At 49.4% G+C, this 123,008-nt stretch overlaps 6 protein-coding genes and 1 non-coding gene across 27 annotated transcripts; 1 reads left to right on the plus strand and 6 right to left on the minus strand.

The window, feature by feature from the left end:
• Nucleotides 1-13,919: 13,919 nt before the first annotated feature.
• MRM1 (mitochondrial rRNA methyltransferase 1) lies at nt 13,920-22,424 on the minus strand. The gene is made up of 5 exons (XM_065908925.1): nt 21,100-22,424; nt 20,805-20,898; nt 17,784-17,916; nt 17,566-17,685; nt 13,920-17,100 (listed from the first exon to the last, which is right to left on the minus strand). The coding sequence occupies exons 1-5, from the start codon at nt 22,077-22,079 to the stop codon at nt 16,928-16,930; spliced, it is 1,500 nt and encodes a 499-aa protein (XP_065764997.1). The 5' UTR covers nt 22,080-22,424; the 3' UTR covers nt 13,920-16,927.
• Nucleotides 22,425-22,556: 132 nt separating this feature from the next.
• On the minus strand, nt 22,557-30,897 carry DHRS11 (dehydrogenase/reductase 11). The gene is made up of 7 exons (XM_065908926.1): nt 30,500-30,897; nt 27,571-27,780; nt 25,095-25,189; nt 24,267-24,396; nt 23,613-23,705; nt 23,327-23,392; nt 22,557-23,203 (listed from the first exon to the last, which is right to left on the minus strand). The coding sequence occupies exons 1-7, from the start codon at nt 30,854-30,856 to the stop codon at nt 23,162-23,164; spliced, it is 993 nt and encodes a 330-aa protein (XP_065764998.1). The 5' UTR covers nt 30,857-30,897; the 3' UTR covers nt 22,557-23,161.
• Nucleotides 30,898-33,019: 2,122 nt separating this feature from the next.
• Nucleotides 33,020-65,960, minus strand: GGNBP2 (gametogenetin binding protein 2). 7 transcript variants are annotated; one of them, XM_065911116.1, is made up of 15 exons: nt 65,799-65,960; nt 65,062-65,263; nt 57,260-57,340; nt 54,951-55,204; nt 52,475-52,573; nt 48,430-48,555; nt 48,227-48,340; nt 41,638-41,847; nt 40,438-40,612; nt 38,648-38,782; nt 36,600-36,747; nt 36,138-36,263; nt 35,907-36,055; nt 34,715-34,963; nt 33,020-33,669 (listed from the first exon to the last, which is right to left on the minus strand). In XM_065911116.1, the coding sequence occupies exons 2-15, from the start codon at nt 65,152-65,154 to the stop codon at nt 33,466-33,468; spliced, it is 2,163 nt and encodes a 720-aa protein (XP_065767188.1). In that variant the 5' UTR covers nt 65,155-65,263; nt 65,799-65,960; the 3' UTR covers nt 33,020-33,465. The 7 variants fall into 7 exon arrangements, with proteins under 7 accessions (XP_065767188.1, XP_065767187.1, XP_065767186.1 ...); XM_065911115.1 differs by having other exon boundaries at nt 38,603-38,782; XM_065911114.1 differs by having other exon boundaries at nt 38,588-38,782; nt 41,644-41,847; nt 65,799-65,958.
• A 129-nt stretch (nt 65,961-66,089) lies between these two features.
• Nucleotides 66,090-108,382, plus strand: MYO19 (myosin XIX). Of its 5 annotated transcripts, none has more exons than XM_065908931.1 (26): nt 66,090-66,338; nt 75,349-75,505; nt 76,722-76,875; nt 81,664-81,802; nt 82,137-82,285; nt 83,717-83,830; nt 90,146-90,278; nt 91,176-91,245; nt 91,800-91,902; nt 92,543-92,639; nt 92,762-92,838; nt 94,295-94,391; nt 94,841-95,012; nt 96,920-96,993; nt 97,590-97,711; nt 97,929-98,042; nt 98,248-98,424; nt 98,739-98,891; nt 99,751-99,858; nt 100,738-100,808; nt 101,651-101,754; nt 103,271-103,386; nt 103,484-103,613; nt 104,837-104,922; nt 106,218-106,520; nt 107,623-108,382. In XM_065908931.1, exons 3-26 carry the CDS (start codon nt 76,864-76,866, stop codon nt 107,749-107,751), a joined length of 2,850 nt encoding a protein of 949 aa, XP_065765003.1. In that variant the 5' UTR covers nt 66,090-66,338; nt 75,349-75,505; nt 76,722-76,863; the 3' UTR covers nt 107,752-108,382. The 5 variants fall into 5 exon arrangements, 4 of the variants coding, with proteins under 4 accessions (XP_065765003.1, XP_065765005.1, XP_065765004.1 ...); XM_065908933.1 differs by having other exon boundaries at nt 66,136-66,213; XM_065908932.1 differs by lacking the exon at nt 66,090-66,338 and adding an exon at nt 74,541-74,726.
• On the minus strand, nt 70,341-75,002 carry PIGW (phosphatidylinositol glycan anchor biosynthesis class W). Of its 9 annotated transcripts, none has more exons than XM_065908937.1 (4): nt 73,972-74,052; nt 73,682-73,830; nt 73,281-73,318; nt 70,341-72,955 (listed from the first exon to the last, which is right to left on the minus strand). In XM_065908937.1, exon 4 carries the CDS (start codon nt 72,941-72,943, stop codon nt 71,432-71,434), a length of 1,512 nt encoding a protein of 503 aa, XP_065765009.1. In that variant the 5' UTR covers nt 72,944-72,955; nt 73,281-73,318; nt 73,682-73,830; nt 73,972-74,052; the 3' UTR covers nt 70,341-71,431. The 9 variants fall into 9 exon arrangements, with proteins under 9 accessions (XP_065765009.1, XP_065765016.1, XP_065765012.1 ...); XM_065908944.1 differs by having other exon boundaries at nt 70,341-72,951; nt 73,277-73,318; XM_065908940.1 differs by having other exon boundaries at nt 73,156-73,318.
• LOC136150464 (small nucleolar RNA SNORA11) lies at nt 105,912-106,040 on the minus strand. Its single transcript, XR_010659884.1, has one exon. It is a non-coding gene; the product is annotated as a small nucleolar RNA SNORA11 (small nucleolar RNA).
• Nucleotides 108,281-120,301, minus strand: ZNHIT3 (zinc finger HIT-type containing 3). 3 transcript variants are annotated; one of them, XM_065908952.1, is made up of 6 exons: nt 117,301-120,301; nt 114,995-115,238; nt 114,863-114,894; nt 110,564-110,650; nt 109,247-109,330; nt 108,281-108,742 (listed from the first exon to the last, which is right to left on the minus strand). In XM_065908952.1, exons 2-6 carry the CDS (start codon nt 115,078-115,080, stop codon nt 108,561-108,563), a joined length of 471 nt encoding a protein of 156 aa, XP_065765024.1. In that variant the 5' UTR covers nt 115,081-115,238; nt 117,301-120,301; the 3' UTR covers nt 108,281-108,560. The 3 variants fall into 3 exon arrangements, with proteins under 3 accessions (XP_065765024.1, XP_065765023.1, XP_065765025.1); XM_065908951.1 differs by having other exon boundaries at nt 109,235-109,330; XM_065908953.1 differs by lacking the exon at nt 108,281-108,742 and adding an exon at nt 108,771-109,002.
• Nucleotides 120,302-123,008: the final 2,707 nt, after the last annotated feature.

Raw genomic sequence — 123,008 nt, forward strand, 5'->3', positions numbered from 1 at the left:
GATCAAGGCATCTGGTCCCATCAGTTCATGGCAAATAGATGGGGAAACAATGGAAACAATGACAGATTTTATTTTCTCGGGCTCCAAGATCACTGCAGCTGCTGAATGCAGCCATGAAATTAAAAGATGCTCAGTCCTTGGAAGAAAAGCTATAACAAACCTAGACAGCATATTAAAAAGCATAGACATCACTTTGCCAACAAAGGTCTGTGTAGTCAAAGCCATGTTTTTTCCAGTAGTCATGTACAGATGTGAGAGTTGGACCGTAAAGAAGGCTGAGCACTGAAGAATTGATGCTTTTGAACTGTGGTGTTAGTGAAGATTCTTGAGAGTCCCTTGGACTGCCAGGAGATCAAACCAGTCCATCCTAAAGAAAATCAGTCCTGAATATTCATTGGAAGGACTGATGCTGAAGCTGAGGCTCCAATACTTTGGCCATCTGATGCAAAGAGCTGACTCATTGGAAGAGATTCTGCTGCTAGGAAAGATTGAGGGGAGGAGGAGAAGGGAATGAGGTGGTTGGATGGCATCACCAACTCGATGACAGGAGTTTGAGCAAGCTCTGGGAGATGGTGAAGGACAGGGAAGCCTGGCGTGCTGCAGTCCATGGGGTCGCAAAGAGCCGGACGCAACTGAGCAACTGAACAACAACCACAGAGCATCTACTGTGCCCTGGTAGAGAAGTGCGACACAGGCACAAGAAAGTGAAAGTGTTAGACACTCGGTCGTGTCCAGACTCTTTGACACTCCATGGACTACCGGCTGCCAGGCTCCTCTGACCGTGGAATTCTCAGGCAAGAATACTGGAGGGGGTAGCCATTCCCTTCTCCAGGGGATCTTCCCGACCTAGGGATCACATCCAGGTCTCCTGCATTACAGACAGATTCTCTACTGTCTGAACCACCAAGCGACAACTGCAACCAGGAGGAATTCAGATGGGGTGGCGGAGGGGCTGACAGGTTCTCAGGGAGCATCTGGGCAGGCTTTGTGGGGAGAGGGGCAGTGAGACTTGAGCTGCTCTCCTAGAAGGTGGACGTGGGGATGAGAGCAGGAGGGAAGACATTTCCGACAGTGGAAACTACCCCCAATAAAAGCCTTCAAAGTGTCAGGTGCAGCAGGGGTTTGGTGGGAAGAGGGTTTGAGTAGGGATTGAGGGCAGAGTGAAGGAACTTCAAGGAACCCGGGAGGATGTAGGAGCCAGATTGGGGCAGACTGTGGATAGCTTTGACCTTGAGGCTAAGAAATCTGCACTTTATCTTGGAGGCAACAGGAGCCATTGAAGTTTTCTGAGCTGGGGCAGGAAAGATCTGATTTGCACTTCAGGATTACCCTTTGGAGAGGGAGTAGAGGCAAAAAGGCTATCAGAGGACTTCCCTGGTGATCCCGTGGTTAAGAATCCACCTGCCAGTGCAAGGGACATGGGCTTGATCCTGGTCCAGGAAGATTCCACATGCCGTGGAGCAGCTAAGCCCGTGCTCCACGACAAAAGAAGCCACCGCAATGAGCCGCTGCTTATCCCAACTAGAGAAAGCCCAGTGCAACCATAAATAAACAATTTTTATGGGAGCCACCTCCCTCCACTAACAAAAGCAACAGCTCATGGCCTGACTGGAGATCTTTTGTTGCTGTTGTTCAGTCGCTAAGTTGGATGCAATTCTTTGCAACCTCATGAACTGCGGCACCCCAGGCTCCCCTGTCCTTTACCATCTCTTGGAGTTTGCTCAGATTGATGCCCATTGAGTCAGTGGTACTATCTGACCATCTCATCCTCGGCTGCATTCTTCTTTCGCCTTCAGTCTTGCCCAGCATCAAGGTCTTTTCCAATGAGTTAGCTCTTTGCATCAGGTAGCCAAAGTATTGGAGCTTCAGCCTCAGTCCTTCCAATGACTATTCAGGGTTGATTTCCTTTAGGATTGACTGGTTTGGTCTCTTTGCAATCCAAAGGACTCTCAAGAGTCTTCTCCAGCACCACAACTTGAAGGGATCAATTCTTGTTAGGAGGCCTTACAAGCCCTTTTTTAACCACTGCACACAGACCTCAAGCTGTGTGGGTTCCCAGCCCGAAGACAGGCGCTGGGGACAGTGAAACTCCAGGCGCTGGAGTTCCCACATTGGCCTCCTCAGACAGGGCCCCAACATTGCCTGGGGAGGTGTGTAAGTCCCCCGAAAGGTGAAGGGGCAGGGGATCAGAAGGGGGCCAGGAGGGAGCCCCTTTCCTGAGGGTCAGCTCAGTCCTCACCCTTTACCCCAGGTCCTGGTGACCATGGGGGTAAGTGCCCTGAAACAATTATCTCTATTCCAAAGAAGGACACCAAGGCCTGAGGTGGTTAGGAACAGCCCAGGAACCCCAGGGCCAGGATACAAGCCCAGGTGGGTCTGACCTCAAAGCTCCTCAGACCACAAGCAGGAAGAGAAACTGAGATGTCAAGGAAGCAAACCTCTCTCCCCGGGGGAGGAGAACCACTCTGGCCCAGACACCAAGGGGAGGCATCCTGAAGGCCCCGTCCCCCCACCCCTGCCATCTCTCCACCAGGCCCATCAGGGTCCCAGCCTCCCAGGACACATGCGCACACACACTCATGCTTCGAGTTCTTAATGCATCAAAGATGTTCACAGAGAACATCACAGTTCACCCAACTTCCCAGTTTAGACTCACCAACCTCATCTGAGGATGCCAACCAGAGTCCCCGGCCTGTGCCAGGTGACGTGAAGTAAAGGCAGGAGAAGCAGAGGGGGTACCCAGGATGGGGTCCACGCCCCACCAGCCCTGAGGGACCACCCCGGGGTCGGGGGGACATGGCAGACAGAAATTCTGAGGGAAGGGTGATGCCCCTGAACGGGGACAAGGACAGCAGGTTAGAGGGGACCACCTGGGCAGGAGACAGAGGCAGGGTGAGAGGCGGAGAGGAAGCAGACGGTTCTGGTTCACAGCTGAACCTGCAGGGACGCCCAGGGTGCTGGCCACACACCAGCCCAGTAATAGCGCCAGCTCAGGCCTAAACTTGAATCAATCCATCTAAGGCTTGGCCGCAATCAGCTACAAGAAAGATTAGCAAAGACCAGGGAGGGAAAGAGGAGGGGGGTGCTTGGCCAAGGAATGATGTGCGTGGAATCTAAATTGGGGGGGAAAGGGGGTTCAGCACCCCTTCCCACAAGATATAGAGCGGGAAGTGGAGGTAGGAGGCAGACTGAGTTATGTCAGCTTGGAGGGCACAGATCTGACCCACTGAGACTGAGTCAGACCCTAAAACTCTGCCTCCAATACGTCTCTCCCTAACCTCAACAAGCTCAAGTAAGACACCGAGAAGAACTTACCAACCCCAGTGAGACCCCAGAATGCCTGAGCAGCGCAAGCTGTTCACGCCATCCTCGGCAGGGGAGGGCAGTCTCAGCAGGGCATCTCTGATGCCCCCGTGGTCCCCTTCAGGCCAGGTTTTACCCGGGATGACCGGATGGGCTACATTCCCGCCCCACAAATGCCCTGGAGACAGAGTGGAAAGTAGGAGGCTACAAATGGAATCAGCTGCCCAGCATAACGTATTAGCATCTAGGCGAGATTAATCAAGCCCAGAAACCTCGAGCAGACCCCTAATTAGTTGCTGCTGATAACTATATTTGTCATGCTCTCCAATTATTCCACTGTAAATTTCAGAGTTTAATTGCACCTTGTTCTTCATTGAAGTGTCACTGTTTGCACATGCTCCCCTAATTCTTTAGCAAATTTGACAAAATTCAGCATTAAATATAGATTATCTTTAGATTTCCATAATTAACACAACCAAACTGTCTCAGGCCTAAATATTTCTCCCAGCACCATAAATCTGGCCTGTCCCCAGAACCCAGAGAGCTGCTCCCAGCTCCCCCGGCAGAGGCCGCAGTGAGAACACGCATGCACATCCTTGTGCTTCACAGAGGGCACGCATCCAGGGACCGTCCCTCCCCCGAACGTGTGGGGGACCCCACTGGGGCTGCGTGCTGGGGCGTCTCAGCCGTGTCCCAGGGCTTAGAAGGCCAGGCCAGCATCCTGGCTGACCTCTGTCCCTGGCAGGTGGTGATTTTGTGTGTTAGTCGCTCGGTCATGTCCTACTTGTTGCAACCCCATGGACTGTAGCCCACCAGGCTTCTTTGTCCATGGGATTCTCTAGGCAAGAATACTAGAGTAGGTTGCCTTTTCCTCCTCTAGGGGATCTTCCCAACCCAGGGATCGAACCCAGGTCTCCCACATTGTGGGCAGATTCTTTAATGTCTGAACCACCAGAGAAGCCCTCTGCAGCCAGGCCATAAGCCACTCCACACCATGAAAGCCAAAGGGCCCATGTGACCTTTATCCGCATTAAGGCAGTCCTTGATTCTGCTAGGAAAGTGGCTCTACTGAACAGGAACGCTCTCTGTGCCCACCCTCTCTCTGGCGTCCTCACTGACCAACCTTCTCTCCAGACTCACCAGGTGCACATGTGGTTGTTGTTCAGCCGCTAAGTCATGTCCGGCCCTTTACAGCCCCGTGGACTGCAGTTCACCAGGCCCCTCTGTCCCTCACTGTCCCCCAGAGTTTGCTCAGGTGAATGCATGTCCATTCCACTCTAAACATACTCACCTTGGGCTCTTAGTTCAGACCGGAGGGGAGGGAGGAATTCACACCCACACTCTCAACATCAGGCTGCAAATCTTTTCCACCAGTTCCCCCAAAACCCAATTTTTTGTTGGGGAACAACAAAACCAGCAAGGTGTCCCATTTCCAAGATGACAATGGGACAACAGGGATAGACGGGAGTGGACAGGGGTGTCTATGCCCCCTCCAGAGCCCTCCCAGTCCATGGCCCCTGGGAACGGATCCATTGGTTTATCCCAAGAAGGGCTTCCCAGGTGGCACTGGTGGCAAAGAACCTGCCTACCAATGCAGGAGATGGAAGAGATGTGGGTTCAATCCCTGGATCAGGAAGATCCCCTGGAGAAGGGGATGGCAAACCCACTCCAGTCTTCTTGCCGGGAGAATCCCATGGACAGAGGAGCCTGGCGGGCTACAGTTCATGGGGTCACACAGAGTCAGACACGACTGAAGTGACTTAGCACGCACATACACACACCCCAAGTCAAGTAGCAGAACATCCAGAGTTCAACTTCCTGCCAAGCCCCATCCCCCATACTGCAGTCATGCAAGCGTGCACACACACACACACACACACACACACACACAGATGTGCACACAGATACAGTGACAAATGGACTCAGATACACAGACACACCATCAACACCCAGGGACACACACATAGACACATAGTCACACACTGACATGCAAAGACAGACACACACAAACAGAAACACACCCACTCCTCTGCCCAAACCCGGAAGGTGGGGTCAGCCAGACAGGAGAATACTGACTCCCCAGAAACCAGGGGCATATCTAGAATCTTGCTGCACTGAAGGGCCACTGGGCTAGGGGCTCCAGAAGACAGCTCCCCAGCCCTCATTCTCTTAAGAAGCCTCAGAATATACTCGCTGCAAATTTGGAGGAAAATCCATGACCTTTAATGAGATTTGAGTTTTTGCCCCTATGAGGGATGCTGAGCTGGGGGTGATGTGGGAGCTCTCTGGATGCAGCGCGCTAGGAGGTGGGGATAGACACAGCTTACAGGGCAGGGAGGGACTGGGCAACCAGTGGCGGGGAGGCTCCAGGGCCAGCAGCCTCCGGGACAGGCCAAGACAGAGGACCAACAGATAGGAGATCAGGTTGCCACCCAGCCCCACCCTGCTGGGCTGAGAGGGCCCCTGAGCCAACTCAGGTGTCTGCCGGGGCCAGGCTGCATTCTGGACCCGGGACTCTGGACTCCCAACCTCAGAAGGAAGGGCGGGGGTTGCTGAGGTCCACCCAGATCAGAGGGGCTGCTCATGGCCAAGAAGAGCAGGAAGCGGCAACAGAGGGTGGGGGTTGTACAGCCCACTCAAGGTCATTGGCTTTGGAGGGTGATGAGGGGCAGTTATGGAGCAGCTGCCTGGCTCCAAGCACCTGTTCTCATCATTCTGCAGAAAACCCTGCAAGAGACACAATGGCCCCTTGCTCAGATGAGGAGAGTGAGGATCAGAGAAGCTGAAGAAATTGCTCACAGCCGCCCAGGCGGCAAGTGCCCGAGGCAGCACCTGAACCGAGGTCTGCCAGGCCCTGAAGCCTGTGTTTCTTTCCCCTGTTCTGCTGGCAAGCAGCACCTCGCAGGCCATGAAGGTGCCACATCGTCACCTGTCTTCTCTTCCAGATACTTGGGCCATCTGGGTCAGAGCTTGGGTTCAGCCTCCAGGGTGACAGGAACTCAGGCAATCTGCTCCACAACTCAACCCCAAATTACAAGGCATCCCCAGGCACAAAAGAGAGGACATTTGTCAGCTGAAATCCTGTCTAACCTATCTGACTGGCTAAAGTTTGAGTTCCCTCCTTCCCTACTGAATAACAAAAGGGATCAGAAGCCATCAACCCAATCTTAATCTCATGTGCCTGAAGCCCCTGGCAATATCCTGCCTGAGTGGTCATCTGAGTGCTTGCATTCCTCCAGTGACAGGGAGCTCACTACCTACAAAGTACCTCCCCCCCCCCCCCCCCATTCACTCTTTGGAATCCTGTTAAGACTGAGCTGCTATCTGACTCCCTGGGCCTTCCACTGGGCCTAGCCTGCCCTCTGGGTTATCAGTCAGCCCATGAAAAGCTCTTCTGTAATCAGAATACCACGTTCTGCCCCTGCCAGAAGGCATCTGGCCCTTCTCGCTGTTTCCACAGCACAGAACGCTCAGAGGGCTCACTCCTTCCCTTTCTCTGGCTCTTTGAGTACAGGTCTTCTTTTCAAAGGGGCCAGTCTCTGACCACACTATTCAAAGTGGCGCCTCCCCCAGACTACACGCTCACCCCCTTCTTCCTGCTCCACTTCTTGTGTAACACACTATATAATTTTACTTACTGATTTTTGCTGACTCCCACACTGCTGTATCCCCGGCTGACCCACACTAGATGCTCAATAAATACTTGTCCAATGACAGCACAAGCTAAGCCTCGGCAGTCTGTCCCCAGAGGACCTCTGCCGTGCCCTCTACTCCCATCCGAGCAGCAAGGCCGTGCATCTGGACAGACTCCCACTCCCAGCTCCCGGCAGGAGAGGCCAGAGCCCCGGGCCTTGCAGAGCCCGGAGCTCCCCAACTGCCTCCCCATCAGCCTGGGCACTGATCCTGTCCATCAATACTGGCCTCCGGCAGCTGCACTTGGATGCCCACCCCAATCGATAACCGGCGGCTGCCATTGATCAGCCCCATGGGGTGGAGCCAGAGGAGAGGCAAAGAGAGGGATGTCCTGTGTGTGGAGATGCAGCCCCAGAGAGGGAACAGCGGCAGGGATCCCCGGTGACAGCAGACAGGATGGAGAGCATGGGGACACAGAGGCAGAGCGGAGGAGGAGAGGAGGCGGAAGAGCCCCCCCTGAAGACCTAGCTCATGCCTCGGGCATCTGCTTCCAAGCCCCAGCACACCCCCAGGAGAAAGCAGTCTCAGTTCAGGTCAGTCGCTCAGTCATGTCCAACTCTTTGCGACCCCATGGACTGCAGCACACCAGGCCTCCCTGTCCATCACCAACTCCTGGAGCTTGCTCAAACTCATGTCCATTGAGTCAGTGATGCCATCCAAACATCTCATCCTCTGTCGTCCCCTTCTCCTCCTGCCTTCAATCTTTCCCAGCATCAGGATCTTTTCCAATGAGTCAGCTCTTCACATCAGGTAGCCAAAGTATTGGAGTTTCAGCTTCAACATCAGTCCTTCCAATGAATATTCAAAGCCAGTTTGGGCACCATTTCACTTTTCTGATGTGGACCATTTTTAAAATCATTGTTGAATTTGTTACAATATTGCTTCTGTTCTATGTTGGTTTTTGTGGCCACGAGTCATGTGGATCTTAGCCCCCCCTGTCAGGAATCGAACCCACGCCCCCTGCCTTGGAAGGCGAGGCCCTAGCCACTGGACCACCAGGGAAGTCCCATGGGCACCATTTCACAGGGAGAAAACTAAGCGGAGAGGCTCAGAAACTCAGTCCAGGTCTGAGGCTTTGGATGCCGGAGCAGGGGAAGGATTTAAGCCCAAGTCTGGGCATCTCTAGGAGACAAGCCACCCACTGCAGCCCACCCCCAGCCTGACGCCCACAGCTGAGTGGGGAGCGGGTGGAGGTGCCCCTGCACAGGGGTGCCCCACTGTGAGCTTGTTGGGATAGTCGGGGTGAGGCGGAGTGGGGAGACAGGCTGGGGCGCTGCATGGGCGGAGGGGCTTGGTGTTGGGGGTGGGGAGGGTGGCCACATGCCCCTGCAGCTTGGCCTCCCCGGCGGCAGCCTCCGAGGGGATGCTTGGGCTGCAGGTCCTCTCCTGCCCACCCTGGCTCCCTGCCCTCTCCTCCTCCTTCCTTCCCACATCCTTCTGACTGCCCCACCATGACCTTGGGCAAGTTCTTCAACCCCTCCGTGCCCGTTTGCTATCTATAAAACAAAGGTAGTGACAGTGGCCGCCCCAAAAGCATCGAAAGGATCCAAGGAGACGAGACACATAAAACTGCTAGCACACGGCACGTACATAATAAACATTAGTACTATCACCACCGTCATCATCATTATCATTCCCATCAACATCATCACCCTGCTGCCAGCTTCCAGGTCCCATACCCACCATGGTGAGAGGGGGTGTGTGTGTATTGGTCTTAGGGCTCCGATTTAAGCAAGACCAGCCCCTGGCAGTGCTGGCCCCACGGCTAGTACCCCCATCAAGGGCTTCCATGCTGGGACTGGGTGCCGATGGATCTCAGGGAAACGAAGGGCTGAGGGCTTCTGCAGAGCGTCCCCTCAGCCTTCCATGAGCTCCTTTGTTTCAGAGAATCGAGAGCAGCTGTGGCTGGAGGATTATTTGCATCTTGCCTCCTCTGAAAAGTGGAGGGTCAGGGCCAGCTGGAAACATGCTGAGAGATTTGCCTCCCACAACCCACCCCACTGAAAAGCAGGAGGCAATTAGTCTCCGACCTCAGGACCCATTTGCTTGTTCATTCATGGGTTATAAACTAGCCCCGTCTCCCTGTAAGTACCTGGCCCTGTGTGGGGGGACCTAGGGAGCTATTAATAATTCCTGCCCCAAAGACTCAAGGATGGGGTGGGCCTTCCTAGGGGGTGGGGGGTGCTTAGGGTCTTCAGAGGACTCTGGGGGCCGAGAGACTGGGGAAGGGCCTTAAGGCTGCTAGCAAGAAGGAGGCAAGCCCCCCCCCCCCATTACTGCCTCCCTTGTTTGCTGACTTCTCATTTTCTTCTTTCTGAAGCAAACTGTTGAGCCCACTGACATGTTTTTGAGTTGACAGACAAACCACAAAAGGTACCACTTTCCATAGTCTCTCCCTTCTGACATCCACAAACCTCAGCAAAAAGCAGGGCATCAGAGTGGGACCAGGAGGGTGAGAGGTGGCAGGAGAAAGCAGAAGGGGTCAAGTTCAACTAGACTGCCTGATTGCAGGGGGAGGGGAAGCAGAGAGGGGCTCGGGCCCAGCCCCCACTCCAACCGAGCCCCTCCTCCCCCGGGGCCACCGCAGCTGGTGAAGAGCGTCCTCAGAAATGGACCATTGTGACTGAGAGGGCAGTGGGGGGGCGAAGGACAGGCATTTCCATAAGAAGCCTTCTTGGAGTGTAGTGGAGAGGAACCTTGTTTAGAAGCAGCCTTCCCAGAGCCCGAGGAATAAATTTCCTGGTCCCAGTTCATTGACCAGCCCCACTCATCTCCCAGTCTGAGGGCAGAGCTGGAACAATTCATCGGGGCAAAGCTCACGCCCTCTCCTGCTTCCTTGAAACTGACAGGTCCTTGGGACTCTGGCCTCTGCTCCCTGACCCCCCAGCTGGCTAAACCAAGTCCTGGGGTGTAGAATGATTGTTCTGAGAGCAGGTGTCACTCCCTGTAAAATCACAATGGCCGCCCATTGTGAGAGCTGACCGATTCAGCGGGCCGTCGGCTTCCAGGCTGTGGGCGTCGTGTCCCCATTTTACAGAACTGGATAGATGTCCTGGAGGACAGCGACTTGCCTTTGGTCATCGAGCTAGGAAGTGGTGGGTCAGGATGAGAACCCAGGACCATGCCATGTTCACACAGTCACGGAGATCCAAAAGGAAGGAAAAGTGGCTGCGCTGGGTGGGACGCTCTGGGGAGGAGAGGCTGGCTGGGGAGCAAGGGGCAGCTTCAGGCGCTAGACCCCCTGACCAGGCCCCCAGGACCCTGGCGGGGGGGACAGAGACAGCCTCTGGGCCAGCAGCCACCACTCTCCCACATAAAACCCTGTCCACGCGGGTCTGAGCACAGACCTAGCAGTGTGGAGCGGCGAGCTCTGGGCTGGGGAGGAGGCCCTTGGAACTTTCCAGAGCACCTCCCCCAGCAGGATGAGCTGAAGACCACCAGGGAAGTGTTAATGAAACAGAGAAGCTGCGAACAGACCCAGGAGGGATTCTAATCTGACACCTCCACCCCAGCCCCCGCCAGTAATGAGCCGGGACCTGCCCTTCTCCCCAGAGGGGCGTGGGGGATGGAGCAGCAGGAGGAGACTCCCCAAACATCCTGGAGCTCAGAGACCTCCTTTCCTATCATCGTCATCACCATTACCGTTACTTCTGCTGCCCTGAAAGTGTTTACATTTATTGAGCACCTACTGTGTCCCTGGAACCGTGCTGAGTCCTTTTTATACATCCCATTGTTAATGCCCACAACGACCCCTATGATAGTTACTGTTCCTATCTCCACTTCACAGATGAAGAAACTGAGATTAAATCATGTTAAGGGATGGGCCAGTATTTGGACCCAGGACTGTCTGACTCGGAAGTGTGTGTGTGTGTATTAATAATCATTTATTTGGCTGAGTGCGGTCTTAGTTGCTGCCTGTGTGTGTGTGTGTGTGTGTGTGTGTGTGTGTGTTAAAAATAATTTATTTGGCTGAGTGCGGTCTTAGTTGCTGCCCGTGTGTGTGTGTGTGTGTGTGTGTGTGTGTGTGTGTGTTAAAAATAATTTATTTGGCTGAGTGCGGTCTTAGTTGCTGCCCATGGGATCTCTGCAGGTCTGCGGGCAGCGGACAAGTTCTCTAGTTGTGGCACGTGGGCTCCAGAGCACGCAGGCTCAGCAATTGCAGGCAATGCCTTAGCTGCCCAGCGGCACGTGGTGGCTCAGTGATAAAAGAACCCGCCTGCCAGTGCAGTTGACTTGGTTCGAGCCCTGGGTTGGAAAGATCCCCTGGAGAGGGAAATGGCAACCCACTCCTGTATTCTTCCCTGGGAAATCCCATGGACAGAGGAGCCTAGCGGGCTACAGTCCATGTGCTTGCAGAGTCAGACATGACTGAGCGACTTAACAACAAAAACAAAACAAAGTGGGATATTAGTTCCCCCACCAGGGATGGAACCCACGTCCCCTGCATTAGAAGGCAGATCTTTAACCACTGGACCACGAGGCAAGTCCCCTAGAGGTGTGCTCCTGATGCTTTAGCTACTTTGCCTGTGGGAGGACCCAGGCAGTCCCCAGGAGGGTTGGAAATGCCCCGTCTGGGGAGAGGCCTCAGGGCGCCGGGGCCGGGCCCACTCCTCCAGGAAGGGAGGCATGTGTGCCCCAGGGCCAGCGCTGGGCTGGTGAGTGAGAGCAACATCGCGTGTCCCGGGAGTTCCAGAACTAGGGGGGAAAGGAGAGCAAGGCCCCAGCCCCGCAGCCTCTGGGCTCCTTGTGATCTCACCGGGCCTCCACTCTACCCGTGTGCAGTGAGGACTGGGCCCAGGGCTCTGGAAGGATCTTCAGCTCTGCTCGTTGCCTGGGGCAGGGGATGGAAGAGGGGTTGGGTGGGGAGGCCTGAAGAGGTGGGCTACATGGGGAGGGTGGGGGGCGGTGCTCGGAAGACCCCTGCCTCCTGGCCCCGGAGTGGGGCGCTGAGCGGCTGAGAGCAGGGTCCTGTGTTTGTAAACATCATTAATCAGGGATTAGCAGATGGGCATGCTAATTGTACCTGTGGAGGTCAGAGACCTCAGGGTTGATTACATTTACAAACTGTGGGGCTCCCTGGCGCCCGCCCTCCCTGTAGTAGGGGGGCTCTAGTTGAGGATCCCAGCCTGGGGGAGGGAACTGGCAATTTAGCCTTCTGCAGGGAAAAAAAATAAAAAGATGCCAGCCCTGGAGGGGGCAGGGTGCTCTGGGAACCCCAACCTCCTAGGAATGTCATTTCAGCCCCGCCTCTCCCAGCTCCCTCTGTTCTCCCTGGTAAACCATTGTGTGTCGCGGCTAAAAGGGGTCCTAGAGCCTCTGAGGAAATTGAGGCCAGGGCGGTGGGAGGGCAGGGCCATGTCCTGACATCTAGGTTGGCCCCCCATGTCGGCTGAGAGAGCATCTCGAAGTCCGAGGACACAGGGCTGGGGGCTTTACGGGCACAATCCCCCCACGTGGACACTTGCTGTGCCTACTCACAGACGAGGAAAGCCAAGGCTTGGCATGACCACCAAGTGTCAGAGCTGGAACTCACAGCGCACACCGCTTACCAGCCAAGGTCTGGCCTCAGCCACCGCCGCGCTCTCCTCTGGCCGCACCCTGACCCTGCTGCCCTTCCTACCCACGGCCACAGCCGCCCCAGCTCCCGGGGCTTAACCACACCAGCTGAGCTGAGCAGCCTCCATGTACCTGGCACCTGAGGTCACGCGCAGAGAAGCAGGCCTCATCCTCGGCCTCGGGTGCATTTTCTTCATTTGGAGAGTGTCTGGGTTGCAAGACACTACCACGTATCTGCATGTCCTAGGCAGGTAATTACAGCCGCAATTCCCTCTGGTTCAAGTGAACCTGTCTTCCCGAGGACAGCCAGTCTGCTGCCTGGGGGGAAGAAGCAGGAAGGAGCCACCTGGGCCTGGCTGTTTCCCCGGGAGTGGCCCTGGAGGTGACCCAGACCCCGGGACTCAGAAAGCTGATGGACAGCAGGTCCAAGGTTAGAGAGGGGTCTGGACACCACAGAGGGGTCGGTGGGCAGCAGAGGGCTCTGGACCCCAAGAACACCCACCCCTACTTCTAGGCTCCGTGCTAGCTTTAGTTCTGGAGAGCACAGCTCAATTCTGTACCCCAGTATGGCGGGGGTGGGGGAGCACCAGGGCACCTCAGCCTGTTTCCACCAGATCGATTAGTCTGGGATCTCCAGAGAAACAGAACCCTCGCCCCCCATATATATATTTGACTTCCCAGGGGTACAGTGGTAAAGAATCTGCCAGTGCAGGAGATACAAGATGCAGGTTTGATCTCTGGGTGAGGAAGACCCCCTGGAGAAGGAAATGACTACTCACTCCAGTATCCTTGCCTGAAAAATCCCATGGACAGAGGAGCCTGGAGGGCTAAGTCCATGGGGCTGCAAAGAGTTAGACATGACCAAGCATGCATGCATGGATGCTTGTGCACACACACACATATGCATACCCACACACTATATATGCTATAAGGAGTTGGGTCATGTGATTAGAGGCTGATAAGCCCCAGGTTCTGCAGGGTAGGGCTGGAAACCCAGGAGAGCTGCTGACGTAGTAACCATCTAAGGGCCAGCAGGCCTGAGACCTAGGAAGGGGCCATGTTTCACTTCCAAAAGGCAGACAAAATATTCTCACTTGGGGAAGGGTCAGCCTTTCTGTTCTACTGGGGTCCTCAACGGACTGGACAAGGCCCACCACACAGGGGAGTGCCATCTGCTTTACTCAGCCCAGCAATGCTAATCTCACCCAAAAATACCCTCACAGAACCACCCAGGATAACGTCTGACCAAGGATCTGGGCGCCCTGTGGCCCACTCGGGTTGACACATTGACCTGAACCCTCACATCCAGGTTTGAATTATGATGTGCCAGTCCTGGGCACACAGTCCTGTAGTTTACACAACACTTTTTAATCGTTACAACTTCCCTGTTGGGGAGAGGGTAGCTGGAGCCGGTGTAGATGGCATTATCCCCATCGTACAGATGAGGAGACCGAGACACCGCCCAAGGAGGATGCCAGAGTCAGGGCTGGATCCAGCATCTTCTGAAGAACCTTGGGGACAGGTAAAAGCTTGTTGGCCCAAACTTTCAGATATGCACTCAAAATCACGGGTATGAACGGTATGGAAGCAGTTGGACATATGCCATAGTTTGACAGCCAGTGATTCTCCAACTGGCAGTATACTGGCCATCAGCTGGATAGTTCTTAAAAAAAATGCTGGTGTCTGGCTTCTTCCCAAGAGATGCTGACTCAGTCAGCCTGGTACCTCTGCACAACTGGACTATTCAAGTGACCCTCCCATTCCCTGACCCCAGGATGCTAAGGCATAGCCTCAGGCAAAAACCACGGAGGGCGACCACCCTGGTGGGCAGAGGTTAAGACTCAGCGCTTCCACTACAGCGGGCACGGGCTTGATCCCTGGTCGGGGAACGAAGATCTCACTTACCTTGTGGTGCAGCCGGAAAAAAAATAAGAAAAACAAAAACACACTGGCCTGTTCGTCGAGAGAGCAGAGGTGATATGGGAGGTGGTATTGTACACCTGAGAGGATGGAGGTCACATCTGTGTGGCAGTCAGGGACAGCGCTCAGGGGGAAACCCGTGTGGTGGAGATCTATGGAGTGTATGAAGGAGGGGTTCCTCCTCCTTTTTGAGAGGAAAAGCTCTGACTTTAAAGCCACCTTTGTCCCTTTTATTTATAATTTACTTTTTAATTGGAGGGATTCCCTGGTAGCTCAGATGATAGTCTGCCTGCAATGCAGAGACCCGGGTTAAATCCCTGGGTCGGGAAAATCCCCTGGAGCAGGAAACGGCAACCCACTCCAGTATCCTTGCCTGGAAAACCCCATGGATGGAAGAGCCTGGCGGGCTAAAGTTCGTGGGGTCGCAGAGTCGGGCACGACTGAGCGACTTCACTTTCACTTTTTAACTGGAGGAAAACTGCTTCACAATGTCGTGTTGTTTTCTGCCGTACAACAACCCAAATCAGCTGGAATTATACTACTTAAAAAAAAAAATTTGGCTGCATCAGGTCTTAGCTTCAGCACGTGGGATCTTTAGGCGTGGAGCGTGGGATCTAGATCCGGGACTGGGGATCAAACCCAGGCCCTCTGCCTTGGGAGCACAGAGTCTTAAGCACTGGACCGCCAGGGAAGTCCCATCTTTGGCCTTTTTAAAAGTAAGTTCAGTGTCTTTCTAAACTGGCATCACCATTAGAATCCAAGATGAGTCCATCCCACAGAGAACAGGGCAGCGCTACTTACCAAGCACCTACAACCTGTAAGGCCCCGAGTTCCTCTCCCCCATCTCCCCTCCCCGCCACCCAGGGAGGCAGGACTACCCCCGCCCATTGACGAGCAGGAGGCTGAGGAACTGGCTGAGGTCACAGCATCAGGACCTGCGCCTCGGGTGGCCATCCCCCAGACCCGCGCTCCCAAGCAGCGCAGCCCAAGGGCTAATTCCATCCCCCTGGGGACGTTTTCGGTTGTCACAACTCAGGGGAGAGAGGGTGCTTACTGTCACTTTGTGGGCAGAGGCCAGAGATGCTGCTCAACACCCTACAATGTACAGGACAGGCCTTCACAAGTTACCCAGCCCAGAACATCAGTAGAAACCTAACAGTTCCTGGCCTGAGCTGAGACCCATCTGCGGGAGCTTTAAATAGTCGATATTCGGAATTTCCCTGGTGCCTCAGCAGTAAAGAGTCCACCTGCCAATGCAGGGACGAGGGTTCGATCCCTGATCCGGGAAGATCCCACATGCCGTGGGGCAACTAAGTCCATTCATCGCAACCACTGAGCCTGTGCTCAGAGCCGGGAGCTGCAGCCACTGGGCCTTTGTACAACTACTGAAGCCCATGCAGCGCAGCTAGAGTCGCCCCTGCTCTCCACAACTAGGGAGCCCGAGCAGCAAAGACCCAGCACGGCCAAAAAAGAAAATAAAGTCCTTTAAAAAAATTGGATGTTCATGTCGCACCCTGACCAATTCCATCAGGCTGAGAGGGGTGTCAGCTGCTTTTCAAAGCTTGCCACGTGGTTCCAGTGAGCAGCCAAGACTGCTCTAAGCTACTTATCCTAGTGGCCTCTGCTCCACTCACGGGAGCCTGGGAGAGGAGGACCGAATCTGTCTGGGTTGTACAATAAATGGCAGATCTGCAAGGTCCTCACCACCTCCCAGAATCAAAGGCCAGAACTCTGGTTCGGCAGGTCCTTCCATGGAGGCTGACTAACTGGTGACTCACCCATGGCAGGTACTGGAGGGCCAGTGAGTTGGTAGGTATTTGCTAATCTTTCCCCTGCCTCTCTGGGGTGGGTCACAGCCAGGAACCGCCCCGTGTGGCTGCGAAAGCTTCCCAAAGAGACTGTGGACCAAAGAGCAAGGCTGCCACCTAGTGGAGGAACCAGAAGGAAGGGGTGCCTGCGGGATATCAAGTGATGTTTTACTGGATCCTCACAACAGCCCTGGGGGAGAGGCGCAGAGGAGGGCCATGCAACACAGAAAGATGAAGCCGTGTGCTCACAGGGTTTGAGCCTGGATTTGCACCTATCTGGCTCACAGGGGTGCCCCGGGCTTCCCTCTGCCTTCTCACACCCGTCCAAGAGGAAGAGGACCCTGGATGGGGCTGCTTGATTCCTTTCTGACGTCCAAAACACCCCCTCACTTCCAGGCGGGACCTGGGAAGAAAGAGACCCTCCATCCCAGCGCAGCGTAAAAATGAACAGGCTGCCCTCTCCAACCGCAAATCCAAAAAAATGGGGAACTGAACTTCCTGTGGTCTCTACCACAAAGTTCCTGGCTCCCTAGGACAGCAGTTTATAAACAGAGGCCTGATGCACACTCATAAGAAGACAAGAGACTCCAGCACATTTGAGGGTGTGGGTGCGGAGGCTCCCCGGCAGACACTGTGGACAGTCCCGGTTAGCCTCCGTCTTGTCTCTTCTCTTGTGATCCTGAGGACGGTCCTGGGTGCTGAGCCACGCTGGCTGCTTCAGATGCGGCCGAGGGGTCCTGGGGGTCTTGGGGAAGTTGCTCTCTCCTCCCTTCCACTGGGAACCCCTTCCTCTGGCTGCAAATGGAGTGAAGAAGGATTCCTGCACAGACAGACAGATGGAAAAGAGGAGGGACCATGGGCCAGGCCCTTCCTCACTTCATCCTCAAGAGGCTGTAGGGGACTTCCCTGGTGGTCCAGTGGTTAAGAACCTGCCTGCCAATTCAGGGGACATGGGTTCCATCCCTGGGAGCCCATGGGAAGATTCCACATGCTCTGCAAGGCAACGAAGCCCATGCACCACCCGCACAAACGAGAAGCCACTACAATGAGAAGCCTGCAACTAGAGAGTGACCCCTGCTCACCTTAACTAGAGAAAGCCCTTGGGCAGCAATGATGACCCAGAGCAGTCAAAAGTAATTAATTTTTTAAAAGGTGTAGACATTTTCCTCATTTGGCACATATAAGCAATTCAGACACAGAAAAATTGAGAAAGGTATCTAGGGTGAATTGAAGCAGCTATATATGTGTGATCAGAGGGAGAGAAGGAAGGGGAGAGGAAACTCACCTGCGGCCACAGAGACGTTTAAGGACTCGAGTCCAGGAGGCAGCTGCCGGCCGGGCAGGATGGTGAGGAGAAGCTGGCAGGAAGCCTGCACTTCCCGGGAAAGACCAGAGCCCTCGTTCCCTGCAGAGCAGAGGGCCAGAGGGTTACAGAAGCCCCAGCTGGGCAGGAAGGCACTCAGGAAGCTTGAATCTCGGCAAAGAGCAGGGACATCTACCTACCCAGCACGAGGAGGGTAGGCCGGTCCCATAAGAACTCCAAGCAGTGAGTGATGGGGATCTTGGAGGACGGGGTGATCTCAGGCCCCGGGCAGCCCACCGTGCCAGCCACGAGCCAGCCCTGCCGGGCTCTGGCCTGAAAGGGGAGGAGGAGAAATCAGTCCTTCAGCGGAGCACTGGCCGGGAGGAGCCCAGCCTTGCCCATCTAGTCATTCCCTCGTTGAGCAGCTGGATTCAGTCAGTAGTTATTAAGCACCTAGAGTGGACAGGCTCTGTGCTCGGCACTGGGGATAATGCCATGACCCAAACAGGCCCAAACCCCAGCCTCACAGTAGGGTGATCAGGGAAGCCTCACTGAAGTGTAGACCTGCGGGAGGTGAGGGGAGGGAGCATCACATAGATACCTGGGGGAGGAGATACTCTAGGCAGAGATCAGTAAGGGCAAAGGCCAAGAGGTGGGTGCTTACCAGGCAAGTGTGATGAACAGCGAACAGCCAAGTGGCCAGTGGGAAGGGAGCCGCTGAGACAGGAAAGGAAAAAAGAGGCCACGGGAGGTAGGACCTCAAAGGCAACTGGAAGGCCTTTGGCTTTCACTCTGAGAGAGGCAAAGCCTTTGAAGGGTTTTGGGTGAAGAAGCTGTAACATGGTCTGACTTAACGTCTCTACAGAATCACTCTACGTTGAGAGCAGAAACAAGCAGACCAGTTAGGTTTCTGCAGTGACACAGGCAGAGATGCTGGTGGCTTGGACCGCAGTGGTAACAGTGGAGATGGTCAGAAATGGTCAGAATGTGGAAATAAGGTCAAGGTAAAAATGAAAGGAGGTGCCTTAACAATATCTGTTTATTTTAAATCCTTTTCTAATCTCTGGGGCAAACCTGAACTACCTGTACCTCTGTCGTCAGTTGCATGTGCAGGACCGGACAATCACATCCTTGTGAGACAGGTGGGATGTGGGGAGAGAGAGCAGGAAGAACCAAGGAGGATGCCAAGGCCTAAACAACTGAAGGCAGGGGGAGCTGCCATCAAGTGAGCTGGCTAAATCTGCAAAAGGAACAGGAACATTTGGAAGTCTTGTTTGAAATGCCCATTAGACAGAAAAAAGAGCTGCTGAGTAGGCAACTAGATATGTGAATCTGAGGTTCAGGAGCAAAATCCAGAAGGATATATATTTGGGAGGCATTCGAATCTAAACGGCAATTTAAAACCATCAGATTGCATGTGACAAACAAATGAGTATGTACCGAAAATGGACCCAAGGACTGGGGCCCTGGGGGATGGTCAGGGAAACTGCTAAATACGGGGCAATACTGCCCCCTTGTGTCCAGCAAGGGAAGCACAGCTGGAGACATGCTGATGGACCAGGCGTTTTGCTAAGGTCGCGCAGAGCCGACAGGACTGAAGCGACTTAGCAGAGGCAGCACCAGCCCCTTCCTTCCTAAACATCAAATCGGGTTTTTTTGGTGGTGGTGATGATGTTGCTGGTGGTAGTGGTTTGGGGGGTTTCTTTTGTTTCTTTGTTTCTTCGTGTGTGGGAGGGACCAGGGGAAAAGGATAGACTAGTCCTTGTCCAAAGAGCCTTTCAAACTGCTTCCCTACAGGAGGAAGCAGGAACCAGTGGTTTCTCAAGAGTGAACATTTACTGAAGACCTACTTACTAGATGGGCTTCCCTGGCAGCTCAGATGGTAAAGAACCTGCCTGCAATGCAGGAGACCTGGGTTTGATCCCCTGGGTTGAGAAGATCCCCTGGAGAAGGAAATGGCTACCCACTCCATTATTCTTGCCTGAAGAATTCCATGGACAGAGGAGCCTGGCAGGCTACAGTCCATGGGGTACCAAAGAGTTGGACATACTGAGCAACCAACATTTTACTTACTAGGCAGTGAACTGAAAGTCACTCAGTCTTGTTGACTCTGTGACTCCATGGACCTACAGTCCATGGAATTCTCCAGGACAGAATACTGGAATGGGTAGCCTATCCCTTCTTCAGCGGATCTTCCCGACCCAGGAATCGAACCAAGGTCTCCTGCATTGCAGGCAGATTCTGTACCAACTGAGCTCTCAGGAAGCCCCTAGCCAGTGAAGCACTGAGTAAACCTGCATGAGGAGCAACAGGTGTGCCTCTCAAAGGAGTGCAGTCAAAGTCCGCAACGTCAGGTTCTGCTCCAGGTACGCTTTTTAAAACTCCAGATCCTTCTCTTCTCAAAGCGATTTACATGGCTGGATGAATCACAGGCTGCAATCAAGATTGCCAGGAGAAATATCATCAACCTCAGATATGCAGATGATACCACTCTAATGGCAGAAACTAAGAGGAACTAAAGAGCTTCTTGAGGAGGATGAAAGAGTGAAAAAGCTGGCTTAAGACTCAACATTCAAAAAACGAAGATCATGGCATCTGGTCTCATTACAGCATAACAAATAGAAGGGTAGTGGAAACAGTGACAGGTTTTATTTTGGAGGCTCCAAAATCACTGCAAATGCTGACTTTAACTATGAAATTAAAAGATGCTTGCTCCTTGAAAGAAAAGCTATGACCAACCTAGACAGCGTATTAAAAAGCAGAGACATCACTTTGCTTACAAAGGTCCATATAGCCAAAGCTACAGTTTTTCCAGTAGTCATGTATGGATGCGAGAGTTGGACCATAAAGAAGGCTGAGCTCCGAAAACTTAATGCCTTCAAATTGTGGGGCTGGAGAAGACTCTTGAGAGTCCCTTGGACTGCAAGGAGATCAAACCAGTCCATCCCAAAGGAAATCAATCCTAAATATTCACTGGAAGGACTAATGCTGAAGCTCCAATGGCCACAATACTTTGGACAGGGAAGCCTGGCGTGCTGCAGTCCGTGAGGTCGCAGAGTGGTCACGACTTAGTGATTAAACAAACAAGGAAGCGATACCAACACGCCCCCCACCCCCTCCCTCTCCTCCCTCAGCTGCTGACCGGGAGGCCCTTGGAGAGACTGAACTTGGCTCATTTCTTCTCCATTACTGACACACCCCCGCTTCCCCCTCGCCATTACCTGTAAAAAACCGGCCAGGTCATCAGTGGAGAACACGTCCATCACCTCCATAGCCCCGGCGCTGGCCTTGCTGACTACTGGAGTGAGCGGGCAGCTGCAATGTTTCCCCATGCCAGCATATGAAGACGGGTAACCTCAGGCCCGGTGCTGTGCCCTCCCCCATACCCCACGGGTTAGGGGGTAAGAATTCTGGCGTCGGGGAGGCCTGGTTGAGGGACCACCCAAGGGTCAAGGTGCTTAGGAACTCGGCTGTGCCTCCAGATGGGGACGCACGGGGAATAAGGGGCGTCCGTGCCTGTTTCTCCGGCTGGTGATGACCTTATCCACTCCGAGGAAGTAAGCGGAGCGCAGCACGGCCCCAAGATTCCGGGGATCCTGCAGCCCCTCGAGGACGAGCCACAGCTGCTGGGGGTCGTCTCCTGGTCGGGCCTTCTCGGCCTCGGCCTCGGCCTCGGCCCAGGGCCGGGGCCGCAGGGGGCTCACTTCCATGCAGACGCCCTGGTGAACCTGGTGGCGGCACAGGACGTCCAGCTCCCGCCGCCGGGGCCGCAACACCGGGATGGTCCGCGCCTCGGCCGCGCGCAGCAGCTCAGCCCGCTGCCCCTCCAGCCCGGACCTGCCGGCCTGGATTAGGAGCCGGGCGACGCGGCGGCGGGCGGCCCGCAACGCCAGGAGGCACGGGGACAGGCCAAACAGGAGCTCCAGGCCCCCGGCCGGCCGCGGCACCGACCCCAGGTCATCCAGGGGCAGGCGGCCGAGCTCCTCCCCGCCTGGCCGCGCCCCGCGCCGCGTCGCTTGGGAGAAAGGACGCGTGAGGAGGTGGCCGCAGCAGCGCCAGGTCGCGGCCCCGGCGGCCGGAGGCAGCGCCATGGTCGATGCCCGGGCTGCGTTCCCAGGGGCACTCCCGCCGGCGCAGTCCCCCACGTGAGCCGCTCCGCTTCCGCGTCCGGACGCCCCGCCCCCGCCCGGGAGCCGCAAGGCGCATGTGCGGCAGCCAGGCGTCTCTACAGCGCCCCCTTCAGGGCAGGCGGAGCGACCACCATCCACCGCCGAGGCGCCGGGGCGAGGGGGTGCTAGCCGCTGAACTGACCCGACGGCGGGCCGGGCGGCGTCGTGCACCCTCCAAGGCCCCGGAAAGCTGGAGGATCTTTCACCCCGGCGCCAGCAAAGGACACTTAAAGGCGATGTGTTGGGTCTCCTCTCCAACCTGGCTGGGCGTGGTGATACCCTCCGCCACCGGGTGCTGGCAGTATTCCTCCGGAGCTGCTTCTGCATCCAACCTCTCCGCGACACCTCCACTGCCTGTCAAACTTTAGCACCGGTCAGCAGAAACCCCACCGATGACTTCTGATCCCATGGCCCTGATTCTCTAAGTGACAGCTCTGGCCTACTGACAAACCAGCTGATACCCTTGGCCCCACAGCTTAAGGGCCAGACTCCTTGCTCAGGAATCAGACCCCGCCCCCGACCCCGGGATCCAGGCAGGAGCTACCTTTTCAGCCTCACCGTCAATCCTGCACCAAGTTCTGTGCTATTCCAGCACTGCATGCTCTTCGCGGCCTCTCTGCCTGGCGCGCCCTGCTGTCCTATTTTTCTGGCCGGAAATTCCTACCCATTTTCCAGACCCAACCCAAAAGGTAATTCACACTCCAGGAAGGATGCCCCCAATCCACCCACCTTCCCGCTCTCGGGCAAGAAACTCTGAGACACAATCATTCCTCATCACAGGAAGGGGGAAGAACTGAAAGACACTTCTGCAGCCAAGATTTTTTAATGCAATTTTTCTTTTTTTAAAGATCACAGTGAAACCCACTTGGGAGGCAGGCCCTGGTATTCTGCTGCCATAGTCAGAGTGGAGTGAGGACCCCACCAGGGGTGTAGAAGCCGCAGTGGGGCTGGAGAACTGAGATGGGGCAAAGAAGGGGCGGTGGGGGAGGGAGAAGGAAGCCTGGAGCCCTGATGAGCATTCAGATGGAAGGTGAGGGCTTCCCTCCGCCGCCTCATCCTCAACGGATGGTGTTAAGTGGGGGTTCAGGAAGATAGGAGAAAGCCCCACTTTTGGCCACAGTCCCTTCCCCAGGCCAAAGGGAAGAAGGCAAGGGCAGCAGACAAAGGCCAGGGAGCCCAAGAAGGGGACCAAGAAAGAAGGAGCAGGAAAAACAATCAGGGGACACCACCTCCTCTCCCCCCACCCATTCATGGTGGAAACAAGTTGACATATAAAAACCTCAAGTTTTCTAGCCCCTGGTGGGGGTGGGGAAAGGAAGTGGAATCCAGGGGTTCAGAAATCAACACCCCCAGTCCAGGGGCAGTTGCCCAGCTGTGAGGGGGTGCGGGGAGGAGCTCCCCACAGTGCACTAGGTCACTTGCTCCGTGGGCCTCATCTGGATGTCTCCGATCTGCAGAAGGCACAAGGCTTGAGGAAACGGGCACGCTCTCCCCACCCTCTTAAGGCCTCCCCACTCTCCGCCGCTGGGCTGGCTGGGCTCCTCCAGGGGACAGACAGCCAAGGCCAGACTCACCTGGACATGTGGGGGCATGCTGAGGACGTAGATGACGGCCTCGGCCACGTCCTCAGGTTTGAGACACTGGGAGCACCGGGGGAAAGGGGTGAGGTGAGGACAGAATGGATCCAAGGTCCTCCCCCCACCAGGGAGGTCCTCCCCCCACCAGGGAGGTCCTCTCCAGCATCCATGTTCCCCCACCCCACCCTCCAGGAGACGCGACGGGCTGGCTGGAAGGGCAAGGTCTGAAGGCCAGGGCTCCTCTGCCTTCATTTAGGCAGTGGGTGGCTTCACTGGGCCCCACCTTCATGTGTTCATAGGTGGCGGCTGCCTTCTCGGGGTCCTTGTCGTGGAGTTTGAAGGCGAACTGTGTCTCCACCACTCCTGGAGAAATGCACTGTGCCAACAGACACGGCCTGCTCAGGAGCTGAGCCCAGGCCAGAGGTCAGGCCCGGGGCGGGGGGCTGGGAGGGAAAGGACGGAGGCCACAGGGCCCCAGCCTCACAGGGACGGCCGCCCGAGGTCCAGCGGCCACCTCCGCCCTCCAAAGCTGCCATTGGGGGGTCATCAGAATGATTCCTACCAGCTACAGAGCCGTTACTAAAAGCCAGGTCAGCTTTACAAAGTGGCTTCCCTTAAACCCTCATAACCTGCTAGGTGTTCTCACCTCCATTTTACAGCTGGGAAGACTGAGGCTGAGCAAGCCACCCAAGCTCGGGCAGCCTCCCGGGGAGAGCCCCAGTCCTGCTTTCCGGCCATGGCCTCCCACGGTCCCTTGTGCTCCCTCAGCCTCGCCCCTCCACCCCGGCCACTCCTCCTAGGATCAAATCAGCCCCTCTCCCGCCTCAAAGGCAGAGACACGTGGGGACTGTGCCCAGGACGGACGCCGGGCTCTCAGCGGCGCACCGGGCCGCGAGTGTGTGCGGCGGGGAGGGGCCGGGGTCAGGGCGCCCCTCACCGTGGCTCGGATGTGGCTCTGGGCCTCCCGGAGCTCTTGCCTCAGCCCCTCCGTCAGCGCGGTGACGGCGTACTTGGTAGCGCTGTAGAAATGGGTCTCGGCCGGGGGTGGCACCCGGTGGCCACTCATGCTGAGCGGAGGGAGGGAAGGGGAAGGAGGGCGTGACGCCAGGCCGCTGCCCCACCGCGCATCCAGCTCGTCCACATCAATGGCTCCTCCGGGCCCCCCCCCTCAAGGCCTCCCTCCGTGGACCCCGGGATTCCCTCTTCAGTCCACGCAGGCGGTCAAAGCGCTCTGCCTTTCACCCGTGTGGGTGAGAGGGTCCTCACGAGGGTCTAGGGCACGGAGGCCGTGTCTCCGCGGGCGCCCCCGTGACAGACTGTAGACCCTGAGTCACAGGGTGAGGTTCCAACTGCGGCCGAGGATCGGAGAACCCCGGTCCCGGGAGGGCCCCAGGCCTCAGCCGCCAAGGGGCCGAGCTACCCCTTCCAGCCAACGAGGGGCTGGCGTTTGCACCTACTCTTCTTCCCCCGCTGGAGGAGGGCATGGCAGCCCACTCCAGTTTTCTTGCCTGGAGAATCCCATGGACAGAGGAGCCTGGCGGGCTATAGTCCACGGGGTCGCAAAGAGTCAGACACGACTGAGCAACTAAACAACCACAACATTCTTCCCTGCTGCCCCAGTTGTGCCATCTGGGTGTTAACTGGGGGTGAAATCCCTATTCTACCACCCCGGGGACACTGAGGTCCAAAGAGGTCAAAGAGCCGCGGCAGGTCACTCCGCTGGGAGGGTGGGGGGCGGCCTGAGCCCCAGCCCCCGCCGCCTCACCTGTTGATGTTGATGATGTGTCCGTCATCCACCTTCCGCTCCCTCATGGACTGGAAGGCTTCCCGCGTGCAGATGCTGAGGGCCAGCACGTTCACCTGCGGGCCGGGGTGGGGGGCAATGCGCATCTGCATCTTTGGGCCCGTCTGAGCAGGTGATGGAGCCCAGAGCACCCCGGGGTGGGGGGCACCCCAAACAGGGGCCGGGTCCTACCCGAGACCAAGGACAGGCCAGGGCCGCAGGCCTCACGTGCCCTCCCCGTCCAGCCACCAGCCCCAGCGGACAGCAGAGGCGGCTCCCCTCGCTGGGTGATGCCCTCAAGTTCTTTAGGTGTATTCAGGAACAGACACCACCGCCCCCCCAGAACCCACCCAGGACCCAGGAGCGCTCCCTGTCTTGGCTGTCTCCTCTGCCTCAGGGAATTCACCCCCTTTTCTTCCCCAAATGCCCTGCTCTTCTCTGGGACAGAGTCACTGGCTCTCCTCGCTCCGAAACAGCCTAAAATCCTTCCTTTAAAAATCTCTCTCCTCAGGACCGCACTCAGCCTTTCACCCCGCTGCTCTCTATGCCTTTCCCGTCCCTCCCTCTAGACTAGAGTGGACAAGAGAAGGCTGGCCCTCCGTCCTTCCATGCCGTCCTCCAACCTCCATCCCATTTACAAGACTGGGGGTGCGGTCACGTGTCACTGCGTGGCAAGGGGCCTCCCAAGGGCATGAAGGCTTCCTGCCTTCCGTGGACCCCGCCCACTCCTGCTCCTCAGGCAGAGGTGACCCCCAGACCCCAGCCTGCGGGGAACACACGCCCGACGGAAGCGTCTCTGCTCTAAAGCGCCCGCCCAGCCCCACCGCTTAGGCTCGCCCAGGAGGACAAGCAGAGATAAAACTTTCAGCGGGCCTTCACTCTCTCCTCCGGGGAAGAGAGGAGACCAGCTGGGAGGTCAGATGTTTCTCTTTATCAGGTGTCAGCGCCAGGCATTGGGACAGAACACTCCCGGTGTGAAGCTGGCCCGGCGTTCACCGCAGGACACAGGCAGTTTCCAGCCCTGCTTTTGGTCCTCGTAACAATGTGGGTTTGTGGGGCAGAGAACTCAGCTTCTGGGGACAGAGGGATGAAGGAGGAGAAACAGATTGCCTCGGGCCAGGGGAGCGAATCTCCTAGATCTGGGGGTCAAAGGTTCCCTCTGTGATCACTGACGTGGTTCTCTTTGGAGATGCCTCATAAGACAATCCTAAGAGAATGACATAATGTTCCAGCTGAAAAGGGTCTTAGGGATTTCATATACGTGCCTCGCTCTACAGTCGGGCAAGCTGAGGTCTAGGTTTAGAGACGCCCTGACTGCAGGTGAGGTCCACAACTTGGATCTCCCAGAAGGTTCTCTGAGAGCACGGGCAGGGCTGCATATCCCTGTTCAATGTTTCAACGCTCATTGCTCATTTCTGGGCCCAAGCACCTCTCAGGTGCTATTGTGAGCACGTATGAAAAGCTCTTGGGGGGAGATAGAAACATTCCATACCTGCTTTCCACTTCTCAGAATTAGTTTCATACCCTGAAGGTACTGCCCCATATTACAATCTAGAGGTTGAAAACTCATGCCCTGAAGGCTGTGCTTGGTCTACATGTGGTTTTAAAACATTCTAAAATTAATTTCCAATCTGTATTCAGTTTCATTCAATCTGTATTCCAATCTGTTTCATTCATTCAAAAAATATCTATGGAGTGCCTGCAGGCTGAGGCTATGACAGAATAAAATAGACAAAAGTCCTTGCATTCCTGGAGCTGAGGTTTTGGTGAATGGGGTGGGTGGGGGTCTCCATGGAAATCGATGCCCCCCGCTGCTCTCAGAGAAGTCACACTATCTGGCCACGCCGGCCTGTGCTTGCTCGGAATGCAGCAGGGGCCCCCTCCACGGCCAAGTGCTTCCCCGTGTGACCCACCCACTCTGGGTTCCTACCTGGCCTCAGGGGACACTGGAATTTGTGATCCTAGACATTGATGGCCTAGGTGCAGTTCATCCCAATTAACATGTGAGAAGACAGACGCTCAGAGAGGGTGACACCTGCCTGAAGCCACATGGTTTCTGAGGGGCTGAATGAGACATTATCTTCATCATCTCCTGCCTCTGGGGTCCTTTTCTTCCCATAATACCATGTCCCAAGCACAAAGCTGACACCTGGGGACATCTGACTGAAGGCAGTTTTCTTTCCTACCAATCTCCCTTCCAACAGAAGGAAACCAGCTTATAAGCACTGCCCCCAGGGGCTCAGAGGAAAGAAGAATGGAAAAGATTTGGCCATGCCTCCACTCCCTCTCCCTCTGGGGAGGAGAAGCAGGGGAGACTCAAAGTGCCCCAGGCAGAAACCTGAAGCCTCCTCTCCCTAGAAGTCTAACTTCCTGCTTTCCTCCTGGCCATAGATGTCTATCTTCCTGCTTTCCTCCCTGTGACCTGCGTCCCCTACAGACCCCCGCCCCCCGCCCTTACGTTGAACATTTCCTTCCAGCCGCTGGTGCTGCCTGAGAGCAGGGTGTCGGGCCGGGCCAGGCCGGCATTGTTGATGCAGATGTCCACGCCGCTGTGCTGAGAGCGGACCGCCGAGAACATGGAGAGGATGTCCTCCTCATTCGACAGGTCACATCTGTAGGGGATCAAAGTCCCGGGGTAGCCTGCACTCTTACATTCGGCAGCCAGCTCCTATGAAACCCAACAGGGGTCTAACTGGGATGAGCTGCTCACTCCACACACAACCCACCCCACGCCCTCAGACCCCACCTCCCGCCGCTGTCACCGCTCACAGAGCCCGCGCCTCTGGTGGCCACCTGGGCCCGTCCCCACAGCCTGACCTCTTGGGTCAAAGTCCAGAGGTGACAGCAGTCCTGAGCGAGGGTGGGGGAGGCTGAGATCATCAGTGGAGGAACCTCCCAAATAAATTCGTCTTCCGTTCAAGAAGGAAGTTTCTGGGGCTCTGGGGTGAGGTGGGGGGTCAGAAAAGGGGCCTGGGGATCCCGGGAATGAAGCGATGTCTCTTTTCTGACTCTTTCCCATCAGGAACACAGCTCCGCTCATAGCCGCACTCCACCCCATGTCTCTTCCACCAGCGCCGAGTCACCAGGACCTCGATTCGCTTCTCTCCCATCACTCTCCCAACCCCTCTCAGGAGGGCTTGTATCTAAGTGACGGCTGTCCCTCCACAAGCTGCAGCCAGCTGGCTCAGAACCCTCACACAGACTTCTCACTTTTCAGTTGAGCTCAATGGCCGGTCTCCCCTCGCCCTGCCTATAGAAACGGTCAGGAAGCCCCACGGGGCACCACCCTCCACCCCAGCTTCTCTGGAGACTGTGAGCCAAGTCAGGTAGCAGGTGACACTGGGCATCCCCCGGGCACTGCCAGGGCCCTCAAGCCACTAAGGATCCCTGAGAGAGGAAGGCCACTGAGAGATGGCTGAGGTGAGCAGCCATTCAGAAGCAGGAAGAAAACCAGCTGTGGTCGCTTTGGAGGCCAGTGACCGGGCACCTGAGCCTCCTCAAGGTGACTATGGATGGACACGTGTGGGTGGGCCAGGGGTGCCAGGGCAGGGAGCCCTAGAAGAGGGTTAGCTTGGTCTCCTGCCCTGGAACGCCGTCCTACCCCCAAACCAAGCTGGGAATAAAGGACTCGGTCAGGTGACCTAGGAAATTCTTTTCTGCTTTAGCTTTCCATGAGTTTAAGCGGTACAGTCCTCTGGGACTCAGAAGTCCCCCTTCCCCCAATTTCACCTACTCAACATTTCACCTACTCAACGACCCCCTCGGGAAACAGGGCTTCTCATTGTAGGATGTCGGAAATCAAATTTTGTTTGAGTATCAATGAATGAACCCATCAACCAATCAAGAAAAGCAGATGGCAGGCAAAACAGCCTGGAATTCTTCCCTCTCCTGGCACACAACTTCTCCATTCCTCCGCCAGACTCAAAGCCCTGCGGCAAAGCCACAGTGGAGGGACTGATAAAACATGTCTCTGTCGCTGTCTCTCGCTGCCCTACCTGTCCGCATCTAGCCTCAAAAAGGACCTGAAATCCACTCAGTCCCCTCACAGCTGAGCCATCCTCCCTCATTAAAGGAGTCCTTCTGGGGGGGGGGGGGGGCAGTGGCGAGTGATCAGTCAGGGGCTCTCCTCGGGGTTCAGGGACCCTTTTCCTGGCTGGTTTGCGGTGGGGGTGGGAGTCGGAAGAGAAGGCAAGAGTGGCTTGAGAATCAAGAGAATCAAGTGGCCTAATCCCTGGTCTGATCCTCTAGGCTCCGGAGTGGAGGCAGGCCCTGAGCACCTCAGAATAGGAGAAAGGGAGGGGCAGTGTGGGGCAAAGGTATAGCCAGGTGACCTTGGAACCATCTAGGAGCCATAAAGCGTACCTTTGGTCGGCAGCAGGGGAGGGGACAGGCCTCCCTCCGGTACACCTTCCTGCTCGGCCCCACCCAAGGCCTCCTCGCCCTCTCCCTGCCCCGGGGACTTTGAGCACGGGTGGAGGTCAAGCTCAGCACCAGCCTAAACCCTGAGGGGGGTCCTGCCCGGGGTAAATCCAAAGTGCTCCTATGATGGAAACTGCTCATCCTTCTTCCTCCCTGCTCCAACACAGCCAACTTCATTTCCTTTTTCTCTGAGCTCTTATTGCTCACAACCCTTGGGGCTCCCAACCCACATTAAGAGGCAAACCAGGGGGTTCAGTTCCACATTGCTTTGTCCCCCAGAGCGCACAGGTTCAATACCCTAGTTTACCTGCTCATTCCCACCTGTGACAGTGAAACTGAAAAAAAGGTCTACTTTATATATACATCCCAATTGTCCCTCACGTCCATCGAGGAGGGGTTAACCCTCACCTTCAGGGGAAGGTGGAGCTGAGCCTCTTCAGAAAAGCTCCACTCCCACTCCAACCCCACTCTCAGTCCTGGGTGAAAAATGAGCAGGATCAAGTCCTCTAGCTCCTGCTCGCTTTGTTTGACTATGTGGGCTAGGTCTGGGAACCAGAGGAAGCAATCCAGTAGCCAGCTTAGCCACTGAGGCCAGAAAGCTTTCTTCCCTTCTCCCTGGCTTCTCCTTTTCTCAGCCAACCTGAGCAGGCAGGTAGGGAAGCAAGAGAAAAGATGCCAGGGAGTCAGAGAATTGGTATACTAGAGCTGAGGCTGTCAGGAAAAAAGCTCCCTAACGGACAAGACCTTAAAAAGCAAAGATAGAGTCCTGCCCTGAGGGATCCAAAAGCCTCCTCCACCAACTAGACGTCCACCTCTCTGGCCCCTGAGCCCGCTGCAAGTGGCCCTGGGGTGGCGGGCAAGAGGGCAGCGTGACACCTCGGCTCCGACCGCTCCCCATCCCCCACCTGGACCCAAGCCCGGCGGAAACGACGCCACCCGGAGCCACTCGCTCCCCAGCAGGGCCTTACCTCGATGTTGCCCACGGTGCGGGCACAACCCACCACCTTCAGACCCTGCTGGACCAGGGCCCGGGCCACGGCTGCGCCGATGCCCCCCGAGGCTCCCGTCACCAGTGCCAGCCGGTCACGCCACCGCTCCATGCCGGCTCTGGCCAGGGTCCCGAGTCGCCCGCCCACCTCGCTCTGGGAGCAGAGGACTTGGATCGCCGAGCTCCGCCCTAGGTCGTAGGGGGCCGGCCGCTCTCTTGTCACCCCCGCGGCGCCCGCCGTCGACCTGCCCGCGTCAGAGGTACGCCAGGACCTGCCTCCACTCTGGCCGGCCTCCGCCCCCTGCTCCACCCTCCGCTCCTCGGCGATCGGCCACATCCCGGCTGGAGGACGATGCGGGCCGGCGGCCCCGCCCCGCCCCTGCCGCGCGGGCACGGCCCCGCCCCATCCGGCCCTCGCCCGGTCCCCGCCCCCTCCCGCACAGCCCCGCCCCTTCCGGCCCTAGCATGGTCCCCGCCCCACCCCGCCCCTTCCGGGCCTCGCCCTGTCCCCGCCCAGAGAAAACCGCTTCTCGCGGGACTGGGCGGAAGGGTCCCGGGAGTAGGTAGTTTTGCTTCCCTCCTGTGAGCTCTTAGCCTTGGAGAACGAGGCTCGGCGCGGGCTTGCACCAGGCCTGAGGACGCGCGTACTCGTCTCTTGCTCTGTCCGCCTTGCCTATCCTGACCCAAAGGCCAGGAAGAGAAATTACGGGGCACTTAAGGTGACGCTACCGCCTTCCTCAACCAGCCGGTGGCTGATGGGAACGGTTCAGCACAGAAGGTTGAGCGTCTCAGCGGTCAACGCTGGGTGACCTTGGGACGGGCTTTCAACCCTGCCTGATCGCTTGGCGTTTCTAACCTTGGAGAACTCATGGTTAAAAATGCAAACACTCCCAAGTACACGTGTATTGGGGTGGATGGGATTGTATCTCTAATGACCTACAGTCTACAACTTCGCTAAGCCCCCCTACTCCCACTGGAGCAAATATACCGCGGTGTATGCGAAATATTAAAGCAATAACTAACATTTATTGAGCGCTTACTGTGACGGGCATAGTAAAATATATTTTAAGCACCTCAAATATATTAATGTGCACAAGAGCCCTATGAGATAGAACCTATTAACACTCATTTTATAGGATACACCGAGACAGATGAGGAGCCTGGCTTGGATGGCAAGCAGTACAGTATTAGGCCAGGGTATGTGTTCTGAAAGAGCCTTCACTGTGTCCTCCTTTGTCTCTCCTTAGGTTGTTGGTTCTACTCAAAGTAGAAGTCACTTTGCTGACCACTAAGGATATTCCATCAAAATACTGAATACTGCCTCACTTCTGCATTCTTTATATAGCCAGCCTTTCAAAGAGAAAACATCTCTGCTGGAATCCCACCACTGAACCAATGGAATAAGCCATGAATGTGGCTGGTGTATTCACTCAGCAAGCACTCCTGTGTTTGGCTCCACGGGCAAAGATTAAAACAAAACCAGCCCTTGCTTAATTTAGGAATCTCAGGAGAAAACTTCGCTGCAACAGGTGGTGGAAAGAGGATTGGGCTCGGAGCCAAGGGCTGTGGGAGAACTCTTAGTCATTTTTTATGGATTCCAGGATGAAAGCAAACAAGGGTCAGAAAGGAATTACTCATTTTATCTCTGCCCCAGTTCTTGTACAACACTTTGATTTGAAAAGACAACTCAGGGGATGGCTCAAAAAAATACCAACTACAAAAGTTAAAATCTCACTAAGCTTCTGCTGTTGCCCACTTGAAATCTGATTAGAAATCTGATTAAGTGGTAGAAAATCCACATGGTTCCCTCCACCCCCACTGCAGAGAGGTACTGACCATCCCATTTGTCTACTGCCCACCAAGTATTATCTGCATGTAGACACACCAAGCTCTAAGCACATGGTTTTACTGAACTGTTGACTCAACCATTTAAATGGCAGCCAAATGCTACTCCCAGGGGAATCTCACCTTCAGGACTCACAGACAGCTTGTGAAAACAGTCAAGTGTAAAGCCAGAGTGACTTTATTGTTGGAAACCAGATAAGGAACAGACACACAGACCGCAGTGTGGTCAGCTCTCAGCGTAGCCTTCTGCTCCCAGTTCCCTACGCGCCGAGTAACTACTGACCAGGCAACCCCTGGTTGAAATTCTGCCAAGTTTTGCTTTCACTCTTCTAGTTCAATCTGAACCTCTGAATTTAAGGTGCTTTGTTAATGTTATCAGGGAGCATTATAAATAACAGCAGTTAAAAATCTCACAAGGAAATAGGATGCTAGTCAGTATTTAAAGGTATCGCAGCAAATTTATTCTTTCAGAACAAAAGACTGGAATCTGCTTTTCTCAGCTGTCAACTCTGACGAAGGGAAGAATTTTTGTCTTCAACAACCTGTATCTCTCCTCATTTGCTCTTCATCCTAACATCATCACTGGTCAAGTAACAAGACCACAAGTGGCTAATTAAAATACTGCCACACATTAAGTAGAAACATGTACACCAAATTTTACTATGCGTATTAATAAATATTCTTTATTTTAAATTTTGCACATTGCGCTTTAACATTACATCCAAACATTTCGCAAGTGGATGTCTACTTTGTAAAACCATATATTCAGCTCATTGTCATTTCTGTACAGAAGTATAAGTACAACATTACTTTTTGCCACTAAGTTGCTTTTTAGTAAGTCTCACAGGAAGAGAAACATTTAATGAAAAGAGATGGCTTAAATCATATGGCAGGCCTGCGCAGCCACACAACTAAAGACACAAGCCTGAAGAAAGAACAAACTAATGAGGTTACCTCCACCGTCTCCCAAAACAAGAAAGAATCACATTGATTTAAGATAAAACTTTGCCATAAGTCACTAAAATGAAAGAGTTTTTTTGAAAGAGAAGGCGCAGTAGTCATCTTGAGTGTTTCATTGAAAGACAGAGCTATTTTATTTATTTAATTTGCTCCAGCCGTTGTCAACCAGCCACTACAAATGGGCCTCTTGTGATCATTTAAGCGGCAGTATTTATTAAATTTCTCCTTCAGATGCTGTCGGTATTGTTCTCTATTGCTGTAGAAAGACTGGTTATTAGCCATAAATGACTGTATTTCATCTTGTGAGATAAAGATTTCCTCATCTGAAGTACATTCAGACTCATCCTGCAAATTAAAGCAGTAGTTAAGATTATGACTTAAAATGAAGAATGCAAAATGCTATGCTAATAGAAGACAGCTAAAAATTAAAGCAGGCTAGTTTTTAGTTTTAGTTCAGTCACATAAAGCCTTTAAATAGAATGTTTACAGGATAAGCAAAATGTCATTCTGTCTTGTAAAGTACTAAGTAAGAATAAAATGCAACTCAACTTGATTTAAAACTTGATCTATAATTTGTCCTAGAAGCCTACAAGCAGACTACTAACATACTTTAGCCTTTTAAAGTGATTAGAGATGGTTATAAATAGCTACCAAATTTTAAATAATCTGACTTTTCTCGGCTGGCTCTATGTTGAAACATTTATCTCCACAAGTTAGGTAAAATATAACCTTTTTAAAACTTATGAATGTACAGTATCACCAATAAACTTTACAACTATATAAAAAAGAAAAAAGCTAGTATTCTAAAGGATTTGTTTCCCTTGGAATCCTATAATGACTACAGAAAAGATGCCACCCTTTTCTTTCCTTGCCCCCCCTCCAAATTCCACACGAACTATGCCCCAGGTTGCTTGGTATAATTCATCTAAAGTATAAAGACTGCAAATCAATTATACAAGATGCCCCAAGTTCAGTTATGCTTTTATCCTACATGACATGAAGGTTACATGAAGGAAGTAACCCAGAAAATGGGCTCTAGTTCAGATTCTATATACTTTCCTGGTCTGGAAGGTTAGCTACCATTAATTACCACTCAGAAAGGCAGCTTGCTTATAATAACCTCCACCAAGGAGTCAGACTCTTGGACTTGATGCTAACTCTCTGTGCGTCTCCCAACTAGTCTCTTCTACCTTTGAGACAAAGGAGGACAGGAAATGTGCTCCAGAACAGTTACATGGTAGAAGAGCAGGAATGCAGTCACCGAAAAATAATGAAATACTGCTTAAAAACCTCTTCCCATTCCCAATGTTAAACCCTCAAATATTGTCTCCTCCCACATCTACCCCATGAGCAATCAGTTATCCACAAAAAGATATCATGGCTTACTTACAAGGAGTTCAACTAAGCTCTTGGCACCTTTTCCAGAATCAGGACCAAACGATGTTTCTGTAGGTTCTGCAAACTGTGGTACATTTTTCCTATGCTCAAACCACGGCACTGGCTGCCCACCCTTTTCAGAGCTGCAACAGCTTTCAGGATGTGCATCTTTGGTCTTGTCACGGTGAAACACTGTGTGCACGGTATTTCCTGAGGTCTCTCGATTACCTGGATCTGTGATACAGCTTCCAAGCTTTTGGATCTGAAACCACAGCAAAAATCTCTCTCAGCTAAAAAGGCAGGTGGTGGTTGTTTAGTTGCCAAGTCGTGTCTGACTCTCTGTGCCCCCATGGACTGTAGCCCGCCAGGCTAGCTCTGCCCATGGGATTTCCCAGACAAGAATATTGGAGCAGGCTGCCATTTCCTTCTCCAGGGGGATCTTCCTAATCCAGGGATCGAACCCGAGTCTCCTGTTTGGCAGGCAGGTTCTTTACCACTGAGCCAAGGAAGCCCCAAGAGGCAGAGCATAAGAGCATAAACATAAATGCCCTGAGAGTATGTTAAGGTTTCACCAGGAACAGCAGCAGCAGCTGGCAGTTACGCGGCACTTACTGCGCAGCAAACACTCTGCTTCCGGCTGCCTCAGTGGTAAAGAATCCGCCTGCCAACACAAGAAACACGGGAGCAGAGGGCTCGATCCTTCCATGGGGAAGAGCCCCTGGAGTAGAAAATGCCAACCCACTGCAGGACTCTTGCTTGGGAAATTCCATTAACAGAGGAGCCTGGTGGGCTATAGTCCAGGGGGATCACAAAAAGTCAGACACAACTGAGCACGCACACACAAAAACTACGCTAACCCATCAATATAATCTCATTTCATCTTCACAGAATCTGATCTGACAGGGACTATTATCTCCACTTTACAGCAGGTAAAACAAATCAAGCAAACTGCTCAAGATTACAGAGATAGCAGATTAAAAACTATTGTGAAAAAGTGAACTGGATTTATGTCTCACACGGACTGTTGGACAAATGACCACACATCAGACACACATGCCTATAAAAATCACAAGATGAGCAACCAATGGAACTGCATAGGTATTCCTTCTAAAAAAAAAAAAAAGCCTAGTGACTAAGGTGTGTAGTAACTAAGCCACTCCAAGGAAAAGAGCAAAGGTTTAAGAATGACACTTTATGACACTTACATGTTCATCACATTTCAACATCTTGCTTTTCTTTTTCTTCTTTTTATTTTTTCCTTTGGTGGTGTTCTCTTCAGAATTTGCCCAACATTCAACACAACTATCGCCATCATCCTCTTTGTCTTCACAGTGATGAACACAAGAGTCATCACCTGCAGAAATCAGTAATTTCTTATTTATGTGCTTAACTCAGCCATGTAGCAGAAATAATGGGGAAGCTTAATCTGAACCTACCGTGTTCGTCATGATTACAAATGCCTTCAGTGCAGGCAACATCTGAACCCTCCCGAGAGCCTGTTTCACTCCCTTCCATGCTAGATGAATATCCACAATCACTACCATTACAGTGTGGCGATAAGCCTGAGAACAAATCAAGTGAGTTACTATTAACATGCCAATGAATATATTGAGACAAAGGATAACCCAAATGGGGACTACATAAAAATTTCAAAACCGATGGCTTACTGAAAGTAAAAAGTACATTAAACAATGAAAATATGACTGGAGACTTATGGTTTTTTATTTTATTATTGTTTAACAAACCAAACACTGTAAGTGTTTGACTAAATTATATGATATTCTTGGGTCTATAAAGCAGTTCCTAACCTCTAGGTTACAGGCTCTCTAAAAGCTCTTATACTTAAAAGAAAGAAAGAATAAACTTAAGAGTTAATATTTTTTAAACTATTTACTTACCTTTCTTTATTTTAGGGGACCCCAAAAGATTGCCACTGCTAGGACAGGTACAGGATGTACTTTCATTGGTAACAATTACTTCTACACAACTATTACCATCTTCAGTGCTGCCACAGGCTTTGCAGCTGTTTTCTATGAAGTCTGTTTCCTTTAAGGATCAATATTAAGAGATAGTAAAAATCTTTTACCTCCATAATGGCTATATTTTAATTTCCTCAACATTAACTAATTAGATAATGATAAAAATTAAAGAAAAAAAACTATTTTCATGAAGATCATTAATTCAATTAAAAACCAGGAACCAACTATAACCAAGTCAAGATCTTAATGGTATCAGGAAAGTCTAGGACAACTGTCCTCAAAAGTGTGGTCTGCTGGCTCCAGGGGCTCCCTAGGTCAAAACCACTTTCATCCTAACACTAAGATGTGATTTGCCTTTTTCACTGTCTTGACACTTACACTGATGGTATAAAAGCAGTGATGGGAAAAGCTGCTGGTGCTTTAGCACAAACCAAGACAGAAGCAACCAAAGTGTGTACCAACAGTCTCTGTATTCTTCACTTGTCAAGCATTCTTATCGGAAATAAACAGAGATAAAAGGATATTTCACTTATAAATGTCTTTCATGCAGCACTAAAAATATTCATTTTATTAAATACCAACTCATGAAGTAGAGGTCTCTTTATTAGTCTGTGAGAAATGAGAATAATGTTTAAAGCATTTTTGATGGATACCAATGTATGACTGTCTCAAGGAGAAGTACTTGTGCAATAGTTTGAGCTGCAAACTCAAACGAGCTAGTTCTAAACTAGCTAGAACACCAACTTCACTTAAAAGAAAGGATAAGAGACAAACTACGGTTATTCAGACTTGAATATTTAAGACATTTTCTCAAAAATAAATGAAGTCAGTCCAGCTCTTAAAAGAAAAAAACAGACAGTATTTGTTGTCACTAATAAAATTTAAACTTTCAAACTACAATTAGAACTTTGAAAACTTGTATATACAAGCACAATGAGATTGAAGCTTAAGACCTTTCTAATGGGATGAACAGTGGTTTTAACACGACTGTCTGATACTATGTAATGAAATGTCAATATCTGTGGAGATGTGCATAACTCAGTGAACCATTATGTTTTCAAATGACCAGTGCATGATGTTACAGAATAATGCATGAATAAAATCTATTCAAAGTGCTGATGGATTTTAATTTAAAAGTATGAAAGGTCACTTTAAGGTGTCAGGTTCCACACTATAAAAAAATCTTTATGAAATTACCACCTGTCAAGTTACAATGCCAAAGAAAAATACCTACAACTATCCAGAAAGGTTTATATTAAAATATTCCTCTCCCCTTTTCCTACTATATATGAGTGAAGTCAGACTTTATTCATATGCTTTAACCAAGCAACATATGCAAACAGACTGAATGCAGAAGCAGATAATGAGAATCTATCTGATTCCTTTCAAGTCAAATATTAAAGAGATTTGTAAATATATAAAATAAAGCCACCCTTCTCAAATTTTCCTTTTTCAAAATGTATTATTCATGTTAACATTTAATAGGCTTATTATTTTTAAAAGAATTAACAAATAACTTTAAATTTCTCCACTTTAATTTCTAATACAATAAATGCTGATAAGTATAATTCACATAAACAAAAGCTCACAGGGCACCCTAATTTTTAAGAATGCAAAGAGACCCTGAGACCAAAAGTTGAGAACTGCTCTAGGTCATGCATGGAGATAACTTTTCACATTTGGGCTTTGATCTAACAGAATACTAAGGTCAGGTAGTAAGATACTACTAATTATCAAACATCGCCTTTATAAAATAAATGACATTAAAGAGGTTATTATACAGACTACAGTAAGAAAAAAAGCCAACGTACAAGCCAGAGGAACCCATGTTCTGAGAAAGCACAGTGAAAGTGCTGAAATCCAGAAAAACAGCCATATATTGTCAAGTCAATATTAAAAAATACTACCTTCTCTTGGCTTACTTCCTTTTCATCTGCTGTTTGTAAGGGAGTAGGGATATCACATACACATTTGTTTTTTCGTCTATTCTTCCGTTTCTGGCGCTTCTTTTCTTGTTTGAGTTCTCTTACTCGTTCCTCTTCTGAAAATTCTTCACAAAGTTGTTCCAATCGACTAATACCCTGTACTTTTTCCACAGTCATCTATTATAAAAACAAAGCTGAGACTGAATATTGGCTCAAACTTCCCTTTACTCTCCAAGGAAATTCTCACTTATTAATTTTAAATGATATCACACACACAGAAACTGGCATTTCATACTGCAATTTTGTCCAGCAGTCCTCAAAAAGAATTTTAAATTTTAATACCTTAAATGATGACAGTCTTAAAATATCAGGAAATGAATGTACAACTAACTCCTATAGGAAAGGGAGACTTAAACATACTCCAGTTTCAATCCAGAAATATTCTAGTTTCAAATTTCAGAATTTTAACAAAGTAAAGTAAACATTCATCCTATTTCTTCATACAATGAGAACACTATTTAACCTGATTAAATGATCTAGTTTCTGAAGACATAAATATACAAAGAGAAAAGGAATAAGAAATCTTTTCGACAAAAACAAACACACGTTTCAGACTCCCCAGAACAATGTTTAAAGTCCAAGGATGGACTTTTGAAAAGTTTATAGACCTCATACCATTCTCAAAAGGGACAGGTGACCAGTTAAACAGTTATGACCATGCCCTAGAATATAACAGAATATTCACTAGCCAAAAATTTATATTCTACAGAGCATAACTGAAAAAAGACATTACTAAATCACAAGCACAAAACCTAATACCAGCATTATGAAGAGCCTTCAGTGTGCTTCTAAAAAGTAGCTCTCATATCATGGCATTCAGACAGCATTTACTTCATACTATTGGAAAGAAGCAAGCAAACTGGGACTCATTAAATGTTTCTAATTTTTATGCTTATTTTTGGGCTGCTTTTAACTTGTCAATAGTTATGTTTCATAGCAGCTTCTCATTTAATGATCATTAATTTCAGTTCTCTACTCTGAAAATGTCTAAAAATCAAGGCTGGCAGTGTGACAGGTTTAAAAAACAAAGAAAAATCCACAAACTTTGACCAGTGGATCACAGTTCTCTAAAGCAAGGTGAGAGCAGTGATTAACATTAAGATTCAGTCCACAGTTCACAACTTCCATGGTGGTCCAGTGGATAAGGATCTGCCTGCTAATGCAGTGGAGAAGGGTTTGATCCCTGGTCTGGGAAGATTCCAAACGCGGCGAGGCAGATAAGCCCATGCAGCACAACTACTGAGCCCGCGCTCTAGAGACCCAGAGACCCAGCTACTGACCCTGCAGGCTGCAACTCCTGACGCCCGTGCACCCAGAGACCCAACTACTGACCCTGCAGGCTCTAACTCCTGACGCCCGTGCACCCAGAGACCCAACTACTGACCCTGCAGGCTCTAACTCCTGAAGCTCTAGAGACCCAGAGACCCAGCTACTGAACCTGCAGGCTGCAACTCCTGACACCCACGCACCCAGAGACCCAACTACTGACCCTGCAGGCTGTAACTCCAGAAGCTCTAGAGACCCAGAGTCCCAACTACTGACCCTGCAAGCTGCAACTCCTGAAGCCCGTGCGCCTAGAGCCTGTGCTGTGCGATGAGAAGCCATCACAGTGAGAAGGCCACACACAATCAGCCCCGCTCTCCACAACTGGAGAGAAAAGCCTGTGTGTAGCAAGGAGACCCAGTACAATCAACAAAAATGGAATTTTTTTTAAAAAAGATTCCATCTAATAACTAAGCAGTCCAGACACTGACGCAGTCCACTGTTCTTACCTCAAAACTCTTGCGTAAAGCATCAACACCAAGATAGAAAAGCATCTGCCATGTCTGCTCTTCTGCCCGTAGCTTTTGCCAGATTCGATGCAGTCTTTCATAAAGATGAATTCCCAAGCAGGTCAGAACTTCTTCTTGAGCTATATCTATTGTCTTAGCATGCCTTTCTCTTCTCCTATAAAGGAGAATAAATCACACATGTTTCCTACAACTCTGAAGCTGAAACAGTAAGAGATCGATAACACCTCTCTGCAGGTTCAGGTTTTAAACATAATCTGCATATCTAGTAAACAAACTAATATCAAGACACTTATATATTCAAACTTAACATATATATAAATACACAAGCACACATGTATATTACCAATGCAAAATACACGTGCAGGTAGAACTTAGTTCTAATATTGCTAAAGAGAAGGTAATTCAGGAACTGGCCTTAAAGAGATGTTTTTGGGGGCAGAGAGAGGTCACATATTTAAGTTTCCAGCTCATGGCAGGCATGACAGTTCACCTTCCAATTATAACAAACGCCTACTTGGTTTTTGTTCTTTTTGATGGAGGACGGAGAAAGACAATGCCAAAGTGATTCAATCCTGGGCAAAAGCCCTCTAGGCTAGTCTTTACTAGAAATGACGACAAACTTCAGTGATAGAAGTGGTGTTTGTATTATAAATGCCTAGCAAAAAATACGCACTCAAATGACAACTAATACACAAAAGGGAGGGGGAGTGGGTTCGATGTATTCTGGGGACAATTTTTCCTGACTTTTACAACAAAGCTGAGATAAAATTTTAGGTTCCTCTGTAATTTAATAATAACATCCACAGTTCATGAATTACATTCAGTAAAGTATTTCTTAAACCCCTGTTGCAAAGATCTCATTTCCTATGCAAAAACCATCATTATAAACAAAATTTAAACATGGAAATGCATGGATGGAGGGGAGGAAAAAAATCTCTTCTAATCATTTTCAAGTGAAAATGATAAGCTATAGTAATGAAAGCCAAAAAAAGCCTTTCTACTTCAAGCAACAATGAGCAGACAATGGATCAATACTTTCTCCCATTTTTTACTCAACTAAATGCATATTTTAAAGAAAGCAAAATCTGTACAGGCACACTAATTTACACACATATGTACTGAGGCAGAAGGATAAAATGAAGCAAAGCGCTAGATAGCCCATTCTAGCAAATTACATACTCATACCCTCCTGCGAACTCTGGCTCAGCACGACCCAGAAGATGTGCGATGAAGTCCGTCTCACAGCAAACGTGAATGTGTCGCTCATGCGGACAGCAGCGCAAGCCTTCATAAAGTGCAGCACAGTAGCCCTTCTCTTTGCTGCAATCAAGCTCACCAATAAGGATATTATAGGCTCGCAGGACTTTATTTTTGCAATCAGTACAAAACCTGTTGAAAAGAAAAATTTCAAAATTAACAACTGGCGGTGTAATTATTTCATGAGTATTTAATAGTGTACTAGACAATGACACTCCCCTCCTATACAGAGCATTAAAAAAAGCCTCCACACACTGAAGTCATATAAAGTAAATATACATTTAGGGATTACACAGCTATAGCTAGTTCTACACTTGCAAATGATTATTAAACAAGAGAAACACATGGGCCTAAAAGAATGAAGCAGATAAATACCTGTTAGTTCATAAAACACATGCCCAGAAGATATTAGTTACCAAGGACTACATATCTTCACGAGCTATCTGTGCAGGTCAGACATAAAACAACAGAGGCTACCAACCAATGGCTCTAGGATCCCTCTCCTTTCAGCCTCTGAAAATAGTTGGTATCTTCAACCAGTAAACCTTGATTCAAATGTTTACATTTTAATAAATACATCACTAGCTAAGTATTCTTGGAGCAGGCAATGGCAACCCACTCCAGTACTCTTGCCTGGAAAATTCCATGGACGGAGGAGCCTGGTGGGCTGCAGTCCATGAGGTCGCTAAAAGTCGGACACGACTGAGCGACTTCACTTTCACTTTTCACTTTCATGCACTGGAGAAGGAAATGGCAACCCACTCCAGTGTTCTTGTCTGGAGGATCCCAGGGACGGGAGAGCCTGGTGGGCTGCTGCCTATGGGGTCGCACAGAGTCAGACACGACTGAAGCGACTTAGCAGCAGCAGCTAAGTATTGATATGTAGGGTGGGGAAGGCAAGAAGAATGGGAAAGTGGTACATGTATTTTTAGTTTACTGGTAACTTTCAAAATGTCAAATTCTTCCCTCCAACAACAACAAAAAAAAGTATGTTTTTCAACACACACATAAATAATATATACAACATATATGTAGAAATGTGGTTTCAACTTAAGTGTACATAATGTGATAAAAGTGTAGAAGAGCATGTGAAGTAGAAGGATGACAACGTTTCCTTCTAGAAACCAAACATCATTCAATCAGAAAAGAAAAAATAGAGTCTGGTCTTTCTATTTTTGAATTCCTAAAATAAGGAAAAATTCAGTCAGGTGAAAAAGCCAGGCTCACAATATTAGTAATTGACTCTCTGAGAAGGTGAGCTGTGATGGAATGAGGAAATTTTGCTTTCTGTGATTTAAACTCATTTATCCAGGTGAGCTTATCTACTCCCAGAGCGATTCCTGTCAACATGTTAACTCCACAGCTCCGCTCAAGGAAGGCCAGACCCATGCTGAAAAATGCGGGACAACACCTATGTCCAAAACCAAGGGCAACATGGTTCCCTTCTTATGTTCTCTTCTATAGGTGTTAAGAAATCACCATTCACACAGTCACCCAGGATGAAACCTCAGTTAATTCCAACTCCTCCTTAGTTAATTCCAACTCCTGCTTTTAGGGGTGGAGCCAATTGGTATCAACTCTTTCTTACACTGAGGAAGGTTACTTCTCAACTCCCTCTGCCCTGTTTTAAATTGCCTAGTCAATCAAAAAAAAAAAAAAAAAAGCTTCCTAATAGGTGTCCCTGCTTCTACTCTTACTAGAGCTAATGCATCTCTCATACCAAAATAATTTTTTAAAACATCTCATTACCTCACTCTCAGCTTAAAAACCTCCCCACCATCTACAAATAAAGTTCAAACTCGTTAAGGCCTCTGGTACTTTCTTCTCTTACCCAACCTACTATTTCCAGACTTTTCCCCAAGACTCACCTGTGCCTTCATGGTCCCTCTACACTACTCTGCCCCCATACACACAACATATATGTACAAACGGGCTACTTTCGTTTTTCTTTAACTGAAGTATAGCTGATGTACAATGTTGTGTTAGTTTCTGGTGCACAGTGATTCAGATACACACAGAGACACACACACAGGTTCTTTTCCACATTCTTTTCCATAGCGGTTTGTTACGGAATGCTGAATATAGTTCCTGTGCTATATATACAGTAGGATCTTGTTGTTTATCTATTTTATACACAAAGGTGTGTGTACCTGCTAATCCCAAACTCCTAATTCATCCCGCCCCTATTTTCTTCCCCCTCTGGTAACCACAAGTTTGTTTCCTATGTCTGTGAGTCTGTTTCTGTTTTGTAAGTAAGTTGATTTGCATCATATTTTAGATTCCACATGTAAGTGATATCATATGGAATTTGCCTTTGTGATTTACTTCACTTAATATGATAATCTCTGGGGTTTCCCAGGTGGCTCTGTGGTGAAGAATCCACCTGCTAATGGAGGAGACACAAGAGATGCAGGTTTGATCCCCGGGTTGGGAAGATCCTGTGGAGGAGGAAAATGGTAACCCACTTCGGTATTTTTGCCCAGAAAATTCCACGGACAGAGGAGCCTGGCAGGCTACAGTCCAGGGAGCCACAGAGAGTCAGACACAAACGAGCAACCAAGCAGACAACACGGTCATCTCCAGGTCCGTCCACGCGGCTGCAAACGGCACGGGGTCCCTCTTCTTCCTGGCGTAGTAGTATTCCACTGTGTGCGTGCACGGGCACCCACACCATCTCAAGCCATTCATCTGTCAACAAACATTTCAGTTGCTTCTATGCACATTGGGCTACTTTGTACGCAGCTGAGGCATCCCTACTACAAAGTCTTTTTTTCCTTCTGCCTCCTCCCCACTCTCCTCCACATCCTTCTCCATTTGCCTAAATCATACCCATCCTTAAAAAAGCCTCTTGCAATTCCCATAACTAGAATTCAACCTTCCTGTATTCCTATTATCTCTGACTTACACTTATCATTATAGCATTTACCCTTACAATGTCATGCAATTATTTTGTTATACACATCTTTTTGACCCAATAGCAGATAAGTCTGTTTCTTGAAATGAGTATTTGTTAAAACAGAAGCTCTAAGCCCACTTTGTAAACAGAAGCAATCATGTTGGCAAGTAAAGTTAAATCACTATTTCACTAACGGTTAAAAAACAGACACAGGAATATACAAAAATTAACTCAAAATGTGTTAAAGACCTAAATATTAAGACCTGAAACTGTAAAACTTTGATAGGAGAACATGTAACAATGGAATAGGTGATGACTTCTTGCATATGGAATCAAAAGCACAAGGAACAAAAGAAAAAATAGACAAATGAGACTACATCAAACTTAACTTCTGTGCAGTAAACAATAGAGTGAAGGATAACCTATGGAACAGACAAAGTATTTACAAACCATACACTGGATACAGGGTTAATGTCCACAATAAAGAACTCTCACAATTCAGTAACAGACAAAAAAAGAATATTATTAAAAAATGGACAAAGGACATGAATAGACACTTCAAAGAAGATAGGCTAGTAAGTACATGATAAAATGCTCAACATCACTAATCATCAGGGAAGTGCTAATCAAAACCACACAAAATCACCTCAAGCCCACTGTATGACCACTAATAAAAATTAGAAAAGAGAGATTTCCCTGGTGGCTCAGCAGCTAAGACTCTGCACTCCCAATGCAGGGGGACCCAGGTTCAATCCCTGCTTTGGGAACTAGACTTCACATGCCACAACTAAGAGTTCACAGGCTCCAATTAAAGATCCCTAATGCTGCAAAGAAGACTGAAGATCCCAAGTGCATCAACTAAGACCCGGCACAACCAAATATATATATATATATATTTTTTAAATTAGAAAATAACAAGTGTTGGCAAGGATCTGGAGAAATTGGAACCCTTCCTTGCACTGTTGACAAGATTATAAAGTGACTGCCAGCATGGCAAATGGTATAGCATTTCCTTAAAACATTAAGAATAGAATTGTCATATAATCCAGCAATGCCAGTTCTGGGAACGTATACAAAAGAATTAAAAACGGGATCTCAAAGAGTTTTTGGCACACACCCATGTTCACTACAGCATTATTCACAAAAGCCAAGATGTAGGAACAACCTAAATGTCCACTGATAGATGGACACAGTGTATACATACAATGGGACATTATTCATCCTTAAAAAGAGATAATTCTGTCGTATGTTAAAACATGGATAAACCTTGCAGACATTATGCTAAGTGAAATAAGCTAAACTGAAAAGACAAATATGGCACGATTCCACCTATGTGAGTTATATAAAGTAACTGAACTAAAACAGAAAACAGAATGGTGTCTGGCAGGAGGTGCACGGAGGGGTAAACAAGGAGTTTTTATTCCATGAGTGGGTTTAGCTTCAGTCTTGCAAGATGAAAAAATTCTAGAGATCCAGTGCATAACAGCTAGTTAATAGTTAACAGTACTGTACTATACACTTAAAAACTGTTAAGAGGGTAAACGCATGTTATGTATTTTTTATAACAATTTTTTAAAAGTCTTCCCCTTGGTGGGAGAAATGGTCTTAGATGCAGAAATAAAAACACTTCCACACTTTGAGGCTATAAATGCTAAGTCTACCTTTTTGAGTAAATAAATGGTTAAATATCATACAGTACCAATAATAAAACTTGAAATATTTTCCCTATATCTTACTGCTTTAAATCCTCAGTTTAATATGTTTGACTGTACATGATCGTTAAGTAGCATAAACATAAGCAAACAGTCATTTAAAATTTTATACGGAAGCTGTAAGAATGAAAGTGACTTTCCCTGTTTTCTAAAGTAACCTTGTACACAAATTTTTAAAAAAGAGTTTCTTAAGACAGAGGTTTCAGAGTTTCTAACACCTAATTTCTAATAATGCACTATTATAATACTTAACTGGCTAAATAGTGTGGTAAAATCTTTATTATACACTGCTCAGAAAAATCTATTAAATAAAGTAGACATTCCAAGAAGGTCCAGTATTCAGACCTTTAGAAATCATTTTCAACTGACTGTATCTCAAAAACACAAACTGTACCTAAAATAAGAACTAGGTACACAGGAATAAAAAGGACTTGCAAATCTGGCATACAAATATTCACTGGTGTGCTTACTACGTACCAGATACTGTTCTAAGTAAGTCTTATTATGTATCATCAATCCTAACAAATTTAATCTTATAATAAGTTCTATAGGACTACTACTATTTTGTCTTAAAAAAGAAAAACACGGAAGCACAGAAAAGTAACCTGTACAAAGTTATACAGGAGAAGGAAATGGCAACCCACTCTAGTACTCTTGCCTGGAAAATTCCATGGACAGAGGAGCCTGGCAGACTACAGTCCAAGGGGTCGCAAAGAGTCAGACACGACTGATCAACTTCACAAAGTTATAATCAGTAGAACCCAGATTCACTGCAATCTTCCTTAACTGCTTCTAGTCGTACTTCTTCCCCTGCATCCTTGATATAGTTATAAAACGGACTCCACGTTTCTTATAAAATACTGCCCCCCAAACACAGGAAATATCTACAACCAATGTAGGAAATTCCAAAACGTTAGCTCTAATAACTAGTAATTATCACTCAAAAAAGCTCTTTTGGATGGACCAATTGATACTGAATATAAGGATCAATTCATATTGAAAAAGAAAGGTATCTATGACAGACCTATACATTTGTATGCTTTACGTTTACAAAGTCCCCTTCCCAAACTCCAAATAACTGACATTCTCTATTCTTTTGGGTACAATCAACCAAAAAGACAAAAAACAAGAAAGCTTGTAATTGAAAAAAGAAAAAAATTTAATAAACTTAGTATGCAGATTAAGTTATTAGCTCAATTGCCATATGAACACCAACCCTGATAATGCCAATTTTCATAACTTATGTGTTTTCTAGAAGTGTCCCCAAAGTAACTGTGTATATCTGTCCCAAAGTCAAAGAACACATAACCACGAACCCAACATGTGACAAATTTTTATTAAAACAGTACAACTCCCCCCAAGAACACCACCTCTAGATGGTTCCTTTACCAGTTTCCTTTCCTACTGCACTTTCCCTCCCTACAAATTTGCAACTGTTAATGACACTTAGAAAATTATTTGTAAAGTAGTATTCTAAAAAGAAAAATCTGAAGTTACTTTCATGGCACACGGAAGCACATGAATTCCAACTCTATTTTTAGCTCTTGACAAAGAAAAAATAATTGAAAATATTACTAACTAAAAGCTGCTATTTTAACTTTAATTTTGAAAATGACATCATGAAACACTTCTATCAAAAACAAGGAATACGAGAATTTCCACAGTGATTAAGTACACCTCATTCAATACACAGTTACTCTGTGATCCTTGAAAGGCTGGCCTGGGACCAAGAGGTAAAACACAAAAAGACCACCACTGAGCATCACGCCCTAAAGGAACTTCCTGCCCTAACACCAAGCTCTGCCTGGGTCAGGTATTAACGGGAAGGCCAGAGCACTGTTACAGGAAGGTGACTGACGCCAAAAGCATCTTCCCACTACCTCATGATGCCCTCTGGACTTACCTGTGTTTTCGCAGATACGTTTCTAGTGTTTCTAAAAGACAACTAGAGTCAATTAAAACTACTTCATCCCTGCATTCTTGGGACATTAGTTCCCATACGTCCATCCAACAACCCCTGTAGAAAGAAACAAATCTTAGTGAGATGGAGGAATACATAACGGAAAAACATTTTTAAAAAGCTGAGTAAAGGGTGCTTGATTTTACCTGGCTGTTCCCTGGAAAGGTCCATAATGGAAAATGATCCTACACTTGCTGTCCTTCCTGTGGTCTTCACTACTCCTCTTATCTGCACTTAACTTCTCTGAACTGACACTGCTACTGCTCCCTTCACTGCAGTACAGCACGGTACAAAGCTTAGTGACACTGAGGTGATCTGAAGGAATAATCTCTATAGTCTAAATTAAGATCATGAACTCTTTAATACATTAAGATATATTAGTAGGGTAAGTTTGCAAATTTGTATATAATTACGTATTTACTTTAACCGTATTAAAATGTTATTTATACAGGAGCTCATATCTTTACACAAAAATGTGTGCTCAACTATTATGTTTACTTGATAATAATTTAACATTTACATTTATCAAGACAGTAACTGGTTAATATAGTAAGCATTTTATGAGCAAATCTACTTGGAATGTTAAAGTCAAAAGGGCTGAAAAAATTATAAAATATTTTCACTTCTATACATGGATCAACCTACCACAAATTGAAAACTCTAACAAGTGTTGATCTACTTAATGTGATTTTATAGCTAGCCCATGGCAACAAAATTCTTATCTACCTTCACATTTACAAGTAGCTGGGAAAGCCACAGATTAATCTAATTATAGTAAATAAAATTTTACATTTTTGAAAATAAAGATAGCATACTAAGATGAACACTTTACATGGCCTACATTAGTAGTACTACACAAATAATTTTTTAAAAACTTACTAAAAACTTCCCAGACTCTCCCTCCCCCACAGGTTTCAATGTGGCGCTGGTCACGCATTTTGCTTTGTTGCAGATGTGCATTCCAAGAGAAATGTGTTTCTATTTTCCATTCAGTGATAGTCTTCTTGACTTTTCATGATTCTGAATAACTGGCTCCTGCCTGTTCTTCTGCAGGTCTCACTAGTCCTAGAAATTCATTACCTGGGATGCTTGAGATGGAAACACTTCTGAATCTTTACTTAACCTACTCTTTATAGCTAAATAGGTATTTCTCAACCCCCTGCCCATCATATAAGGTCAGACATACAATTCAGCTCCCTAGTCCCATCTCACAAGGGCTCAAGAAAGGGCGAACAATCCTTCTTTTTGAAGCAAACACCTCAACTCCTGCTCTGCCTTGCATGTTACATCCTTCTACTCTCATCTTCCAAATTCCCAATTTTCTAATTATGCTTGAGTGATCCACATAACTCTCAAATTCTCAGTATTGATGAAGAGGGCTGGGGAATGACTATTCTACCATCAGAACATGAAAGCATTATTCTAAAATGATTTGAAAATTCTATAACTCAAATCAAGATTTTATCCATAATCTCTCCAAACCAAATGTCTTTATACCACTTCTTCCTGTCAAGATCAAGTTTTCTGAAAAAGGAAGTCTTTTCACTTCTTTGTTCTACTTCCATACTTTCCACTGACAGCTTAATCCATTAAAACCCTGCAATGCATGCATTTTCCTACACATTCTGATCTGGATTCTGATCCATTCAACCACAGATCTGCTCATCAAGATCACCAAATATCTCGGTGTTGCTATATCCAAGGGACTCTGAGGTCCTTGAAAACTCAGCAACCTTCAACACAGCTGTCCAAGTCCCTGCCCTCCAAAACACACTTTTCCTGTGGTCTCCTGCCTCTCCGGCCACCCTCTCAGGTTTCTTTAGACTTATTCTTTCCTACCATTAAACTGAAGTCCTCAGCATCCCTTTCTGTTACCCTACTGTTCCCATAGGTGATCTCATACAGCTGACCTCTGAACAACACAAGGCTGAATTGCGCAGTCAACTTACACATGGATTTTTTTCAATAGTAAATACCACAGCACTACACAATCTGCAGCTACTGAATATGAGGGCACGAAGGAACCATGTATAATATATGAAGTTGCCAACTAGGAGTTACACTCAAATTTTCCATTGTGTGGAGGGTCTGAGCTCCTAATCCCTGTGCTGTTCAAGAGTCAGCCGTACACCCCTCATCAGCTACAGGCCTACAACCTGCGCCTCGACCTTTCTTTCAGGCCACACACTTACTCCCAGACAGTAACTTGGGTTTGCTTGTATGAATATGAGAATACTCTAAGAAAGACTGAACTGGATTATTACTATTGGTTAGGTTAAAACCTAGTTAACTGTATTATACCTTCCCCTGAAGAAAATGAAAGGGGGGAACAACAGTGGAAAAAATACAAAAAGTCATAGTAGCACAGAATGGCGGTGACCATCCAACGTGGAGGAAGAGAAGTCTTGGCTAAGCAGACTATACCCTCTGACCAGCATGGGAATATCTGAAACTACCTTAGGAGGTATTGCTTAAGATCAACTAACTCCACTCACACTGATTACATAATTCAGCAAACAACCTTCCAAAATATTTGGCTTCCTATGTGGTGGGGCTAGAGCTGAAGTTGGATGTGAAGTCTGCGGAGGTTTGTTTTTTATTTCTAAGCTGAAACATAGGCAGACACAGCTATGTGTCAATTTAATGAAAGTAGATAATCGATGAAGCAAAGTCAAGGAGAACAAGAGAGCAGTGGAATCCAGAGCAAAAGTGGAAGGACGGGTCTTTGTAGGAAGGTAGCAATGAGCACAGATGTTTACGATGTGGGGTAGCTCTTGCTTTTCAGCACCTCAGTGACAAACTTCATAATCAAGAAACAGAAGGCAGCCTTTGTATTGTATCATACTACTCTGTGGTTTTAGTCAACAGGTTATTCAGATAAAGGTTACTGTCTAATGAAAATCAGACTAAATTCTGCACTCAGAGAGTCAGGAATTCTTTAAAGATACTGGTAAATCAGGTATGTGAAATAATTATCCTTAGGTAACCATCTGAGGTTGAACAGAGCTTTACTGCGCTTAGAGTTCTCACATTTAGAAATCATATGTGTGATTCTTAAGTAAATCTTGATTCTAACAAATCAATGTAAGAAGACACTTTCAGAGAGAACTGGTGAAACATGAATATGAACTGGGTATTAGATTATTGTAGTTAAGCTTTTGTTAGGTGTTATAATGGCACTGTCATGAAAGAACAAGTCACTGTATTAGAGATGAATGTAGTAGTAAAATAACATGATGTCTGGGACTTGCTTTAAAGTACTTCAGCAAAGGAAAAGGTGAACGAATGAAATAAATGTGGCAAATCCTGGTAACAATGGAGTCTGGGTAAAGGTATTTGCGGGTAACAGGGTCCTTGTATAATTTCTCTACTTTTGTATGTGTTTGACAGTCTTCACGATGGAAGTTTTAAAAAGTTTTTGTTTCTGAGTATGGGGGGAAAAAGAGATTATTAACATACCACCACCTGGTCATCCAGATCTTTTTACCAGGAAGGAAAATGTCAACAATACTAATGAGATGTTCAAAAAACTAACTTCTAAAATTAATTCAGTAGCACAGTTTTACATCATCCCATTCTCCCCAAAAGTTACTTCTTAGAAACTCCCTTCAAATTCCATGACTTCTCCTTACCACCCACCCCCAACCCCAAGCAGTTTTGAAGGGGAGACTTGACTGAGCTGGGAGAAGGGGGCAGCCGTGGGCACTGTAGCACCTAACCAAGAAGAAAACTGCAAATTAGTTACATAAATCCACATTGCTTTAACTAACTCAAGGGTTTTTTTTTGTAAATCCTTGATAAATTATTAGGGAGACCTAAAGACAAGAAAAACAAGAAAAATAATTTATACATTATAACTGTTGCATAGGTTAAAGAATGATACCACTACTTTGAAAAAATTAATATTGGCTACATAAATTTACACAAAGATCTCAACCTCCCTTCTCTGAAACATATTTAATACAAGGGAAAAAAATTTTTAGAAGTCAAACTTATACTGAGACCCTATATAGACCCAATGCAAAAAGAACTAGGAGACATATTTATTTTGACCAATTATATGGTGTTCTATTTTACAGTGTAAACAATTAATGAAATAAAACTAGCATTGTTTCTTCTCTTTTTACCAAACAGGAGCAACATTTATAATCTTAACACTAACAAAGTATCTTAATAATCAATTCTACTTACCCCAAAGGTTTTGGTTTGTGCGTATCTAAGGAGTGCAACTGACATCTCTTGTTCTTTTTACTTTTTGGAATAGCATCTATCATGTCATTTAGTTTGGACCTAATAAGTAAATAAATAATAAAAAAATAAATAAACCATTAAAGGTCTGATTAACATTTTATTTTTCTTTAGAATTTTCAAAATCTTTATGCCCTTTAGTGAGAAGTATACTTAAAGTATTACAGACATATCACTTTGAAAAACTCTCATCAAATGAACTCTAACCCAAGAGTCTATACACTTTTATTCTTACTCCATTCCCACACTATCAGAATGTTGAAGGAGGCCTGCTCTATTCAACATACTCTTTCCCTTAGTCTGCATCCATCTCATTCATCCCTACATCTGCATTGTATCTGGTGTGCCTGGCACACCAATATTTTATGACTTATTGCTACCTGACACTCAGCCATAGTCCCTTATCCAAACAATAGATATCTAAACCTACACTATCCTTGTGAATTCCCTGGAGGTCCAGTGGTTAGGACTCTAAGCTCTCACTACCAAGAGCCCAGGTTCAATCCCTGTTCAGGGATCTAAACTCCCACAAGCTATGCAGTATGGCCAAAAAAAAAAAAAAAAAAAGAGGAGGCGGAGGTTAACTAAAAATAAAATAAACAGGGGATTCCCTGGTGGCTCAATGGTCAAGAATCTGAGTGCCAATGCAGGAGACATGGGTTCAATCCCTGTTCTGCTAAGATCCAACATGCCATGCAGCAACTAAGCCCATGAGCCACAACTATTAAGCCAGTGCTCTAGAGCCCGGGAGCTGCAACTATGAAAGCCCACAAGCCCCAGAGCCCGTGCTCCACAAGAGAAACCACTGCAATGAGAAGCCTGTGCACCACAACTAGAGAATAGCCCCACTTTCTGCAACTAGGGTAAAGCTTGAGTAGTAACGAAGACCCAGCACAGCCAAAATAAAAATAATTGTTAAAAGTCCTAGCTCATTTATCTAGTTAAGTTTTAAAAAATAAATAAAATAAACATACATTATCCTTGACGAAGAGCCTTCAACAGAAATTTTATGCAAATATAGAACTATATAATGCTAAACATCCAAACCCTGAATCCAACCAATAAGCAAAGCTTGTCAACTCTTAAATATACCCAGAAGTAGATCATTTCTCATCACCTCCACTGTTATGACCCTTGTCCAACTCACCTCTCTAGCTTAGTCAATTGCAACAGTTGATCTCCCAAACAGTCGCCATGCATCTACCCTGTGCCTTTACATTCTATGTTTCACTTAGCAGCTGATCTTTCCAAGACAAAAATCATGTTGTTCTATCTCTGTTCAGAAATCCTTCAAAGCTTCTTTTCTCAGGCAGAATAAAAATCCATAATCTCTACCACCACCTTCAGACAGCTTCTCTTTTCCTATTTACACCACTTACCCTTTAGTGAGCACATTTCACCTCATAGGTGGGTGGGTGTGCATGTGTGTGTGTGTCTGTGTGTGTGTGTATATGCACATGCTGATGACAGAAATTTATATCCCTTGGCCAGAACTCTCTGAACTCTACTTACACTCCCAAGTGCTACCTCAAATTAACATGCCCAAAAGTCAGCTCTGTGAAACTGCTCTTCCTAGGACTTCTAAGGTGGTCTAGTGATTAAGAATCTGCCTTTCAGTTCAGGGCACTCAGGTTCCATCCCTGGTTGGGGAACTAAAATCCCACACACCTCAGGGCAACTTAGCCCAGGCACTGCAACTACTGGATCCAGCCATTTCTCATTATCTCTGTGGCCACTATACTGGTCACCATTCTTTCTTGCATGGACTATTGAACAACCTGTTTCTCTGCCTTCCATTTACTCGTAACACAGAGGTACAAGGAAGCATAACTCCAAGGTAGACCACGTACTCCTCTGCTCAAAACCTTCCCAAATCTTCTCGTCTCAGAGTTAAGATAAAAGACCTCAGCATAGCACCACATAATTAGGCTTCTCAGTGCTCCTCTGACCTTATCTTTTATTACTGTTCCTTTCATTCATCTGCCTCCAGTTACAATGGCTTCCTTGCTGTTCTTCAAACACGCTGGGGAAACTCCAACCTCTGAACCTTTAACCTACTGCCCTTTCTCTTCTTTACCCAAATATCTACATGGCTCACTCCCTCACTTTATTCTAGCCTATATGCAATGTCATTTTATTAGAGAGGCCTTCCGTGACCACTTTCCACGTGAATTCTACCTACTCATTCTCTATCTCCCTTACTAGTTTGTCTTTGTAACAACATTTTTGACAAAGTATGTATTTGCTTACTGCCTGTCTCTCCCTTAAAAAAAGAAACTTTACAGTCACTGGCACACAGAAGTTACTCGTGTTAAATCTGAACTCAAGCTTTGCCCCAATCAAATTTAGAAATAAGCTACCACTCTCACTGAGTTGAAAAATAAAGCAAACCCATTGTTTCCTAGTTGATTATACTCACCCATGTACGTAAAATAATGTATAAAGCTTCTTTGCATCAGTCATGCAGCTTCGAGTTACAGACAGGACTCCCTTGGGCCCCACCGTCAGGGGCTCAAGGGCAGGATTTCCAGACTCCACCAGCTGGGAAAAGAGGCGTTCCACACTGCGACGACAACCCACACATGGCACAAGCTGAGAAAGTGCGCTCAAGACTTCACGTGATGTCACCACCATGGCAATACTGAGATCTTGTTGCTTAAGCATACTATGTCGCTGAGAGAAAAGGGAAAGAAAAATAAAGAAGAGTTCATAAGGAAGACATAACATGACTTTCACTATTCTGATTCCTTATCCTTGTGCAGTAAGTACAACCTGGGCAGGGCCTGCCATCTACCTGCAGCTGAGTCGGAAAGGCAAGACGTGCTGGCCTTATCCATGCTGCACTGAGTTTACTCCACAGCCCTCACACTGCCCTCCCCGAGCCCAGTTTCAGAATCTCAAGCATAAGAAACTCTGCTTACAGACTCCCCGGTGGTCCAGCAGCTAAGACCCTGAGCTCCCAGGGCAGGGGCCACGGGTTCACCCCTGAGTTGGGGAACGAAGATCCCACATACTGCACAGCACAGCTAAAACAAACAAACGCTGCTTGGGATGCCAGGGCTGTGCAGTAGGTGACCAGCACAGCCAAAGAAACCCTGCACCTGGAAATCTAGTGCTTGTTCCATGTGTGTGTTCAGCGTAGTACTCTCACTTAAAACAAAAAACTTTAAAAGAAAAAAGAATAAAAACAATACAGCTTTACTATGTCTCCTTCTCAACCTTTAACAACACACTATGTTTAGCTGCATGAGTCAAGTTAGGATGGTGATCATGTAGGGCAGCAATCCTCAACCTGGAGGCGTGAGCAGGTATGTTATGGCTCAGTGGGAGAGAACAAGGCCCATCTCATCTATGGAGGAGCCTGCAGTGAGTGAATAAAACGATAGTGCTTATGAATGTAGGGAAATGGGCAAAAACTCCAGGAAATAACTTCTACTTGGCTGGAGCTATAGTTACACTTCAAGTAATGTAGTGTAGTTCACCAATAATCCAGTTTACCAAACATAAATAAATAAATAAATAAAGGTGAGAAAGTTAACTCCCAAGGATATTATCATATTTACCATTAACCTTTAATTCAGTTTTCTCCAAAAGCTGAAACAATTTAGAAATAAAGTAACCATTTATCTTCCTTTATACTGATCATATATAGTATATTTACAAAGTATCACACTGTTTAAAATTTAAATAGGACTGGGAGTTTGGGATTAGTAGCAGCAAACCATTACTTTTTTTTAAGTCTTTACTGAATTTGTTACAATATTGTTTTTGTTGTTTATATTCTGGTTTTCTGGCCACGAGGCATGCCAGATCGCAGCTCCTCATCAGACAGAACTCATACCACACCCTCTGCATTAGAAAGTGAAATCTTAACCACTGGACAACCAGGGAAGTCCTGCAAACTATTACATTTAAAATGCATAAAAAACAAGGTACTACTGTACAGTACAGGGAACTATAACCAATCTCCTGGGATAAACCATACAGAAAAAGAATATAAAGAATATATACATGTGTATAACTAGTCACTCTGCTGTAGAGCAAAAATTAGTACAACATTGTGTATCAACTATATTTCCATAAAAAATAAAATCTAAAAAAGAATTAAATAAAAATCAGAAAATTCACAATACAAAGTTTTTTTTAACAGAATAAAACAATTACAGAAGATAACAAAGTTCTCAATGAAAAGTTGTCTGTCTTATCTTTTAAAAACAGGGAAATTAAATTTAAACTAAATTTAAAATTAAACTAGTGAAACTAAAAAAAAATAAAATTAAATAAAATTAAACTAGTGAAATTAAAAAAAAAATTAAATAAAATTAAACTAGTGAAACTAAAGCCTTACAGACATGTAAAATGGTAACACACCACCACCAAATCTTTCATATCACAGGGATGTACATATAACTGGAGCAGCAGTAAAAGAAAGCAACCTCACTGAATCTTAAGACCTACAGAGCCCTAGGTAAAATAAAATTACTACTTACATCTATGACTCCTTAAAACACACATACATAGTGCACGTGCTCATGCACACACACACCATTTAAAACATTAATTTTTTTTCATTTATTTTTATTTATTTGGTTGCATAGAATCTTAGTTGTGGCACGTGGGATCTAGTTCCCTGACCAGGGATCGAACCCAGCCCCCTATATCAGGAGTGCAGAGTCTTAGCCACTGGACCACCAGGGAATTCCCAAAACATTAATTTTTAAAACTTACCTGAATGAACTGCTTCAGTTGTGCACCATTATTTTGATGCCCATCAAGATTTAACACATTGTCAGGAAATTCCATCACCATCTTAATATGTAAAAGAATACAAATCAATTATTTTACCTTCTTTGAAAACATTGATACAGACTGTTTCAAAATATCCTAGGACAGAAATAGACTCCCCTAAAGCCAGATTTGCTCCCTCCCACCTCCATCAAAAAGTTAAAAAAAAAAAAAAAATCCAAATTACAGTTTCTAAAGCCAGAAATGGTATAGTCATTAGAAGCAAGGGCACTGAGGTCAGGCAGACCTGAATTCAAATGCACCTCTATTATAATTTACAATTTATGTCATAATTCTGGGCAAGTTACTTAACAAGTCTGATTTTCAGCTTCCTTATTTGTAAAATGAGAGTAAGTAGTAACTTTTAGTATCTCTTATAAAATGGATTGTGAGGATTAACTTATATTTAAAAATGTGTATTGTAGTGGCTAATGAAAGCATTTAGTAAGTGAAATAACCTGATATCTTACATTAAAAATCCTGACATTTTCAGTTATTCCTCACAGCTACAGAATACAGTAAATCTTATCAATTAAATAACTATATATACATACATGACCATATATATAATGACTTCACTTTACAAATACACACACACACATACTCAGAATAATATCCAACACATAGCAAATGTTTGCTCTAATCATGAACAGAAAAAAATACACTGAAATTTTTATTCAGTTCTCAAAATTCATTGACAGAGGATGAGGGATATACAAAGCTTAAAACTGTTTCGGGATGTCAGACAATGGAAATCAGTAATCACCACGTTTCACTGATCTGTGACACCACTAATTTTAAGGAGCACCTTAGTTGGAGAAGGAACTGGCAACCCACTCCAGTATTCTTGCCTGGAGAATCCCGTGGACCGAGGAACCTGGTAGGCTACAGTCCACAGGGTCCCAAAGAGTCGGACACGACTTTGCGACTTCACTTTCACTTCACTTTCACTTTATGTACCACTAGGTTATGTACAACTAGGAAAGAATCATTGTGACTGGAAGATGCCACCAAATGAAAGAAGTATCCCGACTTTAGAGATGTTAAATATGAAAAAAAGTATGCCTTCAAAACAATGAACTAAAGTAACACATCTATATCCTAACTAAAACATTGTTAAATGTATCAAACATACAGAAGACAAACTTCTATTTCCAGGTGACAAGGTCCACAAACTCCCACACACTCAGAGTGAAGTCAAGACAAAGAGACCATCTGAGGCAAAAACAAAAACTAAAAAACCCACTCAGCTGAACGTGATCTTAAAAAGACTCCTCCCTTCAGCAACCAGCATCACAAAGACCTGCTTCTTTAACCAAATGACCACTCTTTGCCCTCCACATCAGAAATGAGAACCTAAACACATGCTTATTCTAACAGTAAACAGAGAACTAAACCATTAAGGCAAGTATAAACAACAGACTTAAGACCTTTTCCTGATTTGTGAAGAGGGGACTACTGAATATGGGTGTTAGAAAGGCAAGTAGATACTAAGGATGGATGCAAACACCTATTTAACAATCCAGAGGACTTGAGTTTATGTCACAGAGTCAAAAGCTCCATGTACAACATGATTCAAATTTTCATGTGTATATTTTCTTACAGAAAAAGAAAACATATAATATATCAGATGTGGCTATCTCTGGGCAGTGAAAAGATAGATGACTTTCCCAAATGTAATGTAACACACATACACCACTTATTACCAGGGAAAGAGCTACTGTTCCTTGTTTCCAATTCTATATTCATCAAGTTCAGAGAAACGCTCATGCTTCCATCTCAGTAGCTTTTACTATGTTGGAAGTTTCTTCTTCCATACATATAGACTGCATGTCCACAGCTCACAGTTTTAGGATCAATTACCCAATTTTTAGGCTACTCAACTTGTCACCAATTTTTGGTGTCTTATCCCCAAAGACTGATGGCAATAATAATAAAGACATTTAACGTAGCTTTATGTATACTGGCCATTGTTCTGAGCACTGTCATATATTAACTTTGCCAACAGTACAAAATAAAATTGGTTACTAGTCTTAATAATCCTGGTATTAGAAATCCTGGCCCATAAAAACTGAAAAAAGAACAGCAATTAACTCACTCGTTCTCTGGAATCACCACATGGTTTAAAACACGAATAAACTTAACTCATCAAGTCATAAAAAAAGGTATAGGATAAACCACGTAGCTCACCAGAACACTGCAAGTCACTCCAATCTACCATTTAAACAGCTAATATTTTGATTTACATTTTCACTTGCTTGATACCTATACACATCATTTCACCACATATTAATTGCCACCATTTAAAAAAAAAACTGAGACAATTACCTATACTATTTTAAAATCAAAGTTACTCAATTTACCAAATCAATGTCTCTCCAGTTCATAGGTGAAATCCTAAATTCTGACTATGTATATTATTTTTATTCTGATCAACTATATTTTATTGTTTTAATAATTAAAGCAGAGGTCTGAGAGCACACCTATATATTAAAATCTACCAGCTGACCTTTAAAATATGTATGTTTATAAAATTTAATAGGGGCTTCCCTGGTGGCCAGACACGACTGAGCGACTTCACTTTCCCTGGTGGCTCAGTGATAAAGAATCCAGCTGCCAATGCAGGAGACACGGGTTCAATCCCTGATCCATGAGGATCAAACCTCGGGGCAACAAAGCCCGTGCGCCACAACTACTGACCCATGCTCTAGAGCCTGGGAGCCGCAACTGCTGAAGACCACGCACCCTACAGTGTGCTCCATAAGAAAGAGAAGCCACTGCAATAAGAAGCTTGCACACTACAACAAAAACTAGTTCCAGCTTGCCACAACTAGGGAAAAGCCCATGCAGCAATGAAGACCCAGCACAGCCATAAATAAATAAATAAAATTTAATGAATAATAGCTAATTCTCGAATCCTTTTTAAAAAGTCAATAAAGAACAGGGTTAAAATTTTTTAAACAAAACCCTCATTTCCAACCATTTCATTTTTACCTAGCTAGTACAGACAAATGTAAAGATCAAGTACATTACTGTGTCTCTCCTGTGTTTCACTGGCTTGAATAATACTCAATTTTCTCTTGTACATACACAACTGAGCTTCTGAGCATGCATGCACATACTCACACACATATTCAATACCGACCCAATTAGAAACTCCATGCTCACGCTAAATAATTATTGTCCTTGCCTTTCCCTTACAACAATGGCTTTTTACTTTGCTGTTTACTGGCCAATCACTATATGCTCTTCACTGATGACACCAAAATAAGAAAAAGGGAAAAAATAAAAAGAGGAAGATCAAGGACAGCAGAACTATTTTCCTTCATTCTGTAAAATCACTTCCCTGACTTATTCCTCAGATTCTAGGTTACCCAAAGGAAGACAGTCACGTAAAGTACTTCAGGTGTGGTTTCACAGAGGAATCATTAGTGTCTGGCTTCATGATGAGGTTGCCTATCCCTAGGCTTGCCAAAAATAGAACAAGTCACTGTCCTGCAATTACTGCTTTATAAAGTTTATTGAATCCATTACCCACTTTCACTCTTAAGTACCTGTCCTGGTTTCTCCTGACCACAAATAATCTGTTCCTAGCACATTCTCACAAGCTCTAATCCAACAATACTGTATTTATTAAAAATCCCTGTCCCTTTAGTTTTACTTTTTTACTTCTTCATCTTCAAAACCATCTGTAACATCTATCACCTTTGGTAAATTAAAAACTTAATCAAGAATTGAAAGCAGGCAAATCTCCCTGGTGGACCAGTGGTTAAGACTGTGAGCTCCCAATGCAGGGGGCACAGGTTCGATCCCTGGTCAGGAAATTAAGATCCCCCATGGCATAACACACATGGCCTAGCCTAAGATATAAAATAAATAAATAAAGATCTAAGTCTTTTTTATTTTTTAAGCAAACAATACTAAACTTCTAACTGATGCTAAATACCTAATCCTCAAGAGGATACACTACATTTTTCACCTTTTTAAAGTCTCTAAAACCCTTATCAGAGCTTCTAGTCCGTTTAGATTGGTTTGAATTAAGAGGGTAAACTGTGTTCCACATTGTAGTAACTTGACAGTATGTATCAAGAATTTTATAGAAGATTTTTATCCTTTGATTCAGTAATTTTCCTTTGAAAAGCCAGAAAAAATTGTTAATGCAAAATTTTATGCATTATTCATATTCTTAAGAATGTTATTCATAGCAAAAACTAGGACCACCTCTATGGCCAACAAAGGAGGAATGATTACATCCTGGAATGTCATACAACAAAGTATTACAAGGCCATTAACACTGCTTAAGAATAACAAGAGAAAATGTTCTCAGTATTATATTCAGTGAGAAGAAGCAAGATAAGAAGTGTTACAGAAGATGATACATCTCAACTCTAAATCTGCATGTTTCTATGATGGGAACTACATGAAATGCTGCTCTATAATCTCAGCTACCTCTGGGAAGCAGAGTAAAGGATAATTTGGTTTGTTTTGCAACCATTTTTCAAGATTATATTATAAGGAGTATATATTCTGACTATTAATTCCTTCTAAAAATACTTTAAAAACAGTAATCCTTCAAAGAAAGTGTGTTAGCTGCTCAGTCTTGTCTGCAATCCCATGGACTGTAGCCCACCAGGTTCCTCTGTTCATAGAATTATCTAGGCAAGAATACTGGAGTGGGGTGCCATATCCTTCTCCAGGGGATCTTCCCAACCCAGGGATCAAATCTGGGTCTCCTGCATTGCAGGCAGATTCTTTACCATCTGAGCCACTAGGGAAGCCCCAATTCTTCAAAGTGAAGTCGCTCAGTTGTGTCCGACTCTTTGCAACCCCATGGACTGTAGCCCACCAGGCTCCTCTGTGCATGGGATTGTCCAGGCAAGAATACTGGAGTGGGTTGCAGTTTCCTTCTCCAGGGGATCTTCCTGACCCAGGGATGAACCCAGGTCTCCCACGTTAAAGGCAGATGCTTTACTGAGCAAGCCACCGGGGAATCCCAATTCTTCAAAGATGTCTTTAAAATAAAATCTGTATTCTGTCTATCTGCTATTCTATAATTCTAGTAACACTGAAAAGCATTTTGGCTACACACCATACCATTTTCCTAAATATTCCACCAGTTTACTCGGGATTTTTCTCAAACACACCTGTATCAGCACTGTACTCAAGTACTCAAACCCACTAAACTGCCATGAGTCTTTTAAATGTGGCTACAACATACCACATAAAAGAGGAGGCTACTTCCTCATCTACAAGCTCGTTAATTTCATTTTACAAATCCAACTTAAAATCACTAGTTTACCTCAGGCTAGAGGTATTTGCTTCTGCAAAGGATAAACATTTGTAACTGACTGTAAACACTGTAACTAGACTTAACACCTAGAAGTTAACGAGGTTCTAAGACTTGAAATAATCACACAATGTTTCCTCAGTGGATTACCTATGAACCCTAGGAACAAAGACCAAACCAAAAGTTAACTTCAGGGGTACAATGTCATCAACTACCAATGACCCAGTGCTGAGCATGACCCTCTGGTGCAGGCTTCCTTCCTCCCTCTTCAACAGGTGTTTGCTCTACACTTTTCCTTTAAGTAGTGTCTGGTAGAACGGTTCTGAAAGAAACTTATTTTCCTAAATATGATGGACTCTTGACAAGATTTTACAGAAACCAGCATTCAGTGACCATATGTAAGTTCCATAACAAAGCAATGAATGAAGAGTCCCACTCATTTCCTAGTGAAAAAAAACCTTCCATAGTAAAGAAAAATAAAAAATAAGATGTTACTTAAGATACTTAAATTAAGCAAGCCTAAATTTTATTTGCCTGGGTCACAAGTCCACCATACAATAAAAGCAAAACTCCACTGTCAAGTCAGTCCAATCCCAACTTCCCCAGAGAAGTAAGTACAATAATAGTGCAGGTTACAGTATAGGTTACATCTTTTTCTAAGGAAAATTTTGGAAATTCATTCAGAAGAGAGTATGAAAACACCCAAAAGTTGCCTATTTTAAAAAACTATTTGATGGATTTATCAATGCCACGTCCATATTAAAGGTGACTCTGTGAACAAAAGGAGAGACTCACAAGTGTCTTAAATTTTTGCAAATACTCAAATCTTAGGTTGATTTCCCCTATGTTTTGATAGTATACACTCAATAATAACCTTATGTCCAAATTTTTTTTTTTAACTTCAAAGGTTATCTAGGACAATAAACACAAAAGGTTGATAGCAAACTATATGCTCTAGAAAAGTATCTATGTTGGAGGGAGAGAGAAGAAAGAAAATTATCAATAAATGAACTCATATTAATTTTCAAATTGAGAAATCCTTCATTTAATTTGATCAGAGTGCTAATTTTTTTAAAAAACACTTTTAAAAATACAAGTCTATTATACTTTTAGTGCAAAAATCATGACCAAAGCATACAAGTACACTTTCTAGTGAAACACAAAGTCTATGTACCTTATGTGAGCCCAAACATTCTTTTTCCATGGGAAAAAAAAAATGCACTTAATTATAGATGCTTTCACTTAAAAAGTTCTAACAAATTAAGTCATTCAATAGCTCTTCTAATGCTTTTTAAAGGTACTGCAGCTCAATCAAATCTTAATTGAGACTGGCAAACAGAAAGGCATAGTGACATCTCTACAATGACTTGCATTTTACACAAAATTTGAAAAAAAGTTCAGTAGATATTTGCAAAAAAGAAATTCAGGAACAGAACACACCAACCACCTTTGAAAAGGAAAAAAGGCAAAGGCGGTATGATGAAGACACTTAGTTACACCTTATCAAAACGCAAACGTATAATCCAAAGCTTCAGCATCATCAAAACGCACATTTCAAGATTCTCAGAAAAGGTCCATTTCATTTCTTAAGAAATTGTGACAAGCGACTGCACTCATTTCCTGTTCAGATTCAAATTTCTGCCATTTCCTTCTAAAGGAAACAGAGAGCAGAGCAACCCAGAGCAGAGGGTCTGTAATGCTGTACCACCATCAACTCTAAAAAGGAAAACTACTCAGAACTGGGTTTTGACATTCAAGATGAGCCATCAGCCTTTTATAATGCCCTTACACATTCAATATAGTGGCTTCCTTAGGAAAAGCTACCGGTAAATTAAAGAATCATTAATGCCAAGAAGGCCCGTTTTGAAGAGTCATGGCCTAACAATACAATCATTTCCAACAGTTTTAATGGACTAGGCATATTGAGACTGTAGCGAAATCAGATCCTTTTAGTGGGATCTTTCCTGTACAAGAGCATGTCACCCTGCCCTCCGTAATTATGCTTTATGGAGTGAGAGCTGTAGTATTAAGCTAGAAAATAGACAGGTAGCAGTGCAGCTGCGACATTTCCAGATAATTAAGCCTCCCCGAGGGTAGGTGGTTTCTGTAAGGGATAGGCCCTGGACGCCCGAGATCCTTCAGCTCCTCTCCGAGGAGCGTGCTTCGGGCAAAAGCACCGTCTCCGAAAGGGAAAGGGTGAAGAAGAGAGCGGCAAAGGAGGAGTAAGAGCCGGGGAGAGGGGTTCTCAGCGCGGGTGGAGCGCCAGCCTAGGGGCCCGCGGACATTACCAAACGACCCACTGCAAAGGCGAGTTTGTGGGGCCTGCCGGAGAGAAGGCCTCGCCTAGGAGTTGCAACACACTCTTTTCTCCAGTGCGCAGCGCTCGGCCTGGGGGAGGGGGAGGAGGGGAAACAGCTGCCAGGGGAGCGGCGAGCCCGGCCCGGCCCGGCCCGCTCACCGTGAGGGTGTCGTCTATGTAGAGGGGAATCTGCCTCCTCTCGAAGGGGAACTCCTCCTCCCCGTCCCTGCACACTGCCACCAGTCGCGCCATCGTCCCTGACGCTGCCGTTGCCACCGTCACCACCTCCTCCCAGCTGCTGCTGCTGCTGCCGCCGCTGCCGCCGCCGCTCCTGCCGCTGCCGCCTCCTCCCAGCTCCTGCCTGCAACAGCCAAACCCCGCGAGCGTAAGCACCCGCCGCCGACCAGCACTTTCGCCACGGGGAAGAGGCGGGGGGAGAGGGAGAGCAGCAGGAGGGGACGGGAGAGCTGGGCTGCGTTTCCCATCACCCGATTCCACACGCGCTCAGCCAATCAGCGGCGAGCAGCGCGGGGACCCGCCCCCTCGCGCCGTTCTCCCTTCCCCCCCGCCACCCCCCCAGCCCGCCGGCCTCCACTCAGGGTCCAAAGGAGAGGCGGAAGGGACCTGGCGGCCCCGGGGCTTCCCCCAGCCCGTCAGCGGAGTCCCGGCTCTAGGACGCCACGCCCAGCTTCCGCTCCTCAGCCCACTGCCCGCCGCCCGGGAGCCCTCAGCCCACCCCCCCACACAGCTGACCCCTTCTCCCCCTTTAAGGGCGCGCCCCGCCCCATCAGTCCCCTGGGCTGCAGTTGCCCAGCGCGACCCCGCCCCTGGGAGGGGTCGACCCCGCCTCAGCTCTGCGGAGTCCGCGGGGGAGGCACAGACCCTCCCCTCCTCACCCTTCTCGGAGGAGGCCTCCCGCTTCTGACCTTCACCGCTTGCGTGGTCGCCTCCCTGACCCCCCACCTCGGCTCCCCGTTACCGGCTGACGAGGCCTGCGTTGGGGCCGGCCTGGGCGGGAGCGCGGCTCAGAATGCCGTTTCCTCTCCAGGCTCAGTCAGCCGCTCGCGCCACGGGGGAGTGGGGGAGGGAGGGCGGGGGGGGGACCTGGGGAGGGTGGGGCGGGGCGGGGCCGAGCGAGCCGGGCGAGGCCCCGCCTCCTCTCGCGAGACTCCAGGAGCTCTCCTGGATCGCCCCTTTCGAAACCCTGGCGGAGGGGGCGGGGTGCTTCCCCAGCGGTCTCCCGACGCGTGACCTGCGCCCTCCCCGGAGTCTAGCTACTCAAATAAACCCGAAATAGGGCTGTTAGGAGGGGTGAGTAGGCCTCCCGTCTGTCCTCCGCGGTGTGGGACCCGGGAACCGCTCTCCCGAAGGCCGAGGGGAGAAGGGAGCGGAGCCGAGGGGACTCCGCCTAGGGTCGGGGCCAAGTGAGGACTTGGGTAAGTGGGGGGGGGAGCTGAGACTTTTCCAAACCAGTGAGAGCAAAAGGTGGGAGTCGGGGAAGGGGAGACGTGCATCTGGGGGCTGAGCGACAGACTAGGCTGGGTTTCCAGGCCCTTGACGCCGCTTTCCCTGATGCCCTGTTCTTCAGAAGCTACCGGCATCACCGCTTTCCCAGAGTCATATTGAGATCCCTTCGAGAGGGGCAGAAAAAAGATTAAGTGCTGACAGTTTTTTGTTGTCGTTACACTGTGAAGATAGTGGCTTGGATACACGTCCTGGGCAGAGAAACTTCTTGGGTCCGGTTAATATTAACCTGGAGACTCAGACAGAACAACAGTTGCCTTGGGCAAAGCGCTGGTGCTGGCCAAAGGCCCTGCCCTCTGACCCTCTTCCGAGAATCAGAGCTGCCGTCAAGACAAATTCATGCACACTCTGCGTGCCGTCGTATACTCGGTTCTTACCTTGAAGGCGTTAAGAGTCCTGTTTGTAAAGCCACTATAGTTGTCAGGAAGGTTTTTACCTGTGAAAAGTCTTGACGATTTTAAGACTCAATCCATCGGATGCTCTTACAACTAACTAATCCTGGTGATCTGTATTTCCTGGTAGAATAGGCTAGAGCTGTGATACTGAGTTTAAAAAGTATTTTGGTCATCACATTAAGTCTTAGAGATTCGCAACAAAAAAACCCATAGTGCATGCAACCCCTTAGCCATGTTGACTTATGACATTGTGTGGTCACTGTTAGGGTAGGTGACATAATAAACTGGAAGAACCATTGTTCAGTCCCAAAGGTGTGATTATCCAGTAAGTATTTATGTCCTTAGCCATGTTGGGAGAGCAGAAGAGTGTGTGGTCTTTAGCTTAAATTCAGTAGGCATATAGGCTTGCATGTAAGTTCTGACAAGTTAGACTACATAGCCAAAATATGGACAGTTTTAGAGAATTTTGTGTTCCCTGTAAAACACCCCTAAGGAAAAAAAGAACAAGGTGGCTTCTAAAATCTGAAAGTGCTCCTATAAAGACTATCAATTAATGTAAGTAAGTAAGTGAAGTCGCTTAGTCGTGTCCGACTCTTTGTGACCCCATGGACTGTAGCCCCCAGGCTCCTCGGTCCTTGGGATTTTCCAGGCATGAATTCTGGAGTGGGTTGCTATTTCCTTCTCCAATCAATCAGTGTACCTATGTTATACCTTTCAAGCTTTGTTTGGATGATGGTTGGTAAAGGACAGTGAAAATACAAGTTCAATGTATAGGTGTTAATTTTAATAACTTTCATTACTGAGTAGTACACCCTGGGTACTAGCAAAACAAGAGTATTCACCTTGGGGGTTTAAATCTCAGTTTAAAAAAAGGCATTAAAACCCAGATATAAAACTTAAAATGAGGAGACTACAACAGTGTCTTTCCGTCTGCGATTATTTCCCCTGATTTGGATTTGCCTTCTAGATCCACTGAGCACACTGTGTAGTATCTCTGGACAATGTTTCACGTACTATTTAATATGGACTTATTATAAGGCTAAAAAGTTAATTTGCTTGATAAATTGCTCTTTCTCAGGGAGGTCCCTGGGTGCTACAAATAAGACAAAATCAACATTTGAGGGGAAAATGCTTAGCAAATTACTTCACTGCAAAGCAACTTTTAGAATTTTTAACCTTGTATCTTCAGTTTAGAGCAGGCATTCATTTTTTTCACTGTTGGTCTGCAGCTATATTTAGCTGAAGCAAATATTATATTTAGTGCTACAGCAAATGTTTCATGAGTAAGGATCTGCCTTCAGAGAGCTTATCTTTGATAAAACGATTGCATTTTTAAAAGAGCCAGTTGTTGCCTTTTTAAATTTCGATACTGGCATTGTGAAGGGCAAAGCTGAAAAATTTTAAAGGCTAAGAAAAAGCAGGCAGTTAACAACAGAAGACCTTTTGCTGGTACCTCATAAGGAACTGGTGGCTCAGAGGGTAAAGCGTCTGCCTACAATGTGGGAGACCCGGGTTCGATCCCTGGGTTGGGAAGATCCCCTGGAGAAGGAAATGGCAACCCACTCAAGTACTCTTGCCTGGAAAATCCCATGGACTGAGAAGCCTGGTAGGCTACAGTCCATGGGGTCGCAAAAAGTCGGACACGACTGAGCGACTTCACATAATGAACAGTTGGTGTGATGGAGATGTGATATCATATCACATTCTCCATAAAAAATACCATTCTTTTTCTTCTTTGGCAGGTCCACGCTGTGAGAGAAGCCAGGGGCAAAACTCAGACATTATGAGATATGACTAGTCTCCAAGCTACCTGGGTTTAAAAGCAATAAAGGATACTGATTTGTTCCTTATATTCCTGTGCTCATAGAGGAATTCCTAGGGAGCAAAGTATGTTCTTATATAATTTACACAACATATTGGACAAGGTGCCCAATAAAAATAAAACATTGTCATCTACTGAACACAAAACTATTAATACATATGTAGTAGACATCCCCAGTTTATAATAGTGTAAAATTAAAGGCATGAGAATGAGTCACTTTCTGAAGGTCACAGATAAGTCCTAGACTAGATTATATTCTCTCTTCTCTTTGCCCCTCCCTTCTCTGTCCTCAGAAATTGATAGTTGAAGATTAAAATACCTACTGTTGTTTTCACTATAATAACCTTATTGTTTTATGTGGTAGTAAAATCAACAGCAAAATCTTATTACTTAATTTACCACAGTTGTCCAGTGAACTGGGTTTTCTTTTTTGTGGCCTAACAGTGGGAAGTTCTATTGTATCTGTCAAAAACAGGGACAGATGTTCCCCACTAAAAGAACATTTTTAAAGGAGAAATAATTTCCACAAGTTAAAACAGAAGCCCATTGAGGGCAGGGTGTTATTTTCTGTTGTTTCCCCAGCACCTGTATCTAGCACATTGGAACTCAATAAATATTTATTTAATGATTTCTTTCTGTTCTGTAAACTAAAATCAGATTGGTTTATTTTTTATTAATTTTTAAAATTTTTAATTTTTAAATTAAATTAAAATTTTAAATTAAAAAAGTTAATTTCATTAACTTTCTCTTCCATGACTTTCCTAATTGGAGGTGGAAAAAACATAGTACATTTTGCTCTTAGTTATGATTCAGTATCTATAATTGGGAGACAGACTTACTGAAAGATATTTAAGACCTGGGACAAGAAGCAGCAGACCAATTAGACACATGGTCATTAAGTCACCAAATACTCTAAGTTAACTATTTTAATGAGAACAATATGGTTAGAGCCTCTCAGCCCTCCTAAAATGCTTTGAACAGGTAAATTGTAGGATATTAGTACTGTGACACAGCAGGAAAACCGGTCACCTTTCCTAGTCATGCTTAATTTACATACTATAATCTTCTTGGTTAAATTTCAAGTCTTCCTTATTAATCAGAAATAAAATCTAATCTGACTTGTTTTTATAGCAACATAACTATTCAACATGTTGACTTTTTTAGGGGGTAAATTTCTTTCAATAGATTACCTCCAAATATAACTAACTGTAGTTAGCAAGGACAAAATGCTACCTAAGTACTAAATTAGTCCTCATCAGCTTAAGAAATTTAAACTCATTAGTACGATAGTCACGTTTGCTGTTGACCCTCTCCCTTACTAGCATCTGACCCTCTGCTCCCTAGACACACGAACACTAACTCTTCATTCCACCCATCGACTCTAGCTCAAAAAAAAAAAAGAAAAATTAACCATCCGTGGGGAAAAGTTTCTTGACTCAAGAATTACTGTAAAATCAATTCTTGATTTGACACTTTGGCAACCTATATTTCATGACTTAGCACAGTTTATAACAGTTGTTTAATGTGTTTTCCCCATTAGATTGCAAGCTCCAAGGTATCAGAAACCTTTTGCTTATCATTCCTAGCAGCTGCTGCTGCTAACTTGTTTCAGTTGTGCCCGACCCTGTGCGACCCCATAGACGGTAGCCCACCAGACTCCCCCGTCCCTGGGATTCTCCAGGCAAGAACACTGGAGTGGGTTGCCATTTCCTTCTCCAGCGTGTGAAAGTGAAGTCGCTCAGTCAAGTCCGACTCTTCACGACCCCATGGACTGAAGCCTACCAGGCTCCTCTGTCCATGGGGTTTTCCAGGCAAGAGTACTAGAGTGGGTCGCCATTGACAGCAGAGAGCAGGCTAAAAAAAAATGAATCTCACTGCAAAACTATTGTCTCATAATTATTAAGCTTGTAAATCACAACAAATAATTCAATCTATTCTTAGGGCATTTGGGTCTTGCCTGATGGCTCAGAAGGTAAAGAATCCATCTGCAATGCAGGAGACCAGAGTTCGATCCCTGACTCAGGCAGGTCTCCTCCAGAAGGGAATGGCTACCCACTTCAGTTATTCTTGCCTGGAGAATTCCATGGACAGAAGAGCCTGGCAAGCTCCTGGGGTCAAAAAGAGTTGGACACCTGAGCAACTAATACATTCTTCTTTGGAGCCTTTAGCTGTTTTGTGATCTTTTAAGTATTTGACTTTAAACATTTGCTTTCTTACACCGAGTCTTTTTTAAAGATTAAAATTGAGCAGTACTGCTGACAATTCCACAACTGAGGTATTTTAATGTAAATACTATAAAATACACACAATAGAAAATACAGAATGGTAATAGGTGATACAAGACAAAAAGTAAAAGGGGCTTTCCGGGCAGCCCAGTGATTAAGACTCTCCACTTCCACTGCAAGGGGACAAAGGTGATCCCTGGTGAAGGAACTAAGATCCTTCATGCTTCTCAACATCCCCTCCCCCCAAAATAAGATGTAAAAAATCCTCCTTCCTACCCTCCAATCTTCCAGTGTCACAATTGTAAACACAACAGCTTCTTTAAAATAACTAAAATTTATAAGTATTCTGACAAGTCACAAGGCTTTGCTTCTTCTGACTTGTTTTACATAGTGTTGACATACATTTAAAATATCAAGCATCACTACTGTTAAAGCAGGAATGAATCTTAATTTTATAATGAAACAGTTAACCCTGGATTGACAGAAGCCCATTTTCTTCACATTTTATATTTATTCTTCCTCATTAACATAAAATTGCTCAGAACATATACTACCCTTATTGATCACCAAAATTTTATTGTCTTATCTTGCAAGTGTAGCACATATATAATTAAGCAGTTGGTAAACATGTAGAGATTGAGCAGGCACAAGGCCCATGGGGTACTGCTGTGTAATGTATCTACTGAAAGGTTGACTAGACCAGTTGTTACATTTGACAGCAAGAAAAAAAGTAACTGGTTTCTGTTCATTGCTGTGATTAAACAGAGAGTAGGTTCCTTTCTTTTGGCTTCAGAGACTATGGATTCCAGATGCTTTTTATTTGCAGTGGGTGACTGGATAAGTTTCCAAGAACATGGTACTGCTGCCTCTTTAATTACAAATTTGGCAAAACTCAAAATTATATCACCCAGTAATAAACTACTAAGAAGGATCAGGCAAGAAGCAACTATCCAAATACAAAAAGCTAAATTGGCCATTCTTCGAGATGCCACTTCTACATTTACCTGAACTATGTAAAGAGAAATGAAGAGGCCAACAGCTGTCAATAGAATACAGTATGCTACTTTTATCCAGTCTTTGATCTGTGACCTTCTCTTAAGTACATATAACCCTGTTTGAACACCAGCCATGTGTATTGCCACGTACCCCAGGGTAGAGATGATTCCTTCTCGGTTGGCATTTAATAAACCAACCCTTGTGCCACTGCCATCAGTGCCATACAAAATTAAACTTTTCAGGGGGGTAAAATCAAGGGCTAGCTGGTATAATGCAGTAATGCTGATGGCCACAATCCAGGATTTATTTAGGGGAAACATAATCAAAAGCAGTGATGTTATCAGTTTCACAACTATTAAGGTAAAGAAAAAGTTCCAGTGAACACCATACTCAGTTAAATGTTCCTGATAGTCTATGGATTTTATAGCAACTAATCGCCCCATTCCTAGGAAAACTAATGGCCAAACAGAGTACAGTGACTTTGTAAGATAACAAAGTCTGGAGCCTTTTGTATACTTTCTCCTAACCTCTGGAGAAACCATTGCAGACCCAAAAATAAAGCCCCCTACTCCATAATCCATTGCTCCTGTCCCGTAGAGCTCGGTTTTGGCATATCTTCTGGGAAACAGTGGGAAGTCCACAGCCAAAATGGCAACAGCAGTAAAGGCACTGTTAACGACACGGAAACAGGAGATGGCTGGAATGTGTTCTGATTCTAGACTGACTTTCAAGAATTTTTCACAGATTTTGTGGAAAGGCATTCTGACATAGCAAGTTCTTCTGCAGTATATTTCATAGAGCAGTCCTGCCCCAAGGATAATTGCAACAAGATACTGGAGGAGGACAAATGAAGAGAAAATGGTCAAAGTGGTGACCAGGGGAACTATTAGGAAAGCAAAGTCAACCAAGAATCGAGTCCTCGAGTTATGTGAAGAAGAACAGAAGTGCTGTGAGACAATGATCAGGAGCCCTCTACACAGGATACAAAGTGCAGGCAGACACAAGCCCTCGGTGATTTCCAGCACGCTTGTTCCATTCTGGTTACTGACAAAAGCTTCCTTCATCTGCTTTTGAGACATTTTTTCTCCTTCCTATGAAAACAAGAGCAAAGGGATGCATATATGAAAAGCAACCTTTCTGTGGGACTGGCATATAGATGCACCTGACTGGGTTTTACTTAATTCCTGAATTTCAGAGCAGAATCCAGGACTTGAGATTCCCCCCTCCAAGGATTGTTGGAAGAAGCCTAATATATGAAGATAAGGATGTCCTACTAACAGAATGAAATTACTGGTTAAAAAGCTTTAGCTGGGACTTCCTGGTGGTCCAGTGGTTGGGAGTCCACCTTAAGAGTGCAGGGGACATGGGTTCGATCCCAGGTCCATCTAAGATTCCACATGCCACAGGGCAACTTGCCTGAGCCACAATCACTGAAGCGGGACACGTCCTGGAGCCTGTACACAACAAAAAGAAGCCACTGCAGTGAGAAGGCTGTACACCCACAAGTAGAGAGTAGTCCCTACTCTCTGCAAATAGAGAAAGCCCTCCCACAGCAAGGAAAACCCAGGACTGCTAAAAAATAAATACAGTACACTGTCATGAAAATACTGTAATGAAAATTAGTTTACACCTAACTAATGATTTCGAGTCCACTATGAGGGGGGAGGAGAAGAGGGACGCGGAAAGAGAAGGTGCTTAAGTACTTTGGATTTGGGGGCCCCAGTTTCTGTCCCGAGCCTCTCTGAACCTCCTGCCTCCAGCACAAAATGCGAACCCTCCAGGGATCTCCCGAGCTCCCCAGGCTGCTTGCTCCTCACCTCCCTTACAAGGTGTTGGTAGAATGGAACGGACGCTAATCACGGAGGAGTAGGGACCGTAAAGTACACACTAGTGTTGTTTTAACGGCTACAAAACGCCTCTGCACCCCACGTCCATGTCTGAAAAGCGGCACACGGGAAGCACACATCTGTCAAATAAGAACCATCCCGAGAATGCACGTTTGAGGGATGGCCTATAGGGACCCAACCACGCCTCCCGAGGAGCAACCGATCCGAACCGGCTGAAATAGAGCTCTTTTCCTGACAGACACGCACGCCGGTCCTCATACCTCACGTGCTCCTGGGGTCTCGGCGCCCCGCGGCACAGAGCCGCGTCAGTGGACTGGAGCGCCGGGATCCCCCGCCGCCGCGGGAAGCGCGGAAGCCCGCCACTTCCGCTTCGCGAGCGGCGCTTCCGGCCGGGGCGGGGCGGACCGCTCTCTCAGGCCCCGCCCACTGCGCGGCCCCGCCCCGGAGGGTGCCCTTTTCCCACGCCCCGCCTGTTCCCTGCGCGCCTTCCTCCGGGTCTCCGGCTAGGCCAGCCCTGGTCCTGACAACGTGGCCGCAGCCGCTGACAAGCCGGTCGGTCAGAGGCCCCCGGGCGGAAACGGCGCGTGCCGCACCCCACCACTGGCCATCAGACCCCGCGGCAAGCGTCAGGGCGCCCGGTCTCCCGACTGGGAGACCCACAGTCCCGCGAGGGCCCCGGGGCCCCTCCGTCCCTCCCCGCTCCCTCGCACCTCACCGCGGGCTCTAAAGTACACCGTCCCGGAGCAAACCCTCGGCTCTGGAACCCGGCGTCCCGGGCGGGCCACGTGCGCCCGGCTGGCGCGCGCCCCGCCCCCGGGGAGGAGCCGGCCGGCTCCCGGCCGCTCGGCCCGAGGCCGGGCGCCCACGGCGTTCCCGGCGCCTCCCCGGCCGGCCCCCGCCCCGCGCCCGCCCTCTGCCTCGCAGGCCCTTCCCGCCACCTCACCCGGCCCGCCCGTCTGTCTTTCCAGTCTGGCCGGCGGGGGCCGCACGCTCGGCGGCTCGGGCCGTGGGACCGGTGAGTGCCACCCCGCAGCCGGGCCCGAAGGAACCGGGGAGGCCAGTGGGCCCCCGTGGCGCTGGAGAAGGGGGCGCCCCTCTTTCCCCCTTTCCAGAGCGCGGGCTTCACTTCTTCGCCCTTTCCCTTTTGACCCTCTCGTATCCCAGGAGGAGGAAGCCCGGCTCTCTGCCTTTTGCTCCAGGACTAGGACCCTCCGGGGTCACGCCTCACCGTGCCGGCAGGGGGCGGCCCGGGGTGCAGGGAGGCCCCACTCCCGCTGCGCGCCTCTCCCCGCCTGGGCACCTGGGAGGGGGGCCCCAGGAGGCGTGCAGGCAGCTGCGCCCTTGGCTGGGGGTCACTTCCACCTTCCCGAGAAGGACGGACTGTCCCGGTGCCCAGTGTTTCCGGAGCGGCATCCCAGCCCTGGGCCCGGCGGCAGCTCGCCGGGACCGGGAGTGCCCGGTTCCCGCCGGCAAGCTGCGGGCGGGGCCGACCGGGCTCCCGGGACCCTTACCCTGCCAGTCTTGTCTGCCCGGAGGGTGGGGGAAGGGGGGGGGGGCGGTTGATAATCAGGTTGCCACTTGCCTTGCCCTGCCTAGGGGCTTTCATCTGTTCATTCCTGTCTCCCTCCTGCCCACAGTGGTCACGCCCTTTTCAGAAATTCTCGGCTGGTAATCGCGAAGCCGACACGGAGTAAGAGCTGGGGGAACCTGGAGAAAACCGCTCCATCTGACTTGATTCTGGCAAGAAGTGGGCTCCGTATCGTAATAACCAACATTTGCCAAGCGCTCTCAAAGGTACTATCTCGTTGATCCTTAACTCGGCCTTGTGAGGTCTGGATATTAGTAGTCCTTTTTGCAAAGGAAGAAATGGAATAAGGCTTAGAGAGGTCCTTTGAACTGCATTTTTGAGGGGTTGTGGGCTCTGGATTCTAACTACACAACCTGGTGTATTCCCCTCTGATCCCCTCTCAAGATGAGCTTTCCATTGAGGGAACTTTGTTGGCCTTGAGTCTCCGGACCCTTCTGCACAGCCTGGATGGGGTACAGTCAGTGTCCAGAGTGAATGTGTCCACCACAGTCTTGATGCCCTCTTCTGCCTACATTGTCCTTTTTCCAGTTTTCTTGGAGGTCCCCCATTCCTGAATTCTTTCAAAGGTTCAATGTATTCAGAGTCTCAAGAAAGTTTCCTCCAAGGTCAGTCCATTACCAGCACCCCTCATTCTCATCCCTCCTTGCTGGGGAGGTGTGGGGCCTGGGAAATTCTAAAAGTCACTCACAGTTTTTCAGAGATTGGCCCAAACCCAGCCTCACAACATCCTCTTTCTCAGATGGATTCTCCTCCTCCAAAACCTTGGCCTTCTTAAAGCTGACACTGAACTGTTCCACCTGATCAGTGCTCCGAAATGGATCATCCATCCTTCTTGCTAACAGTATTTCTCCTCTAAATGAATATTCATATGTGGACTTTGTAGAGTGCTTTCACCTGATTGACCTTCACAGCTGCTCCCTGCAAAGTAGCTTTTATTATCTCCATTTTTCAGATGAGGAGCGAAGGTGGGCAGGGAAGGTGAGGTGGTTGATCGGGTGATAGACTGAGCTGTAGTTTCTGTCCCACACAACCGCTTTCCTGGAATATCAAGAATTGACTCCAGCCTCCCTTCCCCACCGAGACTGGCTATACTAAGATGGGATATTTTTCTGTGCCCGAGAGGCTTCTCTGCCTTCCAGGGTCCTCACCCTCCATGGCACACTGACCCGGAAGATTTTCAGCCCCACCCCAAACCCTATAGTGAAACTGGCCCTGAAGGAGCCCCAGGAGGCTCCGGAGGCTCTTGTAAAAGTTTCCTTCGTTCCCTAATTGGCAGGGGGCAGGACAGACTCTTCCTCTCTGCCCAGGCTCGCCCTGGATCTCATTTTCGTTCCTGATGCTTGGTGGGAGGAGCAGGACTGAGTCACCTTGCAGAAACCCTCATCACCTGTATGGGCTCGTATCTTCTCTCTTCTACCACAGGCTCTGGGGTGGCTCGTCTCAGAGATTCCTTGAGAGCTGAGCCCTTCGCAGGACCCATGCCCCAGCCTGTGCCCCCATGACCAGGTGGATAGCATTCCTCGTGCCCACAACCCAGAATCCTGGCTGACCACACTGAAGCAGGATGCTCCAACAGGTAAAGTCCTCACCCTAAGACAACCCAGACCCTCAAGTACCTAAGGCAGCTCCGCCTCTTTCATTTACCTGAATGATGCTTCCGCTGCCCTGACCTGGAAGGAAGGGAAAGACCCCTTTAAAGGCCTTTTTTCTTTTCTGTCTTCAGATAATCACTTCAGTGCCTTTTGTCTGTTGCCAAGAAGCTCTTCCTGATACCTAATTTGTATCTCTCCTGTTGTGGTTTTTAGCTCTTTTCCCTGGGATGGGTAAGACAAGCTGGATGAGGGAATCCTTGGGGTGTTTTGGTGACCTTACAAGCCTGACCCTGTGAGGGAGTCCTGAGAGATGCTCCTCACAGCCTGAATTGTAAAGACAAGTTGGAAGCCTGGGGCTTCCAAGAGGAGGTGTTCTTTAAAGCTGAGCCTTAAAGAAGTAAGAGTTGGGACTTCCTTGGCAGTCCAGTGGTTAAGACTCTGCACTGCCATCGCACAGGCCACTGGTTCAACCCCTGATTGGGGAACTCAGATCCTGCATGCCACATGGCTCAGCCAGAAAAAAGAAAGAGTAGGAATTAGTCAAGTGGAGAAGGAAAGTAAGCAGTCCAGGCAGAGTCAGCCGGTGCAGAAATGTGGGAGAAGATGACCTATGTGGAAATAGATAAGAATTCTGATGAATGGATCACAGGGAACATGGGTTGCTAATGGGATGTGAAACCCACCCTTTACGGCGGGCCTCTGCCGCTAAAGGCTCTTATGGCCTTGGACCTGCAGGATTCCAAATCACCCTTCCCTGTGGAGCCCCATGTCCTACCCATATCATCCTTTACTTGCAGCTCTTGGTCCAAAGAGAATGCCAGATACTCGCTGAATTTTTTTATTTACTGAGTGTTGCCACTGGGTCATGGAGAAGGAAATGGCAACCCATTCCAGTATTCTTGCCTGGAGAATTCCGTGGACAGAGGAGCCTAGTGGGCCACAGTCCATGGGGTCGCACAGAGTCGGACACGACTGAAGCGACTTAACAGCAGTTGCAGCAGCCATTGGGCCAATGGATATTTACGATGATTCCTGGACTAGTGAAGTCCCAGGCGAGTAAGGCAGGATAACTGAATGTGAGGTCAGCCAGCCTCAAAGGAGCCCTGATAGACTCTACTGCCTGACCTCTTAATCCTTTGGCTCATGAAACAAGCTTGAAGGCCAGGGAGAAGCAGGCAGGACAGCTACCTGCTCCAGGCTTTTTTTTTTTTTCTTGCGGAGGGAACTTTTTTATTGTCCATTTTTAACTTCTTTCTCATTTGAAAAACAGTAATGTTTATCAGGGCTTCCCTTGTTGGCTCAGCAGTAAAGAATCCACCTGCAATGCAGGAGATGCCAGTTTGATCCCTGGGTTGGGACGATCCCCTGGAGAAGGAAATGGCACCCCACTCCAGTATTCTTGCCTGGGAAATCCTATGAACAGAGGAGTCTGTCAGGCTGCAGTATGTGGGGTCACAAAAGAGTCAGACATGACTTAGCAACTAAACAACCACCGTGTTTATCATAACTGTACTAGCAGCTGCTCCGTGTTGCTCTCTTGCTGTATAGTAAGCACTATACTAAGCATTTTACACATATAATTTTGTTTAGTACTTAAGAAGGATACAGTATTTCATATCCAATGCCATTATATCCCCATTTTGAAGATAAGGCTCAGAGCAGTTAGGTGAGTTATTCAAGGTCACGTTCATCACAATGATGTGGGAAATACAGATAAGCAAAAAGAACATTACAATTACCCATAATTGTACTGCCCATAGATAACTGACATTTTAAAGAATATCCTAGATTTTTCTCCCTAAAAAATTTTAAAACATTTAAAGATATCATTCTCTTGGTAACCTGCTTTATTCAATTGTAAGGAGGTAATATAATTTAAGCTACTATTTGGACACTTGGGTTTTTTTGTTTGTTTTGCAATTGTAACTGTCTCTATATACACAGAACATTCTTATGGCCTTTACATAGTATCATGCTCTAGAGAAGAATTACAGGGTAGTTTTAAGGCCCTTGGTATGAAAAGTGAAAGAAAGTAAAGTCACTCAGTCGTGTCAGACTCTTTGCAACCCTTGGACTGTAGCCTACCAGGTTCCTCCGTCCATGGGATTTTTCAGGCAAGAATACTGGAGTGGGTTGCCATTTCCTTTTCCAGGAGATCTTCCCAACCCAGAGATTGAACCCCGGTCTCCTGCACTACAGGCAGATGCTTTACCATCTGAGCCACCAGTATATTATTGCCTAATTAGAAGAGCAACTTTTTAACAGAATAATAACAGCAAACTTTTGGTGGCAGAAACCGGCTGTTTTTTCTAAATACTTTATGTGCTTGTTAGTATCTATGAGATATACCACTACTCCCACCATCCCCATTTTACAGATGAGGAACATTGAGGTGCTAAGAGACTAAGAAACTTAACATGAGATTCTGTAACTAGGATATGGTGGAATCAGGATTCAAACCCAGGCAATCTAGCTTTCAAGTCCAACTCAGGAACCATGATACTCAGCTGCCTGTCTGGTTGGATCAGGTCTGTTCATAAATTATGGCTGAGTGTGAGTGATTTCCTTTTTCCACTAGGGTAGAGGGATTTGCATGCACAAAGTCACGCTCTGACCTCAGCGGTTAATCCTGGAAATGAGAGTCCGCCTTGCGCATGCATTGTGGTGGGCCTAAGTTCAGAGAACAGGCAGCATCTTTGGAAGGAAACTTATCACTGGGCCTCTCAAATGACATTTGCCACTTTTGCTGGAGATTTTTGAACTGTAAGGTTCACTGGTCTCATTAGAAAGCCGCACATAGAAACTTCCGTGGTGGTCCAGTGTTTAAGAATCCACCTGCAGGGGGACGTGGGTTTGATCCTGGTCCAGGAAGATCCCATATTGCCGCAGGCTACTAAGCTCTTGAGCTGAAGACTGTCTGCCCTAGAGCCCATGCTTGGCAACAAGAGAAGCTGCTGAAAGGAGAAGCCTGGGCACCCCAACTAGAGAGTAGTCCCTGCTCGCCACAACTAAAGAAGGCCCATGCACAGCAGTGAAGACCCAGCACAGCCAAATAAATAAATAAAAATTTCGAAAAAAGAAACCCACACATGTTATATCACAGACCCCTTCCTCCGAAAGCAGATTTCAGCCAGATTACTGCCTGCTCCACACACCTTCCCTGCAGCTCCGTGGGAGAAGGGAGAAGTGGGATTCCAAGAGGACAGTGGGGAGAACTTATATAAAGCGTTGGTATTAGGGATGGACAAGGGAGAGGCAGAAATGGCCTCTTCCCCCTGGTGCTTGTTCTTTTTTTTTTTTTTTTTTCCAATTATTTTTATTAGTTGGAGGCTAATTACTTTACAAATTGAAGTGGGTTTTGCCATACATTGACATGAATCAGCCATGGAGTTACATGTATTCCCGATCCCGATCCCCCCTCCCACCTCCCTCTTCACCCGATTCCTCTGGGTCTTCCCAGTGCACCAGGCCCGAGCACTTGCCTCATGCATCCAACCTGGGCTGGTGATCTGTTTCACTATAGATAATATACGTGTTTCGATGCTGTTCTTTCAAACAACCCACCCTCGCCTTCTCCCAGAGTCCAAAAGTCTGTTCTGTACATCTGTGTCTCTTTTTCTGTTTTGCATATAGGGTTATCATTACCATCTTTCTAAATTGTTCTTGACCTCATCTGACTCCTGAGCCAGGCCTGCTCTCAAGTAGACCAGGGCAGCAGGAGCTAATTAATTAGCCAAGCTAAATTCAGTCCCAAGGGGCAGGTGATGAAGGCATGGTACTACCTCACAGCTGATTTTTCACCTCAAGCTGATAGCGTCTCTTTCAAAAAAGGCCCAAACCCTGGCTCTTTCCCTTCACAGTACCCCCCACCTCGGGCCTTAGCCGCGCCGGCTCAGTAAGGCCAGGCACTGACTCTTCTGAAAGCTGAAGCACAAGGCAGAGAAGGGATCGCATTTATTGCTTTCCTGAGTACATGCTTCCCTGATGGCTCAGTGGGTAAAGAATGCGCCTGCAGTGCTGGTGACCCAGGGAATGAGAGTTCGATCCCGGGGTCGGGAAGATCCCCTGGAGGAGGGCATGGCACCCCACTCCAGTACTCTTGCCTGGAGAACCCCATGGACAGAGGAGCCTGGCGGGCTACAGTCCACGGGGTCACAAAGGGTCGGACACGACTGAAACGACTAACACTTCCACTTTGAGTACATTCTCTGTGCCAGGCACCAAGAGCTTTGCTTTTTACCCCCAATATTTATTTATTTGGCTGCATCAGGTCTTAGTTGCTCCTCCCAGGGTGTCCATTGCGTCGTCTGGTATCTTTCCTTGCGGCCCGGAATCTCTGGTTGTGGCGCACTGCGTCCAGAGCACACAGGCTCAGTAGTTGCGGCACGCGGGCCTAGTTGCTCCGCAGCAACGTGGGACCTTAGTTCCCCGACCAGGACTCGAACTTGCATCCCCAGCGTTGCAAGGCAGATTCTTAACCACGGCTTCACCAGGGAGGTCCCCAACTAAGTGCTTTCCATATCTCTTTCTTGTTTTTCTTCCAAACAACCCTGTGAGTTGATTCTATTTTCCTTTGTTGACAAATAAAGAAGCTGCTGCTTAACCTCAGAGAGGTCAAGAAGCTTATGTAGCCTCACAGGTCTAGTAAATGGTGGAGGTACAACTTGAACCACCAGACTGTGATCGCAGAGGCCGGTCTTCTGTCTCCTGTACAAACCCTCCCCCTGACGGAGCTGAGTCCTGGCGCTTCTGGTCCTGTTTTTCCCTCCCAGATTAATGGCCATGATTCAGGCTCTGATGCCCACGGCGGGGAGACCCTCAGGGAAGACCTGCAGGAGTTCCTGGGCGGGGAGGCCCCTCTGCAGCAACTTGATGATCTCACCAAGGTGAATCCTGTGACGCTGGAAACAGGTATGTGTCCCCCGCCCACCCCACCCCACCCCAGAGGGGTGCGCCTTCTCCCAGAGGGTATTCAGCTCTGCTGCCTCGGGCCAGACCAGACTCTGGACAGCCAGGTGGGCTGCTCCAGCCTGGCGGCTGCCCCCAGACCCCCAAGCACAAGCTTTGCTCCAGATGTGGGGTTCATCTTAATTAGATCTTTCTTGTACCTGCTCATCAGGGAGCAGCTGGGATCTCATGGCTCTTGGCTAATTGCAGAGGGAACTCTGGTAGGTGGGGTGTTGGTCTGTGCGTGCGGCTCTGTCTCCACCTGAGCCAGGGTTTGCTAACAGCACCCCTGCCTCAGTCCTGAGGTGCCTGCAGGCCCGGTACACGGCCGACACGTTCTACACCAACGCCGGCTGCACCCTGGTGGCTCTGAACCCCTTCAAGCCCGTCCCTCAGCTCTACTCGCCAGAGCTGATGCGAGAGTACCACGCTGCTTCTCAGCCCCAGGTGAGGCCCCCCGCTTCCCAGGGAATCAGGGCTCCCCCTCCTGCCCAAGGGCCTCTGGCAGCTTCCCTGTCTTTATCCGTGTCTTCATCAGCTGTGGTGTCATTCAGAGCCTACTGGGGCCATGACCTGCCCACCAGAAGCTCACAGAAGTTTGCCAGGAGGTCCAAAAGGAGAGACAAAGCAGTGTTTGCTTATTTTAGAACCTAAATAAGCAGGTTGGAGCCTAAATCAGTATTTACTGATTTTGGAACCTAAAATAGGGACATGGACAGATTTTTTTTTTTTTCTCTTATTTGTGAATTTATTAGTAGGAAAGAATTTCCAAGGGCACATCTGTGTATTTAAAAACCACTTTTGGGGGAAAAGAATAAAATTACGTGTGGTCAGGATTGCCTTAAAAAATTCAGCACATGTTCATCTCCACTGATTGGGATGAGGGGTAACTTCTTAACACAAGTGGGGATGAAGCTGGTATAGGCAGGGAACAGACCAGTTGATGTTGAGGTCTGTACCACAGCTGAGAGAATCCACAGAGCTGCTTCAGCAGGGTGGGAGTGGGGCTGTTAACGGAGCCCGCCCTGGGGATGAAGTTGGGGGAGTTGGGTTTAGGAAGGTGAGACCAGTGGCTGAAGAGTTGGAGGCTTTGTAATGGTCCAGGTGAGAAGTGGGTGGGGTGAGAGCCTAGAGAGAGATTGATGGTTCTGACAGCATCCAGAACGACGCCCTCTCCCTTCAGGAAGCTGTAGGCAAGCGATCATTGCGGGTCAGGCAGAGCCGCACTGGGTCTGCATGGACTAACCCGGCTCATCCAGGGTTCGTGTCCGAATGGGAAGCCAGGGAGGTCTGGCCTGAGAGCCCATCTTAGCGACTGCCTCCTCAAAGGCAAAGCCACGTGAAGGTCCCCGCTGTGTCCTCAATGCCCAGCTTGATGCCCAGCACACTGAGGACAATTAATCCTTGTTGATGGAAAGGAGAACAGTGACATTGGAATCCAAATCACACAGATCCCTTTCTCTCCTCAGTGGCCTTGGGAAGGTTATTTAACCCACATGAACCTCAGATTTCTCATCTATAAAATAGGGTTAGCTCTCCAACTAAGGCACAGACTTCTTAAGCAATAACTGGTAAGAAAGTTCTTGCAAATTGCAATAACATAAAAAAAAAGCAGAATAGAACTACTGACATAAGATAAGATGGGAGGATAACATGTTAATGTCATAGACTGGTCAAGGCCAGCACTGCTTCCAAACTGAGAGAAGGTGAATGAGTCACGCCCGCAGCTGGGTCTCACGTTGTTACTGCCAGGAAGTTTTTCTAGAGGAAGCCTCTACCGCTGCTGTGAGCAGGCTCCCCATCGTAGCCATCGCTACATCAACCATTCCCTGCAGACAGGGGTTTGCTTCCTTGACCTTTCACCCCTTGATGTTTCAGACACTGAAGCCCCACATCTTCACAGTGGGTGAACAGACCTACAGGAATGTCAGGAGCCTGATCGAGCCAGTCAACCAGTCTATTGTTGTCAGTGGAGAGAGTGGTGCTGGAAAGGTAGGCGGGCCGCTTTCCTACCCTGACAACTTCGTGACTGGCTGGACGGGCAGAGAGGCTGGGGTGGGGCTCCGGGGAATGTGGGACCTGGGCAGGGAGTCGGGAGCCAGGGCTTCTAGGCCAGCTCTTGCACCAGCTCTGCCCTGACCCGAGGTGAGAGTCTTTTCCCCTCTGCGCCTTCATGTCCTCATCGGAGGACTCTCCCAGCTCTGACAGCCTTTGGAAACAAAAGTCAGCAGTTGGGGGTTCCAGCATGGCATTGAAGAGCTCATCGGAACAGTATTTAGCTCTTGCTAAATACTCAGTTCTTTGACTTGTAAAATGGCAAGGCAGGAAGGACGGGCATGTAACTCACGGGGCCTTCTGTGCACCTAAGGCACCTGCATGCTCGGCTCATGGCAGCACTCCTCCCAAGCCGTCGGGGTTCCATGAGGAAGCAGCCCGCCTGCATCTCTGGGCCGCCCTTGACGCAGGGGCGGTGCGTGGGGCCGGCTGCGGGGAAGGACAGTCTCCTGTGTGGTCGCGTGGTCCCCGGGCGTCACAGTCCGTCCAGGTGACACGAACATCGTGCACGGATGGGTGAGGAGTCGTGCGGCCGGCCGTCAGAGGCCTGCTGGCCCGGGCCTCACCCTCTTCTTGTCAAGCCTCACCAGCCACCCCACCCTTCCCTCCACATTACCTTCTCAAGGGATTCTTTGGACCGTAAACCCTTTCTGTCTACAGTCACCCGTGAAAGCATTGCCAGGCACCGAGACAGGTTCTAGGCCCTGGGCTAGCCAGTGAGGAGTGGCAAGGGGAGGAACAGAGAGGAAAAACGCAGCATCTGGTTTTCGGGGCCGGGGCCGGGGGGGGCTTCCCTGAAAGCTCAGCTGGTAAAGAGTCCGCCTGCAATGCAGGAGACCCCATTTTGATTCCTGGGTCGGGAAGATCCGCTGGAGAAGGGATAGGCTACCCACTCCAGTATTCTGGGGCTTCTCCTGTGGTTCAGCTCGTAAGGAATCTGCCTGCAATGCAGGAGACCTGGGTTCGATCCCTGGGTTGGGAAGATCTCCTGGAGAAGAGAAAGGCTACCCACTCCAGTATTCTGGCCTAGAGAATTCCATGGACTGTGACCATGGGGTCACAAGGAGTCAGACATGACTTAGCAACTTTCACAACAACGCTTGGCCCAGTGGGAAAGACAGACAAGGAAGCAGATGAAGACTGCACGCTCTAGGGATGAGGCTAGGACTTGAGTGCAAAGGGGATCTTTGAGAGCTGTGCCAAGGCTTCTCGTGGAGTGGTGATGCTCAGCTTCTGGATGAAGCCCATTATCCTCTAGAATTGCTCTGGGGACCTGAGGCCGGCCTGGCCCTAGACCCATGCAACCAGAGCTGAGAAACCCTTTATTGCATAGCTGCTGTGGTCATGGGCTAGGCCTGGTATCTTTTTAAAATTTTATTTATTTTTAATAACTACCAATATAGTTACAGAGTTCAAAAATTGAGCAATACTATAGGACTTACAAAGAAAAGTAGCGACCCTGCCTCGTGTCTCTCAACCCTGTTCCCTGTCTGCAGAGGCAGCTGCCTTCCCATCTTAGCAGTTTGTTTGGGTATGGCCATCCATGTTTCTAAACAACGTGCTTATGTAATTAATTACTGATTTTTCCCTTTTGAACCTTCTCTGTTCACTTCCTACTTTGATGACAGTTTAGCCCTGTTACCCTGCCCCCAAATGTATGTGTAATTATCTTATGATTTCTAAGGAGGTTAATATATATAGTGCTCATTTATAGCTATGTGTGTATTGTTCACAGCCAAGCACTGTAGTATACTATGGCTGTATTTCCTGTCTTGTATGATTTTTACTTTCTCTCTACTTAATAACTGTCCCCCATATTTTCAGTTGTATAGTTTCTATGTACCTATTCTTTTTTATCAAGCTTGTCACCAGAACCGGGAAACACCTGCCCAACTGGCAGGTACGTCAGGCACTTTATCCCCAGCTGATGCCCTCGCTAGCGCTCTCATGCCTCCTACTCCCATGCGGATGGGTGGCTGCCAAATGGGGAGCCATTCCCCGGGAGCTGTCTGTCTCGCTCTGGGGATCCAGACTGCCGTCTGTCCTGTGGTAAATCCCCTGCTGTCGGAGCCCAGTGCCTTCCTCCTCTTGCTTTACCGGCCTTGTTTTAGGGGAGCATTTTCTTTAGTAGCTTCTCCACAAAGGTCACATGAAGGGCATATTTTGAGTTGTTGCACATCTGCAAATGTTTATTGAGCCTTAATTTGACATGTTGGCTGGATATTCTGATCTCAAGTTGGAAATCATTTTCTTTCTGAATTTAGAGGTTATTTCTTTATATATTCTTTGAGTGTTGATGTTAAAAGTCCCAGTCCATAAGTGGCAGTTTGTGTTTTCTTTCCAAAAGTTTTTAAGGTCATCTTTTCTATCCATAGGTGTTAAAATTCACAGTGACATGTCTTTTCTCACTTGCTGTGCTGGATACTTTGCGTAGGTCTTTTTAACCTTGAGACTCATGTCCTTTAGTTTGAGAAAATGCTATATCTAATAATTTAATAATTTACACCCCTTGTTTTCTCCTTATGGAATTCATATTAGTAGGGAGTTTGATAAATTGTCTAATATCCTATTTTTCTTACATATTCTTCTATCTCTTAATATTTGTCCTGTCTTCTGGGAGATATTCTCTAATTTGCCCTTCAGTTCTTTTTAATTTTGAATTTTTATTAAGCATTTTAATTCTAAGAGTTCTTTCTTATTCTCTGAGTATTATTTTCCCCCCAGCATCTTGGTCTTATTTCTTCTCTCCTCTTTGAGGATCTTTCATGATTTTTACTTGGCTCCTGCCCGTTTCATTTCTGTTTCCTTCTAGTTCCTTTTCCTCTTTTGTTGTGATATTTGCCATTCATGTAAAAGAAGCTTACCAAGGAGTTGATGATCTTTGAATTTCTGTTCATACTTAAGAGTAAAGCCTTAAGCAACTGATTAGACTCTCTCATGTTTGTGGACGGGATTCCATAAACATAAGAGATTATGAAAGAGTTTAGAAAGCTATCTCACCAGGGGTAGCTTTCTAAACCTGTGGGACCCTGAATGCCCAAAACTTTTCTCATGAGCTTGTTAGTATCTCCAGAAAAGATTTCATCCAATCTCTTTCCTGAGAGATGGAAACTACAGTTAAATGGAAATGGTAAAAATTAAAAACATGAACAACTCTTTTATGCTTATCAGCAGATTAGACATGCATAAGAATACATCGGTGAACTTGAGAGTGGGTCAATAAAAATCAAAAAACAAAGGGGAAATTGAGAAACAAAGAGAAAAAGTGCATTCAGGAGCTTTGGTACAATATCAAATGGTTTACATACTTGTAATTGGTGTCCCAGGTGAAGAGAGAATGTGGGTCAGAAGTATTAGTAATATCCTAAGAAAATTACCAAAAGGGGGCAACCACAGATCCTTGTTCTTAAATGCAATTGAAAGGAGAAATAAAATCAAAATTAAAAGTTTGAGATTTGTACATTCAAGTACACGTGGAATTGATATGGACTCTCTTCTGAGCCTACTAGGACTTCCCTAGTAGCTCAGATGGTAAAGCGTCTGCCTACAATGCGGGAGACCCGGGTTCAATCCCTGGGTCAGGAAGATCACTCTGGAGAAGGAAATGGCGCCCCACTCCAGTACTCTTGCCTGGAAAATCCCATGGACGGAGGAGCATGGGAGGCTACAGTCCATGGGGTCAATAAGAGTGGGACACGACTGAGTGACATCACTTTCACTTTCTCTTCTGAGCCACTTTCTCTTCTGATTTGTTTTACAAATCTCAATATGAAAAGATTAAAATATAAACTGTGTTCTAAATATCCTTTGGGTCAAAGAAGTAATCACAGTGGATGTTAGAAAACACTTTGAACTGAATGAAAAGGAAAGCACAGCATATCAAAATCTGTGCTTTAAAAAAAAAGGCAGCGCCTGGAGGGAAATTTGTTGTAGCTTGTGTTAGAGAACATGAGAAGCCTGCACCACACCTGGAGAGTAGCCCCACTTGCCACACCTAGAGAAAAGCCCACACAACCACCAAGATCCAGCACAGCCAAAAATAAATGAATTGTTGCTGTTAAATCGCTAAGTCATGTCCAACTCTCTGTGACCCCATGGACTGTGGCATACCAGGTATCCCTGTCCTTCGCTATCTTCTGGGGCTTGCACAAACACATGTCCATCGAGTCGGTGATGCCATCCAACCATCTCATCCTCTGTCCCCTTCTCCTCCTATCCTCAATCTTTCCCAGCATCAGGGTCTTTTCCAATGAGTCTGCTCTTTGTATCAGGTGATCAAAGTACTGGAGCTTCAGCTTCAGCATCAGTCCTTCCAATGAATCTTCAGGGTTGATTTCCTTTAGGATGGACTGGTTTGATTTCCTTGCTGTCCAAGGGACTCTCAAGGGTCTTCTCCAACACCACTATTTGAAAGCATCAGTTCTTTGGCTTTCAGCCTTCTTTATGATCCAAGACTCACATCTGTACACAACTACTGGAAAAACCATAGCTTTGACTATACAGACCATTTTCAGCAAAATGGTGTCCATTGTTCTTAAATAAATAAATATTTTTTAAAAAAAAACACTAAAGTAGAAACAGAAAAAAATAATAAAGTAAATGAAATCAATGGCTGTTTTTTCTAAAGATCAATAAAATCAATAACCCTCTAGTCAGACTTTTTTATTGGCCATGAGGCACAGCTTGTAGGATCTTAGTTCCCCTACCAGGGATCAAACCTGAACCCCCTGCAGTGTAAGCATGGAGTCCTAAGGACTGGACTGCCAGGGAAGTCCCCCTCTACCCAGACTTAGAGAGAGAAAATGACAAATTACGCATGTCAGAAATGAAAGAATAGGCATAACTAAAGATTCCACAGATGAAATTTTTTCATTAACTTTATTTCAGTAAATTCTCCAGTTTAATGAAATGAGAGTATTTTGAAATATGCAGACGGCTGCAGCTCACACAAGGAGAAATATGTAACCTGAATATCTAAATTTCTGAGACAAAGTTAAATCATAGTTAAAAATCTTTCCTCATAGAAAGCCCCAGGCTCAGGCGGCTTCACTTTGTGGATTCTTCCAAGTGTTTAAGACCCTGATGCTGGGAAAGATTGAGGGCAGGAGGAGAAGGGGACAACAGAGGATGAGATGGTTGGATGGCATCACTGACTCAACGGACATGAGTTTGACCAAAGTCTGGGAGATAGCGAAGGACAGGGAAGCCTGGCGTGCTGCAGTCCCTGGAGTCATGAAGAGTCGGACACGACTTAGCCAACTGAACAACAGTTACAACCAAGTATTTCAGAAATTAATGTTACCAGTTCTGTACAGATTCTTCTAGAAAATAGTAGAGAGGGAACACTTCCCACCTCAGAGTGAGACCTAAAAAAATATAATCTAAAAGAGCAACCAAAAAAAACCCCAAAACAAAGTTACAACTAAAAACTTATAGTGAGGTATAGAGCAGGGATCCAGAGTCAGTATATAGAAATCTCTTGTGGTTCTGTGTCCTAGCAGTGAACAAATGGAAATTAAAATGTAAATAGACCTCATCTCCGCTGATTATGAAAACAGTGGGAATTTTATAATTAGATTGCCTGAGTATAAATCAGAGCCCTGTCATTTATTGAATGTGTCATCTTCGATAAAATTTAGGTTTTTTTGATGCCCGAGTTTCATCATTTTGAAAGCAGGTAGTATGTAATTGCAGCTGCATCTGCAGGGCTGGTGAACACATACATGGCTCAGTGGCCTGCTGAGGTCAGTGTAGGTTGTCCTGTCCCAGCGCCCGGCATTTCTTTTTTTCATTTTGCAGAGCCGGGTCTCTGTTGCGGCTCTCAGGCTTTCTCTAGTTGTGTCATGCGGGCTTCTCTTGTTGTGGAGCACAGGCTCAGTAGTTGCCACTTACCGGCTTCTCTAGTTGCGGCTCTTGGGCTTAGCTGCCCCACGGCACATGGGATCTTAGTTCCTCAACCAGGAATCGAACCCGTATCCCCTGCCTTGGAAGGCAGATTCTTAACCGCTGGACCACCGGAGAGGTTCCTCACCAGCGCCCCCCAATTCTTAAATGCATCCTCAGGAGCTAGGAGAGGCAGAAGTAAGTGTCCCCATCACACAGGTGAGGGACACAGTTGAATTCCGCTTTCAACCCTATGATCAGCAACATGGATGGCGGACAAGAGAGGGCGGTCATGGGCCCCAGTCCCCGGCAGGCTCACATGTGGACGGGAACACGGGCACAGCTCCCACAGGGCCATTTGTGCTGCAGACATGGACATCCCGCTGCCTGATGAAGTTCTACGCCATGGTGGCCGCCTCACCCACGTCCTGGGAAAGCCACAAGGTTGCCGAGAGGATCGAACAGCGCATCTTGAACTCCAACCCCATCATGGAAGCTTTTGGTAAGCCCAGTGTCCTCCGCACAGCACCTCCGCCCTGTCTCCTCTGGAATTTACCACCTTCTGGGCAGGGGAGCCATGTTTTGAGACCCTCTCTTTGCGGGATGGAGAATGACTTATCGTTCACCGCCTTGGATCCCCAACCACGCCTCCCGGCTACCCTTAGCCTCCTTCCAGCAGTGGTAGGTAGCATCACTCGATCGTCCTCTCCGTCTCGCCCAGGCAGATGGAGCAGAGGTGAGGGATAGGCTCACCCAACCCGTGTCCCGTCCTTCTGAACAGCTTCCTGATGGTTCAGAGAAGGGGACATGTCTGAGGGTGCACAGCAATCAGTGTCTGCGTTGGCACTCTAGATGTTGCGCCTTACTGCCTGCCTCAATAGTAGCCGCTTGTTTTTTTTGAGGGGGGCGGTGGGGCATACTGGGCCTTTGCTGCTGCAGGTGGGCCTCCTCTCATTGCGGCATGTGGAGTCTACTCTCCAGGTGCAATGCACAGGCTTCTCATTGCAATGACTTCTCTTCTTGAGGAGCATAGGGTCTAGGCGAGCAGGCTTCGGTAGTTGTGGCACATGGGCTTAGCTGCCCCGAGGTACATGGAATCTTCCCGGACCAGGGATCAAAAACCTGTGTCTTAACCACTGGACCACCAGGGAAGTCCTGACATCTTGTTTTTGATTCTTTCCCTTCAAACAAAAGTCCCTGACTGCCTAGATTGGCTCTTCCCCCTTTGCCAGGAAGCTGTAACACGACTGAATCACCCTTGCTCACAGCCCAAGTGCCCAGTCCCTAGCCGTGTCCCCTGTGACCCAGAAACCAGTAGAGGAGCGTGTAGGTGACTTGAGGATAGCGACATGGCCCCGGTAGGCCTGTGGGGCCTCTGAAGAGACGCTGTGATCCGCAGGGAACGCGTGCACATTGAGGAACAACAACAGCAGCCGCTTCGGGAAGTTCATCCAGCTCCAGCTGAATGGGTAATCTCTGCGGCCGCCCTGGCTGCTGGGGGGCCGGGGGGTGGGCACGGTGGCCAGTGCCCAGCCTGGGCCACCGCCGCGGGCAGAAGCCAGCTGCTCCTGGCACATTCGTATGTGGGATGAGTGAACCTGCGCGTACACTTTGAACCTGGGGAATTCTAGCTGCTCCAGCCCGAGGGACTCAGGGACAGCGTGCCTGTCCTGACACGTGTGTTCTGGCATCTCCCGTTCGCGGAGACTTCTAGTTAAACCTGTCACCTCTCAGCTGCATCTCTGAGCCTGAGGCTGGGGCTTTTGTTCCCGCCTTGGGCTGGGGCAAAATGAGGCACCGAGTCCTGGGCCCTGTCCCTGAGCTGGTTGGAGGAGACTGTCCCGGCCCTTCCCCTTCCCACCCCCACCCCAGGACCTGCCGAGTGGTCCTCCCAAGTCCTCATGACCCCCATTGCTTAAGTGGAAAAGCCGGGGTGAGGCTGCAGCCTGGCACACCATAAGTACCCAATAAATGGCTCTGGAATGAACAGGCCACTAACGGGCTCCAACCTGCTTGTGCCCAGGGCCCAGCAGATGACGGGAGCTGCAGTTCAGACCTACCTCCTGGAGAAAACTCGAGTGGCCTGCCAGGCCCCCAATGAGAGGAACTTCCACATCTTCTACCAGGTAAGTCCCAGGCGGGGCCCACAGCTGCCCAGGTGCAGGGCAGAGAAGGGTCTGTGCCTCTAAACCTACCCGCCCCCCCACCCCCCCCCCCTTGTTTCCTGCCTCCTCTTCGCCCGGCTTTCGGCGCTGCCGCCCCACTTACTCCCACAAACCTCACGTCACACTGACGCCTCACCCTGGCCCCCGGCTCCCCGGGCAGCCTCGGCCTGGCAGAGGGCCCTTGAGGCTGGGCCTGTCTCCACACGGGAAATGCTCACCTTCAGACGGAGGGCTGTCCTGGAACGGCAGCTGCCTCCACCAACTGGACAAGGCCTTCCCTAAGCCGTGCCCCCTCCATCAGACCGGGAGTCCCCCGAGGCGTGGACAGTGTCTCCCTGCTCTCAGATCGGGCCCGGGGGCTCCCCAGGCGGGCTTAGGCTTTCCTCCCCACAGCGCAGGCCCCCTCGGTGAGTGGGGTTTTTTTGCACCGAGTGGAGACGCCCAGAGCTGCTTTTGCGCCCCCGCCGGCCCGTGGCTCCCCGCAGGGGCCTCTCAGTCTTGTGGTGTGGCTGCCGCTCCTCTCCGCCCGCCCAAGCCCGTGCAGGCCTGGGCGTCCCGGGACCCCCGGCTCAGCCGCCCGCCCCCACCCCCACCCCCACAGATCTACAAAGGAGCCCGCGCCGAAGAGAGGGTCCAGTGGCGCCTCCCCGAGGGAGCCACCTTCTCCTGGCTGCCCCACCCAGAGAGGACCTTGGAAGGTAGGACGAGCCTTGCCCAGCGCCCTGGGCCGACCCAGCAGCACCCACACACCCGCCCACGACCCGTCGCCCCCACTGACCTCAGGTCCTGACGTGGGGCTGTGGCTCGGATTCCTTTTCAGAGGATTGTTTCGAGGTGACCAGGGAGGCCATGCTTCATTTGGGCATCGATGCCCCCACCCAGAACAACATCTTTCAGGTCAGAGGAAAAGCCACACCACTCACGTGTGGCGGCGGTGACGGGCAGCCCCCTTCATAAGGCCCTTCTCTCAACTCGGGAGTCTCTTCCCCCAGGATCTAGAACTCTAGGCCCCGACGGCACGATGGCCAAGGAGGCGACCACCTCTCTGCGCAGTGGAGCCTGGAGACAGGGTGTCAGGGTGGTTGGGGGCAGAGCACAGAGGGCTGCAGAAGAGACCAGCACAGTGATCCCGGAGGTCAGAGGGACAGGGCCTGGTTCAGGTGTTGCTCTGTTAAATCGGAGCAGAGAAAACAATGCTGCCACATGCTTGTCCAGCGTGTTAAAACTTTTAAATCATCACTCTTAGCTCACTTGTTTTTTCAGCAGTTCCGTGGGTATGGTGATTATTCCCATTCCATGGTTGAGACCTGCCCAAAGCCAGACAGCGCTCAGTGGTACAAATAGTTTGTTGGAGACATGCTGGTTCCAGCTTCCCACCTCCTTCTCCTTCCTCCTGGGACTCAGTGCTGGCCCAGGCAAGCCTCCGTCTGCAGGTGGTGACCCCCCTTCAGAACAGTGGGGTGAAGTGTGGCCTCCATCACGTAGGGGCTGCTGAGGCAAGGGAGAGGGATCAGAGCCAGTACGGGCAGCTTGGCCAGAGGGACAGCACGGAGGTTCAAGCCCAGGACAAGAGGACCACCCTAGGAGTCTGGCCAGGAGCGCAAGCTTGAGGGCAGCGTGAGCCCTGACCCATCCACAATGCCCAATAGCATGGCAGTCTCCTTCTGCAGTGCTTGTAGCCTGGAAGCCGGTAGCATGTGGAGCCACCCTTCTGGGACCAGACTGGGATCGGGGGAGAGGCCCCGCTCTACTGGTGCCCGGTCCAAAGGTTTCCAAATTGCTGGACCGGGGGGTCCTCTTCCTTCAGCCCCCGGGGGCTCCCCCGAGTGGACCGCTGAGTGCAAAGGCAAGGGAGCACCCACCGTATAGAGACCAAGATCACAGCTCCTTCCCTGGACTGGGCTGGGCTTCGGAGCCCAGCTGTGTTGGGAAAGGGCTGAAGGGCTCCAGAGCCAAGCCCCTAGCAACCACACAGAAGTGGTCCGGGCCACAGGAAACAGTGGGAGGCAGGGACAGACTGGGTGACCTTGCGCTCCCACTGGCTGCCCCTGGAGGGATCGGAAGTCAGACTGCCTGGATTCTCATGCTGGGTTCCTTCTTTACCAAGTGCGGGCTTTAACCTCTTCTGTCTCGTGTCTGTCGTGGGCATCACCATAGCACGTGCCTCACTGGTTACACGAGACGATCCGTATCACCTGTGTAGAGTCCTGCCTGGCCAGGAGTAAGTGGGCAGTAAATGAGAGCTGTTGTTACTCTGCTATCATGATTCTGTTCAGCAGGAGAGAGGCCCTTCCCGGACTGGGCTCCAGCCCTTGAAAAGGTACCCACCGGGTGTCCTCTCCTGCCCCTTCAGGCCCTGGCTGGACTGCTGCACCTCGGCAACACCCGGTTTGCTGACTCGGGGAACGAAGCCCAGCCCTGCCCGCTGGTGGATGATGCTCAGTGTAAGGGTGAGGACGGGGGGGCCTTGGTCACACCGCCCAGGGGCGAGGTAGGCCCCGCCCGGAGGAGGGCCAGTGTGGTGGGATCGGGTGCAAGGAGGCCAGAGGGTGCAGTTTGGGATCTGTGCCCCTGAAGCCGTCAGCTGTAGGGCCCTGCCGTGGAGAGGTTCCTCCTCACCCCATCTCTGCTAAGGCAGACAGCTTCCTCTGCATCTTACAGATGAGAAAACGAGAGCTGGGGCGGGTGGGTGGGTTATGCAGTGCTTTACCCCACTCCTGGCCGTGTGGACTGGGCCACAGCAGTCCTGGCCTCAAGTCCTACCCCTGCCCCTGCTGAGTCTCCTCCCCCCGCTCCTGAGTTTGCTCTACCCCACTGAGGGGGTCACGGCCCCACCATGCTGACTTCAGGGGGCCTTGTGCAGAGGGCTGTTTGGACGGAGGGTGTCTGTGCCTCCCAGGCTCTGTCCGGACGTCGGCCTTGCTGCTGGGGCTCCCGGAAGATCATCTGCTAGAGACACTGCGGATTCGAACCATCCGGGCGGGCAGGGACCAGCAGGTGTTCCGGAAGCCCTGCTCCCAGGCGGAGTGCGACACCCGCAGAGACTGTCTGGCCAAACTGGTTTATGCACGGTGAGTGCTCTGGGCCCTGCCCTCCTCCCAGATGCCCCCAGTCTGGAGTTGGACCAGACGGTGAGCGCTGCCAGGGGGAAGCAGACGCGTTCCCTGCCCCGTTCCCCAGCCCCAGGGGGACAGCAGGGAGTGGCCCCTGGGCTTCCCCAAGCAAAGCCCTTGGCTCGATTCTGGAGGGCTCTGCGTGGGGAAGTGGCCACAGCCTGGCCTAGATCCAGCATGTGGTTCAGAGACAGGAGCCTGTCTCACTTTGGCAGTGAGCGGGGAAGGCCCACCTGGCTGTCCGCTGGCAGGGCCGACCCAGAGGTGACGTGAGGCCTCCCAGGTCCAGGCGCAGACCTATGGGTGCATAGGCTCCTGGGTCCCTGCCCTGGTGCTCTCTGTGGTCACCTGGGGAATAGATAGCTGCTGGTAGAACTGGGAGTTTAGCCCACGGCCTTGAGCAACCCTGCAGGGAGTGGAGCCCAGAACCCAGAAGACGGCCTTGGCCTTTCCCTGTTGGTTCTGTGGGCATCTCCACCCTCCAGCCGGGTGCTTGGGGGCGTTTCTCACCCTGGCTCTCAGACCCTTCAGGATGCCCCTGAGGGCATCTGGGGCCCAGGATTCTCTGAAATTATGGGATGGAACACCTCTGTGTGTGTGTGTGTGGAACTTGGGTAACTGGAAGGAGGGTCCTGTTGCTTTCATGAGCTTCTCAAGGGCTAAGAGCCTGACCAGCACCACTGAGGGAGTCAGAACCTCTGAGGCAAAGTAGCCCAGGACCCCTGGGCCCAGACTGAACTCGGTTTAGCAAGGGACTCCATTCTCACTCCCTCGAAGCAAATTTCAGGTCAGAATTTCAGGACAAAGATTTTTAAAGGTTTTGTGTCAGATCACTGCAAAATGGGTAGATAAAGTGGTCACAGACACAGTGAACCTCTAACCATGGATCATTTTACACACAGCAAACAGGTCCTTGTATCACTAGACCATGGATATTTGAAGCCCTTATTGCAAAAAAATAAAAACTGTTTAAAAGTTTGCAGAGCAATTACTTAAATCGTAAGGAAGAAAACCCTTGTATCATGTCATACATGTCACCACGTTGTAAGGCAGCCATTCCGTCATCTCAGGGGTGATGGTTGCAGAGCGCAGGGTGTCACTGTCCAGCTGGGGTGATGGGGTGCCCTCATACAGGACAGAGTAGGGGGATGTCCTCCTTGAGCTCTGGCCTCCGCTGGCTGAGGTTTGCAGGGGAGTCCAGTGAACTCAGTCCTTTATAATCCCACTCAGGCCTGACCCGCCACCCCTTCTTGTCAAGATGGCAGCTGGGTGTCAGGCCAGTGACTGAGGCTCACCCACACCCTGTCTAGCCCCAGCGTTCCACAGCAGACCTCAGCGATATTGTAGAGTCACTTCCAGATCACGGCATTAAAGCAAGTCGCACAAATTTATTGGTTTCTTGGTACACAGATAAGATGTATTTATATTACATGGTAGTCTATTAAGTGTGCAGTAGCTTTATGTCTAAAAGAACAGTGTATAATAATTTTAAAATAGCACTGTTGGAAAAGTGGCATAATAGGCTTGTTCGATGTCAGGTTGGCACAGTTTCAGTCTGTAAAGCAGGCAGTAAAGAGAAGCTTACTGTGATGTGCCTGCAACTGGTCCCCTGCTCACTCTTGCAGTGGAGAAGCCAGGCCTTCGTGTGCCTGGGCACACACATGACCCCAGCCTGCAGGTGTAGTGGGCTGGGACAGGATGGGCACAAAACCAGCGGAGCGGGTTTAGCCCTTGACCTTTCAGGCTCAGAGGATAGGCCCTCCATCCGAGGGGTGGTACCCAGGCTGGAAGGGCAGTTCTGCCACCGTTCTGGCTCAGCCGGACCCCTCTCACCCGAGCCCACTCCCCCTCGCATACACCAACAGGCTGTTTGACTGGCTGGTCTCGGTGATCAACAGCAGCATCTGTGCCACCCCCGACTCCTGGACCACTTTCATAGGTAGGTCGGGGGGCCTCCGGACAGCTCCTGCACCCATCCCCTCCCACTCCACCAGTGTGGGGTGAGGTCCCTCTCTCCAGTGCCCGTATCTGGCCGTCCCTAGCTCTCCAGGCAGGCTTAACTGGTGCCCGGGCCACGAGGGCCCCTTCACCCGCTGGAGACCCAGCTCCTGTCTCAGGAGAGTAGACCTGACTCGAAGGGCCTGGGGGGCGGGGGGGGGGGGGGGCGGTTGGGGGCGGGAGCGGGATTTGAGAATGTCTTTGGAACCTGGGAGGGACAGTCAAGTAGGGGAGGAAGCAAAGCTCAGAGGCATCGGTGACGTCTGCTCATAGAACGGCGAGCACCCACTGAGCGGCCGAGGCCCAGGCCGTCCAGACTGGATGGGACCTGGGGTCACTGAGGCCTGATTCCCTCACCTCCTTCGGCCTCTTCCTGCTGAGTTCTGAGGGGCAGGAGATGGCGAGGGGAACCCCTCCCTTGGGGTGCGGTAGAGTGCCCACTCGGCTTCATCCTCAGGCTGCCCAGGGTGAAGCTTCCCCCCAGGCCCCTGTAGCCCCACAGTAACCCCCCACGGGTCCCCCGCCCTGGCTCCCCAGGCCTGCTGGACGTGTACGGGTTTGAGTCGTTCCCCAACAACAGCCTGGAGCAGCTCTGCATCAACTACGCCAACGAGAAGCTGCAGCAGCACTTCGTGGCTCACTACCTCCGGGCCCAGCAGGTGCGCGGTGGGGCGGTCGCCTCCTCACCCCCTCCCCAGCCCCGTCTCACTACCTTCGGGCGCGGCAGGGCAGCCCCGCGTCCTCACCCCTCCCCGCCCCCAGCCCCGTCCCGGGTGCGGCTGGGCGCCTCAGTTCCCTCGCGCAACGTGCTGCCAAGGCCAGCGGAGGGTGCCCGCCCACCCCCCAGCTCAGACCACTACTGCCCTCCGCCCCCAGGAGGAGTACGCAGTGGAGGGCCTGGAGTGGTCGTTTGTCAGCTACCAGGACAACCAGCCCTGCTTGGACCTCATCGAGGGGAGCCCCGTCAGCATCTGCTCCCTCTTAAACGAGGTGGGGGGTCACCGGCGCGCCCAGCCCCTCGGGCGGGGCCCGGGGCTTTTTCCGGGACCTCGAGGCCCACCCTGTACCTCTTTCTCTGTGTCTGCTTAGTGGGTCCGCCTGCCCGCTGAGCCCTCCGTCGCAGGGTCTCCGTGGTGCTCCCGTGGGTGGGTTCCCGCGCCCCTCTGCCCCGCGGCTGACGGCCCGCCCCACGCAGGAGTGCCGCCTTAACCGGCCGAGCAGCGCCGCGCAGCTCCAGACGCGCATCGAGAGCGCCCTGACCGGCCGCGCCCGCCTGGGCCGCGCCCGGCTGAGCCCGGACCCCAGCTTCGTTGTGCTGCACTACGCGGGGCCCGTGCGGTACCGCACCGCGGGCCTGGTGGAGAAGAACAAGGTGAGCGGCGGGTCGTGGCCGGTGTCGCCGGTGACTCCAGACGCGGAGGCGTCGCCGCACGGGTGCGGAAGCATCTGCTGTGCTCCCTGCCCGCCCGCCGCACATCCTCTCGGGGTCCAGGGTCACCTCTCGGACCCACCTTTATGAGGTCTCTGCTACTCCGGCCCAACCGGCCCGGAAACAACCCTCCTCACACCGCGTCTCCGGGCCTCTAGGCTCAGACGTGGGCCGGCCCTCCTCCTGGGGCCCCATTGAGCAGGGCCGGCAGCCCCCCCATCCCCCGCCATCACCCGCCGCCCTGTCCTTTCCCATAGGACCCCGTCCCCCCGGAGCTGACCAGGCTCCTGCAGCAGTCCCAGGACCCCCTGCTCAAGCTGCTGTTTCCTGCTGACCCTGAAGAGAAGTCCCAGGAAGAGCCCTCCGGCCAGAACCGGGCCCCTGTGTTGACCGTGGTGTCCAAGTTCAAGGTGGGTCCGGGGGCGTGGACACCACGTGCTCGCTCATGAGTGTCCAGCGTTCACCGAGCACCTCCTGGGATCGGGGTTGAGCTTCCAGAGCACGGAGGCGGCCAGTAGCCGTGGTCCCGGTCTGTGGGAGACGGGAACCTGACAGATGGACTGGGGGTCTGTAGTTGTCATGACAGGAAGCCTCGGCCGGTGGGCGGCAGTGTGCCCTCTCGCCCACCGCCGATAGAGTGATCACAGAAGCGCAGTGGCTGCTGAACCTCCGTGGCGGCCCGCTGCTTCCAAACAGACCCTGTCCTCGGCGGAGCAGGCTTGTCCCCTCCTCGGCGCCGTGTGCGCCTCAGCCCCGCGTCTCCTGCTCCCCGCCTCATCCCACCCTGCCGCCCCTCCTAGCTTACACCTTGTCCTGCTTCCCACGGCTGCCTTCTCATCACCTCCGGGGGAGGCCACTGGGGCAGCCTGGGTCAGGGAAACACCTCCCCGTCCAGCCTCAGACACGCCCCTGAGGGCCCGCCCCGCGTCTGCAAGGCCCTGCTCTGTGCGATGATGGTGGACAGCTGTGTCGTAGCCCTAGCACAGAGGACGGGCTTAGTCATGACAGGAGTCGCCTGAATGAATGGCAGGGTTTCTGAGACGGTTCCCTTCTGGGAAGATTGCCCTGGTTGGTGTGGGGGAAGCCTGAGATCAAATGTAGGCAGACAGACCAGGTGGAGGGTCACAGGTCAAGGAGGGTCCCCCGGGGTGTGCTCTGGGTATACCCAGTGAGGGCCGCCTGGAGTCACCCCGGGGCGTGTGAGGGTCCTGGTCTCGGGGTGCCCAGCCCATGCCCCCTGCAGCCTGAGCCGCAGTCTCCCCTCTGCAGGCCTCCCTGGAGCAGCTCCTGCAGGTCCTACACGGCACCACACCCCACTACATTCGCTGCATCAAGCCCAACAGCCAGGCCCAGGCGCAGATATTCCACCGAGAGGAGGTAACACACTGGGCTGGCGCGGCATCGCGGAGGGTCCCATTGTGCCAGGACGCTGGAGGGGTGAGAGATGGGATGTCTGCTCCAAACGGAGTGGCGTGAGGAAGGGCTTCTCTCCCCCGCTCTGGCAGGACAGTCGTGTACAGTTGTGTGGTCTGTGCACTGCACAGGGTCCAGCCACAGGAGGCGAGTAGGGGCTACGGGGCATCTTGCTCTTGCTCACCAAGCCACATGCCCTAACAAGGACAGGCAGCCCAGAGGAATGGGTGTCTTTCATGATTAGCTGAGAGTCTGCATCAACTTACAGACCAGGCACAGGGCTGGTTCTGATGAGGGTGTAGTTCCTAAAATCTGCTCAGAAGCACTCTGTGGCCAGCAGCTGGCCTTTGCCCTGTGGAGGGATGTGGGTGAGCTGTGAGGGCTGGACTGTGCTGGAGTGGGTTCCACAGTCACATGGTTGATGTGGCCTTAAAGTCCATGGCCAGGATCACTGCTTTATGGTAAAGACGTGGGGTGGGTCCTGGGAGCGTCTTCACAGTATAACTTCCCCCGCCTCTCAGCTGTGACGCACTGTGTTGTCTGCAGAATATAAAATAAATAAAAACTAGGAACTGGATTGGGCTGCGTTGTGAGGCACAGTTGGAAGCGGTGAGATGGCCAGCACCGGCCTCGGCTGTACCAGAAGCCAGACTTCACATAAGGGACCTGAGGCCACCGGGACCCCTTCTAGCAGGGATAGCCTCTCCAGGTCCCTCCATTGCTCGCTGCCCCGAAGAGTGTCCGCCCTCAGGGGAGCCCGCAGATCCCTGCCAGCGGGGCCACTGAGGGCGTGGTGTCTGGGGCCTGTGGCCCCTGCTGCCCACGCCTCTCCCCTCCCCGCAGGTCCTGAGCCAGCTGGAGGCCTGTGGCCTCGTGGAGACCATCCACATCAGTGCCGCCGGCTTCCCCATCCGGTGAGTGGGTCGGTTGGTCTGTCAGTCATGGGGGCGGGCGGAGCCAGGGTGGCCCTGGGCCACGCGTCAGCGGGACTCGGAGATGGAGCGAGAGGCAGGCCCACGGAAGTCGGCCTGGAGCTCGAGGGCTGCGCTCACTTGCTGTGCCCTGTTTTGTGGAGGCTCCGGGTCTGCCCTAGAGTCAGGAGAGAAGGGAGGACGTGAGTGGGAGGCCGTTACAGATCTTCCAGGCGCGAGGATGGCCTGGTGAAAGAGAGAAGGGGATAAAAATGGACCATGGCATGGCTGTGGGAATGGGACACGGGCTGATGGACGGTGGTCACTGGGGAGGGGAGCGGCCGGCTTCCAGGCCACAGAAGCACCTTCCAGCTTCCGTCTGAGGCAAATGGGTGAATCGGGACAGTTCCCAACACAGGGTGACCTGGGGGGGCGCCCGGGGGTGGGGAGTCAGGTTTGAAACGTTGGGGCATGTGAGGAGCTGTTCTCGGTGACTTCTAACACCACGAGCAAGAAAGAGACCCCGGGGGAGGAGGGAGGTGTGAGGCCACTCCCTGAGGGATGAGAAGCCAGCAGCAGCCTGGAGGGAGTGGGGATGAGCGAGGAAGTGGGGCTGCCGGTGTCCTGGAGGCTGAGAGCAAGTGAGCTCTGTGAAGGCCTTGCCTAGAAAAGCAAGGCTCCATCTGGGAAAGACCAAGGCTGGCTTCCCGCCGAGGGAGCCCAGTGACCTCATTCACTCAGTGGGCAGTCAGGGCAGCGTCTGGCAGGTGGTCAAGCAGAGTAAACAGTGATGCCGACTCACCGTTGGCCACTCTATTTCTCCTTCCACCTGCCTCGGCTTTCAGGGTCTCTCACCAGAACTTCCTGGAACGGTACAAGTTACTGAGAAGGCTCCGTCCGGCCACAACCCCCGGCCCCCATGGCCCTTGTCCAGATGGAGGGCACTCAGGTGAGGGCACCCACTGGCCAGTCATCTGTTCACCCAGTTCCCTGAGCACCTATGTGGACCATCTCAGGGCGAGGGCCTGGGGCTTCAGAGATGAGTAACGACAGTCTTGCCCTCATGGGGCTCTTGGTCCAGTGGGAGAAAGAGACTAAAAGAAGGCAGTTAAGCAGTGAGGAAAGTGGCGAGGCAGAAACAGGATGCTTTGGGTGGTCTACGAGGTATGAACCAGGAAGGCTTCCTGGAGGAGGTGGCATCTCAGGTGAGGTAGGACTAGCCAGGTGAAGGCACTCCACGGACTGGAGACAGCACCATGTGTGTGAGGAGCTCCGGGCTGTTGAAGGTTGCTGGCTTCTGGGGATAGAGGACAGTGGGAGGCGAGGCTGGGGGCAGGCGGGCCCAGTCCCAGAAGCCGGACATTCTCCAGATAGATGGGAGGCACTTCCAGGAAGGGAGGGGGTGAAAACAGCCTGGGGCTTTCCAGAGGTCACTGCGGGTGGGACCCTGGGTGGCCAGAGGGGAGAGAGGCTCTAGATGTGGGCACAGTTGGGAAATGTTGGAAAGAAATCGGTCAGACTTGGCGAGCATTGGATTCGATGTAGGGAGGAAAGGATTAGCCAGGCCCAGCCAGCGGGGAAGAGAGGTCGGAAAAGGGCTTTCTTTCTGGGGCAGCTGCCAGGCCAGGCCCGGCCGGGAGGATGTCGAGAGAGGCCTGCTCTACGGGGGGTTGTCTGTCGCACATGGCATCACTGAGACAGTGAGAGCCGGTGTGAAGACCCTGGGCAAAGGCCGAGGATGGGGCGAGTCCCCCCACTACATGCACCCCCACAGCCCTCCCCCAGGGCCCTGCACCCGCAGGCACAGTTTTGCTTCGGATCTCCTATCTCTCGGGCAGTTTTCCCACTCTCCTTTCATCCTTTCTCCCCACCTCTCCCCACTTCTCCCTGCGGTGCTCTCCTGTTCTGTCTCTTGCCCAAAGCCCCCGAGCCCCTGGTCGACTTTGCTGCTGTTTCTCATCTGCGGCGTCTCCTCTGGCCACCGCTGTCTCCATAGAGGCCCTGGGCAGCTAAAGGTGGTCAGAGCCCTCAGGTAAACCCTCCGTCTGCAGGAGCTGCCCTGCCAGGTGTGGGGGGCAGGCAGGGCCCCCGCTGGGGTCTGGGGTCTGTTCTCCGCTTTCCATCCGTGGCGGGAGGGCTCCGGGACAGAGGGGGAGGCCGGGCTGCACCGTGCGGCCCTCAGCATGTTTGGGGCCTTGGAAATGGGCTGGCAAAGCAGCCAAGTGCCCCCTGCCCTAGGGGACCTCCGGGGTGGGGGCTGCCAGCCAGTGCAGGGCACAGCCTCCAGGGGGACCCCGAGATCCCTTGGGACAGCCTGGGGGACGATGAGAAGAGGCCCCCTCCAGCCTCCTCCCCCAAAGGAAGGAAGGGATGTTGAGACACTTGTGCGGCAGGAAGGAAGCCTGTGGCACGTCGGGGACACTGAGGGCATGGTGACGCGCTGACGGGCCCTGTCTCCATCTCAGAGTGGCCTCCATGCACTGAGCCGGCCATGCTGCGGGGCCTCCTCCAGGACATCCTCCACGCACTGCCAGCCCCGCTGCACTGCGGCAGGACCAAGGTGTTCATGACCGACTCCACGGTACGTGGGGCCAGGGTGAGGAGCTGGTGGCCACGGGCCCGGGTGGGGGACGGGGAGCACGGGAGGCCGAGGACCTCAGCGGACACCCTTCCCCCAGCTGGAGCTCCTGGAGCGCAGGCGTGCCCAGGTGCTGGAGCAGTGTGCCCGCCACATCCAGCGTGGCTGGAGGAGACACCGGTACCGCACGCAGGCTAGGCAGAGGCGGGCAGCTGTGCTCATCCAGGCAGGTAGGAGTGGGGCCCGGGGCGCACGGCCCTGTCGTGGCCAGCAGGTGGGCCCGGGGGCGGCTGTCTCTGCACCTGCACACAATCCCACGGGATACCTGTGTCCCTTGAGGCGTTGCTTCTAGAGCCCCCACAGACCAAAGCGGACTGTGTCCCAGCCTCTAGATGTTAACTGCATGTCCCCCATGGTGTGCTGGGCCTCGAATTCCCTGTCCAGCTCACCCAGAGCACCCCCAGTTCAGTGCAGACCACGGCCCACCCAAAGTAAGGGTACTCTATCGGTGGCAGAGGCTCAGAAGTTGCCTTAATTCCCACCCACCCCAATCCTAGCTAGCTATATTTGTATTTTTCCCCTTGATGACAACTCTTATCATCACCTGGGTTCCTGGGCTTATTGAGCTTAAGAAGGTAAAAACCAGTAAGATCTGATGAAACAAGGAAGCAATGTATGAACCACAACACAGCCTCACTTTGAAAAGCAAAATTACTAGAAACCCAATATCTGACAGTTGGTGGAGTCATGGCTACATTATGGACCCATCCTTGTGATCCACCTAAGAAGTGTTTTTGAAGAATATTTTTAGTTTCATGGAAACCCCACTTCCAATATGATGCTTAAACCTGGATGATGAGCCACACAGCAAGGTGATGCCACCTTCCTAAGGTGTGTTTGTGTGTATGGGCCTGAAAATTAAGGATACTGCAAAACTATCTGGGTTGATGAGATAACTGGTGACTTTCAAATGACTTTACCAAATAGCCCTTTTTCTGAATGACTGTACCAAAAAATGAGAAAATGCCTATTTCAAAAGGAGAAAATTAAAATTGCCCCACGATCAGTCTCACATCCAGTAGCTATGACCTTCACCAGCTGTGGGTGTTTGGTGGTGTCCTTCATGGGTTCATACGGCGAGCGAGCAAATTCAAACAAGGGCTTCCAAAGAGATCGTTTTAAAAGATGCAGACAGTTCAGACCCCTCGTGTTCCCTGGGCGTTGCCCAAGGTGGGAGGTGGCAGCTTCCCCTTGGCTATAGGCACCTGCCTCCAGGTCTGAGCGCTGTTTTTCAGAGCCAGGTCCGCGTCACGCTCACTCAGCCCCTGACCTCCCGCGGCTGCCGCCATTCATTCCCGTGTTTACAGCAGCTCTGGCATTGGCATAGCCTGGTTTACCAAGAGCTCTAACTGGCATGTTACTCTTGTTTCCTGTTTCTGGACAAACCCCTCAGCCGTCCGCTCCTGGCTGACTCGGAAGCACGTCCAGCGGCTGCACGCGGCTGCCACGATCATCAAGCGTGCGTGGCGGGAGTGGAGGGTGAGTGCTGAGCCGGAGGTCAGAGCGGGCCGGGGGCTGGCCCTTCCCGCGGGGCGGGCGGCCTCGCAAGTGATGTGGGCCCCGCGCCAGCCCCACAGCAGGACGGCTGTGACACAGAGGGGCCCAAGCCACCCCGGGAACACACTAGAACGCATACAGCCGTATGCTTTAAAAGCACGGATTTTACAGTGTATCAATTAGATCTCAACAAGGCGGGTATTTTTTTTTTGAGGTTAATTTGTGCTTTTATTTGCCAGTATAATTAACCACAATGGCCTACAGGCTTCTTTGATCTAAAAAAAATACATTTTATATCACAATCCAACAAACACACACACATATATAATACGTATACATACATAAAAGTGAAACAAGTTTTGCCAAAAATGTCTACCCTGAGTGTTAAATTTTTTTTTGGAGATCTTTTTCTTTTTTTAAAGCAGTTTTAGGTTTACAATAAAACGTGACAGGAACGTACAGAAATTCCCCATATTCTCCCTCCCCTCACATGAACAGCCATTATCAACAGAACGGTACCTCTTCTTTTTTTCTTTTTAGACCAAGGATGATTGCATTGACACATAATCAAAACATCCCCAGTTGACCTTAGGGTTCACTTAATGAGCAGAGCAGTGTTGCATATTCTATGGGTCTGGACAAAGTATGACCATATATATCCATCATTGTAATATCGCTCAGAGTACTTTCACTGCTCATGAAAACTTCTGTGCTCTGTACATTCCTCTCTGCAAACTCCTGATGACCACTCATCTTTTTACTGTCTCCAGAGTTTTGCCTTTTGCAGAATGGCATACAGTTGGAATCTTTTTCTTTCTCCTTGAAATGAGAGGTTCAGACCGTTTATGAGACCACCCCTGGCCCACCCAGGCGTGGACCGGACAGGCTCCGGGGGCAAGCTCCCCCACCACGTGCTACGGCCTTCCTTCCAGCACTGACCCTGCCAGCAGCCACGTGGAGGTGCAGGGGACACGAGTCGGGTTTCTGTTCACAGGAAGGTCACACATTTGTGCCCCGCATCACAGTGAACCCAGGTTCCTGTCGGGTGTGTTATAAACAGACAAGCCATTTCTTCAGGCCCCCTGCTCTGAGCACACCCCAAAGGCTGTTATTTTTTAAAAGTATGTGCAGCCTCAGCACAGTTGCCCTGGGTATAGGCTTGTGCCACATCCAGCCAGGCGCCCTTCAGCTCACCTTGTTCCGGGCAAATCACTGAAGAGACTTTTGGGTTCTGTTTTCCATTAAGAGAAAGCTGTGATGTGGTGTTCTTTTTTAAGATCAGAATGGCCTTCCTTGCTTCTGAAGAACTGGATGGTGTGGAAGAAAAACACTCATCTCAAACTTCCTGCTCCCCGAGCTCCAGCGCACTGCCCCCGGCTCAGACCAGGCTCCAGGGCGCAATAACCCGGCTCTGGCCCCTGGGACTGGCCCTGGCCAACGCGGCGGTGGGCGTGCATGGCTTTCAGAGGAAGCTGGTGGTCTTCGCCTGCCTCCAGCTCCCCGTGGGCAGCCCCAGGAGCTGCGCTGTCCAGACGGCCCAAGAACAAGCCGGAGTCCTGTCCATCCGAGCACTGCCTCAGGTGGGCCATGTGATGGGGGTGGCGTCCTGACCGCGCCACTGCGGGGTGGGGGGCAGAGCCCGGGGGGCGCAGCAGGAGCAGGACAGCGGCTGAGATGAAGGCCTCCAAACCCCTGCGCATCCCAGCTGGCGGCAGTCGGGTCGTTCCCATCATTACAATTAGGGTTTTCCAAAGCCCTTTCACTTTTAAAAAGCTGCCTCTAAGTGTTCTAGCATCTCTTCTGAGTCATCTTTAATTTAGTCCTACTTCCAAAAAAATTGGTCGTAGTAACAGCAGCTTTTTCCCCTCCAATGGCGCTGGATTTAGCACCATGCTTTCCCCTACTTGGGCTTCCCTGGCAGCTCTGACGGTAAAGAATCCCCTGCAATACAGGAAACCCAGGCTCATTCCCTGGGTTGGAATCCCCTGGAGGAGGAAATGGCACCCCACTCCACTGTTCTTGCCTAGAAAATCCCAGGGACAGAGGAGCCTGGCGGGCTACAGTCCATGCGGTGGCAAAGAGCCGGACACAACTGGTCGAGACTAACACACTCTCTCCCCTCGCTTGTATTCTTCGGTTTATCCTATTCCTGATCAGCACGTGAGTCAGTGGTCCAAGGTTTTATATCGTGGGCAGCCGCCAGGGAAAGAGGCAGCGAGCACAGACAAGGGCTAATACCCGGCCTTTCACAAGGATCAAGTGACACAAGGCAGAAAGAAGGAAACGCTGCATTTCCTACCAGAGGAATTCCTATAGGACATAATCTGGATAAAATCGCCATGACAACACACAGGCCCGCCAGAGCGTAAACAGAAGTGCAGCTCTTTGACCTTCCAGCTTTAAGCAGTCCTAGGACTGGGACAGGTGATATTCTTAGCAGGGGAGAGCTCCCTCCTAGCATTTCCTCATCTCACGCTGAGTGGATGTGACACTTTGTCTTTAATACTGTTTGGCCTTTGCTACCGTTTTAAAATAAGGAGAAAAAGCACACTAAGTCAGTCCTGCCTCTGCTGTGACTCCCGCGGGTCCTCGGGTGTCCCCACCTCCCTGCATTCCCAGCCTCGCTCGAGAGGTCCCTTCAACCTCCTGGGAGCTGGGGCTGAGCCTCGTCTCTCTCCCCAGGGCTCGATCAGGTTTCACTGCAGAAAGTCTCCGCTGCGCTATGCTGACACCTGCCCTGGACCCTCGCCCGACAGTGTTACTGGCTTCAATCAGATCCTGCTGGAAAGACACAGGCCGGGCCACGTGTGACCTCTTCTGCCCTCCCGGCCTCACCTGGCCGGGCCACCCCCTATGCCTGTTTCCACAAGGCCTTTTCCTGCCAGCGGCCTCGCCAGGGACACGTAATCAACACCCGGCTGCCAGATGACTCCCACAGAGACTCCGAGCGCACTCGGGGAGCTGTGGCTCCAGCCTGCAGGCGGGCCAGCGGCCGCACCAGTGGCCTGGGGCGGCAGTCTATGCATCCCCCAACCCTGACGGGTGTCCGGGTTGACAGCAACCAAACCAGGATTAGGAAACGTCAGGGCCGTCACCACCTTCACACAGCCAACTCAGCACTGCTGGCTATCACTACAGCGGGCATCCCACCCTTCCAACCCCGCAGGCAAAGTCAGCTTGAAATCAGCTCTAAAATTGCAGCTGGGGGAAACTCTGCCTTGAGTTCCTTTAAAAGGAACAAAACCTTACTATTTAAATATTTGATTAATTTAATTTCAAGCAACTAGATTATAAATCAAGAATGATCAATGCAATATACCAAAGAACCACCACACCGTAATTTTATTTAGAAACACTGAGCAAGTTTTTAGTCAAATGGGTGTGGAAACTCAGTAAATATTTATGTCTTTAACTATATCAAAAATAAAACACTTAAAAACCACCATTTGAACGTCGAGTTCTCTGTCCATACGGGTCTGCCACCGTGAGTACCTCCACCTGCCTGCACCCCAGCCCGCAGTGCTGGAGGGGGCTGGGGGGCCCACCTGAGTCCTGAGTCCTGGCCGCACCGCCCACACGTGATGGCCTCCTGGGAGGAGCAGGCAGCACGGTCATCCACCTTAAGGATCCTCGTTCTGAGACGGCTCCACGATCCTCAAGCAGCAGTCAGCGAACTCCACAAACAAGGGCTCCTGCATGCAGGCTCGCATAAGCTTGGCCTTGTCATCTGCCCGATCGAGGTCGACCATCAGCTGTCTGAGGTGCGGGTTGAGCAGTAAGCTCCTCAGCGCTGCAGACTCCCCTTAAAATGAACAGCGAAGAGAGCCAAGCTGAGCTCTAGTGGGTGCAGAGACAGCCGAAAGCCAAATGTTCCAAACGTAATAAACACCAAGCATGCTGCACCCCCTCACCCAGCATTTCACATGAGGTGAGGCTTCCCAGGTGGCAACAGTGGTAAAGAATCCACCTGCCGACACAGGAGACACGAGAGATGTGGGTTCGATCCCTGGGTCAGGAAGGTCGCCTGGAGAAGGGAATGGCAACCCACTCCAGTAGTCTTGCCTGGAAAAGTCCACGGACAGAGGAACTTGGTGGGCTACAGTTCAGGGGGTCGCAAAGACTCGGATATGACTGAGCACACATGTGCAAATAAGGTGAGGTCAGCATATCAGATGGTTTCCACGTTAAATGCTGTCAGGACCTTATTCTTTTATACCTCTGTAAACATCTTAATGCCATTCACCTAAACAAAGGTTATTTTACCTGCACAGACTTAGCTAAAAAATTGTCTTACTTGCAGACTTACCTAAGTTCTTTAAATTCTGCAAAGACACTCTGTCCTCTTCCTCGTCACTATTGAGAAAATCAGCCACAGAGTCGTCGTCATCATCTAAGGAACATAACACAGCCACCTGCTTATGACCGGAAAGGAAACCTGGGTGCCAGAGTTTAACAACTCCAGTAAATAAAAAATGTGTGTGCACACACACGACAAGAACAGAGATAATGCAAGTGGGCACAGACAAAACCACCTCCTCTCAGGAATTTGTGACACTCATTTTAGGAAAGTGAAGACCTGGTGACTTTAACAAATGCATCCTAGTGTTCACACACTTAAACTATGTTTGGGATTAGGGCCTTATTTTCCAATTCTTCCCACCCCACCTCTGCTCACTATGGCTCCAGCCCTGTCTGTAAAAACCCACGGACAGGACTCCCCTGTGCTTTCGGCAGGGCGGAAACTTCTGAACCCAATGAGGAAGTTTCTCAAAGGGCAGAAGTGGGCCATCCCCTCGCTCTGACTGCTCCATACCTTTTCGGTGGCACCGGGAGGGGCTATCTTCAGAGGCCAGCATGACACATGGTGTGCAGGAGGAGTTAAAGAAAGGGTACGTGGGGCTTGCCTGGTGGCCCAGTGGTTAAGAATCTGCCTTGCAATGCAAGGAACACAGGCTCAATCCCTGGGCCGGGAAGATCCCATACGCTGCGCCACAGCTACAGAGCCTGCGCTCTGGAGCCCAAGAGCCGTAACCACTGAAGCCCGCTCACCCTACAGCCTGTGCTCCACGAGCGAGGCCACCGCTCTCTGCAACTAGAGAAAGCCTGCACACAGCAACCAAGACTCAATACCAGAAAAAATATAGTTTTCTTTTTTCTTTTTTTTTTTTAGTTTTCTTTTTTAAAAAAAAGGCTAGATGGATGGGGAGGACGGCAGCACACTCGCGCTGCAGGCTCTGAGGGCCGCCAGGAGTAGCAGCAAGGTCAAAGGCAGCGCACCATGCGGGTCCAGGTCAGGTGAATCCCCGCCAGGGGTGAATCCAGGCCCAGGGAGGGAGACCCAAAGCCGTGACTGGAGGCAGCTCCTGCCAGCAGGGTCCACCGCTCACCCCAAACCACGGCTGTGGCCTTTCCCCCCACTCCCCGTCCTTCTCCTGAATCTTCGGGCGGCCCCGCATCACCACCCTGACGACCTGTGCTCCTGGCCCCGTGCACAGGGCTGAGGAAGCTGCTGCTCCTGATGAACCTGACGCCTGGCCCCGGCCCATGAGTCCCGTCTCCTCTTTCCACATATTCTACTTGAAACCCTTTTCTCGGTTTGTGTGTTTGCGGTCAACCAACCCACCTTCATTTTCCACAGGCTTTTTAGTTTTTGCAGTAAGAGCTGATCTTATTTTTTTCTCGACAGGACCAGTTGCAGGCTTGCACTGCTCTGAAAAAACACAAAACTCAGGAGTACATCACCTCCATTTGAGTGACAAGGCTGCACCACTCCCCCAAGCCAGCATCCAGCATCCAGGGGGAAGCCTATGTAGGGGGTAAGGGACTGGATGGGGGATGGAGAGGAAGTGAGAGGTTCCGTCAAGGGGCCCGCCTCACACTCCCCTGGGGCCTGTCTCCATCCTCCCTGTCCTGCCTAATCCCACAGAGACTTCACCACGACTAACACACTGACTTCAGTTAGCTGCAAACTGTGCTCTCAGCAGTTTCAGATACTGAATGTGCAGATACCACGTGCCACTGGGAGTCCACACATGAAACTCACCAGGCCCACCTGGGAGGGGTTCCACCTCACACAGGACAGAGAGATGGACGAGATAAGGAGAGTCTGATCCAAGTCACCCAAGAGGGAGGGGAGACAAGACGGGGAGGTGCTGCCAGCTGGAAAGAGCATTCCGGGCAGAAGGAAAGGCCCATGGCTGCAGCAGACCCTTGAGTGAGCAGAGTCAGGTGCAAGGAGGTGGTGACGAGCAACTGGCAGCTGATGGGCAAAGCAGGCCTGGCAGGACGATGGGGCACAAGAGGAGGAAGCCACCTCCAAGACGAAAGTCTGTCTCATACCATACCACCTTTATGTGGACTCTAAAATGACACAAATGAACCTACCTATGAAACAGCAACACACTCCTGGACATAGAGAACAGACTGGTAGCTGCCGACGAGGAGGGGGCTGGGGAGGAATTAAGCGGGAGGTTTGGGTTAGCAGATGCAAACTATCAGATGGAGAATGGATGAACAAGAAGGTCCTACTAAATAGCACAGGGAACTAGAGTCAGTATCCTATGATAAACCACAAGAGAAAAGAATATAAAGAAAAAAGAATGCTATGTATGTGCATAACTGAGTCACTCTGCCGTACAGAGATCAGTAACACTGTAAATCAACTATACTTCAATTAAAAAAAAAAGACCACCAGACATTATGCACCTTCTATAGCTGTGCCTAAGACCACCTGTAATTTTGCCAGAGACTGACCCTGAGCTCTGATCCAGTCTCTAATCTGTCAGTTTTTAAGAAATAGAGGACTGAGGAGTATGCCTAACTGCAGCATGAGTTTGCAATCAGCAAAACCCAGACCGTGGGGAATTCTGCAAGTCAAATGGCTTGAATTCTTCCACAGAGAAATTGTTAAAAAAAAAAAAAAAAAAGATAATAACGAAGGATTGAGGAGAAATTTACAAATTAAAAGAGACTTAAAAAAAATCACATTTGGGGGGAATTCCCTGACAGTCCAGTGGTTGGGACTCGGTGCTTTTGGTTAGGTTAGGTTAGGTTATGTTACGTTCAATCCCTGGTCAGGGAACTAAGAACCAAATGAAACAATACTCTTTCAGGATACATACTTGCATAATAAAACTGGAAAAGCAAAGATGTGATTGCTATAAAGGCCAATAGAGGGGTCATTTATAGGAAGTGAGAGCAGTGGGTCGGGGCAGGGCATGTGGAGGGGTTTCTGGAGTGAATGGCAAAGTTCTATTTTCTTTTAAAAATATTTTTTTATCTTTGGAACTGCTGGGTCTTTCTTGCTCCAAGGGCTTATCTCTCCTTGCACCAAGTGGGGGCTACTCTCCTGCTGCAAAGCACAGGCTCTAGGGCACACAGGCTTCAGCGGGCTCAGTTGCCCCGAGGTATATGGAAACTTCGGAGACCAGGGATGGAACACACTGCCCCTGCACTGACAGGCACTTTTTTTTATATTTTAAAAAATATATACATTCTTAATTTTTATTTTATTTTGGTTGCACTGGGTCTTTATTGCTGCACACGGACTTTCTCTAGTTGCAACAGGCAGGGGCTACTCTTTCAATGCACGGGCTTCTCATTGCAGTGGCTTCTCTTGTTTCGGAGCAGAGCTTCTACAATGTGGGCTCAGGAGTTGTCGTGCATGGGCTTAGACGCTCCAAGGGGTAGAACCTGTGTCCCCTGCATTCACTGGCAGCTTCTTATCCACGGAACCACCAGGAAGTCCAAGTTTTATTTTCTTGACCTGGGTGGTGTTCACCTTATAATAATTCAGTAAGCCAAAAAAAAAAAAAAGAATCTACAAATAATAAATGCTGCAGAGTATATGGAAAAAAGGAAACCCTCCTACACAGTTGGTGGGAATGTAAATTGGTGTAGCCACTATGGAAAACGGTATGAAGAGTCTCCAAAAAACTAAAAATAGTTACCATAGCCCTCAATCCCATTCCTGGGCATATATCCAGAAAAAATAAAACCTCAAATTTGAAAAGATACACACACCCCAATGTTCATAGCACCACTATTTACAAAGGCCAAGACACAGAAGCAACCTAAATGTCCATCAACAGAGGAATGAATAAGGAAGATGGGGTGTATACATATATGTCGGAATACTACTCGGCCATAAAGATGAAATGATGTCATTGCAGCAACATACATGGACCTAGAGATTATGATACCTAGTGAAGTATAAGTCAGAGAAAGACAAATAATCATGATATCACTTATACATAGAATCATAAAAAATGATACAAATGAATTTATTTACAAAACAGAAACAGACTTCAGACACAGAAAACAAATTTATGGGTCCAAAGGAGAAGGGGTGAGGAAGGATAAATTAGGAATATGGGATTAACAGAAACACACTACTATGTATAAAATAGATAAACAACATGGGCCTAAAGTATATTATTGTTTCATTTAGTTGCTAAGTGGTAGCTGACTCTTGAGACCCCATGGACTGTAGCCCGCCAGGCTTCTCTGTCCAGGGGATGTCCCAGGCAAGAATACTGGAGTGGGTTGCCACTTCCTCCTCCAGCAGATCTTCCCAACTCAGGGAATTAACCCATGTCTCCAGCATTGGCAGGCAGATTCTTTACCACTGAACCACCAAGGAAAGTATATCATAGGGAACTATATTCATTACCTTGTAATAACTTATAATGAAAAAAAAAGAACAAAAAAGGATACAGATCACTGAATCACTTTGCTGTATACCTGAAACACTGTAAATCAACTATACTTCAATTAAAAAAAATTTTTTTTAAATAAGAACAAACCAAGCAGGATTTCCCTGTGATCCAGTGGTTAAGAATCCACCTTCTAATACAGGGGACACCAGTTCAATCCCTGGTCTGAGAAGATGCCACATGCCATAGAGCAATGAAGCCTGTGGGCCACAATTACTGAGCCCATGTACCCTAGAGCGGGTGCCCCGCCAATAAGAGAAGCCACTGTGATGCTAAGCCCAAGCACTGCAACTAAAGAGCAGACGCCCCCACCGAAACTAGAGAAAAGTCCCTTAGCAGCAAACAAGAACCAACGCAGCATTCCCCTCGCCCCCTCCCCCCCAAAAAACATAAGTAACAGAGAGGCTGGAGTTTTCAACACACAGGAGTGAACCGCTCCAATCTGTGTATCAGGAAAATTACCCAGATTGCGCTAGGGGGTCTTGGAGGGGCCTCTCAGGGCTGCAGGACCAGAGAAGCATTCCAGACACAGCTCCCAAACTATTTCAGAAAGCAGTTCTACTTCTTTCCTATTTTGAGCCGAAAGTGTTTTTTTTTTAAAGTGCTCCGGAGACATTAGGGTTTAAAAAAAAAAAGCTGGAGCGGGACGGTGGTGCTGTAAAATCAGAGACTGGAGGGGCTAAAACTAGAGGCAAACCACCAATGAGGAACTTTAACAGAAAAGTCACTGAGAGAGGGGGGGAAGGGCCCCTGAAGACTGAGAAGAGGCGCCGGAGAGAGAAAAAATGTAGACTTGACAACAGTGAGCCAGGGACGTTGCTCCTTACCGTAAACTGGCGTCCCTCCCCGTTTCTATCAAGACATCACTTAAAATTAAGAGAGAAAACATCATTAACCTCAGCCAGAGCAGCTTCTGCCAAACGACGCGGAGCTGAACACTACAAGGAAGGCACAGCTAGGGGAGGCTTTGGGGGCAAAAGCCAAAGACTGTTTAAAATAAAAAACAAAAACAGATGGCACGCAGAAGGGAAAGTGGGGCAGAGGAAAGGTTTTTGATTGTCCATCAAGTGGAGGCGCACTCGCAGGAAGAGGTATCCGCCTGCCCACGGTGGGTGGGAGGCGGTCCCCAGGATCGGGCGTTGCAAGGCCCACGTCCCCGAGGCCGCAGCGGGAGAGGGCGCTGCGGTCCACGAAGAAGGGGGCCTTACCTTTGTGCTTCCGGAAGCAGGGCAAGGAACAGCTGCAAAAACAAAGAGGCAGGCCGCGTCAGCTCCGAGGGCGGAGCGGACCCTCCCGCCGCCCCGCCGCCCCTCCCCTGCCCCGCGACCCCCGGCACTCACTAGGGCACGCGGCAGGCGGGGCAGCGGTATTTGGGCTTCTCCAAACAGACAACGCAGACGGCAGTACCGCAGCTGAGCGACGCCATGGTCTCTCCCGGGACGCTTTCCCCGCCGGCGCGCCAGCCCCGGGCCCCCTCGCCCCACGTGCACGCCCTTTCTTCCGTTTCCTCAACCAGGACCAATCAGCGTGCAGCGCTTACTGGCCGTCACAAGCAATCGATTGATCCCGCTCCTCGTTCCAGGCCTGAGAAGTAGAAAGTCGATGCACTCGATACGCATCCAGAGCCCACGTCAGGGGTACTCCCTGTTTACAGCTTCCCTTGAGGCTCAGTTGGTAAACAATCCGCCCGTAATGGGGGAGACCGGGGTTCGATCCCTGGGTTGGGAAGATCCCCTGGAGAAGGGAACGGCTACCCACTCCAGTATTCTGGCCTGGAGAATTTCATGGACTGTATATAGTCCATCGGATCGCAAAGAGTCGGACACAACTGAGTGGCTTTCACTCCCTGATTAGGTCACGTCGTGGAAGAACTTGTTATATAGCCCTGTGCCTGTCCCTACGCCGCTACGTGACTTTCAGCAAGTCATTGTCACTCTCCAGCCCTGTTGCTCTGCATGTACCTAAAAAGAATAGGTGGGACTAAATGCCCTTTATCTCCTGCCTTGGACTTTCTCAGTATTGCATGGGTATTGGGTTCTCCCCACACATCTCATTTGGGCTTCCCTGGTGGCTCAGCTGGAAAAGAATCCGCCTGCAATGCGGGAGGCCTGGGTTCCATCCCTGGGTTGGGAAGATCCCCTGGAGAAGGGAAAGGGTACCCTCCCCAGTATTCTGGCCTGGAGAATCCTCATGGACAGAGGAGCCTGGCGGGCCACAGCCCATGGCATGGTAAAGAGTCAGACACGACTGAGCGACTAAGCACAGCAAATGAGAATTCCACACTCTGGCCAAACCAGACTCAGCTAGACCATGTGACACACTTGTGCCCTTCCTGACCATTTTTCTCACAGGAAAGAAAGACAAGCCTTGGCCACTGACAAATGTTTATTGAGCTCTAACTGTGAGCCCTGTGCTTCCCAGATGCTGAGCTGGGAACACCCAGGGATTAGCAGGCATATCTGGGAGCTTAAGGCTTAGAGTGAAGGCAGGACGGAGAATCCCTGGGTGGGACATCTAATCCCTGGGCCAGGGAATAGATGAGTGACCTCTGGCCCAAAGGTGGAGATCCTGGTCCAGAAAAGGGCTTGAATGCCACCTCGGGCTTTAGGGATAGACAAAGTCACATTTTATTGGGAGCCCTGCTCCTCTTCAAAGCCCTGAGCACTGTCCAGCTTTACCAGGCTTCCCACTCCACATGTGCAGTGCTGTCTTGGGGTCATAAGTCGCCCTCACCGCCTAATCCTAACCCTAACCCCTTTGCATTGATCCATCAGCCCTCAGGATCTCTTTACTACAAGGGCCCCACTCCACTGTCACAGTCTGTAGGGATGAATCTGCTACATCCCCGAGCAGCCATTCAAGTCTCAGCTCAGACCCCTCACTGTCTGTGTGACTTGGAGAGACTGGCTACCCTATCTGAGCTCCCTCGTCTGTTAGAGTAGATGTTCCTACTTTCCCGAGCTATTGCAAGGCAGAGAGGTGACTGTAAAAAGATTTGTGATCCGAAGTGCTACAAAGGGTTATTTATGTGATATCTAGAGTCTATAACTCTTTTGGAGCTCTGGTTCCAACCCCATAAGCCCAGGTTCCAGGCTCCGAGTCAGAGGCTGAGGTCTTGGAGCTCAGGCCCCTCTAAAAGGGTTCCACTGCCAGCCTCAGTGAGCCGCACTGGGGTTGGACTGGAATGACTAGCCGTCACTCCTTCGGCTTTGCCAGGCTGTCGAGGCTGCTGTCCAGTCCTCGGTGCTGAAATGGCACTGCCCCTCTGGTTGCCTACCTACCCCAGCATGCAGTTGCCCCTGCCTCCAGCCTCCTAACAGAACTCACACCAAAATCCAATGTTTTCCTACTGATCCAATACTCTGAAGCATTCCTTGTATCCCTCAACAGTTGTGACCACTGCTGGTTTGAATCAGAAGTCTCCCAGAAAGTCTGAGCTTAACAGAGAAGAACAGAGGTCAGTGACTTGAATCCCCTGCTCTTTGGCATCAGTACTAATTCCCCCACTATGGACATCACCATCGCCCACCCAGACTTTTCCTGTGAGCTGTGTTTGGAGGCTGAGGCCATGGAGAGTTTCCACAATTTTCAGGGGCTCAACCTGAGCCCATCCACACCCACATCCACACCATGCTGACTCCCCTACCTTCCGGTTCAGAGATGGTGACTCCAGCAAAAAGAAACTTCCTGGAATTCCTCTCATGCACATTGCATTCAGTAGAAATACCTCTTCTGCTCTGGGTGACCCCCATCTTCCATGGACCCCTCCCACTCCAATATCCAGGAAAGGAGGTGTCTCAATTGTGATGGCGGGGAGGTTGGGGAACACCCAGAAGCAGCGACAGAAGCCTGGTACAGCTCCTCTGGGCAGTGGCTAGTTCAGAGCAGAAAGACAGGTATGACTCTGGGCCCAACGACTAGACGCCCACAGATTTGCCCTGGCTCTCCATGGTTCCCCCATCACGCCCTCCTAGCAGCTAAGGCTGCCTCACGTCTTCTCAGCATCAACTTGAGGCGCAGAGCAGAACCAGGAGAGGGGAGAAGTAATAATCAAGGCAGAATGGTTTCCAGAGCCCCGCTGCCTGGCAGGCGCTGTCCAGCACATTCCAGGCAGATCCAGCCCGACGCCGACGCCGAGGACTGGAGACGTTGTCTTCAACGTGGAGGCCCAGGTCCGGCACCGAGCACCGCCAGAGGGCGCCCCAGATCGAGATTGGTCCTGGCGCGCCCGGCGCCAGAGCAGCTCTGCAGCGCCTCTGGCATCCGACTTTGCACCTTTGCGTGGGAGGTAACACGTACCACGCAGGGAAAAGCAAACCCAGGCCTGGCCTGCGCAAGAAAGAGGGTCAAGAGTGCGGAGTTGAAGCCGACGACCGGATGGGCAGCAGTGACTCTTCCATGAAAGCAAAGCCCACGCCAGGCCAGTCGAGAGCTCCAAATGCGCCTGGCTGTCCAGGGAGAGTTCCCGGAGGTTGCCCCCACCCCCACCCGCGCCTCCTGGCAACGCCTGGGGCAGAGATCCAGCTGGAAGCTGGCCACCCATATTAGCTTGATGAAAGCTTAATAGTGCTTCTGGAACTTTCAGATTACTAACTAGGGCGCACCCAGTGCCCTGCGTCTTTCCTGATGCCATGATGGGGTGGGCATATAGGCTGCATAATGGCCGTATCCGAGGCCAGAGGTTGATAAAGCTGGGCTTCCTGTGGAGCTGTGCTAAATCCCAGCTTCTTTCTGCAGTCCTAATACCTCTAACCCTCCACCCTTTTGGTTGCACCAAGAGAAGTGTCTACGGTGGTGTGTTTAGGGAACCTATACCAGCTGGTTTCATCTCCTACGCTTCCACTTACTCTCTGGTATCTGAGAGAGTGCTTCAGAAGTTAAAGGGGGTGAGGTTGTTGGTATGAATCAAATAAAGACAACCTGAGGTTCTGGTGGAGTGGCTTCCAAGTCATCTGATTTCAACTCTCTGCATGTTATTTTATCTTGCAATGGCATTGATTCCCCAGCTCAAGACAATGACAGTCTGACCTTCCATTAGACTTCAAGCAGAACTTCCAAACAACAAAAGACATAAGGGCTTCCCTCCTGGGTCAGTTGTCAACAATCTGCCTTGTGATGCAGGGACGTGGCTTTCCATCCCTGGTCAGGGAACTAAGATCCCACGTGCTGTGAATCAATTAAGCTCCTGCACTGCAACTAGAGAGTCTGTGTGCTGCAATCAACAAGACTGTGTTATGAACTACAACCCGACACAGTCAAAAATATAGTTTTTAAAATTATTTTTAAAAGAGTGAGAGAATAATTGCGTTATCTCAGCACAACTGGTAGAAGATCACAGACCTTCAAGGTCACTACCACCCAAATCCCACACTTTCATTTTCTCACACCTTCTTCCACTTGCAAGTCAACATACATACATCTCTCACCATACATTCCCTAGAACAGAGATCAAAGGAATCAAATAAAAATAAAAGCCCTGAGACTCCTTCATCAGCGGATCTGCACAGGAAAGTCATTCAGGCGATAGGAAAATTATATCAGATGCAAATTAAAATCACAATATAATACCATAAACATACCAGATTAACTAAAATTACAAAGATTGGCAATACCAAGTGTTGGCAAGGAGTCTGCTATGAATTGGACATTTGCACCCCCTCAAAATTCATATGCTGAAATCCCAGCCCCCAATGAGACAGTACTAAGAGGTGGGTGGGGCCTTTGATAGGTGATAAGCTCATGAGGATGGCGCACTCGTGAATGGTGTTAGTGCCCTTATGAATGACACCCCAGAAGGTTCTCCTGCCTTCTTTCTATGAATAACAGTCTGTGAAGCAGGCACCGAGTCTGGTGGCACCTTGATGTTGGACTTCCCAGCCTCCAGAACTGTGAGGATAAAAGGCTGATGGGACTTCCTTGGTGGGTGAGTTCAGTGCCCAATCAGAGAACTAAGAGCCCACATGCTGTGGGCCAGCTGAGCCCACCACTACAAGGAAGAGCCCGAACACAGTGATGAAAAACCCCACATGCCTCATGCATATGTGCTGCAACTAAGACCCAACGCAAATAAACATCTTCCTAGACATTTGCTGTTCAAGCCACCCATTTTATAGTATTTTTATTATAGCAGCCCAAATGGTTTAAGACAGAAATTGGTACCAGGAACCTAAAAATGTGAAAACAGCTTTGGAACCTGGTAATGGTAGAGACCGGAAGAGTTTTGAGATGCAGCCTTGAAAAAGCCTACACTGCCATGCAGGGACCTTCATAGGCAATTTGAGTGTGGCCTCAGAAGAGGAGGAGAGCTGCAGAGAAAGCCTCAATCTTCTTGCTCTTGTTCAGTCATTCAGTCATGTCCGACTCTCTGTGACCCCATGGGCTGCAGCATGCCAGGCTTCCCTGTCCTTCACTATGTCCTGGAGTTTGCTCAAACTTATGTCCATTGAGTCGGTGATACCATCCAACCATCTCATCCTCAGTCATCCTCTTCTCATACCCTCAATCTTTCCCAGCATCAGGGTCTCTTCCAAGGAGTCGGTTCTTCACGTCAATCTTGGAGAACAGCTAAGTCATGGTGAATTGAATGTTGGTAGAAATGTGTGTTGTAAAGGCCATTCTGCTGAGGTCTCAGGAGGAAATAAACAACACTAGAAATTGGAGGAAAGTTGATCCTTAGTAAAAAGTGGCAAAGAACTTGGCTGAATTGTATTCCTGTTCCCGAGTTCTGTGGAAGGTGGATCTTGCAAGTGATGCCACTGGATGTTTAGCTAGGAGATTTCTAAGCAAAGCATTGAGGGCATGGCTTGGCTCCTCCTGACTGCATTCAGTAATACGTAAGAAGAGAGAAATGACTTATAGGTGGAATTGCTAAGCAAGAAAGAGCAGAACTTAAAGATTCTCAGCCTATGCATTTTGCAAAAGAGAACACTAGCGGTGTAGCCAAGCAACCATGTGATCAGGAGAATGTTATGGATCTCAGGAGAAATCAAGCCTTCTTCCAGACAGCCTGTGGAAAACAAACATGGGCTGGTTGACTTAAACTGCAGTGAGCAGCCAGCCTTACTATAGAGGTTTGGATACATTAGACTCCTTCATAAAGATTAAGTCCTAAAGGCAGCACAATCCACAGCTTGGAGAACTCCCTACACTTCCTAACAAGCAGGAGGAGCTAGGACTGGGGGCCCAAGAGCCCCACTTCCCTCAGGCTCCGTTCAGGACACTCACCCAGGGAACCGGGAGGAGACAGGGAGTCCGATTTACCTGCGCCTTTTGAAATTCTTTCTTTCTGTCCCTGTCTCTCCTTACCTCTCTCTTTCTTTTTCCTGTTTCTTCTTGGTGTCTCTTTAGCTTCAAGCCCCCAGCTGAGTTTGTCCGTAACCTCTCACGGCTCCAGCAGGCGTCAGAGCAGCACCACCCGGGGCCGCAGCCCCTCACTTCCCTCCACCCCTGACCCCGTGCCCTGCAAGAGCTGCAGTTGAGCCCTCGACTGTCCTCACACCTCTGCTTCCCCGGTGACTCTGACATCGCCCACTTAGACCCTGGTGTTACAGCGCCCTGGGGCAGCAGCTGTTTTATCTGGGTGAGAGGTGTGAACTGCTATTCTAATTAGAGAATGTTCTGGAAGAAAGGTTTCAGTTTGACACCCTTGGAACTTAGAGGCCATCCCAAGAGCAAGAGACTAGAGTCCCTTGTGGAGCCCTAATGACCAAGGTCACAGATGTGGAGCCCTGTACCAAGATCACAGGACAAAAATCTCTGAAACGGACCAAGCCCCATAGCAGCTGTTGCCATGAGCCTCGTGATCTAAACAGGCTGGTTCCCTGATCCCATACTAGGTAAAACACCCACCCTAGTACTCACCCTGTAGTGTCCTAACCACTCACCTAATACCACCCTTCCGGCAGGAATTTTCTGTCTTGAGGCTATAAAAATTGGCTGTGCTGTACTTACTCACTCAGTTGTGTCCGACTCCTTGAGACCCCATGGACTACAGCCCACCAGGCTCCTCTGTCCATGGGGATTCTCTACGGAAGAATACTGGAGTGAGTTGCCATGCCCTCCACCAGGGGATCTTCCCAGCCCAGAATCTGAACCCAGGTTTCCCAAATTGCAGGCAGACTCTTTACCAGCTGAGCCACCAGGGAAGCCCCAAAATTGGCTACTTGTCCACAAAATGGGTTGGCTCTCCTGTGAGCCACTCCCAGGCTCTAAGTGTCTCTAATAGACTGCTAGCTGCAACTGCTGAAGTGCTCCACAATAAGACAAGTCACTGCAATGGGAAGACTGCACGGCAACCAGAAAAAGCCAGCACACAAGAAGAAGACCTACTGCAGCCAAATAATAATTAAAAAAAAAAGACCCTGCTTGCTTAGTAGCGCAGTAGTGTCTGACTCTTTGTGACCCTTTGGACTATAGTCTGTCAGGCTCCTCTGTCCATGGGATCTTTCAGGCAAGAATACTGGAGAGGGATGCCATTTCCTCCTCCAAGGGATCTTCCCAACCCAGGGACAGAATCTGCTTTGCTTGTGTCTCCTGCAGGTGAATTCTTTACCTGATGAGCCATTGGGGAAGGCTCCCCTGCTCCCTAAAAAAGAACCTGTGCAGACAAATAAAAACAACAACAAACACCCGGAGACAGCCGATATCTGCACTTCTTCTTCCCAATTAGATCCAAACAGCGCTGGTTCTCCTGGCAGCTGGCAAGTGACCACTCTCTCAGCCACATTCTCCACTTATGGGAACTGGAGGGGACAGCTGGGGGCTGAGAACCATCTCCCTGCCTCACGGCCTCAGCAAAGCCCAGGACAGTGTACAAAAACAAACTCAAGGCTCCCAGGACCCTGAGAGCTTGTCCACGTATGTGTGGCCGTGACAAAGGTGGGGGTCCACGAGTACATAGTGGGAGGCTAAGTTCCGAGCTGCTGTTCCCTGGTTTTTCCCCACAGGTTATTACAGTTGGAATGATGTTTCCATGATGCTTCAGGTCCTACCCAGCACTGCCCCTCCCCTGCCCTGCTGTGTGACTTGGGACGGTTTGCAGTCCCTTATTCTGGGCCAGTAGCCCGACTGTACAGTGTACGGTAGGTAGGACTGGGCAGGTGTAGCAATAACTGTTGGTGTGTGTGCAGAGCCAGTTTTCCCAGCCACGTCACTTGCATAACAAGTCCTGGCACTGGGGTCAGGCGGATCTGTAACAGTGGCTGAGAACCAGTCCCCCTGCTTCACGGCCACAGCAAACCCCAGGACAGTGTCCAAAAACAAACGCAAGGCTCCCAGGACCCTGAGAGCGTGACTGGGTCAGGTAACAAAAGCTCCAGGCTCTGTTTTCCAGCCCAGGCCATCCTCCCTGAAGAA

This window comes from Muntiacus reevesi, chromosome 18, assembly GCF_963930625.1.
Source record: "Muntiacus reevesi chromosome 18, mMunRee1.1, whole genome shotgun sequence".
NCBI lineage: Eukaryota > Metazoa > Chordata > Mammalia > Artiodactyla > Cervidae > Muntiacus > Muntiacus reevesi.

Bases quoted from the DNA above. Each gene is read 5' to 3' on its own strand.
- GGNBP2 (XM_065911112.1), bottom strand. From the start codon at position 65,154: ATGGCGCGACTGGTGGCAGTGTGCAGGGACGGGGAGGAGGAGTTCCCC. The intron at 48,341-48,429 runs GTAAAATCAAGC...TTCTTTCTACAG, and splicing joins CCTTTCCAGGGAACAGCCAG to GGGTTGTTGGATGGACGTAT. The intron at 34,964-35,906 runs GTAAGTGTCATA...CTGTGGTTTCAG, and splicing joins TGTTGAAATGTGATGAACAT to ATCCAAAAGCTTGGAAGCTG.
- PIGW (XM_065908941.1), bottom strand. From the start codon at position 72,943: ATGTCTCAAAAGCAGATGAAGGAAGCTTTTGTCAGTAACCAGAATGGA.
- MYO19 (XM_065908931.1), top strand. The intron at 95,013-96,919 runs GTGAGTGCTCTG...ATACACCAACAG, and splicing joins GCCAAACTGGTTTATGCACG to GCTGTTTGACTGGCTGGTCT. The intron at 103,387-103,483 runs GTACGTGGGGCC...CCCTTCCCCCAG, and splicing joins TGTTCATGACCGACTCCACG to CTGGAGCTCCTGGAGCGCAG.
- MRM1 (XM_065908925.1), bottom strand. From the start codon at position 22,079: ATGCAGAAGCAGCTCCGGAGGAATACTGCCAGCACCCGGTGGCGGAGG. The intron at 20,899-21,099 runs GCACGGACGCCC...GAAACATTGCAG, and splicing joins ATCACCAGCCGGAGAAACAG to CTGCCCGCTCACTCCAGTAG. The intron at 17,917-20,804 runs GTAATGGCGAGG...CTCCCCTTTCAG, and splicing joins ACCTGGCCGGTTTTTTACAG to GCCAGAGCCCGGCAGGGCTG.
- ZNHIT3 (XM_065908951.1), bottom strand. From the start codon at position 115,080: ATGGCGTCGCTCAGCTGCGGTACTGCCGTCTGCGTTGTCTGTTTGGAG. The intron at 109,331-110,563 runs GTGGGTTGGTTG...TATGTTCCTTAG, and splicing joins AAAGCCTGTGGAAAATGAAG to ATGATGACGACGACTCTGTG. The intron at 108,743-109,234 runs GTAAGACAATTT...GTTCATTTTAAG, and splicing joins GAACTTAGGTAAGTCTGCAA to GGGAGTCTGCAGCGCTGAGG.
- DHRS11 (XM_065908926.1), bottom strand. From the start codon at position 30,856: ATGTGGCCGATCGCCGAGGAGCGGAGGGTGGAGCAGGGGGCGGAGGCC. The intron at 27,781-30,499 runs GTAAGGCCCTGC...TGGGTTTCATAG, and splicing joins GCACCGTGGGCAACATCGAG to GAGCTGGCTGCCGAATGTAA. The intron at 23,706-24,266 runs GTGAGGGGCGCC...CTGTTGGCACAG, and splicing joins AGAGCCACATCCGAGCCACG to TGCATTTCTCCAGGAGTGGT.